General features: G+C 50.2%; 3 protein-coding genes and 1 long non-coding RNA gene across 7 annotated transcripts; 1 reads left to right on the forward strand and 3 right to left on the reverse strand.

Moving 5' to 3' along the window:
• Nucleotides 1-4,001: 4,001 nt before the first annotated feature.
• On the reverse strand, nt 4,002-6,534 carry LOC137661547 (uncharacterized). Its single transcript, XR_011047875.1, has 3 exons — nt 5,946-6,534; nt 4,743-4,862; nt 4,002-4,382 (listed from the first exon to the last, which is right to left on the reverse strand). It is a non-coding gene; the product is annotated as an uncharacterized lncRNA (long non-coding RNA).
• Nucleotides 6,535-13,683: 7,149 nt separating this feature from the next.
• Nucleotides 13,684-28,367, reverse strand: TOP1MT (DNA topoisomerase I mitochondrial). Of its 3 annotated transcripts, none has more exons than XM_068396062.1 (14): nt 28,154-28,367; nt 26,863-26,978; nt 24,631-24,752; nt 23,755-23,874; nt 23,169-23,356; nt 22,273-22,417; nt 21,158-21,301; nt 20,457-20,642; nt 19,761-19,829; nt 18,952-19,066; nt 18,576-18,703; nt 17,179-17,273; nt 16,069-16,218; nt 13,684-15,090 (listed from the first exon to the last, which is right to left on the reverse strand). In XM_068396062.1, the coding sequence occupies exons 1-14, from the start codon at nt 28,249-28,251 to the stop codon at nt 14,988-14,990; spliced, it is 1,779 nt and encodes a 592-aa protein (XP_068252163.1). In that variant the 5' UTR covers nt 28,252-28,367; the 3' UTR covers nt 13,684-14,987. The 3 variants fall into 3 exon arrangements, with proteins under 3 accessions (XP_068252163.1, XP_068252162.1, XP_068252164.1); XM_068396061.1 differs by having other exon boundaries at nt 23,755-23,877; XM_068396063.1 differs by lacking the exon at nt 28,154-28,367 and adding an exon at nt 27,615-27,670 and having other exon boundaries at nt 23,755-23,877.
• Nucleotides 28,368-29,387: 1,020 nt separating this feature from the next.
• Nucleotides 29,388-30,233, reverse strand: LOC137661618 (cylicin-2-like). Its single transcript, XM_068397224.1, has one exon. The coding sequence runs from the start codon at nt 30,231-30,233 to the stop codon at nt 29,388-29,390; it is 846 nt and encodes a 281-aa protein (XP_068253325.1).
• Nucleotides 30,234-41,075: 10,842 nt separating this feature from the next.
• Nucleotides 41,076-80,120, forward strand: RHPN1 (rhophilin Rho GTPase binding protein 1). Of its 2 annotated transcripts, none has more exons than XM_068396314.1 (15): nt 41,076-41,763; nt 54,309-54,427; nt 59,622-59,750; nt 63,956-64,031; nt 64,632-64,709; nt 66,298-66,422; nt 66,746-66,912; nt 67,455-67,642; nt 67,799-67,955; nt 70,455-70,574; nt 72,981-73,175; nt 73,472-73,548; nt 74,770-74,916; nt 76,798-76,956; nt 78,044-80,120. In XM_068396314.1, the coding sequence occupies exons 1-15, from the start codon at nt 41,662-41,664 to the stop codon at nt 78,236-78,238; spliced, it is 2,034 nt and encodes a 677-aa protein (XP_068252415.1). In that variant the 5' UTR covers nt 41,076-41,661; the 3' UTR covers nt 78,239-80,120. The 2 variants fall into 2 exon arrangements, with proteins under 2 accessions (XP_068252415.1, XP_068252416.1); XM_068396315.1 differs by having other exon boundaries at nt 54,312-54,427.
• The last annotated feature ends 61,355 nt before the right edge of the window (nt 80,121-141,475 follow it).

A 141,475-nucleotide genomic window follows, 5' to 3' on the forward strand; every position in this document is an offset into this window, starting at 1 on the left:
GAAAAGCCTGGACATGACACTTAGTGCCATGGTCTAGTTGCCATGGTGGTGTCAGGGCAATGGTTGGACTCGATGATCCCAGAGGGCTCTTCCAACCTGATTGATTCTGTGATTCTGTAACAAGGTGCATTCTTGATTTTATTTTTTTTTAAACAAAGAAATGTGTCTGGCTCAGTTTATTCCCTCAATCCCAAGGACTGACAACATGAATATATCCTCTCTGACACAGAAATGGAGTGGAATCACCTGGTCCAGGGATTAAAATCTGCTCCTCACTGACAGCAGGAAGATGATCTACAAGGCCATGGGAAGTGGTCCACCACTGGTCCGCTGGGCAGGAGCAGTTTGATGGACAGCTGTGATCATGGACAAGGGTGCACAATGGGCCACTTGGCATTTTGAAGGTTGCTGGTGGCCCATTGAGCCAGATAGTTGGGAAGTTACCATCCTGGCCTCAGGTATGTCTGATGCATACGTGTGAGGTGTGGGACTGTCGTGGCTGGCATTTCCTCAGAGACACATGGGAGACTGAAGCTGATGGTGTCACCCTGGGTGGCCAACACATGGAAGCAACATGACTGCAACATGGAAGGCAGTGCTTGGCTGGGTCAGGGTAGAGTGCTGCAAAAAAGGTGTCCCAGTATCCAACATCACAGAGTAGGAATGAGGCTACAGCTATAACAGTAAATGAAATGTTTCCAGGACCATCTCCAGCACACAGGCCAAGAGGTGGACATCAACAGGGCCTCTTGTGAATAGTCCTTCCCTTGTGCTCTCTCCTCTGTTTTTTTTCCAGACATTGCATGGGACTATGGTGGTTGGTCCATGTTAAAACGTTGCCAGGGAACGTGCTAGCAATTAAAATGATTATTTAAATGTCATGGATGATGGCATTACAGATCAGGGAATGTTCCCAGGAACTGTTTATTTCCCTTGCTTAAGTTTAGCCTTGGAGATCAGACCCTTACAGGCATGTGAATCACATCCTTCAGGAGGAGATCTTGGTCCCTGATTTTACTCTTGGCTGTGTCACACCACACTACACAATTGTGTTAGAGCTGACTAGTAAACACAGCTTTATTTGACTCCCTCTGCAATGTTCTGGCCACTGAGTCTTCCTGGATGGAGAACGGAGATCAGAAGTCAACGAACAGAAGTTAGCTAGGGATCTGCTCATCTTCGGGGACCCTCATACTGGGCTCTTCTTACAAAAGGCCTCAGGACAAATCGTCCACTTATGGAACCACAGCAACAAGGAGGGACAGAAACAACATGGCTTGGTCTCATGGGATCTCTTCCTTTTCTTTGCCCTGAAGATTTTAACTACTTAGCTTCCCTGTGGTCAGAGCATGTCATCTGCCTCATCACTTCTTAGGTGGCATCTCAGAAGGTTCCCAAATATTTCAATCTATCCCACCATCATCCCAATCTGTATGTATTGCCATTTCCCACACAGCTGCTAGTACACATGTGGCTGCCAGGGGTTGCAGGATGGAAGAGGTTCTCAGCACCAAGTATGATGTGGGTGTCAGAACAAGAAGAAACAGACTCAAGTTGCACCAGGGAAGGTTTAGATTGGATATCAGGAAAAATTTCTTCATGGAAAGGGTTGTCAAGCACTGGAACAGGCTGCCCAGGGAAGGGGTGGAGACACCAGCCCTGGAGGTATTTAAGAGAGTTGTAGATGTGGTGCTTAGGGACATGGTTTATTGGTGGACGTGGCAGTGCTGGGTTAATGGTTGGACTCAATGGTCTTAAAGGTCTTTTCCAACTTGAATGAGTCGATAATTGCACCACCAGGGATTTTCTAGCCCTAAATAAAACCCATTGAAGTAATTGCAGAATCTACCCCTGTCATGTTCCCCATCCTTCATTTTGGGCAGAGTTGTGGGAGAGGAAGAGGCCAGGACAACATGGTACCACTTGTTTTTGGCAGGGAAGACAGCAGTTTGAAGCATGCATTGCCCTAGGAGGAGAAAAGACAGCTGTGTCTGTTGAGCACCTGCTGGGTGAGGGCAAGGTCCAGCTCTTCCCCTCCTTGCATCCAATGACAGTGGCTGAATAGTGATTTTTCCTTCTGGCTCTTTCTCTCCCTCTTTCTCCTCCTCCTCAGGGATTTACTGGTGCTTGCTCCTGCAAGGCTCATTCTTTGCATCCTTCCTGGTTGTGGCCTCCTCAAAATCAGGACAGCAAGGTGGTTTGTCACCACTGTCACCCTGACACAGACCTGTCCCCACCTCAGACCTTCACAGATGTTTCAGTGCTTAACTCCCAGGGAAGCCAAGGGGAGCTTGGAGCTAATCTCAGTTTGTAATAAACCCAGGGCTAACATGGGCTTAAACCCTTTCCATGCCAAATGGCTGAAGGACTCAGACCCTGTGGCTCCTCCTACCCCACTTCCCATGCACTCCCCATTCCTGGGTGCTGTGAAGGTGGCCAAGTACTCCCCATGGGAGTCCCAGAGTGGGGCAGAGGTACTTGGGTTCAAGAACACAGTGTGGGCAGCCTGGGGCCAGGTTACACCAAGGTGTTGAAATCCTTCTGAGAACCTGCCCTTTGGCTTCCTCCCTTTCAAATAGGACAGGGAAATGGTGCCCTAGGGGCATACCACACGTCTGTTTACCAGTAGTACCCAATTCCATAGTGTCTCTGAGACTCCTGTATTGCCTAAATCCCAGCTGGGTCTGGATTAAGTTACATACAGGACCATACCTGTACTTTGGGGCATTAATAGGCATATCCAGCAGTGATGTCACAGAATCACAGAATCAACCAGGTTGGAAGAGACCTCTGGGATCAGAGTCCAACTGTTGCCCTGACACCACCATGTCAAGTAGACCATGGGACTAAGTGCCATGTCCAGGCTTTTCTTAAACACCTCCAGAGATGGTGACTCCACCACCTCCCTGGGCAGCCCCTTCCAATGTCTAATAACACTTTCTGAAAAGAAATGCTTCCTAATGTCCAACCTGAACCTCCCCTGGCCAAGCTTGAGGCTGTGTCCTCTTGTCCTATCTCTAGTTGCCCGGGAGAAGAGGCCGACTCCCACTTCACTACAACCTCCCTTCAGGTAGTTGTAGACTGCAATAAGGTCACATCTGAGCCTCTTCTCCAGGCTAAACACCCCCAGCTCCCTCAGCCGTTCCTCATAGGTCAGACCCTCCAGACCCTTCACCAGCTTGGTCGCCCTCCTCTGGACTCACTCCAACACCTCAACGTCTTTCTTGAAGTGCGGGGCCCAGAACTGGACACAGGATTCAAGGTGCGGCCTCACCAGTGCCAAGTGTCCAGGTGTCACAAGCTCCAGAGGAGGTCACCACCCTTCCAGCTGCCCTAGGGCTGGAACCACCCTGCAGAAAAGCTGTCATGGAGGCAGCTATGTCTATACCAATAATACATGGAGAGCCTATACACAGTTTCAAGGGCTGTCCCACAGTTGTCCACATTGTTTAATTGTTAGCATGCTCCTCAGCACAGTTTTGGCCTGACCACCTAGGACCATCCCTGACCATTCCAGATCTACTTCCCAACTGGTATTTTAGCTTCAGCCACATTATTTTGGAGGAAGAGAGCTCGGCTATAGAGATGGGCACCAGCTAACCCCAGTACCAGGAACTAACACAGGGTGTTTCATTTGCTAACATGCCTTCCCCATGCTGTCCCCCATGTTGTCGGGACCAGAGCGTTGACAGCATACTGGAACAATACCATTGGAGATGCAAATTCATTATTTTCCAGATCTTTTTCTATCAGCCTTCAGAAATTTCTGCCTGGCTGAAACAATAAGATACACACTCAGATCCAGGGCTGTGCTGATAGGGTTTGTATCCTCCTCCTACTCACCTCCATTTGTTTAGCACTCTGTGTAATTGCATGAACAACCTGACCATGCTGCTTGCAAAACATGAGTCAGCACTCAACAAAAAAGGAGAATAAATAATAAAAATCTTAGAAATGTCTTTTTTTTTTTTTTTTTTTTTAATGGTGGCTGCAGAGTCCTGTTGCATGAGAACCTATAAGAACAACTGGAGGATCTCTTCTCCATTAAGCTCAAGCAAGATTCAGACTGGCCTTTCCATGCTTGAACTTCAGATGTTCAGAAGACATTCTGGGGACAGATGGGCAAAATGATTGCAGGTGCTGGGGGACCAGGATGGTTAAGAAGCTTGCACGGGTTATTCAGAGACCTCATCACAGTCCAGTCCAGAGAAGGGGCCAGGTAACGCTGACCAGAGGTGCAGTTCCCAGCACCACTATGGGAGGTCTCATCCCAGATGCCTCGTTGCGATTGCAGTTGTCCTGACTGCAGCATTCGTAAGGCATTCGAAACACACTGCAATTTGAAACGCAGCTTTTGCTGATCAGCGTCTGTTGTTGAGTGCCTGGATTAAAAAAAAAAAATAATCAAATAAAACCAACCCATAAATCTTTCTGCCAACAGCAAATCCTGGCTTTACTAAGCAGTGTGTGAGATCACCCAAGGCGATATGGGTTATGGTGTTCATTTAACTACCCTCTGCCTCTCTATTCAAGCAAAGAAATAATTGGACTTGACCTGCAACCAGGTCCTATCCAAATTCTCCCAAAGCCCCATGGAAGGAGAAAGTTTTAGACCCAAATGCACTGGAGCAGAAAGGGGGAAAGGACACAGACCCACTGAGAGCAGGGCTGGGACACACAGGAGTGTTGGACAGCAGGGTTGGAAGGTCCCAACCCAGGTAGATCATGGCAGTAGGACTCACCGGTACCTATCTTCTCAACTATAGTCACGCAGGCTGTCGCGTTTTTGGTACACGGTGTAGTCATCAGGCACTGATCATTGCTGGTCTGGTTGGTGCAGGTGTAGCATGTCAGCGAGTTGGCTACAGGAGAGGAACATAAATGATTTGCATGAGGTCAAAGCAAGAAACCCGTTCCCAGCTGGACCTGTTCCCATCTTCATGCCGGCCACAGGCCACAGAATAAGGCATAGAGGATTTGGCTGAGCCAGTTCTACCCCTTCTGCTATCCCACAACCAAAATTGTTAAACACACACCTCCCTGTAGAAAAACCCTCCTTCCAGCTGGGTGGACAGAGGCTTTCTGTGGATGTTGATATTCAACTACCCCATCACAGCATTTAAATCATAGAATGGTTTGGGGTGGAAGGGACCTTAAAGATCATCTAGTTCCAACCCCCCTGCCATGGGCAGGGACACCTTCCACTAGACCAGGTTGCTCAAAGCCTCATCCAATCTGGCCTTGAACACTGCCAGGGAGGGGGCAGCCACAGCTTCTCTGGGCAACCTGGGCCAATGTCTCACCACCCTCACAGCAAAGAATTGCTTCCTAATATCTCATCTCAATCTCCCCTCTTTCAGTTTAAAACCATTACTCCTCATCCCATCACTCCACACCCTTGTAAAAAGCCCCTCTCCAGCTTTCCTGTAGGCCCCCTTCAGTTACTGGAAGGTGCTAGAAGGTCTCCCCAGAGTCTTCTCTTCTCCAGGCTGAAGAACTCCAACTCTCTCAGCCTGTATTTAGCAAATGGTCACTGGGCCAGAAGAACAGTGAAGGTTGCACTCAATTTTTAGCTCAAAGCTTAATTGCACCCCCATCCAAGAAGCATAGCTTTAGCTGCAGATCTCGAGATACGATTGGGTTTGCTGAGAAAACCCAAAGGGGTTTTCTTTCCAGTGGTGCATCGTGAGAATAGGGGAAGGTGACAGATTTTTGTCTTGCTCTGTGGGCAGCCCAAGGCTGCAGGGTGCCTGTAGCACAAGTCCTTTGGCAGCTGGGATAGCACGAAGGAGAGGCAAAGCTGGCCGTGCAGACCAGCTCTTTATCACTATCTACTGACTTCTTAAAGACCACTGGACTTAGAAGTTATGGATGTGGCTTCTCCCCAGAAAACACCAGCTCTCTCTATCCCAGCCCAAGCCTTGCAGTAATCCTGAACCACTCACCAACATCCACGCAGAGGACAGCAGCCAGACACGTCCTCAGGAGAGCCCTCATCTCTGTTTGCTCTTCTCTGCCTGTACGGTCTTCAGGGGAAGCAGCTCCCAACCCTCTGTGGAATCCCAGCTGGGAGCGTGGCCAATGTAAAGGCTGACACAGGTCAACCCACGTGTTGCAGACCGTGCACAGCCCAGACCTGGGGGCTGACACGTACTTGTGGAGTCTTGCAGCAGCCCAGTGCTCACATCTGCTGTCCAAGTTTTGTGCGCTGCCGTTGTCTGAGCATGTGTTACTTAATATCTCAAAATAAACCAGAAGGAAAGCAGTTGATACTGATAGGAGTTGTTCCTCTTTGAAAGGAGGCAGGAGATAAAAGGTAGGTAGGAAGTGGTGACCAGCTTAGGAGGAAGCAAGGCCACCATAAGGGGGATGGGGACTCTTGGACTTGCATGCTATGCATTGGTCCTTGAGAAAAGGGGACATGCATGCTGGGTCCTGCAAGAAGGAAACACTCTTTGAGGACCAGGACAGCCATCTTTGGTTGCCCAGTTGGGGTCAAGCCTGGAGCCTTGGCTTAGCACTGGGAAGGCTTGTTCCCCCTGCAGCTATGAGGATTTCCCTGACATGACTTGACCCAAGAGCTGCTCTACCAGCTCTGTTACCACAACTCTGAGCTTGGCATGGTACCAGCAAGCTCAGGGGAGCCCAAGAAAATCAGAGAAAGACTGGGAGAAAGTTGCCATGCTACTGCTACAACTTCAAAAATCTCATCTTATGGGCAAAGAGTAAGCACGCCACGTATATGTGCATATATATTATTAGTATAATTGAAATCTTAACGTTTCTCTACACTATGGCCTTGGGTCAGAGTCATAAGTACCTCATTGTACACAGAATAATGGCTTCTTCCTGCTATCTGTATAAACCTACAGCTGCATTATATAAAGATACACACCATGCAAAACAAATTAGCCACAGCCACTTGGTCAATTAGAAAAATTGCTCTTACCACTCAGCTAAGCTCAAAAAAAAAGAGCCTCAGGCAGGTCAAGACAAGCTCAGTCAGAGCAAACCTAACAAGCCTCAATCCTGAGGTCTTACAAACTCAGTACAAAGCTTATGGCCCGTTACTAGAAAGGGCAATACCAAATTAAAGTTCCAAGGGATAACAAACCATCTTGTCTTAGACTCTCAAAGGGGAAAAACTGGACTGAGCTATTCTGGTTTATTTATGGAATTTTATCTCCTGGTTTTGGGTTTTTTTGTGGGTTTTCTTCTTCCAGTACACAGGAAGGCACTATGAGGACAACCCAGCACAGCCCCTTGTAGAAGCTCTTTCAAAGGTGACAATATATAGAGAAAAAAAAAATAAAAGGAAGAACTTACTTGCACAGCAAGGGAGCCAGGGGTTGTACAGCCTCAGTTCAGGCACATTGCTTGCTTAAGGGACCACACTGCAAAGCCTGTCCAGCTGGCTGTAGGGAAGGTGGAACTAAATCAAACCTAACTGATAATAAAGGAGGACATCATGGAAGGAGCCCTGACTGAATGAGAGCCTGTTACAGCACAGCCCACGTGCCAAATTGAGAAGATCACAGAATCAACCAGGTTGGAAGAGCCCTCTGGGATCATAGAGTCCAACCGTTGCCCTGACACCACCATGGCAACTAGACCATGCCAAGACCCCATTGTGTGCTCACATGGCAGGCACACATCACTACATCAGGACAAAGCTGGGGTTGGTGACCCCCCATGAAAGGCATGGGGATGAAGCAGAAAGCTGGATGAGACAGGAGGCTGTAGCCATCCAATACAGGGTCGCAAAGGAGAAGGAAGAGAAGCCCAATACCAAACAAAAAAGATGTGACTGTGCCAAGTTCCTGGGCTAGGAAGAGAGGCCAGACCTGCTGGGTTCAGTTCTTCATCTTCCCTCACCACCTTCAAATCTCGCCCCCAGAAAGGCAGCATCAGAGTTTGCTTTTGCAGGCACTTGAGTTCATCCCATGCCTATTTTTGTTGGGAATCATTCTGAATAAAAAAAAAATGGAGACAGGGCTGGGTTCAGGGATGAATGGGGATGGGGGGGAAAGGTTTAACCCCTCCAGGTCTTCTCTCCAACAGAAGTGGTGTTTGCAGCACCAGGAATGAACTATGGGAAGTCAGGATCTATTTCTGCCTGGGGGACTACCAAGAATGAAACACGAGCCCTAATTAAAACAGGTTGTGATAATTGCCACCCCATTCTCTTCCACTTTGACAAACAGCCTTCAGGAGTTGAAGAGTCCAGCTATAGCTTGAGAAATAAATGGAAGAGATTACATAAAACAGCTTTTAAAAAAAAGCCACACCACCAAAACACAAAACCAAAGAGCTCATTCAAGTATAGATGACCTCTGGGAAGGGATTAGAGACTTCCTTGTCTGGTTCACCTTGGGAGATAAATAACCTGCCCTGTTTACAAGGGAAGGGGCAGTCTGTATGCAACCCACACAGCTAGAAACACAGCATTTTTTTTTTGAAGGGCATCAGCTATCTGCCTCATCATCCCTCCTGCAATACATGGCAACCCCAGGGAACCACTGGAAACTACCTCTGTTGGCATAGACCTCATGTCATGCTCTTCTCAGGCTCATGGCAGCAGAAGGACTTAAGAGCCCTCCTGCAGCTGTGAAAGCAGTTATTCAAAGGGTTATTTCTGAGTCAATCCAATCACTCATAATTGCAGCTTAAGCCACACTTGAATTAAGAATATTGAATGATTTATGGGGATTCCTCATGCCCCAGCTTGCAGTGGCTCAGGATCAAGGTCTAGAGAAGTCATTCTCATCGCCTGGGACAAGCTCATCTGAGCTGAGCTCTTTCAGATTCTTTATTTTCTTTTGGATAGTACATGTGCTCAGCTGGCCAGATATATCATTACTATGGCTAAAAAGAAGGTGTAGGAAGAACCAGCCTGTGTGTTATCTACTCATTCCCTGTGGGACTCCCACAATGGGCAGCCATCCCCTTTCCACAGCTGCACAGAGCAAGTGCCAGCTCTCCTTTGCAGGGCACACACCTGATATCCTGGAGTTTTGTCCTTGCCTTGGAAGCCCTTCCTCTGCCCCTCATTAGACTGTCCTTCATTTTATCACAGGGATCCAATTTCTTGCAGGTCAATTGTTTGCTTTCATATGCAGCCACTCTCCTTGGCATGAGCACTGCCGCATCCACAAACACGTGGCAAAGGCTAATGTCTGTCCAATTTGAGCTTATTTTACAGCAGCCCTAGCTTGGCTGACTGCTGATGGACACAGTACAACTGTGTAAACCCAGGGAGCTGCTTCAGCACTTGTTTTATTTATGCCAAACCACAGACATGATCTTCTCTCCTCCTAAGTCGTGTTGGAAAAGGAAATGCCTCCATTTGTTGCGTTCAGAGACAGAGGGTCTGAAGCACAGCAGTGATAGTCTCAAATGTTCTACCTCTTTCCTCTCATACCAACAAAAGCATTCCCCTTAAAAGTTTCTGATCTATTTTTCCCATTTTTTTTTTTTTCATTTGTGCAACATCAGACCTCAAGGGAAGAAGGGAGGGGAGGAAAAACCCTCTGGAAACCCTTCACATTTCTCTTCCTCACGTCCCCACAGGGGTTTGCCACCTCTCACGTCTGCCAGACCACAGCTGGTTTGTTTTCCTCTCTTAGTCTGATCACTCACCAAGGAGCGGATGCAGAGCATAAGCAGCAGTTCAACAGCAAATACTCCTCGCTGAGGAGTTTTCATCACACTCACTTCCCTCTCTGCGCCAATTAAGATGAATCAGCCAAAAGCCCAACTCTGAACCACCTAGAGGTGAGCAAAGGCCCTGTCATTAAGCAGATGAAAGAGTAAGCAGCTTTGATGACTGCCCTTCCTCAGAGCAGTTGCCAGGACCCCTTTCTTCACCCCACACAGCCCTGATGGGCAGGCGAGCAGTGCTGCCAACCCCACTGCCAGCCCTAACCACTACAGAAAGCAGTTCTGGGAAACAGGAGGCTGATGCACTTTCTTCATCAACAAGGATCAATAATCTGTTGGCTGTGCATCAAGAGCTTGACTCATTCCCAGGAGAAAGCATGACGCAGGAAGGTTTCTGATGAACGTGGCTCAGTCCAAGAGCTTTAGTGTCTGCAAAGGTGCCAATGTTCAGACTTTATGTTCCCATCCCTCCAGGATGCTGATGCAGAAGCAACAGGCAGGGACAGAGCCCCATATGTGTGGAGAGGCATTGCTTTTTCACACCCTCAAGCTATAGATTGAGATGGTCCTACCTCCTTCAGCCACAAGCTCCTACCACATCCCTCCGAGGCTCTTCAGTGGAAGGTGAAGTTCAGAGAAGCTCATGAAGTTCAGTGAAGTCCTGGATGTGGGGCTGAATGACCCCATGCAACAGAGCAGGCTGGAAGGGGGCAGGCTAAGGGGGATCGAGTTGCTGTCTTCAGCTATTTAATGGGGGGTGGCTATAGAGAGGCCAGATCCAGACTCTCCTTGGAGGTGCACAGAGAAAGGACAAGCAGCCAGTTACAAGATGCAACAAGGGAAATTCCAACCAGATATAAGGAGAAAAAAAAAATTGCCAGAATGATGATTAATTACTAAAACAGGGACCCTGAGATATGGTAGAGGAATCTCCCTCCCTGCAGATATTGAAGTTTGGCTGGAGAATGCCCTGAGCAACCCAAAGTTGGCCCTCCTTTGAGCAGGAGGTTGGACTTGAGCTCTCCAGAGACCCTCCCCAACCTCAGCATTTCTGAGGAAGAGGCTGGGCATGGGCAGCAGCTGCCAAAGCAAGACAAGAGGAACTTCTCACTACCTCCTACCACCCCGAGGTTTTATCTTATCAAACAGCCACAGTATCAAAATCGGCCTTGTGCCATCACACAGTGCAGGACATCCTCAGCCCACAGGCAGGGAAACAAACTCTCCAGCCCCTAGAAGATTTTTTTTAAGCTTCATTATGTAATTAGAGCAGCCCAGAGCCCACCCCAGTATCAGTGTGAGCAGTCAACTTTGTTGCTGGTGAATTTGCCTTGAGGTCTTCTCCCAACCAATATGAACAACAGGCTTTCATGAAAAGCACATTAGTAACTCAAGAAGTTACAGGGGAAGGTACCACTTCTGGTTTTGCCCGAAACCAGATCTTCCCTTTTCATATTTTTTTTTTTGCTTTAAAATAAAAAAAAAAAAGGAAGTGATTGCAAAGGAGAAAACACTAAACTTTTGACATTGCATTTCATGAGTCAAATACTGGCAAAAATGCTCGTATCTTGACTTTGGGCTACCAAGTGTCTTAGGTATCAAAGCACAGGCTTTTATGTGCCTACAGAAAAGGCACTTCATTGGAGAAGCTAAGTTGAAAACATCCCTGGAAGGGCCAAGGCAGGTAGGATGCACCTGAGCGTGCCAGTATTGCTTGGAGTCACCAAATAACCCCAAACCGTCGGGCTGGATGAGGGATCCTACTCTCACAGGTATCTGTAATCGGACGTGCTCCTGCTCCACAACGTCCTGGAGCAGTGGAAGACCCCTGTCAGATTGGGCATTAGGCCAGACTGCTGCTTCGTGCCACTGGGATGTCAACTGGGAGTAGCTCAACTTCTCCAACCTGTATCTCACTTGCTTATGGCTAAGGGCCAGGAGGACACTCCCCAGACTTATCAGCCTCTCTTGAAAGCTTAACTCTTTGAAAAACATTCTATTACTCACCCCAGTATGGGTTATTTGATACCTGGCAAAACACATGAACTCTCCACCTTGCTTTTGCTTCATACCTCCCATGCACTTGGATTTCCAGTCTTGGTTTCACTAAGCTTTTTGACAGAAATGGCCAAGTCCCATAGAACTGGTTTACAGGACAACACACCCTTTGGGGAAAGGATGCTTCGTTTAAGCTCCTACAGAATAGCCAATAATAACTATTTAGCTGACACTGGCAGGTCTTTGCAGCCCTGACATCCAGAGCATCTGAGCATGGCCAACAAGTCCTTCAGTATTGCCCAGACCCCATCTGCCAGCCCAGCCCTCCTCATCTGCTGCAGCACAAGAGGCAAACACAAAGCCTCCAGCTTCATTAGCTGAGCTCTCACTGGAGTTGAACCACCTCAATTTTCCCCCAAGCATGGCCTTTTGGGGAGAAGCAGGGTGCTTTGATAGAGACAGGGGAGCTGTTGAGGAAAACACAGCCCTGTTAACATGAAATATTGCCAGCACCCACTTTGTGGATCCACCACCCCAGCAAAAAAAAGGGTGAGGATGGACATGGGCACGTGGGACAGCAATTACCCAGCCTTTCCACTCCATTAATCCAGCAGAGGATCACAGCACTGATGGGAACCTGCTGGAGAAGAGGCCAAGGACCAGTTCACTCATTTCCCCCCCAAAGCTGCAGTAGGATTTGCTTTCTGGGGTGGTTTTCCACTGCTCCCCCAGCAGCTGTTCACAGAATCACAGAATCAACCAGGTTGGAAGAGACCTCAGGGATCGTAGAGTCCAACCATTCAAACTGCTGCAGCTGCTCTTATTAATGCAGCTCCTTTCTCTCACATGGTGCTTGAGAGACTTTTTCCTCTAGGAAATACTTAAAAAAAATTCTATTGGTTCAATGGAAACACCCATAGTGCTCATCCAGTTGCATCTTGCTCCTTTTTTCTGCTACTGGAAAACTGGAGCACTGTTTCACTAGGGGCTTGGCTACAATTACTCCTTTATTTGGGACAGAACAAACTTTCCACCACAGTTAGTGGCAAATATTCAACTTTAACCTCTTTTGAAAGCCAGAAAGCATTTAGCAGGGTGGGCAGAAAAACATCTCCATCCATAAGGACCAAACTGATTACTCCTGTTTCCCAGGTACAATCCAACACTGGGGTCAAGGCAGCTCCTGTCTGTTGCTTGTGCAGGTGATAACTGGTCTACCTGTGCCAGAAAAATAAATCTTGCTACCATTCAGGCTGATTTAGATCCCTGTTTTAGGAGTCAGTTGCCTCATTAAACAAGAGCTATTGAGGCTTGCAGAAACACTCCAGTGAAGAGTTTTACGAGCTGCCACATCTCAGCCAAGTGGTGGAGCACACCCCAGTGCAGATGTGAGATAAAACACCATTGGCTTCACCCAAGCATTTTCCCCTTATCATTTGTCACGACTCTGCTATCATGCAGCAGTTCAGTTTTGGTGGCTCAGTTTTGCATGCGGGCCCTTAGGGACCAAGCACAAATGGTTTTTGAGATCTGCAGGCAAGGTCTTTGCTTGAAGGCAGAGGATTTCTTGGCCTCTTCTCCCATGCAACTAACAATAGGACAAGAGGACACAGCCTCAAGCTTGGCCAGGGGAGGTTCAGGTTGGACATTAGGAAGCAATTCTTCTCAGAAAGGGTCATTAGACATTGGAATGGGCTGCCCAGGGAGGTGGTGGAGTCACCATCTCTGGATGTGTTTAAGAAAAGCCTGGACATGGCACTTAGTGCCATGGTCTAGTTGACATGGTGGTGTCAGGGCAATGGTTGGACTCGATGATCCCAGAGGGCTCTTCCAACCTGATTGATTCTGTTATTTCCTATCAAGCCTAATGCCCTGCAGACAACTGAGGACACACAGACCCCACTAGGGAGACTGAGCCCTGGCTCAGACCTTGGCACATCAGCTTGCAGCAGAACTGCATCCTGGACGAGTTGCAAAAATCCTCCAGTCACCGATACTCAAAAAAAAAAATCACTTCCAGTTTTAATGAAATGCACTTCAAGCACCTTACTTCCAACCAAAACACCAACAGTTTAAACACAAGAACAAGTGGCTGTAAATGACCACACGGGAAGCACCGAGAGCTTTGGACTGTAGTGACCTGAACATCAGCCCTGAGATGCCAGAAGGCTTTGCTGCCAATGCAACAGCCTGCTTACACCTGAGATCCGCTGGTATATAGGCTGTTGCCAGGTACATGCTGATATCACTTTTTTTTTCTGCCCCTCTAGAAAAACAGCCAATTAGGCAGCAAGAACCAGCAGTTTATGCTCTCAGTCGCTGCCTGCTCCATGCCCAGCAGGAGCAGACTGGAGAGGATGCAGCCTGATGATGAAGCTGTCACCCCATGCAGGCACAGCTCCAGCCATACTGGTATCACTCCCCACCACACTCACATCCCACCCTAGCCTGGTCCAGCCCCACAGCCAGTATCATCCTTTCCCAGTGCTAAACCTGGGGCTGGACAGTTTCTGCTATGGATACGGCGAGCTGAGCCAGAGACACTGAAGCAAGTAGGGGAAGAAAACATGGCCCCCAATGAGGTGTCCTCTCCCAGACCAAGGTTTAACCACACAGCAGTGATTAAAATTCACTGTGCTCACACCAAGGTGAATTTTATCTCTCCAATTAACCCAGCATCTTCCCCTCCCTCCTTCTCCTGCCACAACATTCGCTCCCTCCCACAAATGTTTTTCCATTTTGATTATGTTTTTGTAATTGCACAATTTTCTCCTCTCCTGGAGGTGAAAGGGCACAAAATACCGTGAGACACGTAAAACCCTGAGATTTTTTCCCCTTCCTCCCAGTGCACCCCTGACCCAAGCCCAGCCCTTATACTGCAGCTGCCTGTTTTGGTGCTGCCATTGCCTTGTGTTTCCCCATCAAGCCAATTCAGGGAGTCTGAAAAGGGCAGCGTAGCTCCCATTTCATCAAGAAAACAAGATTAGGTCTAATCCTGCCTATCAGCACAATTAAGGCTCTCATTTAATCATCTTCTCAAACTCTGGAGGAGGAAACAAAAGATCCAAAGCACTTGGCAACTTTAAAGAGGAATTAAAAGTTCACATCAAAGTCACTGCAGTCAATGAGTGTCACAAGTCACCAATACCTGTTTCAACTAGAAAGCGGGTGTTTCCCTTCGTATACAAAAAAAGGGCACGAAATGCCCGTATCAAACTGTTCCATTAGACAATCCCCAGCCCCACCCCTGCAACAACCACAGCAGCATGTAAAAAAAAAAGCTTTCCAACAGCACCAAACGAGCATGAGGTAACGTGAAAGGCGCTTTCTCAGAACTCAAAGTCCTCGTCGGCCATGTCGATTGCCCAGGCAAACTTCTCCCTCTGCGTCTTGTTGTAGATCTTCTCGATGGGCACGCCAAACTTCTTGCACCTGTACAGACCACAAGACAGCAGTGGGGATGTGCTACCCATCCCACTCTGCTCCCACCATAAAGGTCCTCTCTGCTCGGGGTGCAGCATCTTTTACCCATGCAAGCTCCCTAGCCTCAAGCTCCTTAAGAAATTACCTTTGCTCATGTTTATCAGTAGTGGCACAAAATCATAGAATCACAGAACATTAGGGGTTGGAAGGGACCTCTGGAGATCGAGTCCAACCCCCCTGCCAGAGCAGGACCAATCTAGGGCAGGTCACACAGGAACGCATCCAGACGGGTCTTGAAAGTTTCCAGAGAAGGAGACTCCACAACCTCTCTGGGGAGCCTGTTCCAGTGCTCTGTAACCCTCACAGTGAAGAAGTTCTTCCTCATGTGGAGGTTGAACTTCCTGTGCTCCAGCTTGCATCCATTGCCCCTTGTCCTATCGCAGGGCACAAGTGACAAGAGGTTGCCCCTTTCCTCTTGACACCCAGCCCTCATCTATTTATACACATTAATCAAATCCCCTCTCAGTCTTCTCTTCTCCAGACTAAAAAGCCCTCAACCTTTCCTCATAAGTCAGGTGCTCCAGTCCCTTCATCATCCTCGTAGCCCTCCACTGGACTCTCTCCAGTAGATCTCTGTCGCTCTTGAACTGGGGAGCCCAGAACTGAACGCAATACTCCCCGTGAGGTCTCACCAGGGTAGAGGAGAGGGGGAGGAGGACCCCCCTCGATCTGCTGGACACACTCTTCTTGCCCTAAACTCAGAAGGGACATTCTGCAAGCAGTTATTTGCAGAAAGGGAAACATTAGCTTTGGACTTTGCTCACCTCCCCCAACACCTCCAGGGCTTAGGCAGGTTTCTCTGGCCAGAGAAATTTTATTCCTTTCCCCCAAAGCTTCAGGCATGTGTTTATCCCCCTCCCCAGGCAATGCTAGGAGATCTGCACCTCTCTAAAGGAACGTTTGCCCCATAGTATGTCCAAGACTTACCAAGCTATGCTAATCCTGGGGTCCAGGTAATTCAGCTTGGAGGTGCCCAGAGCTATCTGCTTGTTCTCCTCCTTATCTGTGGCCTGGACGTTCAACTTGGCCAGCTGCTCTTCCAGCCGCTTCAACAGCTTCTTTTTCTTCTCCACATTGCTGAGGGCAGAAGAAGAGCAACACAGACAACATGTTAAAGGGGAAAAGAAGGAGCAGAGGTGAAATACAGAGCAGTTCTCCTGGTCTGCTACTGCCTTGGAGCACAGCAGGAAGCCAACAAGCTTCAGCTCAGAGCAGACCCTACAGTCACATTAAGTCCTATAAGGCTTGAGCCTAGAAATGATCTGGAATAGCAAAGTGGAATACACCATTCAGCACTAACACATTTCCCAAGTACACTGACCTTATAAGACACTTAAAACCAGAATTATTACTACCAAAGTGGGGCAAAAGTACAAACGCCAGCACTCAGCAAAGACCACCTCCTCAAATCCAGGCTCCACAAACAGCCACCATCTCTGACAACCTGCCCTACATCTCAGCAACACAAGGCATGAGTAGAAAAACAAGAACCCCCAGAGTAAAACAAAATACAAGCCTCATTTCTCTCCTCCAGCCTTCTCCTGTCTCTGTGCAGGAAGTCCCATCGGGGTTCTGGGAAGGGGCACAAATTTGGACAGACCTCATGCCATGACTACTGCAGAGATCAGAGAGGCCACAATCCACCATTCAAGCATCCCACGAGAAAACCATGTATCAGGGCTAGTCTATGCACCCCCAGCTTCAACACCAAGCCAAGCATCCTTTCCACCATGGCATTTGTAGGATAACTCCAAACCAGCATCTTGGGTTGAAGTCTGAGTATTCGGAGAGACGTGCCCTATCACAAAGAAATACCCCTGAAGGAGCTCTTTGCAGTCCTACTGTGGCAAGAAACCTTTCACAAGGCCTCCACCCATCTGCCAGGCTGCCATGGGACAGGAGGCACCTGGTAGCCAACATGGGCATGTCAGTTCTGATGAGTTGCGTGCAGGGTGTTGGGACTGCACCATGCCCATCCACAAGCCCCCTGCACAGAGATTCCTCTGCAAAAGATGATTGTAAGGAAGAATCACTCACGCTTCTGCTTTGGCATCCTTTGTGTCTTCAAACTCATCTTCAGCTTTTTTCAGTTCTTGCTGGGCTTCCTCCACCTGTTTCTTTTTGGCATCAATCTGTAAAGGTAAATACAAAGTCAGCCCATACTCCTGTCCTCCCTGGAGGTTTCATCTACCTCCCTCTTTCCCTTTCCTTTGCTACATTATTCCTCAATTTCTCACCAGCCCTACTCCAGCACCAACAGCTTGCCCCTGCAGAACCTGCTGGAGCTCAAGCATTTTTCAGCATCTTGCAAAAGCTCCTCACAATACTGACACCAGAAATATTTGCAGCTCTTATCTGTTCATCTTGTGCAACTGCCCAAGACTTACTGGCTCATGACAGTGCTGGAGCCCACTGCAAAGTCTCAAACTCACCAGTAGAATCATAGAATTGTTTTGGTTGGAAAGGACCTTCAAGATCATCGAGTCCAACCGTTACCCCAGCACTGCCAAGCCCACCACTAACCCATGTCCCTCAGCACCACATCTACACAGCTTTTAAATCCCTCCAGGGATGGGGACTCCACCACTGCCCTGGGCAGCCTGTTCCAGCGCTTGACAACCCTTTCCATGAAGACATTGTCCCTCATCTCCAGTCTAAACTTCCCTTGGCCCAACTTGAGGCCGTTTCCTCTCATCCTGTCACTTGTTACCTGGGAGAGAGACTAACACCCTCCTCACTACACCCTCCTCTCAGGCAGTTGTAGAGAGCGAGAAGGTCTCCCCTCAGCCTCCTTTTCTCCAGACTAAACACCCCCAAGTCCCTCAGCTGCTCCTCATCACACTTGTTCTTCAGACCCTTCACCAGCTTCGTTGCCCTTCTTTAGACTCGCTCCAGCACCTGAATGTCTTTCTTGTAACGAGGGGCCCAAAACTGAACACAGTATTTGTGGTGCGGCCACACCAGTGCCAAAAAGTGTGTGAACAAAAGCTGAGGACAATTAAAAGTGGTTGGTTGAGGTATTTTCATAGCAGACGCATGAAATTTCAGCTGGTCCTCCTGCGAGCAGCCAGACTGGAAAACCCATTTTCCTGGTCCTGAGCCAACTGTGTCAAAGCTGTTCCATCACAAAAGGCACCTAGCTTGGTTTGAAGACACTGAGCAATGAAAAACAAACTCTGTGCCAAGTGTGCTTCACCCAGCATTTGAGCTTACCCCATCCCTCTCACTGCTGGGTTGGTGATGTCTATACTGATTAAAAAAAAGCCACGACTCCTGGTTTATTCCCCACCATGCTTGATCAATCCAATCTCTTTAGGCATCAGGTTATTCACCCTTCCTCTCCCCATCCACCCCCTGCCCCCAAACAAAAAAAAACAAAAAAAAAGAGATCAGAGGTGAGATTGGGTCTGGGGGCTCTGTTTGGTCTGTCTCACCTTGGTCTGGAGAATTTGCATAGACTTCTCATGAGTTTTCGGTGTAGACCTCTGATGGTTGCACAGGATGGCCACAGCTCGGTTAGCTCGGTTGTAGGAGAGGAGCTTTGCCGCAACATTGTCTTCAGCTGGAAATAAATGGAAGCATCGCTATGTCTCCTTTCTTGGAGTTGGGGAAGGCATGGAACAGACCAGAACAACAGCAAATAGTTTGCCTTTCCCATACTTTAAGTTACATACCACCCTACTGCACGGTCCATGACCTACCAAGTAGGGCCAAGCAGTTCTAGGGACCCCAAGGCAATGGATGGACATCTCTGAGCCCACTCTCCCCACCGTGCAGCCGGTGATACCATGAACACTGTTAGTAACTCACAGTTCGTGAGCGCCTTGAGCTGCTCTTGCAGGGTGACGGAGGCATTGTAGGTCCTGAACACTTTGGCAGTCAAACCATCCATCAGACTCTGGAGGTGTCTGTTCAAGATGCCTGTCTGGAGGAAGGAAGATAGGACAAAAAGGGGGGAAGGAAGGAAGAGAAGAAGAAGAAGCCAGGACAATAAAGCACCTGCTTTTCAGACAATCATCTTCTGCCTAAGCAATGAAATTGGGCATTAAGTCTCCTGTAGCTTGCAGATCTACTTGTTGGGTCAGGCTCTCACCTACCAAAACCTGGCACAAATTCCACCACAAACCACAAAGAATTTCTCTGGAAGTCAACAATTTCTGCCCATCGATGTCCAAGAGGACACATCTCACATCCAATATCACATCTGATAACTCTGTTCTACCAGAGCACATGGGGCTGCAGAGTTGGACTGGAAACAGAAGATGCTAAGAAGAGTCATGGGGGTGTGGAGTTAGAGAAGGAGCAGAAAGCCACCTCCTTAGCAGGGACATGGGTTAGTTGTGGGTGCAGGCAGGCAGTCAAGCCTGCATCCAGAGAAGCAGAGATGCTACCAGTGCAGAAAGAGGATAAAAAAAAATATATCACAGCATCCCAACAGGGTGTTCAAACAGTTACTGTGGTGTCTCTGGAGGGGAGACAGTTAAAACCAGGCTAAGGGATGACACTGATGCAGCACCACAGCCTGGGAGCCTGCAGGCTAGACAGGGGTGTCACAGGTTAGCTTCTACTCCCTCTGGGCCATCAGTGCTGTTTCAAAAAGCTTAAAAGTGACAACTCACATTGAGCCTGTCAAAGAGGTCATCCGCTGGGTCCTTGTTCTTCATGAAGAGCTGCAGGTTCTTGAACACCTAAAGAGGAGGAAAGGATGGCCCTGACCAGGGACAAAGAGCAAATTGCTCCCAGACATCTCCCTCATTTCCATCTGCCTCCTCATCCAGACAGACTCCGATTCATCCTACCACATCACCAACCTTCTCAACTTCAAGGGCTGCCACTGGGACCTCAAAGCCACTGGTACCACAGGCTGTCCCCCCCCGCCCATCTCTTCTATCCATATCCCTGACACTCCAGTTTCCCTAAAAACACTGTTAAAATAATCTATCCCATAGACAAAAGAAAAAAAAAATATCAGTGAGGACAGTTCAAGCCCTAATGCCCATCAGTCAACTGAGGATGCTCCAGCAGGAGACAGGACTTCTTTCTCATGGTTCATGGGCTACAACAACCTTGTAAGCCCTATCCCAAAGTTCCTCCCCCTTCTCCAGGCCAGGGTCAGCATGTGCATGTCCTCGCCACCCAGCACAGTTTAATCTCATGCACATGCTTCCAATGTGGTGTTGAAGCACAGGAGGCATCTTTGCAATGGATTTCAGATGCAGGTTTGGGATTGATGACCACTGAGTGAACGGAGCCACCCAGCTAACCCTGCACCAAATTGCCATGCTGGCCGCTGCCTCCATTTCTGCCCCACTCACCGGCTTCTCCACCGACACTTTGTTGTAGTAACGGATCGAGTCTTTCCCAAGGAAGTCAAACTCCACCACGTGCTCCTGCCCATCCAGCTTGGGGTGCAGTTTGATGTGCTCCACACGCAGGGAGCAGCAGCCAACCGTGTCTGCAGTCTCCCCTTCCTCCTTCTCATTGCCGGCTCGCAGGGCCAGCTGGAAGGAGACAGCAAGTCATCCACTCCAGCCCACATCAAGTCCCCTTTCCAAGGTTATTAAAGGGCACGTGGACACTGGGAGTGGGGGTGGAAAAAAAGAAAGAGCTTTCTTAGGACAGTGCCTCACTGAATGGCTGCTGGGACCCTGGTGGAAACCAAGCAGTGATTGCCTCTAGCAGGAGATTATTCTGGGGAGATATTTTAGGGTTTCTCAGAGCAGTGAAGTAAAGTTATCCAGCTCTCCAGTGGGGCCTTTGCCATCACACAGAGACACACATGAGTGTAAAGTCCAGGAAGGACAGTACAGTTCCTGCACTGCATCTTCACACAAGCATCAGCAGATCATAGGAGTCACCATCCTCCATGATCATTGCCAGATGCCTCATGAGGAGCAAACCTGGCTAGTACAACCAGCAGACACCAAAAAACGACAGGGTGGGGTGGATCAGGTAAGCTAAATCCCAGCCTCCACAGGGATGGTGGACCTGGGGGCCAGGATGAGGCTGCAGATACCTTATCAATGAAGTAGAGGGCCACTGCTCTTTGTCGCTTCATCATCTCCTTGGACTTCCAGTCGGCTCGGTACTGAGCCCGGATTTTGTGGACAACATCCTTTAAGCGCCGGGCTACCTCATACTTCTGCCAGTCCTTCTCCCCCTGGAAAGAGAGGCCAAGACATTTTCACCCAGTACCCCAACTTCCTTCCACCCCTACCAGTCAAACCCTGTTCTGGGAATACCTCCACAGCAGCTAAATACTGCTCAAACGCCATTGTTTTCTGAAGAGAAATCCATAAAGTGGAAAAATCAGGGCAGAAACAGCTCATCTAAGTTTTCCATGCCCTCTGCTGGCTGTGCTGGACCTGGGATCCTGGCCAAGTGAACTGCTCATAGTCTGGAGAAATCCTTAACCAGCTAGCAGCCAGCACACAGCAAGTGAGGAGCACGGCCATGGCCAGAGCTGCTTAGACACCACCAACATGGGCTGACAATGCACTTGCTCCGTTGTGCCCAACTTGTACATGTTTTCCTTATTTGCTTTGAGGACTAGAAACAGCTTTAAATCACCTTTCCCTCCCCACAGTGTTCACTCCCTCCCTCCCATGGTGATCCCACCTCACTCTACCCTCTGTTTACCGGCATAAATGAATTCAAATCCATAGACTGTGGACCCTCTGAGCCCCTGCCTGGCTTTCAACAGCCTTCCCTGGACACACATGAGCAGCATGGCCCAGTAGCAATCCATTCCATTGGAATGGGCTGCCCAGGGAGGTGGTGGACTCACCATCTCTGGAGGTGTTTAAGAAAAGACTGGACATGGCACTTAGTGCCATGGTCTAGTTGACAGGGTGGTGTCAGGGCAACGGCTGGACTCGATGATCCCAGAGGGCTCTTCCAACCTGGTTGATTCTGTGATAGGCTCAAAGCTTAACAATCATCTCTGTCCTTTTCTCCTCACCACCCAATGGCATAGCAATTAATTTAGTTTACCCTCTTTTTTTTGGGGGGAGGGGGGAGTACATTTTTGTTGACATGCCACATCTCTGCCTTCCCCTGACCTTTCCACTTGGCAAAAAGCCAGCTGCCCAAAACACAACAGCTCTGCCTGAACAGCAGCATCACTCCAACCTTCAGCTTGGAGCTGGGGTTCAGCATGATGTACTTCAACGTGTTCTGGACGTTTTCCGTCCATGAGGCCAGCCAGGTAACCGTGTTGTCGAAGCGCACCTCCTTCCACTTGTGCCCTTCTGGTGGCTCGGGGATCTTGGAGTCCCTGCGGGCAGAGCAGGGTTACAGCCCTCAGACCATGAAGGAGAAGAAACAGGTCGTCAGCTCAACTGGTTCTTCTCAGTGAGCCAAGGATGGTCGACACATTGCAGCATTACTTACAGAAAACATACAGCCCGCCCAAAACTGCTCCACAACATGATCAGGTCTTTATCCTTTGGATGCTGGGGATAACAGCAGAAATTGCTGGACTGATGAGGAGTGTTTTGAATCAAGGCCACAAGGTCTTCTTATGGGTGGTTTAAGACCAATCTAACTCACATAACTTAGAGGGCAAACACTCTTAACCCAGTCATTGCTTTTCCTCCCTCCAGTGAGGACCCTGATGCTTCCAGCCAGCACAAGGGACCCATAAAATGAGGAGAAATGGCTTGTTTGGAAGAGGAGCACAGGAGAAGTGAAGAGTTGTCCCTTCTCCAAAGAGGCCACAGGATCACTGCAGTGTTTGCAGTTGATGTTAGGAGAATGGTGTGGGCACCAGTAAGAGATAGGAGCTGCTGACCAGCTTCCTGGCCATTGTACATCCACAGAGAAACTAAAAGTCAGACCTAACTGCAAGGTCTAGAGGTGACCAGGAGGTGATAGAAGGGCTCCAGTGAGTTCAGGTCTCAGGGTGTGCAAAGCAGGGGTTGTAGGAGATAGCAAAATCCCATGGCAGCTCCAGGCAGAGGAGATGTGCTGTTTACCCCCATCCCAAAAGCAACCCCACAAGCTCAGCTCTTCCCGTGGCAACTCACTTGCTGCAGTTGATGACAACATCTTCTGGCATGATCCTCTTCTTCAACATGCCCATTTTGGGGTGGTCACCACGGCCACGGAAAAGCCCCGGCGGCTCAGTTTTGAAGTTGCCTATCTTCTCCCGGTGTCCATCAAGGATGCAGTACCCATACTCCTCCTGGATCTTATCTGCCTCCTCCTTCAGTTTCTGAAACAATCACCATCCCACCACCATCCCACAGGATGGAGCTGGAACCCCAGGACTCATGCCTGTCCATCACTACCCTCCTTTCCATGGAGAATGCAAGACAGGAAAGGCCTCAAAGGATTGGAGGAAGAGGTGAGCATGGGTCTAAGTCTGTTCCCACCCCAAACCATGGTCTGAGGATCACTGGTACCCTGCAGAGCCATGAAACATGCAGCATCTTCAGGTAAACTTAATGAAGAGGAGTGTGCTGGTCATGGAGAGATGGAGCTGGTCCAAAGGCCAAAGAGGTTCCAGGTTAGGGCATAACACCAGGAAAGGAGACAAGCAGGAGCTGAAATACCTCAAGCTGGTCACAAAACATATAGCTAGTCCTAGGTGTCACAGGAAATAGTCCTCACCTGCTTCTCCTCTTTGGAGAGTGCTTTCCGTGCCTCGCTTTTGTCCACAAAGTACTTGTGGATCTCCCTGAAGTCGCACTTGTCCAGGTCCTTGATTATCTTCTGCTCCTCCAAGGTCATCTCCTGAGCAAGAGAGGAGAGGGGCTGGGTAAAGCCAGGAGGCAAATCCAACTCCACACAGAGCTGCCACCTATGCCTCTCCTTCACAGAAAAGGAAATAGAGACCCACATCCCAGTTCTTCAGAAAAATCAGAAGGAAGCAGCCACATCAGCTGTCCCAGCCACATCTACCCAAGGGCACACAAAGCTGCCATGGCAAGAGGCCAGGCTCCCTCTGGACACCTGAGATGTCACCCAAAGCAAAGCTAAACACAGCCATCTCTGGGGTGGACCAACCTCCAACCTCTGCTGTGGAAACAAGCAGTCCACAAGCATGGCTGTAAGCAACTTGCAGAGACTGAGGAAATTACACCAAAGGCATCTGGGGCATGGAAACTTGACATAGTAGGGGTCCTGCTTTCACTTGTGGACTAAGCCATGGTACTGCAGGACCACAAGGTTAATCCTTCAGAGGGACACACACCCCAACCAGCTAGCAAAGCTGTTTGCAAGACCCAGCACTTGCTTTCTGAGGTAGCATCACTAAAACTCACAGGGACCAATGAGAAGCACTCAAGGATGCTGCAGACAGCAAGCCCCAGCCCAAACACACAAGAAGCAAGGAAATAAATAATATAATTTAAAATCTCATAATTATATGATTATAAATAAAGAACTAAGCCTTAAAAAACCCTCATCCCCTCCATCCCACACTGCAGGTTTAATGCTGAGTGTTTAATGGGGAGGATGGGCAGGAAGCCCCTGCAGAGAAAGTACCTTCCTCCAGTCATTGAAGAAGTTGTTCTGGAAGATCTCCTTAGCTGTGTATTCATGATCAAGCATTTTGGCATAGAAGGTGGCAATCTCCTCCGTGGCCAGGCTCAGCTTCAGGGGTTTGCCTAGGGAGAAAGAGGACCTTTAGCATTGGTTATGGGGACAGCCCAACCCCATAGACCCAGGCAATTGTTTGGCAAGTCCCCATGCTCAATGCAGTGCTGAAACAGGGACAAGGGGTGAGAACCTTGATGCCTGATGATCCCATACTAATGGCTCCACAGGCCAACACAGAAAGGTTTGTTTTCTGACCACGATCACTTCCAGGACAATGCTCAATAGCCAGGATCCCACTTGGAGAGGTTTCATCTCAAATACTTTCCCACAGGGATGGAGCAATCATGGGAAGCTCAAAGCTGAGATTGTACAACAGATACAGCTGCAAGAGCCTCTCAAAGTTGTCTAGTGGATCTCAGATCATTTCTTGGAGGTGTCAAAGCCACTGTCCTCTCCTGAGCTCTTTGGCTAGAGCAATGAAGCCTAGTGAATCCAAGGAACAACTTGGCTCTTCCTAGGAAAGCAACACATTGAAATAGCTTTTCTAGGCAAGCTGCAGGAAAAGCACCCTGCAGAGCTCCAGGGGATGGTTCAATCCTACCTGCACCAGATGCTCTGGTTTTTGGGGTTCCTGACCTTCGCCTGATCTACAGGGCATGGTGGGTCACAGCCTTATAGCAGCCCCATGACAACCTACATACACCAGCTCAACCATGGTCCCTTCCTACTTGGGGTTGTTGCCTGTCCACAAACACTTTTTCATCCAGGAATGGTGATACCTTTTAGCAAACAAGCCAATGTCACCCAGGGTCCCAGGCCAAAGCCACCAGCCTAGATGCACACAACACACGGACAGGTCTCCAACAGCTCAGAGATCACAGAGAAGGTCCGAACCCTATGCAGGACTACATACAGCTGCCAGGGCTCCTCCTCATAGAGTCAAAAAAAACCCCAAACCTTCAACAGCCCCATCAGTGCCCCAGCATTGCCCTCTGGTGACAGCATTGCCAGATACCTCATTTCCCCAAATTGACTTTCTTTATTTTTTCTTCTACTGAAAAAAACCCCACAAGGTATAGGAAGCCCCAGTGAGGGGGCTGAGGAGGACCAAGACCCCATGGCACTGCAGTCCCCTCCTATCTCCAGCATCGCTTGGTCAAGCCCCAAGGTCCTTGTTGCCTCCTTCCCTTGATCTGTCAGAAAAGAGTTTAGGGATGAAGCTGAGAACAGGGAGGAGAAGACAGCCCAGCAGGCATGGTAGGAAACCAAGGAGGACAGCAGAGACCTGGATCTGTCCTATCAATCTTAGCCTCTCACTGATGCACTGAGTTGCTGTAAGGTGATGCATGGTGGCCCTGCAGACAACATCAAGAGCCACGACCCAGAGCTTAGAGCAGCCCAGCCAAACCTTGCAACATCTTGGAGGGCAAGTGATGCGTCAGTTGCTGAGGCCATGGCACAGGCAAACTGCAGCTCTCAAAAACAAAATCACATTTTCTCAGCTTGCAGGGGAACCATGCATAAGCTGGCTTACAGCTCAAACCCAAGAGGCATCTTAATGAGATAAGATCACAGAATCAACCAGGTTGGAAGAGCCCTCTGGGATCATCGAGTCCAACCATTGCCCTGGCACCAGCATGGCAACTAGACCATGCCACTAAGTGCCATGTCCAGTCTTTTCTTAAACACATCCAGAGATGGTGACTCCAGTCCACCTTCACAAGAGGTACACAAGGACTTCAGGCAACAGCATCAAGATGCATTGCTGCCCCTTGAGAAACTTAGGGTCCAGCCCCACCACTGCTTATCCTGCAGCCAGGAGAGGCTGTGAGCAGAGGTGCAAGTCCCAGATCCACACATGGGTGCATTACAGCACCCTAAAACCAGCTGCAGGAGCCCTCACTCTGCTCAGGGTGCTCTGCATGGGAGAGGATGCACGAAGCACCCTGCAACTGTCAGGGGCTCAATTAACTCCCCAATGACCCCATAACTCCTACCACATGCAAAACCCTCCAGCTTTAAGCCAGGGTTTGGGCTTTATCTGATGGGATATTTAGGCCCTTTAATAATTTATGGTCTGCAATGCCTCCCCCCCCTATACAAGAGATGATACCAGCTCCTTCAGCCAGGCAGAGGACAGCCCCACATGCCCCAGGTCCCATCGCAAGGTGGACGTACTATCATAATAAAACTGCACATCATCAGGCAGCGGCTCATAGAGAGGGGCGAAGTAGGGTCCTCGGTGCTCCAGCTGGGTCCACTTTACTCCATCTTCTTTCTTCTCCTCTTCCCACCTGCAAGAGATGCACAGGGACCCATGAGAGCATCCCAGCCCTGGGGTCTGGGACCTTCTCCCAAGGTCACCCTGGGAAGATGCTCTGTGAACAGTGACGGTTGCCAAAAAACCCAGGTGAAATCCTGTCGTCTCTGCTACTGCCTCAGTTTCCCCATTCTTTCAAACAAGGAAGACTGCAACGCAACCGAGGGAAAGGTCTCTTGAGGCAGGGAACATGCTCGGTGTGGTGGCACTGAGGGACATGGGGTGAGAGCGAAGGGATGGATCAGTCAACCAAACTCATGGGAACAGGCAGAGAAACGCCACTGCTGAGCCACAAAGGCTACTCAGTTTGCCCAGAAGGGGCTGCAAGCACTAAAATGTACTTTCCCTTCACTCCCCAGCCCTCACTGCCTTTTTTTTCTTTTAAAGAGCACCCAAAAAAAAATATATTCAGAGGTTTGGGTTCATGTGTCAGAGAATAAAAACACACAACGTCGTGACGACTTATACCTGTGATCTTAATGCAAACAAGATATCAATGCACCCCCACCCCCTCCTGGATTTTAAAGTCACTGCAAGCCTTAACTGTGAAATGAAAATTTAAAAAAAAAATAAAATAAAAAAGTAAAAATAAAATAGTCAAAACACCCACCCTGCAGAACAGAACAGCATTGAAAGAGATAACCCAAGAAGTCCGCTGGAAGAGCGTTGCTGACAGCAGTGCATAGGACGGACAAGGGATCTGCACCCTGCAGAAGATACTGGCCCCTTAACTCCAGTGTCTCCAGAGAAAAAAAGAAACAAGGATTGCTGGGAAAACACAGCAAGATTTCACCCTGGGGAAGGAAAACCCCAGTGTTTCACGCTCAGCAGTGCCCCGGAAGCATTTCTGACCTTTCTCCTCCCCACAGGAAGCAGGGTGGAATAAATCAATTGCATCAAAAAGCGTATTGTGCCAGGAAAATATAGAAAAAAATAATATATTAAAGAAAAAAAAAAAAATCAACAAGCTACAGACAACTTGGCAGAAAGCATCTCAGAGGCAGGCAGCCGCAAGGGTGGTTTGTGGGGTGCTGCAAGGCCGATTTGTGGGGTGCTGCAAGGGCGATTTGTGGGGTGCTGCAAGGGCTCTGGCTCTCCTCCCAAACCCACGCGACTCCCCACCTCAGCAGAGCATCGCCTCGCACTCACCTGCTGCAGCCCCCCGAACCTGGCCGGGGGCAAATGGGGGTGAGCCAGGGGTGACGGACCCTGTGGCCAAGCAGCGAGGAGGTGAGACGCCGGTACATGCCACCGACCACCCCCAGAGAGGCTGGTGGATGCCCAGGTCACCCCAAGCCATCCTGCTACCCACCAGGGCATGGTGGTCGTGGTACCCGAGGCATCGCCACGACAAGCCACCACTGTGTCCAAGCAGTCCAGGTCGTGGCACTCCCCACGTGCCCCAGCAGTGCAGCCTTATGGGAAATGTAGTCCTGCACGTGTTTTTGGGGCAAAACTGCTGCAAATTGAGCAGATGCTACGTGCTGGCCTCTCGTCTCCATGCCAGGCTCCAGCCCCTCCAAACAAGGCATTACTTAACAGAAAACCTGCATAGTCCCAATTTTCATGCCACCCTGTGCCCCACAAGAGCTGCCTCAAAGGTCACAGAATCACAGAATCAACCAGGTTGGAAGAGCCCTCTGGGATCATCGAGTCCAACCGTTGCCCTGACACCACCCTGTCAACTAGACCCAGGCACCCATGGGCATCTCTGTCTGGGATAACCCCCCAGCAGCTCCCCACAGCTCAGGTTTGCAACAGGCTCCAAAGCATCCAGCCCCCTAAATGCTCCTTCTCTGCCCCAGATATTGGGGTGCTCTGGGAGAGAGTGACACCAAGTGGCTAAAGCCACTGCTCCCAGCCACCTCAAAAAAATACAGCATCCATCAGCCTCGCTCATACACCCTTTCCCAATGCTCTTCTACCAAAAATCTTGCCTGGATCATCCAAAAACTGCTGCAAAGAGGGGAGGAAAAAATATTGCAGCCCCTTTATATCCCCTACAACTCCCTGATATGGCTCTCACTGTGTGGAAAGCTGTTTTATTACAGGGGGTTGTGGAGATCATCTCCTTCCACCAGCCATGAGCATCTCCCTTCCCTGGCTGTGCAACAGCAAAGCCATTTCAGGAGGAATATGTATTGTATATACTGCTATGAGAATAAAAAAATATTATACAAATACTATTCTGCATTCAGGACCTCCTGTTACGTCTCGCCCTCTTCCTCCTGCCAAGAGTGCCGAGTTCAAGGCTTAAGATACAGCAGAGCAGTTAAAAGTAGTAATAAAAAAGAATTTTCACAGTTTTACTGTAAGAAATAAAACTAAACCCCCACTTGCATCAATGTTAGACCTGCCCCCAGGCCAAAAGCACACAGGACATTTACCATTTCCACTTGTTTTCTGCCTCTTTCTTTTCTTCCTCTTTCTCCTCCTTTTTAACCTTTTTGTTCTTTTCTTCTCCTCCTTCCTTAGATTTCCTTTTCCGGGTTTTCCCCAGCGTTTCCTCTTCTTCACTTTTCTCTTTGCTCTTCTTCCCCTTCTCTTTTGTTTCCTCCTTTGGCTTTTTCTCCTTGATTTTCCGCTTTTTCCCTTTCCCTGGCACATCTCCCTTCCCTGCCTCATCCTCCTCTATCTCCTGCCCAATCTCTGTACTCTGGGTCTCTCCCAGTCCTTCATCCCCTTTCTCCTCTACCTCTTCTTCCTCCTCCTTTACTCCTTTTCCATCTTTGCTTCCCTTTCCCACTCCATCTCTCTTATCCACTTCATCTCCCGCTCCTTTCTCTCCTTCCTCATCTGTCTTCTCCAGCTCTTGTTCCTCTTCCAATATTTTCTCCTTCTTTATTTTCTTCTTCCCCACCTTCTCCTCCCCCTCTGTTTTCACTTTCTTGCGCTTCCCTGCTTTCCCCTTCTGTTTTTCCCTCCCATCACCCTGTCCCTGGGTGCTCCCTCGCTTGGCTCTGCCTCGTCTCGCTGCCTGATTCTTGCCCCCATCACCACCCTCCTCCTCCTCCTCCTCAATGCCATCTATTGCATCCCAAGAGTTTTCCTCAAATTCATCCTTCTTGCTCCCTCCTTTTCTCAGCAATCCCTTTTGCTGCTGCTTCCTTTGCTCTTGCTTCTTCTCTCTTTTCCTTTTTGGATCTTGGGCATCCCCTTGTTGCTGTGGGACAGGGGAGTCCAGCTCTTTTTTCTCATCCTTCCTCACAGTGGTGACCACCACATCCATCTCCAAAGCTCCAGGCTCTCCAGAAGGAGATGCAGCCCCACCATCAACACCATCGCTTGGCTTTGGGACCTGGGGGAAGAAGCCAGAATGGAAGAAAGGTTGAAGCTGAGAAAGTAGGATTATCCCAAAGTCCAGGTGCATGAAAGAGGTGCCATGGGACATGTCCCACACAGGATTGGGTCTGGGGGGTGAGAGTCTCCTCTGTGTTTCCTACCCCAACTCCAGCCTTGGTCACCGAGAGTCGCCGACCCGCTGCAGGTCCCGCTCTCCGAGATTTGCACCGTGACCTACAACAAAAGCATGGCCACTTCTCACCCCATTGGTGAGCAGCACCCTCCACTCCTTACATACAAAATTAGGGGGTTGCTCCCAAACAAGTCCTGCTTTCCCTCCAAGCATGGCAGGGCCATGGGTGCTCCAGCAGATGGAGATATCCCAAAGCAGCAGTGACTGGGCCCTGTAGGAACTGACCCCAGGTTGCAGTTTATGGGATGAGTAAGCTGAAATGAGAAGGACCACAAGGTCTCTCAACCAAATGGGGGAGGCCCCAAGGAGTCTCATGAGAGCAGAGCAGAGGGGCAGAATCACCTCCCTTGACCAGGGGAATCTGCCCCTCTACTCTGCTCTCACGAGACCCCCCCTGCAGTGCTGCATCCAGCTCTGGGGCCCCAACACAAGAAGGACACGGAGCTGTTGGAGCGAGTCCAGAGGAGGCCACAGAGATGCTCAGAGGGCTGGAGCCCCTCTGCTATGAAGACAGGCTGAGAGAGCTGGGGCTGTTCAGTCTGGAGAAGAGAAGGCTCTGGGGAGACCTTCTAGCACCTTCCAGTGCCTGAAGGGGTTACAGGAAAGCGGGAGAGGGGCTTTTGACAAGGGCCTGGAGTGACAGGACAAGGGGTAACGGTTTTAAACTGAAAGAGGGGAGACTGAGATGAGATATGAGGAAGAAATTCTTTACTGTGAGGGTGGAGAGACCCTGGCCCAGGTTGCCCAGAGAAGCTGTGGCTGCCCCCTCCCTGGCAGTGTTCAAGGCCAGGCTGGATGGGGCTTGGAGCAACGTGGTCTAGTGGAAGGTGTCCCTGCCCATGGCAGGGGGGTTGAAACTAGATGATCTTTAAGGTCCCTTCCAACCCAAACCATTCTATGATTCTAAATGTTCCCATGGACATCTCTGCCCAGAGAAGCGGACACATTTGCAAGGTTTGGCAGCACCAACAGAAAGTAGGACAGAAATGGCATCAGCCTGAGCATCGTGGACACGCTGGAAGGGGAGACCTTGTGATGGGACACGTCTCCTGGGACTGTGGGGACAGGCTCCCCCATTACCCTCCCAAGAAGGCAACCTGAGCATTGGTACCATGGGGAAGGACACAGTCTCATCATTGCAACAAGCTACAGGACCAGGAGCATCCAGATCAGTGATCTCTACCAGCAAAATATGGGTGGGGGACACAGGAGTATTTCCCTGGTCAGCAGAGTGGTCAGGTGAATATTGGGGAGCTCTGTGGAACATGCAAACTTCATAAAGCACCAACCTGCCCCTATAAAGTACTTGCTCCCAAGGCTTCTCCAAGCCAGGCAGGGAGTTGGGAACCTCATCTTTGAGTTGCTTATGTTCCAGAAAAGCAAAGCGAGATATGAACGAGGGAGTAGCATACACAGCCTAAACCAAGCCTACATCTTTCAGGTTGAGCCTACATCTCCACAGGGTTGAAGTGATGGTGTCCCCTTGCCCACAGGGAAACTTGGGGCTGTCCCTGCTGGGTCACTGCCACCTCCCAACCGAGTGAGATGCCCACCAGGCTGCAGAACATCATATCCCCAGCTTGTGATCAGCACCACCACAAAAAAAAACAACTTATCCAGGCCAGCAGGTGAAAATCAACCAGAGCCACATTCCTCCAGCCCATGAGCCCTTGGAGCTGAGCCCTTGCACCAGCCTATGGGTCAGACCCATTGCCTGCCTTTCCCCACCTCCTGGCACCTCTCAGCAGGGCTAGTTTGGAAGTACAGCCAGCTGCCCCAATGCCACTCAGGAAGCAGCTGGGAAGCCAGGTTTCTCCACCCAAGGAGGGTGGTGGTGGCTCTCCTGCATACCCAGGTGAGCACAAAGAGAGCAGAGCCACAATTTCTGCTTTTAGCCAAAACATCCTGGTTTCTGCAAGGGAAAGGTAGATTTTTGGCCCATTTTTAAAAGTTCATTTAGGCTGATCCTATATTACCAGGCTGTGGGACATCAGAGCTACACAGGGCTCAGGAGAGCCTTTAAGTCTGTTTGGGATGGAGACAGCAAGTTCCCAAAAAAACAGGGGCTGGCTGCTTCTTCCAGGTGATTGCACAACCTCCACTAAAGTCACCAGGGCAAACAGCCCGGCAAAACACGCTCAGCCCCTCCAGTCTCATTAGCAGCCAAGCACCAGCAGATTCATGACTCAGAAGGCAAAGCCCTGCCACCTTTTGGGATCGGCTCCTTCCCCAGAAGGTGTTATTAGAGGCCTCTCACTGGACATGAAAGCCCCTGCCTCTAAGACACAGAGAGGATTAGCCTGCTAAGGGACAGCTTTATGAATTCAGCTTCCTATCTCTGCCCAGATCTAGGATGGGGGCGAGGGAAAGCCTTTTCCCAGGCTTTGTGAGGCTGGTTGTCCCCACCAGCATTTCCCCACCGCCTACCTCTGTATTTATGTAGGTATGTACATCTGAGTGATCGCGCCCTGCTGACTCGAGCATCCTTGAGGAGGTTGGATGGGACCAGGAGCCTCCCTTCTCCACCCTCAAATCCCAGGATAGGGCCTCACATTCCACTTGAGATATTTTTTGCAAGCTTCAAGGTCACTGAAGGCACCAGGACATGGCCAAGGTGGCCCATGAAGGCATCAGCAACAGGGTGGTCTCAGTGATACAGGAGGGAAAACCAGGGCTGTGCAACCCCATGGCAAGAAGAGAAAGGAAAAGTCACCAGTTCTCTGGGCAAAAAAGCATTGAGAAAAATGGCTTGATGTACCTTGAGGAGCCTTCCAGCTCCACTGATGGCCCTTGGTGGAGGGTTGATTCAGTCTCCTCCTGAAAGAGATTCACAGTGTTGATCTGGGAGGGGTTAGAAAGGCAGAGCTGGCATGGGTACCCCAACAGCAGCATCACCCCCAAGCAATCATCAGCCTCTGTGATAGCAGCCAGGCCACATTACTCATGTCCCATTGACATCGCCTTCCTCTTCCTCAGCCACCTTGGCTAGAAACCAGGAGCCTAAACCAGCAGGCTTTTCCAAGCATGAGGAGAGCTTTGAGGTTTTATGGGGTTAGGAAACCCCGTCTTACTTCCAACAACACCAAAAAGGTATTTTATAGATAGAGAAAATACATGAAAACTGTTACACCTCCTCAACCACCTCCTCATTAGATGCGTTGCTGTTATCAGGGACACTGGTCCACAACAGCAGAAGGGTTGGGAGGGCTCCAAAACAAAGATGCATCAAATGACAGTTTGTGTATCCAGACCAGCTTGGTCCTCAGAAGATTAAATGACCCTTGTAGCAGATGGCAAGAGGGAAAGAGAGGTGGGGGGCAAAGCCACAGGGTGGGAAAAACAACGAGGGTAAACAGAGGGCAAGGAGAAAGAAAAGGCAAAGCATAAGGAAAAATGGGGACAGGACCTAGAAGAAAATGAGCTTGGAAGGGACTCAAAACAGAGCCCTAAGAGCTGACCCACGGTGGCCACCAGAAATATTATCACACTGTTGGCACACTTGTTTTCAAAGCTGAAGCCAGGCTCTTCTGCTCTGGGCCGTGCAATGCTACGTCTAACCACGCAGCACCCCGAAACCCATCCCAGCTTCACCTGATGCTTGCCAAGCATCGAGGCTCTCGTTATAAATTCCGGCTTCCCCAAGTTTCTCTTTCAAAGGCTTTCAAGGAAGGCCAAAACCACACAGGGATTTTTCTTGAAAGCTGCTGCTGAAAAGCTGCTAGGTTAACTCATTAAGGGGGGAAAAAACACGAGTTAATTATAGGTTGGTTATGACAATATGCACTTTCGCTCCCTGGGAATACGCCTGCTCTCAAATTCACAATCCTTCAGCTGCTGTCAGAAATCAGGTTGGTAAATTCAGGAGCAGACAGCCATGATCATCCAAAAAATCCTGCGTGCCAATGCCTGGCACTTGCACCAGGAACATCAGCAATACCAGGACACCGACCACAGGCACTCTTGGGGGGGGTTTCAAGGCTGCAGCTCCAATCGCGTCCATCCAGGAGAGCTTGCTGACATTTCAGAGCGATGGAGACTCACCATGGGGAAGGGAAAAAGCATCTCTGCTGGTTTTACACACCAAGAGGACGAGTGCAACATGTTACCATGGGCAAAGCAAAATATATAGGGAATCAGCCAGGATCTGTGCTCACCAGCATCATACATCACTTAGTGCCATGGTCTAGTTGACATGGTGGTGTCAGGGCAATGGTTGGACTCAATCCCAGAGGGCTCTTCCAACCTCATTGATTGATTCTGTGATCCCAAGAACAGAGGTGAAGCTCAAACACCTCAGAAAGGGACACTGTCAGGATGAAACCAATGCCTGGGAAGCGACAGAGTCACCTGTGTCCTGATGCTCCCCGTTAGTGCCAGCTTGAGCTCTTGGTCCAACACCAAAATGTGACTGATTCAGCCCCAATGCCACATGCATCTGCTCGTGGGGCACATGAGCTCCAGGCAATTTACTCTTAAATTTAATTCTGGATGCCCAAAGGATCCCTTTTAGGGTCTTGCAGACAGCCACAAGCGCTAGGACAGCATCCTCACACCTCCCTTGCGAGCAAACCACATGAGTGTTCCTTGATCCTTCGGTGCAGAGACCACCACGTACCGACCCGTGTGCGGCTCCCTCCTCCGCTTGGATCCCATCCCTCAGGCTCAAGCCGAGACCTTTCCCTTCTGCAGCCTCTTGCTTTAGAGAGCTTCTTGGCCAAAAAGAAGACACAGAAGGAACACAAGTTTTTCACAATTAAAAAAAGCCTTTTTGATAAATCAAAGCAGCATGGTGGTGACAAAGCCCCTCTGATGCCATCTTCTCCCTTCCTGCTACCATCAGCCCCCATCCAGCCAAGGAGTTACCTGCTGATGATGTTTTCCTGCAGTGGCTTCTCCTTGATCTCTGGTAATTTCTTCTTCTTCCCTTTTACTGCAGGGGGCTGCACATCAGGACAGAGCGGTGTAAGAGAGAAGGAAGCTCATGGAGTGGGTTCGATGCCCACAAAACATCAGGGACAGTCACAAGGGTCACCCCAATGCTCAGGCATGGAGGGGGCTAGCTGGTACCTGCACTGTGCATGGTGTTTCCACTGGCTCCTTCTTCACAGCCTTTCTCCTGGGTGCCTTCGGCACCTCCTGCCCCTTCCCCGACTCACTCTTTCGCTTCCTGGGGACAAGCAAATTGATCCCATTGAGGCCAAGCCTGCAGCAAACCCCTTGGTGGTGGAAATAAGCCATGGCGTGATGCCACACTGCCTAACCCATATGTCCAGCACCAACAAAGAAGGGCAACGAAGCTGGTGAAGGGTCTGGAGCACAAAATGATGAGGAGCAGCTGAGGGACCTGGGGGTGTTTAGCTTGGAGAAAAGGAGGCTGACGGGAGACCTTCTCTCTCTCTACAACTGCCTGAGAGGAGGGTGTAGCGAGGTGGGGGTCGGTCTCTCCTCCCAGGTAACAAGAGGTAGGACGAGAGGAAACGGCCTCAGGTTGTGCCAGGGGAGGTTGAGATTGGAGATCAGGGACAATTTCTTCACGGAAAGGGTTGTCAAGCACTGGCACAGGCTGCCCAGGGCAGTGGTGAAGTCCCCATCCCTGGGGGGATTTAAAAGCCGTGTAGATGTGGTGCTGAGGGACATGGGTTAGTGGTGGGCTTGGCAGTGCTGGGTTAACAGTTGGACTTGATGATCTTAAAGGTCCTTTCCAACCCAAACGACTCTGTGATTCTATGAACAAAAAAGTGCTCCCAGAAGGAAATTTGGAGGGATTTCCCTGCTGACCGTTTTAGGGCTGAGTTGCCTGACAGAGCCAGCTGCAGCAAGCGTGATAACATAAGGCTGGAGGCCCCCCAAAATCCCCTGCCATGCTCCAACCCACCTGCTGCTGCTGTTCTTCACCCCACTGGCCCTTGCAACTCCCATGGCACCGTCACCCACCAGCTCTTCGAGACGTGACACAGGGTTAAGGGAGCATCCCCAAGGGTGGCCACTGCAATGAGACGGAGATGGTATATGGCCAGTAGCACACTGGTGTTGCTCTCAGAGGAAGCCCCAACAGGTGCTTGCTCCATAGTTCGACCCTGAAGTTTGCAGCTACCCACCAGGTTAAGCTCAGCTTTAGCAAGGACCCAAGTAGAGCATCAAATGGCCTTAAGCTTAGTCCCTGAGCAGCTGTTGGAGGTGGTAAAAATAAAATTGCTGCTAAAATAGAATATTTATTCTATCCCCCCGCCCCCAATAGTATAGGAATTCACAGGTCCATGTAGGTAGATGGTTGTTGTGTGCTGGGGTGGGTTTGCACCCTCAGAGCAACCCAGGTTATGTAGCACGCATTATCCAGGCCCAAATTACACTCAGAAAGCCACCACAGTGGAAAATAATAAAACACAGCAAAGAGACAAGAGCAAAATTGAGATATTGACTCCCCCCACCAAAGGAGGCAGCTGGGCCACCATCACCCATCTATCACCTCACCCCTCCTTCTCATAGCTGGAGAAGCCAGACCTCCCCCCCACCCACATTACTACTACACCTGGAAACTCAAGGCCTCATAGGGTACCAGAAATAAACATCACATTCAAACAATGCCAAGATGGTCACTACCCATGAAGGACCTTCACCATTGAGGAAAAGGGGGACTTGTCAAGGACAAGGTACAGAGCACTGTGAGACATCCTGCTAACTTTTCAAGGAGGAGAAAACACAGTGAAAACCTCCATATCTTACCAGTCTTTGCCAAGCTGCGAGCACTTGCAGCTGCTGGTGGGGCCACGCTCACTCAGTGCAGGGTGACATGCTCCCTCAAAGCCACCCAGGCTGGAGAGGACCTCACCTCTTACCCAGCTGCCTCCCTAAGGGCAATGCCCCCCTGCAGGGAGTTTATTTAAAGATTCCCTCAGCCCTGATTGGAGGCTTCCAGCCCAAGGTGCACCCTGGGAAATGAAGTTTTAGCCCAAAAGCTGAATTTGAGGAGAACCCCTAGTCAGCATCTCCTTAGCAAGGAGACCTGCTAGGTGGAAAATGCTTTGCACCACTCAGGTGGAGGATTGGGCCAAACACATTAAAAACAGTTTAGGGAAAACTCCCTTGCAGGAGATATCACCTCTGCAATTATGAGATTAAATTAGCCCCCAAATCCCACCTTTCTCAGCTGTCTCTTACCCATCAGAGCCCCACAGTTAGATTTGGAGAGGCCTTTGAGCCCAGGCACTGGGTGAAGAGACCAGATCCTGCAAGGTACTGCACGCTGTGACCCACAACCCTCATCCTGAAGCACTCACCCACCCCCCTCCTCTCCAGCCCTATTCATGCAGGTGAGTCTATTGCTTTCACCTGCCCACGTTGCCATCAAGAACCTCAACACAGCTGAGCCTCAAAACGATCTCAACCATCCCCAACTTAGTGCAAGCAGCGCTGCTCAGAAGGGGCTGGTGCAAAGGGGCCACAGGGGCATTGCATAGCATGAAGAAACATCAGCTTTCCTCAAAAATGCTGGGTTTGGGGGCAAAAAATGCATTGCTCTATGCTGGGATCCTTGGCCATGGTGAGTAACGGGACCACACGTTCCCCTGGGAAGGTGCCGCCCGGTTCACGGCCGGGAGCGGAAACCCTCAGAGGCAGGGCTGGCTCTGGGAAAACCTCTTTGATCCCCGTTGCACCACCCGAGGAAAAAGCATCCAAGCCACCTTTCTTGCTGGATGAGTAAAAGTTGTCAAGGGATGGGAGCTGGCCGCGGGGCAGGGAGCAGGAAAGGAAGACTTCATGCCGGGGCTTGTTTACTCTCGGCCGCCTTCTGCCAAGCCAGGGACCGGACTAGATAACTCCAGAGGTCCCTTCCAACCTTAACCACTCTGTGATTCTGTATATTTGGTGTTCTTCCATTTTCACCCTGGGTCCCGTATATATTTATACATCAGGCTGACCCTGATGCTTGGTGGAGGCTTCTCCCAAGCTCTCCACACCTCTTGGGACGTCCATGATGGGAAATGATGGGGTTTGCAAGTTGGGTGAGCTGGGAGAAACCTATCCCAACCTAAACCAGCTCCACTTTGCCTCTAGATCCTGCCCAAGCCCAACCTGGGTTAAACCTCTTAATAATTAAGATGAGTTTTATATATTCTTATATATTTTCACTTTGCAGATACTCTTTGCAATGGAGGAGATGGGAGCAGGATGGCTCCATCCATGGCTCTGCAGTGGGGAAACATGGACCACAAACCATAGAATCATAGAATGGTTTGGGTTGGAAGGGACCTTAAAGATCACCTAGTTCCAACCCCCTGCCACAGACAGGGACACCTTCCACCAGACCAGGTTGCTCACAGCCCCATCCAACCTGGCCTTGAACACTGCCAGGGAGGGGGCAGCCACAGCTTCTCTGGGCAACCTGGGCCAGGCTCTCACCACCCTCACACCAAAGAATTGCTTCCTAATATCTCATCGCAATCTCCCCTCTTGCAGTTTAAAACTGTTACCCCTTGTCCTGTCACTACTTGCCCTTGTAAAAAGCCCCTCTCCCGCTTTCCTGTAGCCCCTTCAGGCACTGGAAGGTGCTAGAAGGTCTCCCCGCAGCCTTCTCCTCTCCAGGCTGAAGAGCCCCAGCTCTCTCAGCCTGTCTCCAGAGCAGAGGGGCTCCAGCCCTCTGAGCATCTCCGTGGCCTCCTCTGGACTCGCTCCAACAGCTCCGTGTCCTTCTTCTGTTGGGCCCCAGAGCTGGACGCAGCACTGCAGGGGGGCTCTCATGAGAGCGGAGCAGAGGGGCAGAATCCCCTCCCTCGCCCTGCTGGCCACGCTGCTGGGGATGCAGCCCAGGACACGGGTGGCTTTCTGGGCTGCCAGCGCACATTGCCGGCTCATGGTGAGCTTCTCGTCACCCATCACCCCCAAGTCCTTCTCCTCAGGGCTGCTCTCAATCCCTTCTCCGCCCAGCCTGTGTTTGTGCTTGGGATTGCCCCGACCCACGTGCAGGACCTTGCCCTTGGCCTTGCTGAATTTCATGCGGGGGAATTTCAAAGGGGGTTTGGCTTTTTTCTTTCCAAACCGCTGCGATATTCACCCAGGAAAGCATCGCTGCTGTTCCAGATTGAACAGTAATTCTGCCTTTCTAGGCCAGCAGTTCCCTTCGGATTAAGAAATCCAGGAGGGAGAGAAAAGTCTTTCCTAACACGCTGCCTCGCCACGGATCACGTGCAATCCTCAAAGCCCCAACAAGAAAAAATGGGCTGAGAAAGGTGGAAATGGTTTAATATATTCAGGCAGTTGTAAAAAATTCATGGAATATAAAAGGTTTAATGTATTTCAGGTTAATTTTTTTTCCCCCTAATTAAATATGCTGGTGACAACCCAGCTCAGCATCCCCATGTCGGGCACTGCACCCCCTCATCACAGCAGCCCAGATGTTGCGGTGGGGGGGGGAGCATGGGGGATGCATGGGAAGGGGGTGCAGGGATTGTAGGGGCTGAAGGGGGGGGGGGGCGCCCAGATGTGGCTGGGGTGGTCATGGGGGGCAGCTGGTTTGAGGGGAGGTGGTCCAAGTGTGTCTGGGGTGGTGGTGGGTGACACCTGGTTGGAGGGGAGGTGGTCCAGATGTGGCTGGGGTGGTGGTGGGGGGGTCTGGTTGGAAGGGAGGTGGCCCAGATGTGGCTGGGCTGGTCATAGGGGGCACCTGGATGGAGGGGAGGTCATCCAGATGTGGCTGGGGGTGGTCACGGGGGGCATCTGGTTGGAGGGGAGGTGGTCCAGATGTGGATGGGGTGGTGGTGGGGACGCCTTGTTGGAGGGGAGGTGGTCCAGATGTGGCTGGGGTGGTGGTAGGGGGAACCTCGTTCAAGGGGAGGTGGTCCAGATGTGTCAGGGGGGGCAGCTGGTTGGAGATGAGGTGGTCCAGATGTGGATGGAGGTGGTGGTGGGGGACACCTGGTTGGAGGTGAGGTGGTCCAGATGTGTCTGGGGTGGTGGTGGGGACGCCTGGTTGGAGATTAGGTGGTCCAGATGTGGCTGGGGGTGGTCACGGGGGGCAGTTAGTTGGAGGTGAGGTGGTCCAGATTGGGGGGGCGCACCCAGATGTGACGCGCACCCAGATGTGGTGCGGGGAGGGGCGCCCAGCTGTGCCCGTGGGAGGGGCGTGGCTCCCAGCGAGGCCCCGCCCCTCTCGTGACGTCATCAGCGTGCTAATTCCCACCGTTGCCACGGGCGACAGGCCCCGCCCCCCGCCCCTCCACGAGCCGCTCCGCTCCTCCTCCCTCCCGCCTCTTCCTGCCCCTCTCTCCCATTGGTCAACACCGCCGCCCATCCACGCCGTTCCCCTCTCCCATTGGACGCAGCCGCGCTCCGCCCGCCCCCCCCGACCCTGCTTATGCCCCGGCGTCGCGGCGGGGCCGGCGCCGCGTTCGCTCCGGGCTGGCAGCGCCCGGGGGGCACCGGGGGGGTGAGCGGGGGCACCGCCGCCTCCTGGGGGGGCACCGCCGCCTCCTGGGGGGGCACCGGGGGGGCGAGGGGGGGCACCGCCGCCTCCTGGGGGGGCACCGGGGGGGCGAGGGGGGGCACCGCCGCCTCCTGGGGGGGCACCGGGGGGGCGAGGGGGGGCACCGCCGCCTCCTGAGGGGACACCGGGGCTCGGTTCGCCCGGGGGTGTTGGGGTTTGCCCTGGCACAGGGTGGGTTTGCAGGGCTGGGGGGTTTGCCCCCAGTTGGGGTATCTTTATAAGGGAGTTTGGGGGGTTACCCCCCCTTCTGGGGTAGCTCTTACAAGGGGGTTTTGGGGGGGTTTGCCCCCTCATTTGGGGTAGTTCTTGCAAAGGGGGTCTGTGGGGGTTTGCCCCCCCACCCACCCCAGCTGGGGTAGATCTGCAAGGGGGGGGGTCTGTAGGGTTCCCCCCCATTTGGGGTAGCTCTGCAAAGGGGGTTTGGGGCTTTGCCCCCTCACCCACCCCAGCTGGGGGAGCTCTAGCCAGAGGTTCGGTGCATGAGGGTTTGCAGCATCAGAGGGCAGGGGCTAGTGGGGGTTTAAGCCCCCATCCAGGACAGAGCTGGGCTCTGAGCCCCCTGAAGGCTAGCACAGTGTGGGGCTAGGCCAGGAGAAGCAGAGCAGTCCAAGGAGGGGACACCGAGCCCCAGAGCCACCCCCTGGGGTCAGGCGGGAGCCCCCAGCCCCCCCACCCCAGCCCGTGGATGCTGTGCCTGGGGAGATGATGCCCCCCGAGGAGGAGAGCCTGGCTGGCAGCGGAGAGGGGGACGAGGACAGTGGCCTCGTCCTCTTGCAAGCCCTGAAGAGCGGCAGCACCCGGAAGGTGAGACACGGCGGTGGGGTGCCATGGGTGGGAGAAGGACACCAAAGCACCCAAGTGATGCTCCGTGGGGCTGGGTATCCATGGATGGTCCATGGCGATGGTGGTCCCAATGAGTGCTGCAGGCCACGGGTGGGGGTGCAGGTCCATCCTGGCCGTCCAGCTGTCCTGGGGGTGTTGGAGCATGGCAGGAGGCTGGGTGGGCAAGGGCTTGGGTGTGTGATGTGGGGTAGAAATGGGTCCAGTAGCATCCGTAGGCAACCCTACTCAACTCTCTCATAGTTTATCTCTTAAACTCTGCTCCTCTATCACATCTTTCTCTGCTGCCTCCATCTGCAAGCTTCCCAGTGACTCCTTTTAACCCAATTCTCCTCTATTTTCGCTTTTTTTCTCCTTCCTGCCCATAGGAAGATGGTCCAGCCAAGTGCTGCTTGCCCCCCACTCACCATCAGGGGTACTGGGCAGAGTATTTCTCGCTGGCACGCTTCACCCCGGGAGCTGCCCGTGAGGAAAGTCGTGGCCGTGCGTGCGAGATGGGGCCGATAGCTCCGCTGGCGTCACTCGATTAATTAGTAACAGCGGGGTGAAACCAACGGGGATTGTCCTCGGGCTGCCACCGATCCCGCTGCTCGACTTGCCCCGCCGTCCTTTGAGTGTCAACACACTCCTGGGGTCGAGGAGGCTTTAAAGAGCACTGCTTTTTGCAAGAAAAATGGGTAAATGTTCATTTTTGGGGCTGTTTAAGTGCGTCTCCCGTTAGGTCGGTTCCCTGGGAGCCAGCTTTATAAACCTGCAGCGAGTTCACCCGGTAATCTGAGCTCTTCTTGCAAGTATATAATTTTCAAAACTCGTTTTTCAGCCCTTCGGCAAAAAAAAAAACAACAAAACCGCCCGCGAAACACCCCAACAACCAAAAAAAAAAGCAAAACTCAGCCAGGGTCTAGAGGTGTTTTTTTTTTTCCTGAGATCTCAGCCTTGGCTGAACAAGGATCAATCTGATCTTGAGTCACTCGAGCCGGGCCTCCCTGAGTGCAGCTGAAGAGGTTGCAACCTTAAACCAGGTTGGAGTTTACCCAGGGTTTTGTCTAAATAGCAGGTGCCGCTCGTAAGGGAAGATTAGCAGGAGGTTTTTTATTTTTTTAAAAATTTTTTTCCAATTTATTCTGCATGCAGAAGCACCATTTCCCTTGTCTGAGCAATCAGTTCACCCTGTTTGGATCTGTCGGTAGCACGGAGGAGAATAACATAGGAAAATGTTGCAAAGCTTCAGGAGGGGGGGAAAAAACTGGCAGCATCTGTCATAACATGATTACTTTTTTTTTTAATTAAAAAAACAAACCACCTGATTAGATTTCCTATTAATGATATCAGTTTTTTATTTAAAAGAAACTATGAATATTGTTGTTTTTTCACCCCAACAGCATCTGGGGCTGTGGATGGGGCCACTGCATGTTTGCTCCCTTGCAGGGGATCCTGAACGCTGCTGCGATGGTGATTATTTTCTTTTTTTGCCCAGGGTTCACGTACTGAGACTGAAGATTTAATACATCTGTTTCCTGCTGGCGCCCTGCCCCAGCTCCCCTGATGCCCTGTGCCTCCCCCAGCTCCCCAAAGCAGTTTCACACTCCTAAAATTCAACCTCTGCATGCAGGTTTTGCTGTTTAAAAACCCCAATCCCCTGTATTTTAATTTTTTTTTCCCTCTTGATTTTATTTTTCCTTTCTCTCGCTGAGTGCATTTGCCAACAGCGAGGGCACTTTGCTAGGAAATTTAAAACCTTAATCCTCCACTCATTTGTTAAAAGGCTGTGTGATGTAACCATATTCTCAATAAAGGATTTTAGCTAGTAATGTCTACCACAGAAAACCAGCTTTCAGCCAGAGTGCTTCATGAGATTAGTTTTGTGAGAGACTTTTTGCTCCTCAAACATCTATTTTTTTTATATAAAACATTTGTTGTGACCTATTGGGTGTCTTGTGCTAACAGCCCATATTACTTTCTGAAATGCTCTTGGCTGGGAGGAGAAGGAAATGATTGATAATATTTTATTTTTTTTAAAAAAAGAGAATTTTAAAGCCTGCTTTTGTGTGGTTCTCTGGCTTTTGTTTTGCTCTCTATCCCACTGGCTAACACGACTAAACCAGGGTCACTTGGCCACTTGTCCTGTGCTGGCCTGACTCAAAAACTTGTGAGTTGCAAAGAGGAATAATAATCCCAGTTGACAGCTCTGATGCTATCAAAATAGCTTTTAGACCAGCGTGGTTCTGGAAATAAAACAGGTGCTGAGAGCTTGGTGCTCCAGTTTACCCTATTTCTACAGCAAGTTTTCCAGCTGCTGGATCATCTGTGCACTTGGAAACATCCTTTTTTTGGGGACAAAACTCTGTGTTAGGAAATATTATTCCTTTTTACAAGGGCATGGAGTGATAGGACGAGGGGGAACAGTTTTAAATTGAAAGAGGGGAGATTTGGATTAGATATTAGGAAGAAATTCTTTGCTGTGAGGGTGGTGAGACCCTGGCCCAGGTTGCCCAGAGAAGCTGTGGCTGCTCCCTCCCTGGCAGTGTTCAAGGCCAGGTTGGATGGGGCTTGGAGCAACCTGGTCTGGTGGAAGGTGTCCCTGCCCATGGCAGGGGGGTTGGAACTAGATGGGCTTTAAGGTCCCTTCCAACCCAAACCATTCTATGATTCTTCTTGCTCACCTTCTTGGAAGGACTTTGCAAGCACTGTGCAAACCAGAAATAGGGGTTTCTAGGGGTTCCTTGTCTCTGTGCAGGTATTTTGCTCTTGCTTTTACTACACAGCAAATGTTGATGTTCTGGAGTGCGCCTTGATGCAAGCTGGATGAATTAGTGGTGAGCAAATGCAGCTTGAACTTGACCAACTCTCATGGAGTTGCCTACCTCTGCCTGAATTACACTTGGTGGCTGGTGGTTGACCCTCCCAAGCACTGATCTTTGGCTCTTCATTCAACATCCCAGCTGGAGTTGAAGGCTCCCTAGGCACAAGCCATCCCGTTTCCTTGTGCTTCATGTGCAGTTTTCTTTAATTGCATCATGAGCGCAGACTGGTAGTGCTGGAAAGGTTGGTTGGTCACTCAGTGGTGGTAAATGCTGTAGGATCTCGGCAGCTGGGACTCACTAAGCAGACAGCTCTGAAGACTGGGGTCCTTTAGGGTTAGCAACAAACCCAGTCCACCACTGGAGCAGCTTTGACACTGCCCATGAATCCTGGTCCTACCTAAAGGAATTCCCCATCTGGATGAGAGGATAGTTTTCAGATGGGATGACTGATGATGTCCAAAGGTTGCTGTGACTCTGTCTGGAGCATGGTCCTCAGGTGTCAAACCAAGATATCTCAGGCATGTTTTGTAGCCTTGCTTGGCTTTACCTTTGGCTCCAAAGGGGTTTCTATTATTTATTTCATTCTGACTGCCAGTTCTCTCTCTCTGTGTAGAAGTAGCACCTGGGGTGGCTTTTGTGGGAACTGCCAGGGTAGGAGGAGATGAGGTGGAGGTCAGTCATGGGGAGCCAGGCTCCAGCAGAGCTTCTGCCATTTTGTCTGAGGGGTGTATTTATGCCCTGAGCAATCAACCTCAGCAACTGGTTGGTGTGAGGAGTGAACAAGGCAGCACTGGAGAGGTCAAATGGGCAAAATCCCAATGGGTTCTCCAACAGAAGAGTTGAACCATGTCCTCTTCCTTCTCTGGGGAAGGGTTGAATAGTTACAGTCTTGATGCCTCTTGACTCACTTCCTTAAAAAAAAGCAATAAGTTGTCTGTTCCCTGGGAGGGATGAGTTATAAAATTAAAACAAAATAATCCTTAAGGCTTTAGGAAACATCTGCAGCAGTCTGAGATCATGGAAATACCGAAGGCAGTTGAGGCTTCAGGGGATGTAGCAGGTGAGCATCACTGGTCCCTTTGCTAAATGCAGCTGGGCTATACTGGACGTATTCATGGTATCCACCATCTTCCAAGTGATCTGAGCTCTGGATGTGTTTAAGAAAAGACTGGACATGGCACTTAGTGCCATGGTCTAGTGGACAGGGTGGTGTCAGGGCAACGGTTGGACTCAATGATCCCTGAGGTCTCTTCCAACCTGGTTGATTCTGTGATTCTGTGAGCAGTGGAAGGTAAGATGGACTTAATCCTGCTATTAGTCCTCAGCCTGAGCTCTGGTCATCCGATATCAAGCGTGTTGCTCTCTGTTGAGACCAGCTCCGAGGCTGTGTTGTCTGACATGGGGTACCAGCACTGCAGTGCAGATCTGCTGCTGCCCATGTGCAGTGCATGACCTTAACAACAAATTTTAGGGCAGATAATTTGATTTCCATCAAACCAGGTGATTCCTTCCTTGAAAAAGGAGAGAGAATTGTGGGGAAAAATGTTGAGGTGTTGGAGCGAGTCCAGAGGAGGGTGACCAAGCTGGTGAAGGGTCTGGAGGGTCTGACCTACGAGGAACGGCTGAGGGAGCTGGGGGTGTTTAGTCTGGAGAAGAGGAGGCTCAGAGGTGACCTTAGTGCAGTCTACAACTACCTGAAGGGAGGTTGTAGCAGAGTGGGAGTCGGCCTCTTCTCCCAGACAACTAGCGCTAGGACAAGAGGACACAGCCTCAAGCTTCACCAGGGGAGGTTCAGGTTGGACGTTAGGAAGCATTTCTTCTCAGCAAAGGTCATTAGCCATTGGAAGGGGCTGCCCAGGGAGGTGGTGGAGTCACCATCTCTGGAGGTGTTTAAGAAAAGCCTGGACATGGCACTTAGTGCCCTGGTCTAGTTGCCATGGTGGTGTCAGGGCAATGGTTGGACTCGATGATCCCAGAAGGCTCTTCCAACCTGATTGATTGATTGAAAAATGCCTGACTTCCCTGAAGCAGCAGCTCATCCTACCTGACACCAAGGATCTCTCTATGTTTGTATACCCACATGGCAGTGATACAGGGCTGGCTGGTGCCCTGCTCCCCTTGCAGCTTCCTCCTTGAACTTCGCTGTCCTTAGGCATGTGAAGGTTGTCTGCTGGGTGGTGGGGCTGGCTGTAGAGCCTAGGTCAGCACCAGATGATGACTCATCTCACCACTGCTGTATTATGGATGTCTGCTCTATGTGCAAATTAAGCTGCTGTAGTTTCTTCTGCTCTTCTGTGGGCACTCTCCAGTTGCTCTAATTGGCAATAATCCTGGTGATGGCTGTTTTGTGGCTAAAGCCAGTCTTGGAGATGGCATGGCTTGGTCCATACTTCAGCAGCTGGGCTGTGGAGAACCTCCCATGATCCAGCCAAGCTCTGCAGGTAGCTAGGACCTCCTACTGCAATACCCATTGGGGCTATAACTGAACTCACAGCTACACAGTCATCCTTTGGTCACTTTATATGCTTAAATTTTTCTTCTGCTCAGTTGCTTCCAGCGACCAAGCTTCTGTTCTTCTAGCAGAAACAAAAGAGCAGAAATTAGTCTCTTCATGTGTGGCTTTGCCCTTTGGACTTGCTGGCATCCAGCTTCTCCTACAGGTGACTAGGTTTGTCTGTCATTAGTGCTAGGAAAGCTGGGAGGTGGTGGCCTTGTTTTGGCACTGGGGTCACAGATAACGCTCTAGGTGTGCCTCATCACGCAAGACATATCCAGGCTTCATCTCCTTGTGTTTACTGGAGATGTGAAGTGCAAAGTACACTTGGTGATGATCTCTAAACAAACATTCCTTAAGACTTGCTTATAGAAGGAAACCTAAGCACGTAATTGCCCTATTGAACACCCCAGATGGGTGCTCTTGAACTGGAAGAGGTGTTGGCGAGTTACCAACACCATTACATCATTGTATATGTTCCCTGCAAAGAGAGGGTTTGAGTTGGCAGAAACCTTGACTTCCCTCACAGGCGATGTGTTTGTCTTGGCCTCCTCTGGAAGGGGTCTTCTGGCCTCTTCCCTTTTCTCCCTTACGTGGAAGCGTTGGCTGAGTGCTTTCTCTAACGCTGTCATCTTTCCACACAGAGGGTTGAAAGTGGTGTTATGTCTTCTGAGCATAAAATTGAGCCTTCCTACAATAATACTGGCTCTAATCCCGCTTTGTCGGAGGCAATAAACTTCAGAGCTGGACACAACTTGTGTAAGTTAATGACCCACACCTCATTCATTTCCATGGCTTTCTTAACATACGCTGTACTCTGTGTACGTACAAGCTGTGCCGTTCCCTGGCTGCTACACGATTTATGGCCTCTTACTGGAAAAGTTACTTGCTCACTTCTTTGTAAAAGCTTTAAACTAGAAACGCTAAAATATCTCGCATTCAACCTGGCCACTTCTTGTGCACTAAAATTTACTCTTCTGTTGATGTCCCAAGGTGCACTCCAAAGCCCAAGAGGCTGGTTGAAATAACACATCTTTCTTCTGACCTTAAAGGAGGGTTGACCTCAAGACCTTGTAGAAAGAGGAATTAAGCAAGGAAAATCCCTTTTATAACCTAACAGTGGGTTTTGGTGTTTCTTTCCCTATGCCTTCCTTAGGTAAGTCATGCTTAAATCCATCACCACCTTAGAAGCTCTGTGCTGCAGTTTTTAGCTTTTGGTTGCAACTTGAAGAGTGCATGCACAGGTGAAGCGTTGGTTTCCTTTGAATACAAGCTGTTGGAGGATGGGCATGCTCTCTCCTTGACTCTCTATCTCCCCTATCTACCTTTTGATTTAAATATGGCCTTTCTTGCTTGTGGTGGTGTTTCGTTTCATATGTAAGTTGACCTGGACTAAGCATCTTATTCTGGAGCTGAATTTCCTTCTTGCTGTTGGAGCGAGTCCAGAGGAGGGCGACCAAGCTGGTGAAGGGTCTGGAGGGTCTGACCTCCGAGGAACAGCTGAGGGAGTTGGGGTTGTTTAGCCTGGAGAAGAGGAGGCTCAGAGGTGACCTTAGTGCAGTCTACAACTACCTGAAGGGAGGTTGTAGTGAGGTGGGAGTTGGCCTCTTCTCCCAGGCAACTAGTGCTAGGACAAGAGGACACAGCCTCAAGCTTGGCCAGGGGAGGTTCAGGTTGGACATTAGGAAGCATTTCTTCTCAGCAAGGGTCATTAGGCATTGGAAGGGGCTGCCCAGGGAGGTGGTGGAGTCACCATCTCTGGAGGGGTTTAAAAAAAGACTGGCCATGGCACTTAGTGCCATGATCTAGTTGCCATGGTGGCGTCAGGGCAATGGTTGGACTCGATGATCCCAGAGGTCTCTTCCAACCTGGTTGATTCTGTGATTCTGTAATATTTGTGAAATAATGTCATTTCTGCAATGCTCCAGGAGCAGCTGCAGACTAGACTTGGTATTTCCCCACGGTGGACTTGGCATAATGCTTATATTGGTTCATGCCAGCCAGGTATGATGCTTTGGGACCAACAGCAGATCCTCTCAAGGCGAGATGTGCTGCAATCCCATGGGTTACTGCTGTTACCTAACTTCATAAAGGGCGAGGAGGAAAGCAAGGCGCGGGGAGATCACACGAAGTCCTTAAGGGCAGCAAGTCTCAAGATCCTGACTCAACATCCTCACAAGGCTTTGGTATTACATCAGGTGCTCCAATACCTGACTTTCCGGTACCTTTTTGCTGTTGGTTTGGGAGCCTGGATGGGAATTGATAACAATCTCGTTAATTCAGATTGAAAAGACACCCAGTGTTCAGGTGGGGTGGAAAAAAAAACCTTGCAGCTCTGCAAATGGCTTAGTGTCTCTCGGAGGGAAAGTAGAATAGCATAGACTATTCCAGTTGGAGGGGACCTACAATGATCTTCTAGTCCAACTTCTGGACCAATTCAGGGCTGATCAAAATTTAAAGCATGTTGTTAAGGGCATTGTCCAAATGCCTATTAAACAATGACAGGCTTAGGGCATGGACCACCTCTCTAAGAAGCCCATTCCAGTGTTTGACCACCCTTTCAGTAAAGAAATGCTTCCTAATGTCCAGCCTAAACCTCCCTGACGTAGCTTTGAACCATTCCCACGAGTCCTATCACTGGATAGTAGGGAGAAGAGCTCAGCACCTCCCTCTCCAAGTCTAAGCAAGTACAAATGCCGTGATGTCCTGGATGTTGTTGAGCCGTGTTTGGTTCCCCAGCTGCATCAGGGCTTTGAAGCATTCCTGGAGGGCAGCTCCTTTGTGCCCTTGTGGAAAGCCAAGGTGATTAATGATTATCAGTGCTGCTCTGTTTGCATGCGTGAGAGGGGTCTCAGTCATCAGGTTTGACACTGTAGCCACTCTAATTTTGCCCCTTGGTGTTGTCTCAAGCTGGACAAGGGAGAAGTGGGGAGCTACCAAGTCAATTAGCTAAACCCCTTAATTGCTTTTTCAGCGAAGAGATTTTTTAATGCTGTTTTTGAGTATCTTTTAGAGCCATCCTAGTGTCTTCTCATGCCACTCTGCATCTCGCTTCTTTTCTTACTTAGTTTCTTCTTGCCTTGCCTCCAGACAAGGAGGTGTTCATGGACCTTCTCCTTGGCAGGAGTGTTGATCTGCTGGAGGGTAGGAAGGCTCTGCAGAGGGATCTGGACAGGCTGGATCGATGGGCCGAGGCCGCTGTATGAGGTTTAACAAGGCCAAGTGTCGGGTCCCTCACTTGGGTCACAACAACCCCATGCAACGCTACAGGCTGGGGGAAGAGTGGCTGGAAAATGCCTGGTGGAAAAGGACCTGGGGGTGTTCATCGATGGCAGCTGAATATGAGCCAGCAGTGTGCCCATGTGGCCAAGAAGGCCACCAGCATCCTGGCTTGTATCAGCACTAGCGTGGCCAGCAGGACTAGGGCAGGGATCGTCCCCCTGTATCGGCACTGGTGAGGCCGCACCTCAAATCCTGGGTGCAGTTTTGGGCCCCTCACTACAAGAAAGACCTTGAGGTGCTGGAGCGAGTCCAGAGAAGGGCAACGGGGCTGGTGAAGGGTCTGGAGCACCAGTGTGATGAAGAGCGGCTGAGGGACCTGGAGGTGTTTAGCCTGGAGAAAAGGAGGCTGAGGGGAGACCTTCTCACTCTCTACAACTGCCTGAAAGGAGGGTGTAGCGAGGTGGGTGTTGGTCTCCTCTCAGGTAATAAGCGATAGGACAAGAGGAAATGGGCTCAAGTTGCACCAGGGGAGGTTTAGATTGGAGATCAGGAACAATTTCTTCATGGAAAGGGTTGTCAAGCAGTAGAACAGGCTGCCCAGGGCAGTGGTGGAGTCCCCATCCCTGGGGGGGTTGAAAAGCCGTGTAGATGTGGTGCTGAGGGACATGGGTTAGTGGTGGGCTTGGCAGTGCTGGGGTAACGGTTGGACTCAATGATCTTAAAGGTCTTCCAACCAAAACGAGTCTATGATTCTATGATTCTTTGTGGTTTTGGGTAGTCCTTCCACTTGTGCCTCTTCCATCATCTCTCACCTGCAGTTCCTCTGGCCTCCTGCCCATGTATTCAGGTAACTTTTGCTCTTCTTTCCCCTGAAAAAAACTTAAAACCCTCTGACCACTTTCAAGCAAACCTTTGCGAGAAGTGGAGAGGTCTCAAAGGTGATGAAAGCTCCTGTAGGAAGAGCTGGAGGCAGAGAAGAGGTGCTTTCCACCTCCAACAGTTGCTACTAGGGCCATTGAGTTTTGGATGGATTTTTATGGCTCTGCAGGCAGAGAGAGGAGGCCTGGATCCTGCTCACTTGCATGTATTTGGGTATATTTGCATACAGATATGGGTTGCGTGTCTCTAGAGCTGACAAGCACACACAGCTTTCATCCATAAACCTGAGGGGCTGTTTAAATTTTAATAAGCACCACCTTCCCTTTGTGGCTCCTTTTTCCTGCCTTAAGCTTTAACTTCCATATATAGGTTTATGTCTTGCAGTGTATGAAGAAACATCACTGAAGGCACAATGGTTGTAATCAGCCTTTAATTAAGAAAAGAAATACTTGTGCAATATCTTGGACTACATCTGCATGAGCAGCTACTTTGTAGACAGGAGTTTGGTGCTGCTGCCTTTGCTTTGAGAGCCTCTGGGTGCTCAGATTTGAGTAGTGCCTTCATGGTTGGGTTGGTTTTTTTTCCAAGGGCCATGTTCACAGAATACCAGAATCAATCAGGTTGGAAGAGCCCTCTGGGCTCATCGAGTCCAACCGTTGCCCTGACACCACCCTGGCAACTAGACCAGGGCACTAAGTGCCATGTCCAGGCTTTTCTTAAACACCTCCAGAGATGGTGACTCCACCACCTCCCTGGGCAGCCCCTTCCAATGGCTAATGACCCTTGCTGAGAAGAAATGCTTCCTAATGTCTAACCTGAACCTCCCCTGGCGAAGCTTGAGGCTATGTGATAGCTTGAGGCTATGTGAGGTCAGTGATGGCCCAGCTCCTTCTTGCTGGAGAAAACCTGGCATGGTCCCTTCTTGGGCTTCATGGTGTGGGATTACTCATCCTTTTCCTCTTTCTTCCAATTTCTGGATTTTTCCCTAGAGAGCCAACAATATCTGCAGGATGGTTGGGTTCCCACAGGGCTAACCCAGAAGTGACAGTTCTGGATCAGCCTCCTGAGTGTCTCAGACCCAAGATTTGTGCAGATGTTGGGGTGTTTTCCTTAACGTCCCACTTAATTGCTTTTCCAGAACAATCAGTGTCTCATGCTTCCAGCTTGTTCCTTCAGTAATTTCAACAAATTCATGGATTACTGTAAAGCAATAAGCCTGCAGATTTATGGACCAGATGGAGTGACTCTGATTCCTCAGTCTCCAATGGACCAATTAGGAGCTCAGATCTTGCACTTAAATGAAAATGACGATGTTAATCCCGGACCCTTTTCAAAGGGGGCACCACTTAGTGGCCTTCAAATACAATAAATTAATTTTCAGAAAGCTGAAGTCCATGAAAATGCAAACTTTTCCGTTCCCTACTTACTAATCAAAGCTAATCTTGTACATTTTTGAGCAAGTGTTTCCTTTTTTCCTTTCCTACTTACGCAGAAAAATCAAATGATTAAGTTTTCCCAGAGTAACACTGGGACCTGCAGTGTTTTCTGGAGACGTAACCAGGCGTTGCCCTGGCTTGTTGGATTTGAGACCGTTGTGACCCATCCTGGAGGATAAGGTGAGACCTGGTGAAGCCCACTGAGATCTCTACATGGAAGAAAGTAGCTGAGAGGGTGTTTTGGAGAGGACAGGAGTGGGCACTGTTGGAGCACTATAGAGTGTCTTGGGTGGCAAAACCCCTTCTTGATATGGAGGCAATGGGTCCACCAGCAGTGGTGGAAGGAAAGCAGTGAGGAGCAGGGTAAGACTGATGTGCAGAGCAAACGGAGGTTTTCTAAGGGAAGCAAGAGGGTGAAATAGCAGCTTTGAGGAATTTCTTCTGGTGTTACAGTGGATCTTAATATGTTCTTGGAGGGATCTTCCTGGGCTTTGCGCTGGTGTATGAAAAGCAGGCTTGGAGGTCTCCATCCAACTGCCCAGCTTGTGCCCTCACAAACAGGTTTGATTTTTTTTATCCAGGGGTCTTTTAGAGGCTCATTTCATCCATCTGAACCTCTCCTCACACAATGGAAATAATCTCTGCTTGAGCAGAGCTTTTGTGGCCCTGGATTTGGAGACTCTCCTCGTAGCAGCCTCTCTGCCTGGGCCATCCCATAATAACCTCTTGCCCCCACGAGACGGAGGGATATTGCCGTCTGTTATTTCCTGAAGTCGGAGATTAAAGGTGTTTCCCTGTCTGCAGAAAGTCCGAGCTTGAAGCCGAGGAAGGAGGCAGGGATGGAATTAATTTACTGCTTTGTGCAACTCATTTCTCCGCCCCCGTGAACTCTTGACTTGCTGCCTGCACTTGATCCCCTACAGCCGGCAGGAGATGGGAGCATTTATAGACACAGGGTCACATCTGTTTCCGAGCTCGAGGGTTATACTGAGCTCATCTGCAGCCTCCCTGGGTCTTGTCTTGTGTCTGGATGGTGAGACCCTGGCAAGGAGATGCTTAGTTCCTCTTCTCCCAGGTAACAAGCGACAGGACAAGGGGAAACAGCCTCAAGTTGCGCCAGGGGAGGTTTAGATTGGAGATCAGGGACAATTTCTTCATGGAAAGGGTTGTCAAGCGCTGGCACAGGCTGCCCAGGGCAGTGGTGGAGTCCCCATCCCTGGAGGGATTTAAAAGCCATGTAGATGTGGTGCTGAGGGACATGGGTTAGTGGTGGCCTTGGCAGTGCTGATGTAATCTCTGGATGCGTTTAAGAAAAGACTGGACATGGCACTTAGTGCCATGGTCTAGTTGACAGGGTGGTGTCAGGGCAACGGTTGGACTCGATGATCCCAGAGGGCTCTTCCAACCTGGTTGATTCTGTGATTCTGTAATGGTTGGACTTGATGATCTTAAAGGTCCTTCCAACCAAAACAATTCTATGATTCTATGATTCTTCATGGTTGCTTTTGAGGAACCTTTTCTGAATAGCTTAGAAAATTAAATTGCTGTAAGCAACATGTGGTATTAGATAACAAAACTTTTATTTCAAGTGCAATGCCGGGCCCTGAAGAAGTGTCCTCTCTAATCCCAGAATAGTGGTTCTTTTTTTGGTGAGACCCTGCTCCTCTCTCTCAGCAGGGCTCAGACCCCTTCGCCCAGACCCAGCGCAGCAAACTGCAGCATCGCCGGGCGCGGATTAACCAGCAGATCAACAAGGAGATGAGGATGCGAGCGGGGGCAGAAAACCTCTTCAGGTGAGTCCTGGTTCCCTGGAGCATCCCTCTGGTCCAGGGATTTGGCTGGAGGTGGAAATATGGTCGTGATGTCTAGGAGGCAGCTGATGCTGGCACGCCCACGGCTGTGGTGGGTGTTTGCTCGGTCTCCATTCGGTGCAACCCTGATGCTGTGCATTCTGTGTGCTTATACGTGCGCTGGCAGCCCAGAAAGCCAACCGTGTCCTGGGCTGCATCCCCAGCAGCGTGGCCAGCAGGGCGAGGGAGGGGATTCTGCCCCTCTGCTCCGCTCTCGTGAGACCCCCCCTGCAGTGCTGCGTCCAGCTCTGGGGCCCCCAACACAAGAAGGACACGGAGCTGTTGGAGCGAGTCCAGAGGAGGCCACGGAGATGCTCAGAGGGCTGGAGCCCCTCTGCTCTGGAGACAGGCTGAGAGAGCTGGGGCTGTTCAGCCTGAAGAAGAGAAGGCTCCGGGGAGACCTTCTAGCACCTTCCAGTGCCTGAAGGGGCTACAGGAAAGCTGGAGAGGGACTTTTTACAAGGGCATGGAGTGACAGGACGAGGGGGAACGGTTTTAAACTGCAAGAGGGGAGATTGAGACGAGATGTGAGGAAGCAATTCTTTGCTGTGAGGGTGGTGAGAGCCTGGCCCAGGTTGCCCAGAGAAGCTGTGGCTGCCCCCTCCGTGGCAGTGTTTAAGGCCAGGTTGGATGGGGCTTGGAGCAACCTGGTCTAGTGGAAGGTGTCCCTGCCTGTGGCAGGGGGGTTGGAACTAGATGATCTTTAAGGTCCCTTCCAACCCAAACCGTTCTATGATTTTAATGAAAAATTGTCATTTTAATGTCCTGGAAGCCTGGTACAGAGCTGGGTGTGAACAGATGGAATAATGGGAATAAATGTTTAACTGGGATTGAGCTTGGGCTGCAGAGCTCCTGCCTTATAACCGCAGCAAGTGGGTCAAATCCAGGTTTAGTTCCAAAAATCCCCATCCCAGTGCTTTTGCCAAAGCAGAATCTGAAAATTCAGGTATGTCTTTGCAGGTGGGCACAGTCCGGTGGCTCTTCACCCTGTTGGAAGATGTATTTATGGGATGGTGCAAAAGTTGGCACCTTTGCATGGCTTTCAGATTGCAGGTGGTCCAGCACAAGTAGAGCCAGCGCGTTACTGCCTTCCTTGGTGGAGTGTTCATGATTAGGACAAGAGGACATAGCCTCAAGCTTCACCGGGGGAGGTTCAGGTTGGACATTGGGAAGCATTTCTTCTCAGAAAGGGTTATTAGACATTGGAATGGGCTGCCCAGGGACGTGGTGGAGTCACCATCTCTGGAGGTGTTTAAGAAAAGCCTGGACATGGCACTTAGTGCCCTGGTCTAGTTGCCATGGTGGTGTCAGGCCAATGGTTGGACTCGATGATCCCAGAGGGCTCTTCGAACCTAACTGATTCTGTGATTCTGTGAAGAGCACAGTACCTCTCAGAGGGTTCATTTAGGGGAGCACTCCATCGTTTCTGTGAGCAAACCTGCACTGAGGCACTTCGTGCTCCCCGTCCGGGACAAGCACCGATCTCCATGTGAGCACGCAGAGCCTACGTGTCTCCATCAGCCTCCTCGTTGAAGTTATCAGCTGTTTGCTTAGCTAACACCAAACAAAGATTCCTGATTTTTTTTTCTTATTTCTTTTTAAGAAACTGGTTTATTGGTGACACCTTTATCTCCCCGATTGCTTCGCTCAGCCCCAGTATTTGAACAAGAAAGGAAAAGGTTTCCGCTGCCTCTGCCCATTTATTTACCCAGCAAACAAACCCTCTTAACACTGCTGAGCAAACACCACGTGCGTTTTTTCCAACACACCATTCATGGCAACCTCTCCGGGAAAGGAGACCCATATGATGAACAGAACAGTTCAGGAGATTATTTTTTTAAAAGCATGGAGGTTTTTTGGTTGTTTTTTTATGCAGAGAGGCAAAGAAACCAGCCAGTTCAGCTGCAAACTCTGCTCCAGGCTGGGCAACCCACAGCTTTTCCTATTTGCATTTAGCACCAGCCTAGAGAGATGCAAAGGCAGTTTCTCCACGCAACTCAAGTCTATAATTTTTGAGCAATAACCTTTAGGCTTACAACATAATCCCCCCCCGCCTCAGACTGCGTCTTCAAAGCCTGTTGGAGAGCAGCGTAGGGGAAAGGGACCTGGGGGTCCTAGTGGACAGCAGGATGACCATGAGCCAGCAGTGTGCCCTTGTGGCCAAGAAGGCCAATGGCATCCTGGGCTGTATTAGAAGGGGTGTGGTTAGCAGGTCAAGAGAGGTTCTCCTCCCCCTCTACTCTGCCCTAGTGAGGCTGCATCTGGAATATTGTGTCCCATTCTGGGCCCCTCAGTTCAAGAAGGACAGGGAACTGCTAGAGAGAGTCCAGCGCAGAGCCACAAAGATGATTAAGGAGGTGGAACATCTCCCTTATGAGGAGAGGCTGAGGGAGCTGGGTCTCTTTAGCTTGGAGAAGAGGAGACTGAGGGGTGACCTCATTAATGTTTATAAATATGTAAAGGGCAAGTGTCAAGAGGATGGAGCCAGGCTCTTCTCAGTGACATCCCTTGACAGGACAAGGGGCAATGGGTGCAAGCCGGAACACAGGAGGTTCCACATAAATATGAGGAAAAACTTCTTTACGGTGAGGGTGACCGAACACTGGAACAGGCTGCCCAGAGAAGTTGTGGAGTCTCCTTCTCTGGAGACATTCAAAACCCGCCTGGACGCGTTCCTGTGTGATATGGTCTAGGCAATCCTGCTCCGGCAGGGGGATTGGACTAGATGATCTTTCGAGGTCCCTTCCAATCCCTAACATTCTGTGATTCAAGCACAAACTTGATTTTTTTTTTTTTTATTTCCCCCCCAGATTTCCCATGTTTCACAAGCTCAGAGCACCGTAGCGCCCAGAAACCCACCTGCAAAGCGGACTTGGTGGGGGGAAGAAAAGTGGCTGCTACCAAAAGGCATTCAAACTGCTGATCCAGCACAAAAAAGGGCCCCATCGGTGCATTTCCCTGGCCAAGTAATTAAGATGTGTTTTGCATCACATTTTTTACTCACTCCCCTGCACGTGGGCTCCCATTCCTGCTGTTTGCACCAAAACCGCAGCCAGGCACGTTTCTGCTGAGCCAGCGCATTTCCCTTTTGTTTTTTTATAATAAAGGGGAGTCGCATGGAGCAGCGTATATTGGGATTTCATGGCCTTGTTTTTTTTAATTAGACGAGGCATGGCAGCCTGGTTGGAGCAGCAGCTTATGGGGGCTGTAACCTCACCTCCTCCAGGCAGCCCTACTGGTAAAATACCACTTCTTCCTATAGTTTGGTGGAGCAACTACTACTCCCTTCTTTCAGGTGCAACAAGCACACACCACTGATGTTAAATCATTCAGGTTCAGAAGTGAAAAGTCAATTGTATTTTACTGGGGAAAAAAATAATCAACAAACTGGAAAAAAATGCAAAAAAAAAAGCTATTTTTGGGCAGCATTATGATATTTTCTTACACTAACAGACCTGCCCACCCTGCACATGTGCTCCAATATCCTACAGGAATATGAGATACACACAAGAGCTACAAAAAAAAGGTAATCCTTGAGTTAAAAAAAGATAAATAGCTGCAAAAATCACGCAATTGCATCACACACACACACAGAATCACACAGAATCAATCAGGTTGGAAGAGCCCTCTGGGATCATCCAGTCCAACCATTGCCCTGACACCACCATGGCAACTAGACCATGGCACTAAGTGCCATGTCCAGGCTTTTCTTAAACACCTCCAGAGATGGTGACTCCACCACCTCCCTGGGCAGCCCCTTCCAATGTCTAATGACCCTTGCTGAGAAGAAATTCTTCCTAATGTCCAACCTGAACCTCCCCTGGTGAAGCTTGAGGCTGTGTCCTCTTGTCCTATCGCTAGTTGCCTGGGAGAAGAGGCCGACTCCCACTGTGCTACAACCTCCCTTCAGGTAGTTGTAGACTGCACTAAGGTCACCTCTGAGCCTCCTCTTCTCCAGGCTAAACACCCCCAGCTCCCTCAGCCGTTCCTCGTAGGTCAGACCCTCCAGACCCTTCACCAGCTTGGTCGCCCTCCAATTATTCATATTGGAAGAAAATTATAATGACAGCAGTGACGCATCTGTGTCCTAAAGGTGTTGTGATGTGTGGAGGACTAAAATAGTGACTAAATACTGTTTTATAGGGAAAAGAGGTGGTTATGGGGCTGATAGCATATGGAGAATAGCAGAAATGCCAAAGGATGTTTAAATGGAAGCGGCCGCAGAGATCTTTGGACCTGCTCTGGTTTTGCTTTGTTTAAAATTAAAAAAAAAATGCATCAGTCCTAGGAAATCCTAGCAAAGGAGTCACTAAAGGACCAGGATCTTAAAAGAAAACCAGCATAGCTCCTTCTACTGCCCTGAGCCTTCTACAACCCTGAAGGATGCTACCCACAGAAAACACAACCCGAAGGCACCGTGCTCTGCAAAAGCTGGGGGAAAGCGTTGCCCTGGCCGAGCAGAGCTTGTCCACGCGTTGTTTTTCCTAGAACCTGGCATGATTTAGCGTGAGCAGCCAGACCCCCTCTCAGCCAACACTGTCAGCTCTGGCTTATCTCTCCCTGCTTTCCTTCGGAGCAGATAAGAGGCGTATAATCAGCCTGGGAGCTTGTCTTGCTGGGAGCAGGCAGCTGAAATCAATCCTTGGTGTTTACATCTCCTGACGTGCACGAGCGGGGAAGGGAGGGCAGGGTCAGGCTCTATTAATGGGTGAGCACAGCGAGCCTCTTGCAGAAGAGTTATTTGCACCTAAAAAGAAGTTTTTCTTCCTCAAACCCAACTATAAAGCACTTTTATTTAGTGTGGGTGATCACCTGGAGTGAATGTGAGACCTCACTGGAGGTGGGAGCGTGGATGGGCAATGGGAAGGTTGCTCTGGGGGAGAAATAGCAGGTTCATCTGAGCAGGGTGTAACAGTGTAATGAGTTGTGCCTGGCCTCAACCTCCACAGCACAGCGGGCTGGATGCTCTGGCTTTCCCTGTCACGTGCAGAGCAAGAGGCATGGCTTTGCGGGGAGGTTTGGATGGCTGCCTGTGGTATCACACCGCTGGATAACTTAATCTCTATCCGTCGAGTGTTGGTAAATAAAGGCATTGATGAAATGGAGGAGGTTTGATCCACATAGTGTTTTCTTGCAGGGCCACCAGTAACCACAAGGTCAAAGAGACGGTCGCCCTGGAGCTGAGCTACGTGAACTCCAACCTGCAGTTGCTAAAGGAGGAGCTGGAGGAGCTGAACAGCAGCGTGGATGTCTACCAGAACGACAGGTACAGCGGGCAGGCAGCTGCCTGCAGTGTGGGAAGAGCAGCTTGCTCAGTTGGGATTTTATTTTTATCATTATTATTTAATTTTTGCTTTTTCTGGGAGCAAGGCAGCCTCTCACCTTGTACCCGTTGCTCTACCTCCCTCTGGCAGGGACCACAGGGTGGTGGCTGCAGAATAGGGGCGTCCTTGGGCAGGGGCCAGATTTGCTAGAAACAGTTTTTCATCCTCTATGGGAACATTCATGTTTCATCCATAGAGCTTCAAGCAGAGCAAACTCAACAGCTTTTCATAGCAGATACTTAGGAGGCATTTGGGGGTGGATGGTGCGTTCTCTGGACACCGATGTCCCAAAGCAGGAGGAATAAGTCAGAAACAACCATCTCCACTTGCATCATCCCCCTTTCCTGAGCATCTCGCTAGGGCAGAGTTTTCTCCAGCAGGTGAAATAGGTTATTTAGCAGAAGAAATTAAAAGTGTGGCTGCTCAGGTGCCTGACCTCCTGTTTTGGCTGTTCCCAGAGCAGATTACTCACTGATCAGAGGGCTGGAGCCCCTCTGCTCTGGAGACAGGCTGAGAGAGTTGGGCTTGTTCAGCCTGGAGAAGAGAAGGCTCTGGGGAGACCTTCTAGCACCTTCCAGTGCCTGAAGGGCTACAGGAAAGCTGGAGAGGAACTTTATACAAGGGCAAGGAGTGACAGGACGAGGGGGAACGGTTTTAAACTGCAAGAGGGGAGATTGAGATGAGATATGAGGAAGCAATTCTTTGCTGTGAGGGTGGTGAGACACTGGCCCAGGTTGCCCAGAGAAGCTGTGGCTGCCCCCTCCCTGGCAGTGTTCAAGGCCAGGTTGGATGGGGCTTGGAGCAACCTGGTCTGGTGGAAGGTGTCCCTGCCCATGGCAGGGGGGTTGGAACTAGATGATCTTTAAGGTCCCTTCCAACCCAAACCATTCTATGATTCTATGATTTCTTTTCTTATCGAGGGTATTAGGTTATTTTTCTCTCTTTTCTGAGGTTAGACCTCAGAAAAGTTTTGCTAATTGAAACTCTTCATCGCTTTGAAGCGCTTACGCAGCCACCTTGGGCTTGACTCATTGGAGCAGTAATCCTAGCACGCTCACAGGCAGCAAGCCAACATGCCGGGGCATCTTGGCAGCACCATTCTCTGGGTGAGAAAAGCAGAAATTCCCGAGGCAGAACAGACATGAGGTTCAACAAGGCCAAGTGCAAAGTCCTGCACCTGGGTTGGGTCAGCCTCTGGTATCAATACAGGTTGGGGAATGAGTGGATTGAGAGCAGCCATGAGGAGAAGGATTTGGGGGTACTGGTGGATGAAAAGCTGGACATAAGCTGGCAGTGTGCTCTTGCAGCCCAGAAAGCCAACCGTGTCCTGGGCTGCATCCCCAGCAGCGTGGCCAGCAGGTTGAGAGAGGGGATTCTCCCCCTTTACTCCGCTCTCGTGAGACCCCCCTGGAGCACTGCATCCAGCTCTGGTATCCCAAGCACAAGACAGACACGAACCTGTTGGAGCAGGTCCAGAGGAGGCCACGGAAATGGTCAGAGGGCTGGAACAGCTCTGCTGTGGAGAAAGGCTGAGAGAGGTGGGGGTGTTCAGCCTGGAGAAGAGAAGGCTCCAGGGAGACCTTATTGCAGCCTTCCAGTACTTAAAGGGGGCCTACAGGAAAGATGGGGACAGACTTTTTAGTAGGGCATGTAGCAATAGGACCAGGGGTGATGGTTTTGAACTGAAAGAGGGGAGATTCAGACTAGATTTTTTTTACAATGAGGGTGGTGAAACACTGGCGCAGGTTTCCCAGAGAGGTGGTAGATGCCCCGTTCCTGGAAACATTCAAGGCCAGGTTGGACGGGGCTCTGAGCAACCTGATCTAGTTGAAGATGTCCCTGCTTATTGCAGGGAGGTTGGAACTAGATGGCCTTCAAAGGTCTTTTCCAACCGAAACCATTCCGTGATTCTACAATTCTATGTCCTTTCACATGCTTTTCCGGACACATGGTCCTCCTTGGGGGAGGATTGCTGTGCTGCTGGGGACAGAGAGAGGTGCAAAGACTGGAAGAGCATCAGTGACCCCATCCTGCAGGCTGCTGTGATGATATTAAATGTAGGACCAGGATGATCTGGGTGTAGGATTGTGTTAGGGTCACGGGGTCTCCTATGGGGAAGAGCCAAGGGAGCCCATATCTCTACCACCCTTGGGTGTTTGCTGCACTTAGAGGGTCTGTTGCAGTCTCTGAATGTGATCCTGCATGTTGGTCCTTCTTCTTCCATGCTAGAAGAAGGGATGCGTGCAACATCTCCCGTGTTGGATGTCTCCTTCCCAAGTTCTTCCCTATCAGCTCATCTTTTCCAACCTACCCTGGTTTATAAAGAAAACAGGAGCAACAACAACCCCAAACCCCTGCCCAGGCCAAACAAAAGCCCCTTTGTTCGCTCTAGGCATTGGATTCAAGCGGAAATCTTGTTAGGGAACGAGCGATAATGGCTTTTCTGCACTAATTATGGCTCTTGAAGCTGTTTATTGAACAGATGAAAATGTACGTGCAACCTTCCTGCCCCGCTCCCCGGGTTTTTGCAACTTTCTTTGCCTCTTTTCATCCCTGGACTAATGAGTGATGTGCTAACAAGTTATCAGCATTTCTGGAGGTAACGAGAGGGGGCTGTTGTGCAAACCAGGATTGGCGAGGGCTTGACCCCTGCCTGACCCACCTCCCATCTCGCTCTCTGCCAAACTTTCTTGTCTCTTTAAACCATTCCCCTGGGAAGCCAAGTGTCCGAGGATACGGTAACGTGGCTTGGTGCCAGGGTTGGGGACGTCTCTGAGGGATAGATGGGTATTAGGGAAAGCATTTGCAGAGCTGATGGGAGCTGTAGGTACCACGGCAGGTTCCCGTTTCCCATCTCTGTGTAGAGGAGTTGGATGATGTGTCCAGCTTTGGGGCTCTTTGCGGGGCTGTAGTTTTCATAGAATCACAGAATGGTTTGGGTTGGAAGGGACCTTAAAGATCATCTAGTTCCAACCCCCCTGCCACGGGCAAGGACATCTTCTACTAGACCAGGTTGCTCCAAGCCCCATCCAACCTGGCCTTGAACACTGCCAGGGAGGGGGCAGCCACAGCTTCTCTGGGCAACCTGGGCCAGGGTCTCACCACCCTCACAGCAAAGAATTGCTTCCTCAGATCTCATCTCAGTCTCCCATCTTTAAGTTTAAAACCATTCCCCCTCATCCTATCACTCCATGCCCTTGTAAAAAATCCCTCTGACGCTTTCCTGTAGCCCCTTCAGGCACTGGAAGGTGCTAGAAGGTCTCCCCGGCGCCTTCTCTTCTCCAGGCTGAACAGCCCCAACTCTCTCAGCCTCTCTCCATAGCAGAGGTTCTTCAGCCCTCTGATCATCTTCGTCGCCTCCTCTCGACTCACTCCAACAACTCCGTGTCCTTCTTACGTTGGTGTCCCCAGAGCTGGACAGAGCATTTTCTTCATGCTCCAGGCCCTGCTGCTTATATAGACCATTTCTTCTTGGCAGCAGAAAATCAAAAGAGCTGCTAAATCCCCCAAAAGATGGTCCTTCCCGGCTCTCATCCTGCAGCGCTTCTTCCTCGGTGCTGCACAACTACCCTGTTTTAATGCTGAAACACAAACTGGGTGTTCCCAGAGTCATCGTCATCTTCAGCAATCGTCATCTTTTATGATATCGAACGGGCTCTGCGATAAGAGCTATTATTAGACAACTGCTTTTAATAGAGGTAGAAAATCTCAATATCAGGCACAGCTCTGCAACCCGAGCAACTCCTTATCAGCACCGAAGCCCGGATTAGCACATAGGAGTGGGTGAATCTGTGACCTGTGCTCGCATCACGCCCAGTTCCCACGGGTGGTAATTAAAGCAGCTTCGTTACTGGAGCCTGTTTTGTTGCTGTTGTACTTGTTATGGAGAGAAAAGCAGCAGCTGGAGGGATAAGGGTGGTGGTTTCAGGTTATTTTCTGTGCACCTCTCCTCTCACGCTGCCGTTGCCGACATCACATTGGGAAGAGCATCCTTGTGCTGTGCAGAGTCAGGTCGTCTTCTAGTTCCACCCTTTAATAGGAGCAGCAGAAGCCCAGAGCAAAGAGCTGCTTCATTTTAGTCCTCAACACACAGGGTCTCAACAAGGCTTTTGAACCAACCACCAAATAGGTTTCTGTCTTCTTCCAGTGAATCCATCAACGTGCCCATGATCCCTTTGGGCCTGAAGGAGACGAAGGAGCTGGATTTGCTGGTACCACTGAAGGTGAGCATCAGGGTTTTGCACACTTGATATGATGCAAGATGATGCTTAGGAAGCATTTCTTCTCAGCAAGGGTCATTAGACATTGGAAGGGGCTGCCCAGGGAGGTGGTGGATTCACCATCTCTGGATGTGTTTAAGAAAAGACTGGACATGGCACTTAGTGCCCTGGTCTAGTTGCCATGGTGGTGTCAGGGCAATGGTTGGACTGGATGATCCCAGAGGTCTTTTCCAACCTGATTGATTCTGTGATGGAGGGGAGTGACTGCACACTTTGGGGGTTGTTTCAGCACATGGGTACGGTTGGGTGCTGTAGAGGGGATGCTGCAGCAGCTGCAAAATATTTTCTATTTTGGAACAGCTGCAAAAAAAAAATCTGGGGAGGAGCTGGACTTAAAGCATGGGGAAGTGGGAGATGAGGGTCTGGAGATGCTGGAGAGCAAGAGCCGGGCAGGGGAGGAGATGGTTTTCCCTGGTGCAGGTTTCCTTGCAGGGAGAACTGGCAAGTTGCTTATACAGAATAGCCCAAAGTCACACTTTAAATCATGAAAATCTGTTTTGAAGGGTGACTCGGGGTTTTCTTTTCTCTTGTTTCCCCATCCAGGATCTCATCAGTGAACACTATGGAGAGGAGGGTGTCTTGTTTGAAAAAGAAATCAAAGAGTTCATGGAGCTGCGGCAGGTTGGTGTCCCTTGAGTTGCAACGTCTTGCTTTGGCTGATCCAGAAACGCTCGTTGGAGGTGCCACGTTTTGCTCTGGGGTTCCCCTCATCCTCCCAGCAAACTGCACCCTTATCCTTGTGTCTCAGGGTGTGGGATTCCTGTTTTAGAGGACCTCGGCTTCAGTTCATAGGTTATAAAATATTACAGACCATTCAGTAAATGTTTCCTTTCCCTGTCTTTTAACCCCCTGCTAACCTAGAACTGAACAGCAATAAAAGTTATAATGCAATTCATAACTGGTTTATGAATATTAGTTCACCCCCAGCAAGGATAAACGACTGCTCTCTCCCCAGCTAGCACTTGGAGAAGAGTGCTAGTCCCTCTGTACTTGGCACTGGTGAGGCCACACCTTGAATCCTGTGTCCAGTTCTGGGCCCTGCACTTCAAGAAAGATGTTGAGGTGTTGGAGCGAGTCCAGAGGAGGGCGACCAAGCTGGGGAAGGGTCTGGAGGGTGTGACCTATGAGGAACGGCTGAGGGAGCTGGGGGTGTTTAGCCTGGAGAAGAAGAGGCTCAGAGGTGACCTTAGTGCAGTCTACAACTACCTGAAGGGAGGTTGTAGCAGAGTGGGAGTCGGCCTCTTCTCCCAGGCAACTAGCGATAGGACGAGAGGACACAGCCTCAAGCTTCACCAGGGGAGGTTCAGGTTGGACATTAGGAAGCATTTCTTCTCAGCAAGGGTCATTAGCCATTGGAAGGGGCTGCCCAAGGAGGTGGTGGAGTCACCATCTCTGGAGGTGTTTAAGAAAAGCCTGGACGTGGCACTTAGTGCCATGGTCTAGTTGACATGGTGGTGTCAGGGCAACGGTTGGACTCGATGATCCCAGAGGTCTCTTCCAACCTCATTGATTCTGTGATTCTGTGAAGAGGAAATATAAAGCAATCAAGTAAAGGTGAATGTTCTTCTCTCCTACGAAAGTTCTCATAAGTGACTTCAAGTTTTGCCTTGTTGCGAAGCTTTGATCTGGGAGAGTGGAAAGAAAGAGGCTTGCTCAAGCCCTTGGGAAGGGCCTGATCCTGCTCTTCGGGCTGTGGGAGAGGAGCCCTGCAAAGCCAGAAGCTGGGAAAAGGCTCGTGGTTAAAATTAGGCCTTAGGAGAGCTCTGATCCTCCTCCCTGGGCCATGTCAAAAGCTCAAGGGCTTTTTTATTAAGAGCAAAGAATCCTATTTCTTCCCTAGCATTTATTTCATCAGATTTTGCATGAGTTTCTCTTAAAAAAAAAGTAATAATCCCAGCTTGGTTTAGATGAGCATTGCCTCCAGCATGGCTCCCAGGCTGCTGGCTCCAGATTTGGGTGCCTCAGCACCGAACTGGTGCCTCCTCAACCTTTCCCATGGCTGAACCTGTGCCAGGGGGCTGCCTCTCGCGGCTCATCCACTATTGATCTAATCCTATTGATCATATTGATCTGATCCTATTGATCTAATAACTCAGAGGGAGTTTCTCCCCCCTGGGCTGGCCAACGTGTGCAGCTCCATAAATCCATCATTTCCCCTCCTGTTTTCCCCCTCTCTTCCCACCATGTATCTCCTCTCCTGTCTCCACAGGCGATGCGCACCCCAAGCCGCAACGAAGCCGGGCTCGAGCTCTTGATGGAGTATTACAACCAGCTCTACTTCCTCGACAGCCGCTTCTTCCCTCCCACCAAAAGCTTGGGTGTCTTCTTCCACTGGTTCGTGCAGCTTTCCCCATCCCACCTTGGGCATCATGAGTGGGGAGGGAGTCAGGACCAAGCCTCCACAATGGGATTGCTGCCTTGGCTGCAAGCCAGGGCTGGTAGATGCAGGGAGCTCGGTTTTCCCTTTGCTCTGGGCTTGCTGTTGCCCTGGGTGGATTCATCAGGGGAGGCAGGGGAAGTGTGTGCCCCATGGGGATGAGCCATGATGGGAATGGTGGCTTCGAGCCCACGCAGAGCGCTGAAAACCCTCCAGGCTCCTCCTGCATCCGTGGGCGAGGAGCTGGGGATGGGCAGCCATTGACTCTTCCCTTCCCCAGGTACGACTCCCTGACGGGGGTCCCATCCCACCAGCGAGCGCTGGCCTTCGAGAAGGGCAGTGTGCTCTTCAACATCGGAGCCCTGCACACCCAGATCGGAGCGCGGCAGGACCGTGCGTCCCTGCCAGGGCTCAACCAGGCCATCGATGCCTTTCAGAAGGCAGCTGGTACGTGGGTTCCCCTCCTTCCCCAGCTCCCCAGGCAGCATTTCCACAGGGTGGGAATAATCCTCATGAGGGCAAGAAGGGGAGGGAGCAGTCGTGCAAAGAGGGATGGGGACGGGGCATCTCCAAGGGACCACAAACCAAGTGCAAGTTGGCACCACGCTGCTTCTGTGGGTTATGAAGAGGAGCTGGGATGACCCAACAGCCACCCAAAGGGCCCTTCCTTGTCACACAGCAGTAGGGGATGTCCCAGCTTGGGAGAGGAGAGATGCTGATCCATCTGCAAGCAGCTGGGGGATAAAGGGACCCTGGGACTGCGATCACCCAGGGCTTTGGAGAAGAAACCTGTGGGCACTAGGATGCAAGGGAGAGACTCCTGGACCGTTTTCCTTGGGTTATCATTGCTGGTTATGGCAAGGTGTTTGAGGTGTGAGCTGGGTTGGAGGCTCTTCTCCTGCTCCGCTGGTGGGGAAACCTTCGTGTTCCGAAAGCCTGACCCTCCTGCTTGAAAGCCTGACTCTACCAGGAGCTTCTTCCTCGTGTAGGTGCCTTTAACTACTTGAAGGAAAACTTCTCCAATGCTCCCAGCCTGGATATGAGCACTGCCTCCTTGAACATGCTGGTGCGGCTGATGATTGCCCAGGTCCAGGAGTGCGTCTTCGAGAAGATGAGCTTCCTGTGTGCCCAGCACGACTTCCTCGCCCAGCTGCAGCTCGCCCAGGAGGCAGCAAGGGTGAGTGCCTTGGGGAGGAGAGGACTTGGTGGGGCTGTCACCACTGGAGAGGCTCCTTCTGTGGTCAGCAGAACCCCTCAGGAGAGGACAGCTTGCTGTCACTGTCTCCTGCGTCTCAACCCATGGCTTAGCAGCTTGTCTCTTGACGCTCCACAGGTGGAAGACGTCTACTCGCTGGTGCACCAGACGATGACCCAGGCCCACGTGAAGGATTACGTTCCCTTCTCTTGGACCACCATGGTCCACGTCAAGTCGGAGCATTTCAAAGCCCTCTCCCACTACTTCGCTGCCATTGCTCTCTGCGACTGCCCTGGTGAGTGTTACAGCTCGGAGGCAGCTGCCTGCTCAGCCAAGCGCTGGCTCCACGTGGTAGCCTGGTGTTTGGGAGGGATTGCAAAAAAAAAGAGGTGAAGGGAGGTATGCACAGGGTAGATGGATACGAAAACTAACATTTTGGGGATGCTCTGAGCTGCTGATCTCGCTTATTGACTCAACAATTCATGCACAGGGCAGATTTCCCCCCTATATCTGGTTTACATGGTGCTTGCAAAGTCCTTCCAAGAAGGTGAGCAAAAAGAATCATAGAATGGTTTGGATTGGAAGGGACCTTAAAGCCCATCCAGTTCCAACCCCCTGCCACAGGCAGGGACACCTTCCACCAGACCAGGTTGCTCCAAGCCCCATCCAACCTGGCCTTGAACACTGCCAGGGAGGGAGCATCCACAGCTTCTCTGGGCAACCTGTTCCAGTGTCTCACCACCCTCACAGGAAAGAATTTCTTCCTAATATCTAATCCACATCTCCCCTCTTTCAGTTTAAAACCGTTCCCCCTTGTCCTATCACTCCATACCCCCTTAAAAAGGTGCTGTAGGGATGTCGCCTGTTCTCCCCTTTGGGGCTGGGTGGGTAAATAGCAGGTCAGCTGCCTGCTGACCACACGTGTGCTGGTGTCTTCGGCTGGGCATCCTCCAGAGGTACCCAGTCCATGTGGTGGGCCAGCTGGGTGCTTCAAAAAATAAAAATAAGACAAAAGAACCCAGGATATCCCTTGGCAAACCAGTCTGGGCTGCTCAAATTTAATTGCTAGCCTTGTGGCCAACTTCCCCGGGCATCCCAGGGTGGTGGGTTGCTGGCAGAGGAGTACACGTGGCTGTGCTGGAGCTGAGCTGACGTGGCTCCATGGAGCCAGCTGGAGCGTGGACGTGGGATGTGACCCATGATCTCCATCGGCACCATCACCAACACCCGTGCAAGCAATTTCGGGTCAGGCAGAGGATCTGGGGGTGGGCAGCCAACGCATGCTGTGACCTGTGGTGCTTGATCTGTCACTTGGTGGGGTGGCTGAGGACAGGCTTGGGGGACTTCTTGGGGGATGGCTGCAGAAAGCAGTGCTGTGCTGGCAATGGTGATGGCTGCCAGACTGTCCCAGCATCCTCCCCCACTCCAGAGCCTGCCTGAAATCTTGCTGCCGGGCTTGTGCTGTGTGGGCGTTGCAGAAGCAGGATTGAGCAAGGAGAGTGGCTGGGGCAGAGACAGGAGAGAGTTGGGGTGCCGTGGTGCTGGAGGGGCTTAAAGACAGAAATGGCACAGGATGGTCATGGGGCTGGGTTTGCACGGGGTTGCAAGGGACAGGGCAAACCTCTCCCCTAAAATTTTCAATCAATCAATCAGGTTGGAAGAGCCCTCTGGGATCATCGAGTCCAACCATTGCCCTGACACCACCATGGCAACTAGACCACGGCACTAAGTGCCATGTCCAGTCTTTTCTTAAACCCCTCCAGAGATGGTGACTCCACCACCTCCCTGGGCAGCCCCTTCCAATGGCTAATGACCCTTGCTGAGAAGAAATGCTTCCTAATGTCTAACCTGAACCTCCCCTGGTGAAGCTTGAGGCTGTGTCCTCTTGTCCTATCGCTAGTTGCCTGGGAGAAGAGGCCAACTCCCACTCCACTACAACCTCCCTTCAGGTAGCTGTAGACAGTAGTGAGGCTGTTTGCCTGTCCTAGTAACCTTAGGTCCTGGAGGAAACACAAATCTGCAGGAGATCCCTAATTTGGGGCTTTGGGGTTTTTTTTTTTGCTCCATCTAGAGCATGCTGTTGAGGTCGCACGTGCCCTCTCGCTGCCTCTCCAAGAGTACCCTGACCCCCTTGTTCAGAATAGCAAATCTTTTGCTTCTATAACCAGCCAGCAATAAACTTACGCTGCAGTTTAATCCCCCGGGGATGCTGGCATGGAGAGAGTTGGCACAGGGGGAGCCAGCCCTGGAGCTGCCAGTTCCCAGCCCGCTGGGTGCCTATGCTGGGGGTGCTCACCAGGCTTTGGGATCTCCTTCCATTTGGACCAGCAAGTCTACAAGGCTCCCTGGAGCCCTCTGGGTTGCTTCCTATTGCACCCTGTGCCCATGAGAGGAGGCTGCCATGCAACCCTGAGCTCCCTGTGAGCCGAGGGGGATTAGGATCAACTTTGGTTAGAAATAGGGGTATAAAAATCACATGTACAGAGACCAGCACAGTGCTTGGAGCGTCTGTGCAAGCTGTATCCATCTCAGCTTCTCCATTGAAGGACAAATCCTACACTTGGCTTCAAAGCCTGGTGCAGCCTTGGATGTGATAACTCATCCCTCTCCATCAGTGATATCTTGGTGATCGTTGCAGGCTGTGGTTGGGTGAGAGGAAGCTGAAGTTATCAGGGCCACATGAGCATGGATGTGGCTTCCTGGTCACCTTGTTCCCACTGCCATGGGAGTCCGGGTGGCCGAGCAGTGCCCTGACTTCTCTTTAAGCCCATCCCCACCCGTTTGTTTTACACAGTGGCATCAGATGCTGAACTGCCAGAGCAGGAGAAGGCTTTTATCCAGTTCCACGTCACGATGCCAGAGGGACCGTCACTCCGTGTCCTGCTGCAGGATCCCGAGGAGAGGAGGAAGCTGGGTAAGCGCATCGGTGGGGACAAAGCCCCCAGTTCTTGCAGTGAAACCTCAATACATGGGCAACGAGCCCCGTTGTAACCCTGCCCACTCTGGAGGGGTTTAAGAAAAGCCTGGCCATGGCACTTAGTGCCCTGGTGTAGTTGCCATGGTGGTGTCAGGGCAGTGGTTGGACTCGATGATCCCAGAGGTCTCTTCCAACCTGATTGATTCTGTGATTCTGTGATCTAAAGGCTTGGGAGATGAGAGCTTCCTCCCATGCAGATTTTCAGCTTCAGGGGAAAAACAGAGCGTTGCTTATTCAGCTGAAGTCATGTTTTGGCAGCTCTTCCCCAACGAGGCTGTAACGAGAGCAAGCTCAGCGCCTGGATTTTGAGGTGTCATCTCCTGTCTGCCTCCCCCACGAGCTGCCTCTTGGTGCTCTTTCCCCTCATTGCACACATGTGAAAGGAGACAGGTCCCACCAGGAATGACTTTGTCAACATCGCCAGCCCCAGCAAAGCCCTCCTGGCTGCTTGGCCAGATTTCACCACTGGGGATGAGAAGTGGAGGACGTGCATGGGGAGACTCCTTAAACGAACCCCAAAACCAGAGCGTTATGGTAACACCATCCCAACATCCTCAGCTGCTGTCATCTGGTTTCCCAATTTGCATCTGCCTGGCTTCCAGCTCTGCCTGCTCTTCTTGGGGGGCATTGGGCTCTCTTCAACATTTGCTGGTGAAAAATGAATGTGCAGATGCCAGCCTCAGCTCTGGGTTTGGTTTACAGGAAGGGAAGAAACCTGCAGCATTAAAAGCATCCCCTTGAAAAGATATTTTTTTCCCATTCCCTTGTCTCCTTGTCTTGTTCAGCCTGGAGAAGAGAAGGCTTCGGGGAGACCTCATAGCAGCCTTCCAGTACCTGAAGGGGCTACAGGAAAGAGGGAGAAGGACTTTTTACAAGGGCATGGAGTGACAGGATGAGGGGGAACAGTTTTAAACTGAGAGAGGGTAGATTTAGATTAGATATTAGGAAGAAATTCTTTGCTGTGAGGGTGGTGAGACCCTGGCCCAGGTTGCCCAGAGAAGCTGTGGCTGCCCCCTCCCTGGCAGTGTTCAAGGCCAGGTTGGATGGGGCTTGGAGCAACCTGGTCTAGTGGAAGGTGTCCCTGCCTGTGGTAGGGGGGTTGGAACGAGATGATCTTCAAGGTCCCTTCCAACCCAAACCAGCTGGGGTTAGTTATGGGGTCATAGTTATGATTCTATAACATATGTTTTATCAGACATGATATGTTCTACCATCTTCAACAGAGCGGAGCCAAAAGCTTGCACAACTTCCATGCCCAACCTCTATTCCCTGTAATCTCTTAGAAATAGCAGGAGTCGTTGATAGTCATTAAAACGTAGTTGCTTTCTTGCCGACAGTGAGTGCTTTGATAAAAAATGATCGATTGCATTTGATACAATTATTTTGAAGAGTCACTTCCTCTTCGTTTTCCATCCAGCCTCAAAATATTTCCTTCTCAAGGGGCAAAGTGGAGGTCTTCAGGCCACTGGCTGGGGTCCGCTTAAGTCTGGAGCAAACCCCCATCATCTCCCTGGGTTATGTTGCCACCGTGTGTCCTAAAACTGGAAATGCTACAGGCACACGTGTTTCTATGATACGTGTACATATATATAGAGAGAGGGAGCGCTTTTTTTGGTAGTTTAGCGTTGGATACGGGTATCTTGGTTGCAGTCTCTTGCAAAAAAAAGGATGTTTGCATCGATATCCATGGGTCATCGTGATTTCGTCTCTTCTGGATATTTTTCGGCCGCTCCGTTTTCACGAGGGTGGAAACACGTTGAAGGCAAGTTGAGAGGAGCAAAGGTGCTGAAGAGGGTGGAAGGCAGGACCTGCAGGGCAAGGAGAAGGCTTTGCTTAGCCTAGAAAAGAGGGAGACGCACTGCATCTTCCCAAACCTAGGAGGCTGTCACCAGGAGGATGGGGTTTGATTGTCCTCTGTGTCCCCCCTCGGGGGACGCAGGGCGATGGAGAGAAGTTAATTTGTGGAGGAGATTGAGGTTAAGCGTTAGGAGGGACTTTGGGGGCGGCGCAACGTGGTGGCAGCTCCTTCACCGGCGGTTTTCGGGAACATCTGCCAGCTCCGCTGCCGGCGCCGGGGGAGTGAAGTAGGTCACCCTTCAAGGTCCCTTCCCAGCTCTCCATCGGGGGCTCGAGCTGACGGCTGGGACCTACTCCATTTAGCGCACGCTGAATGCCTTGGCAGGCAGCGAATGTGACTGGGCTGTCCCTGAGTCACGTTGGGGTGACACAGCCGTGGAGGCTGCTGTTATCCGTGGGCAGCCGAGCGAGCAGAGAGGGAACGGCGGCGGTGGCAGTGGAGCTGCTCCTCTCCTCTCCGGCTGCGATCTCTCTGCTCCCTTGCAGGCAAAGCTCATCTGAAGAAAGCCATCATGAAGCACGAGGAAGCCATGAGGATCCATGGCTTGTGCAAGATCCTGCGGAAGATGGACATCCTCCAGGAGGTCCTCTCCTTCGCCCACAAACGCTCGCTGAGCAAATACTCGGAAATCGACCACGAGGAGGACTTCTTTGAAACGGGAGATGCCCCGGACATTCACCGTAAGTGGGGTTTTTTTGGGGGGCGTGCAGCTGGGAAGGGGGTTTGTGGCAGGTTGCATGGGATGGGGAAGCTCCACGGTGAGTTTGTGGCGTGTTGCTGTGGACCAGAGCTCCCGGCACGGTGGCGGAGCATCTCGGGTGGGAGTGGGGGCTCTGGGCTGCGTGTCTGGCAGGTGCGTGAGCAGGTCCCAGCACTTATGGGTCACACCATCCCTCCTTGGGGAGCATGATGCAAAGGCAGCAGGTGCCACAACCACCTAACCCCGGCGTATGTGCTTTTTCCTTCCTACCACTAGCCAAAACACACCAGAAACCGGAGATAAAATCCCCCAACTTCTCCCAGGTGAAGGTGACCGACCTTTTCCACAGACTGGTACGTACAGCTAAGGGATGGAGGTTGCCCCGAGGGAGCAGACCTCTCCTCTCCCTCCCCTGCATGCTCTGTGTGCCTGGTTTCCTTCTTCCCCGCAGCCTCTTCTCCCTCTCCCGGTGCAGCTGCTGTGCTCCCAGGCGGCTTTCCAAGGAGGACAAGCTGCCTCCTCGCAGGCAGGGACCCATGCAGAAGGGGTGGGAGGGCACAGATCTGTCTCTGCAAGACCTAAATGGGTCATGAAGCTCCTCCGGTGTACAGGGGAGCGGGCAGAGGCATTTTGGGTGGGCTTTACCTGAGAAGGACCAAAGGGACCTTTTAGAGGAAGCTTTTTGAAGGAGCAGAGCAGGATGGTGCCAGCTTGGAGGCACTAGGAAAATCCCACCGGACCTTTCTCCCTACCTTCTTTAGGCTTACAGGGTCCTGGGGAGCAGGGCTGAGCTTTGGGGCTGCTGTGAGACCTGGCTGTGCTGTCCCCATCCCCCAGGCACCCCAAGGGCTGCATAGCACCCTAGGGAGAGGTTGGGCATCTCTGCTTTAGAACAGCCCCAGGGCGGGCAGGTATATCCTGCTCCTGTGGGAACAGGAAAGTAGGAAGAAGACAGGAAAACAGGAAAGATCTGGGGGGGATCTGACCTTGAAGAGGTGACCCATCCCACCGCCTCACACCCTGCTGCTGGACCACCCCAACCAGGCTGCATCCCCCAGAGCCAGGCTGTGATGAAAAACCTCCATCATCCCTACTTGGGTCATGGGTTTTATTTCCTGAAGGGGGGAATTAAGGAGCCAGCTCTGTCCACCGGAGCTTTCCATTTCATTTGCTCCAGGGTTGTAGTGTCTAAACTGATGCCAGCTTGAGACCTCCTCCTCCTGCCTTGCAGGAGCGGGGTGGTGCTGGGAGGATGACCTAAGCTCTGGGCAGAGGATCGGACCAGAGTCCTCCTGAGATCCTTCCCAACCTGCATGAGACTGTGCTACTGTTCACAAACCCAACGTCTGATATGGGGTTTAAGCACCTCTAGCTCTATAGCACATAAATCTGCATTTTAGGGCGTTCAGGCAGGGTAAAACACTGGGCAGGCTCAAAATCACATCCTTAAAGAGATGTAAAGTCTTTTTTGCTCTGCCTCCTCCCCATCAGTGGGTGTTTTGCAAGGTTGCACATCCCCCCCCAGAGCTGTTCTTGCACCAAAAGCTGCTTTCCGTGTTCCTACCTTACCCCAGGGGCCCCTCTCGGTTTTCTCGGCCAAAAACAAGTGGTACCCGGCGCGGAGAGTCCACCTGATGAGAGGAGAGAACGGTTTTGGGTTCACGCTGCGAGGAGACTCACCCGTCCTCATCGCCGGTGTCATCCCAGGGGGCTGCGCTGCCGTGAGTACCCCAGGCCCTCGCTGGCCCCGTGAGGATGCTGGAAGTGGGATGTCAGGGGTTGCATCGAGGGGTGCTGGGTGGTTTTGGGTCTTAACGCTCAGTTGTATCACTTGGGAACTGCATTGGTGTGCTCAGGTGGAAGCTCATCCCTGCCGGATCTCAGCCCTGGGGTTTGCAGATTGGTGCCGTGAAAGGATTGATCCTGTGATCCTGTAATTAGGATTTTTTTTTTTTTAGGAGACAGTTAAAGGAAAATATGGAGGTTAGCTCAATTTTTAACTGCTGGCAGCCTCTCTTTGGCAAGCGCCCAGCTTCCTTCTCCCCCATTTTGGGATGTGACAGTGGATGGAACAAGATGGCAAGTCTGAAACGTGACTTATCGCAGTGAAAACTCACTGTATGGGCTTTTTGATGTATCAGGAGCAGCTTTGTTTTCCAGCAGAAGCTTGCTGGAGTATCCTGGTGGGATGCCCAAAAAGTCTTCCCCCATTCCTCAGCACTGCTCAGCATCAACCCTGCCATCCAGAGCCCAGCATCTCTGTAACAACACGCTCCTTAGCAGCAGGATCACATCCCATTTGGGGAGACTAAAATCTTCTTAAAGACTCCATATGGCCCATATCTGGACCACAGTCACAGAATCACAGAATCAATCAGGTTGGAAGAGACCTCTGGGATCATCGAGTCCAACCATTGCCCTGACACCACCATGGCAACTACACCATGGCACTAAGTGCCATGTCCAGTCTTTTCTTAAACACATCCAGAGACGGTGACTCCACCACCTCCCTGGGCAGCCCCTTCCAATGGCTAATGACCCTTGCTGAGAAAAAATGCTTCCTAATGTCCAACCTGAACCTCCCCTGGTGAAGCCTGAGGCTGTGTCCTCTTGTCCCATCGCTAGTTGCCTGGGAGAAGAGGCTGACTCCCACTTCACTACAACCTCCCTTCAGGTACTTGTAGACTGCACTAAGGTCACCTCTGAGCCTCCTCTTCTCCAGGCTAAACACCCCCAGCTCCCTCAGCTGTTCCTCGGAGGTCAGACCCTCCAGACCCTTCACCAGCTTGGTCGCCCTCCTCTGGACTCGCTCCAACACCTCAACATCTTTCTTGAAGTGCGGGGCCCAGAACTGGACAATGTCGTGTCCCCTGGGCTACTAACATTCGTTGCACTCAGCTGGGGTGGGATTGGACTGCAGATAGACACCGAAATGTGGGTGTCCCTGGGTGGGCAAGTTTCTAAACCTCCAATCTGGCGTGTCCTGGCTGGGTTGCTCCTAGCTCTGACGCTGTCCCCACGGCCCCGAGCTGGCACGTGCTTTCCTTTAAGCATGACAAGAGCCTTGTTGCTGCCTCGATGAATGAAGGGTGTGCACAGAACCTTGCTGAAGCTGCTCCATTTTCTCAAGGATCGAGGCTTTTCAGTGAAGTGGGAGTCAGCCTCTTCTCCCGGGCAACTAGCGATAGGACAAGAGGACACAGCCTCAAGCTTCGCCAGGGGAGGTTCAGGTTGGACATTAGGAAGAATTTCTTTTCAGAAAGGGTTATTAGACATTGGAAGGGGCTGCCCAGGGAGGTGGTGGAGTCACCATCTCTGGAGGTGGTTAAGAAAAGCCTGGCCATGGCACTTAGTGCCATGATCTAGTTGACGTGGTGGTGTCAGGGCAACGGTTGGACTCGATCCCAGAGGTCTCTTCCAACCTCATTGATTCTGTGATTCTGTGATCTGTCTTGTGCTGTAGGAGGAGGGTGGACCCCAGCCCTCCCTGTGGACAGTATCTCTGCAGGATTGGGACCTACAGGGTGGGACAGACACTGAGCAGACCTCGTGCAGCAGCATCCATGAGCTCAAACATGTGCGTCTTCTCTCTTCCCCCGCAGGAAGCCGGGTTGAAGGAGGGAGACTACATCATCTCGGTGAACGGCAAGGACTGCAAGTGGTCCAAGCACGCTGAGGTGGTGCAACTGCTGAAGAGCACCGGGGAGGAGGGAGTGGAGATCGGCGTGATAACCCTGCAGGGCTCAGAGGGACCAAAAGCTGTAAGTCACATCCCAAACCTTAGGTGGGAAACTGCAGAAGAGGTTCACCTGTGTCTTGCACCCAGGCAGGAGGTGCAGGGCTGAATCATAGAATCATAGAATGGTTTGGGTTGGAAGGGACCTTGAAGATCATCTAGTTCCAACCCCCTGCCATGGGCAGGGACACCTTCCACCAGACCAGGTTGCTCAAAGCCACATCCAACTTGGCCTTGAACACTGCCAGGGAGGGGGCATCCACAGCTTCTCTGGGCAACCTGGGCCAGGGTCTCACCACCCTCACAGCAAAGAATTGCTTCCTCACATCTCATCTAAATCTCCCCTCTTTCAGTTTAAAACCATCCCCCCTTGTCCTGTCACTCCAGGCCCTTGTAAAAATCCCCTCTCCAGCTTTCCTGTAGGCCCCCTTCAGGTACTGGAAGGTGCTAGAAGGTCTCCCTGGAGCCTTCTCTTCTCCAGGCTGAAGAGCCCCAACTCTCTCAGCCTGTCTGCATAGCAGAGGGGCTCCAGCCCTCTGAGCATCTTTGTGGCCTCCTCTGGACTCGCTCCAACAGCATCACAGCCAGGCATCACAGAGTGGTTGGGGTAGGAAGGGACCTCTGGAGATCATCCAGTCCAACCCCCTGCCAAAGCAGGGTCACCCAGAGCACGTTGCACAGGGTCACGTCCAGGTGGGTTTGAATATCTCCAGAGAAGGAGACTCCCCACCCTCCCTGGGCAGCCAATTCCTGTGCTCTGGCACCCTCACAGCAAAGAAGTTTTTCCTCATATTCAGATGGAACTTCCCATGTTTCAGTTTGTGCCTGTTGTCTCTTGTCCTGTCACTGGGCACCACTGAGAAGAGTCTGGCCCCATCCCCTTGACACCCACCCCTGAGGTATCTGTAAGCATTGATAAGATCCCCCCTCAGTCTGCTCTTCTCCAGACTAAACAGCCCCAGCTCCCTCAGCCTCTCCTCGTACAGGAGATGGTCCAGTCCTCTGACCATCTCTGTAGTCCTCCGCTGGACTCTCTCCAGTAGTTCCTTAAACGCCTGCAGCCCAAGTGCTGCCCTGGCTTCATGCCCTTCTCCTCTCCCCTTCCCAAACAGGCAGACAAGAAGTCAGTGGCGACGTCCTCAGGCAGCGGCCTGCTGAAAAGCAACAAGGAGAACAGCCGAAAGAGCCTGATGAACAGCAAGAGCGCCAGCACGCTGCTGGTCTGGAGCAAGAAGAGCAAGAGGAGCAAGAAGAGCACCTACGGCGTCCCCTTCACCGCGGTGGGAGACAACGAGGCCATGTACTGAAGAGGCCACCGGGCTAGGTCACGTCCCGTGAGCTCTGGGGCTGGCTGCCCGTGAACCCTCGCAAGCACCGGTGGCCTGTCCGGGCTGTGCTGGTGTCGGTGCTGCAAGGACCCCCCCCTGCCCTGGGGACACGCTGCTGGTCGGATCCTCTCCCAAGAGGCGAGCGGTGCCCAGTACCGGGCTCCTCCATCTCCCAGCTCCTGTGTTAAATGATCCTCAGCTAAACAATAGGGGGAAACACTGATTTATTCTTAATTTTTAAATTTTTTTTTTGCTCATAAGGGGTCGGGGGGAGCTGTGCTTCGGTATAAAGCAGGGACTGGTTTGTGTCTTCTGCTCAGCGTGAGGAGCAGCCAACCAAGCCCCAGCCATTAAAGCAAAAGCTGTAACCTTCTTTAGCGTCTCCTAGGCTTTCTCTGCAACGTAGAAGACACTGCTGCCACCGCTCGCCGAGAGCTGCTGGCAGAGCCGAATCGTTCAGCAGCTCTAGCTGGAGGTCACCTTCAACTCCACTTTTTCAGGACAGGGGACAGCATGGGCATCGATGACTCGTGGTGACTCCATTGTGGGGTCCAGCGCAGACCTGCCCGGGCTGTTCATCTCTGTGCCGTGGTACCAGTTAGGGATGTCCTAGTGAAATGGGTTGAAGTTAGGACAGGTTTGACTATATTTTAGTGCTTTTTTTGGTTTTTTTTTTGATGGACGCCCAGGTTGGCTCAGCAAATACAGTTCAGCTGCACAGCCTGCTTCTTTGGAAGAAAAGGGAAAGACTTAACGTGCATTTGTTGTCTCGCTTTTTTTAATCAGTAGAGGTGGATTGCCCTAAATATGTGAGTAGATTAATAGCTAAGAGCCTTGTGTTTTTTTTTTTTCTTGGTATGAGATTAAAATTCCAGGAAGATAGCTCCTCCAGATTATTAAACTACTAAATTTGTGCTCGTATTGGATCTTGCACACGTTGCTAATACCCTAACACTGTGCTGTCAGCATTCGTACCCGAGCTGGGCTGATGGATACATACATCTTGGTAATTGTACTGGAGATGCTGGGAGACTCCGAATACACGCTTAGATATATTGGCAAAATTTTCTCAATCTCATTTCTGCCTTGTGCATTATTTTTCCTGAAGGCTAAAGAGCTGTCTGGTCTTCAGTGCTTGGATGATCTTGGTAGGTATAAAATACCCTTCAGAGATGCAATTGTATTTTTGTACTTTTTAAGTCGTGACGAATTTGTAGCAGCAGTTTAATGAAGTGAACGCGTGCTGGCAGCAGGATATCTACCGTGACTTCTTCGAGGTGGCTCAGCGCCCACGTGCCAAGCTTTCAGCCCCTGGTTTTTATTGAAGGAGAACTAATGGAGGGCTTCTAACTCTGCGTTGTTGACCAAGAGGCCTCTCCGTAGACCGAGACATCATCAGACCGGATTACAGGTCCGGCTGCCACCACGAGGCCATCTGGTGCAGTCAGCTTTTCTACATAATCTTGCCAGCTGCTTGGCGCGGGAAGGGGGTAGGTTCACAGAAAAGGCCACCTTGCCGTTAAAGGATCCCAGCAACATCTTCCCCCGATCCTAAATGTCTTGCCAACATGGATGTCTCCAAGCTGGAGATGTATTTATTTAGAAGACGTGTGCCCAAGCGGCGAGCGCTGCCACCCCCATCACCCAGCTCCTCCGTTGGAAAGCCTGGATGTGGCACTTAGTGCCATGGTCTAGTTGCCATGGTGGTGTCAGGGCAATGGTTGGACTCGAGGAGCCCAGAGGTCTCTTCCAACCTGATTGATTCTGTGATTCTGTTGGCGCTGGCGGAGGGGTTGCGTTTTGTGCGAGTTGGATGATTTCCCTAACACCGGTGTTTTTGTTTTGTTTTTTTTTAATTTGTACGTGGACTCTCACCTTTTATGGATTAAAAAGCACTGATTCGAAAACACTTTGTAGCACGCATCTCTGTTGCGAGTTCAGCCATTCAGAGAGACCTGGACAGGCTTGAGAGTTGGGCGGGGAGAAATTTAATGAAATATAACAAGGGCAAGTGTAGAGTCTTGCATCTGGGCAAGAACAACCCCATGTACCAGTACAAGTTGGGGACAGAGCTGTTGGAGACCAGCGTAGGGGAAAGGGACCTGGGGGTCCTAGTGGACAACAGGATGACCATGAGCCAGCAGTGTGCCCTTGTGGCCAAGAAGGCCAATGGCATCCTGGGGTGTATTAGAAGGGGTGTGGTCAGCAGGTCGAGAGAGGTTCTCCTCCCCCTCTACTCTGCCCTGGTGAGGCCGCATCTGGAGTATTGTGTCCAGTTCTGGGCCCCTCAGTTCAAGAAGGACAGGGAACTGCTAGAGAGAGTCCAGCGCAGAGCCACGAAGATGATTAAGGGAGTGGAATATCTCCCTTATGAGGAGAGGCTGAGGGAGCTGGGTCTCTTTAGCTTAGAGAAGAGGAGACTGAGGGGTGACCTCATTAATGTTTATAAATATGTAACGGGCAAGTGTCAAGAGGATGGAGCCAGGCTCTTCTCAGTGACATCCCTTGACAGGACAAGGGGCAATGGGTGCAAGCTGGAGCACAGGAGGTTCCACTTCAATTTGAGGAAAAACTTCTTTACTGTAAGGGTGACTGAACACTGGAACAGGCTGCCCAGAGAGGTTGTGGAGTCTCCTTCTCTGGAGACATTCAAAACCCGCCTGGACGCGTTCCTGTGTGATATGGTCTAGGCAATCCTGCCCCGGCAGGGGGATTGGACTAGATGATCTTTCGAGGTCCCTTCCAATCCCTAACATTCTGTGATTCTGTGATTCTGTGAGTTACAGGTGGGACTGGGTGCACCAGCCACGAAGGGGAACAAGCCCTGGTTGGGCTTCTGAATGGGTCAGTTTGGGGTCATTTTTGCATAATACATTTTACATAATACATTGTTACATCAGAGGTGACCTTAGTGCAGTCTACAGCTACCTGAAGGGAGGTTGTAGTGAAGTGGGAGTCGGCCTCTTCTCCCAGGCAACTGGTGATAGGACAAGAAGACACAGCCTCAGGCTTTGCCAGGGGAGGTTCAGGTTGGACATTAGGAAGCATTTCTTCTCAGCAAGGGTCATTAGCCATTGGAAGGGGCTGCCCAGGGAGGTGGTGGAGTCACCATCTCTGGAGGTGTTTAAGAAAAGAGTGGACATGGCACTTAGTGCCCTGGTCTAGTTGGCAGGGTGGTGTCAGGGCAATGGTTGGACTCGATGATCCCAGAAGTCTCTTCCAACCTGATTGATTCTGTGATAAATCTGGAGCTGTTGAGGTTGGGAGAGATCATTTGGCTCTAGTACAACCTGATCGAAGGCAAATCAAACTCCTAGGCGTCCAGATTGGTCCAACAGCCCTTGGTGAGCCATCGTCTCCATCTCCAGCATGGTGTAATGGGAGCTGGTGGCTTTGTCACCGGGGTTATTTCATGGCAGTAATGCAGGAGGTGGGGACTGGAGCTCAGGCTGGATCCCTTGGGGGCTTTTCTCCTGAAAAAAAAAAAAAGGAAACCATTCAAGAAAGTCGTCTTTGCTTCATACTACGTGTTTTGATCTGCTGGTTTTGGGTTTTCAAGGGGGTTTCCAACAAGGGTTTCCAAAGCCCTTGTTTTTTAAAGAGCACATCAATGGAAACGAAGGTATCACTTGTGCTGGAGGAGCTCTTTGGTAGCTGGTGAGCAGCAAAGCCTTGACATAGGGGACTCTCCCACCCCATCTCTGTTTTCCCTCAAGGGTCTGTGTTTCACTGGACCCTGCCTCCCCACCATCTTGGGAGGGTGACCAAGCCCATGGCTGTGGGGCTGGACCATGGGTCCTGTCAGCCAGACAAGTCCCTCCTCAGGGAGTGTGCACCCCACAGGAGGTTAAAGGACAGACTGTCTCCTCTTCAGAGACACAGAGGTGGGTTTAAAGCCCCTTAGATGGGAATGAACCAGGGTCGGTGCTCTCAACATTGGGTTAATAATTAAAAAGGTGGAGGCCAGCCTCTTTTTCTCCTGTCTACCAAGCCACAGTTAAAATGGCATCTGGCTTTTCGTGACATATTTTTGTAAGTTAAGGTCTTTCCCTTTTCCTCAGACCTCCTCTACCCAACACCAGCCTCAAAGCCCTACCAAGTTTTTCAAGCCACCCACAGTAAGTTCTGCTGCTGCAGCAGCTCCTTTTCCCACCTACGTTCAGTGGATGTGGGAGACTCGTGACTTCTTAGCCAGGATCGCCTCCCCCTCTGATGACATGTTTTCAGATGAGATGTGTGCTCCATCAGCAAGAACCTGGTGCTCCCTGCCTCCTTGCTGGGTCTCTCCATGCTTATCTTCTCCATCTGGACCAGGAGGTAAAGAGCTCCTGTAGGATCCTGGTAGGGGGGGACAACATGGGTAGAAAGCACAAGAACCGTTGCAAAAATAACTCTACAGTAACTAAGAACTTGAGTCTCTCCAACCTCTGTCCCTGTGGAGCAGAGCTCCAGGTGGGCTCAGGAGCTGAGGCCATGTGCAACGCTCCTCGGTCTGGGCATCCTCGGCTGGAACCAGTTAGTGCAGCCCTTAGGGGTATCTTATGACAAGAGAGGAGTGCAAAGAGGCTTTATTTTTATCTCTAGGGCCCTTGAGACAGAAAACAGTGGTGCCCACCATCCTGGAAAGATCCATCAGGGAGAGCCCAGCAAACCCACGGGGCTTCAGCCCAGTTTCCTGCCTTTGAGGTTGAATTTTCCTCCTCTCAGAGCTTCACGCTCGATAACAAAAGCCACCCAGCCCATATATCAGCCCTTAGAGCGTGGGGGGAAGGTGTTTTGATTTTCCCCTCCATTAAGTACACAAGAGTTCTCTTTAGAAGAGGAGAAGTTACCTGCGGTGTCGGAGCCGTGGCCATGTACCTGCCTCCTCGCTTCACGGCTCGTTGGCACCGTAACCCATAATGGCTCCTCTGGAGCTCTGGCTGGCTACAAATTAATGCTCCTGCCTGTCCTTGGGGACAACAGAGGGAAAGCAGCTACTGGGCTGACGGCCCCCAGCCCTAAAGTGGTTTGGGGCTAGAACACTGCGGGATTAGGACCTTCAGCAGCACCTGGTGCTGCTTTTAACCAGTCCAGGGCCACGAGCAGATCAGTGGGGTCATCCCAGGAGAAGGAGGGGTCAGAGCAGGTTTTTTCCCCAGCTCCCAGGAAGGGGAGCGATGCTGTGCCCACTTGGTCCCTTGTCCAGAGCTCACGCCATCCCATGGAAGGTGTCATCCTCAGCCCCATGTCCCACCTTGCCCCATCCGAACACCCGTGTGCTCGGTGAGGAGCGGGGTGCCCACAGCCACCCTCCTTTCCAGCCTGAGCCCACTGGAGGGCAGCAGCACCCTGTCTGATGCACCCGCTCCTCGCAGCCCCGGCACCCCACATCTGCCCAGTGAGCCTGGCACCCCTCGACTCGCCCTGCCCACCCAAGGGTTAGTAGAGGTGTCCCTGGGGTGCTTTGGAGACCAGTGCAATGCAAAGCATGGCATAAAAAAGGTGTTTTAAACCATAGAATCATAGAATCACAGACTGGTTTGGGTTGGAGGGACCTTGAAGCCCACCTAGTTCCAACCCCCCTGCCATGGGCAGGGACACCTTCCACCAGACCAGGTTGCTCCAAGCCCCATCCAACCTGGCCTTGAACACTGCCAGGGAGGGGGCAGCCACAGCTTCTCTGGGCAACCTGGGCCAGTGTCTCACCACCCTCACAGGAAAGGATTTCTTCCTAATATCTCATCTCAATCTCCCCTCTTTCAGTTTAAAAACCTCCCCCCTCGTCCTGTCACTCCATGCCCTTGTACAAAGCCCCTCTCCAGCTTTCCTGTAGCCCCTTCAGGTACTGGATATACATCCTGCGAGGTCCTTACAGGGGAAGTGTGTAAGAAATAAAGCCAAGCATTGCAGTGCAACCTGCTCTGGGGTAGAGCACCCTGAGCTCGTAGCAAGCTCCATCCACCCCGTAAATGAAGGGGTGACATTTTGCTGGGAGCACTGGGAGCACCCATCCTGCTGTTGTGTTAGGGAGTGTTTTGACTGTCTAGCGCTTGAGGATGGTGACGGTAGGGTTGAGTGTTTATGGGTAAGGATCAAGGGGAAGGCCATCAAGCCAGATATGGTGGGAGTCTGCTATAGACCACCCAACCAGGATGAAGAGGTAGATGAACTATTCTATGAGCAGCCAGGAGAAGTCTCGCAATCAGTAACCCTTGTTCTTCTGGGGGACTTTAACTTGCCACATATCTGCTGGAAATACAATACAGCGGAGAGGAAACAGTCTAGGAGGTTTCTGGAGTGTGTGTGATATGGTTTAGTGGTGGGCTTGGTAGTGGTGGGTTAAAGGTTGGACTCGATGATCTTAAAGCTCCTTTCCAACCAAAATTATTCTGATTCTATGCTCCTGCAAACTGACCCTCAGGCCCCGCTGGGGCTGCAGTAGGGGGCTTGCTCCCTTGGGATGATCCCGAGAGCTTTGCCAAGGTGTTCACTGAGATTCACAAGGTCCCCTCTAGGCCTTGGCTCCCCAGCAGCTTGGAGGTGCTAAAGCCTTGCATGGCAGCAAACAGCCCTGGGATGCTCATCAGACATGAGGCCACAAGAGAGGGGCTGTGCTGGAGGAGTGTGAAGCCACCAGGGCAGCAGAGTTGGGTGGGTCAAGGCTGGGCTTCAGGTCAAGGTGGTGGGGACTGCAGGGAAGAGACCAGAGGGTTCAGGAGCTGGTGGACATGTAAACTGGCAGCATTGCACTAGAGGGCAGAGTTGGTACACGTTGAATCCCACTCCCCACAGCCCAGCCAGCCCTTCATCACCCCAAGCCACTCTAGCACGGGTTGGGATGGTGTTCGAGTCACAAATTGTCACATACCCCCATGCATGTGGCTCCATGCATGTGACTCCGTGCAAACCAATCTACATGCTCCCACCCAAGTCTGCTCTTACTCTAGCAATTGCCTCGATGCTGCCCAACAGCAAGTCTTCTTGCATCTGCCCAGTGGGCAAAGTGCTCCTGAGAGAGGAGGGAAGGCGAGCTGCCACGAGCAGGGACCTGCCAGGCACCTGCCTGTCCCCAGGGCCCGTCATCCTCAGCTGCTTCCTACCAGGGACAAAAGTGGCAGCTGGGGATCCCCCCTCCCCATCCCTGTGTGGTGTCTAGGGAGTGCTCAGCCACCTTCCCATGCATGGGAGCAAGTGTCTCCCATGTAGGGGTGGGTTAGACCTGGCCCAGGGTGGACCTGGTTTGGCAATGGAGAAGAGATGGAAAGGAGACCTCCTTCGATCCCTTGTGCCCTGTTTTCTGTGGGGCATGAGTGTTTCTGAAGGGTCTGTGCTCTGTAGTCCAAAGGAGGATGGGGGAGGATGCTGGTCCTCTACTGGATTAATCTGCAGAACTTGTCCTGAGGCGTTATAAGTCACCTTTTCTAAGCTAGTACCTTTCACACAGCCCCCACCCCACCCCTTCCTTATTTTAATCTGCAAAATTTTTACCCTAAACAGAACACAAAGCTGCCCCACTTCAGGATTTGCATCCCCATATGAGGAGCTGCCTCTGACTGTCTCTTTGCAACAGCAGCAGCAAGAGATGGGCAAGTTGCCACCATGGCACAAACTTCACTGGCGTAGGAGACGAAGGCCAGAGCAGGGATGTAGGACTTCTGCAGGCTACAGGACGCACTGGGAGGCCAGACTGGGTTTACACCAAGCAATGAGGTCAAGACTGCCGTGTTATGGGGCATGGAGATCATGCTGTGATGAGAGAAGGTCGTGTTATGGGGCAAGGTGGATATGCTACGAGGTAAGGAGATCATGCTGTGATGAAAGAAGGTCATGTTGTGGGGCAAGGTGGACATGCTACAGGTCAAGGAGATCATGCTGTGATGAAGGAGGGTCATGCTGTGGAGTAAGAGGATCATGCTAGGAGGCAAGTGTGTCATGCTATGGAGCAAGGAGGCCATGCTATGGGGCAAGGATATGCTATAGCACAAGAGGGTCGTGATATTGAACAAGAGGGTCATGCTATGGGTCAAGGGTGTTGCGCAGTGGAGCAAGAGAGTCATACTATGGAGCAAGGTAGACATGATACAGGGCAATAGGATCATGCTATGGAGCAACGGGGTCATGCTGTGGGGAAAGGGGGCTTTCAGTGTCCTGTTACTCAGTGGGAATGCCTCATGGGTCAGAGCAAGCCCAGCTGATGTGACCTTGATCTGCATGGCTTGATGCCAGGCAGGGATATGCCCTTGCATTGAGCCAAGCCAGCAGCCTTCATGACCCTCCAGGATCTGTGGGTCCTGCTCAGCTCCTGGAGACCAGGGGCAAATAAAATCTGCAGCATATGGAGGGGCCCTTCTCTGCAGCACCCAGGATAATAAATGCAAAGCAGTGCTGTGGGGTGCATCTCCCTGCTCTGCCTCTTCCCTCTTTCTCTCCTGCCACGGAGTGACTCCTGCCATGCCCCTAGACTCTCCCAACAAGCTCATCCTGCTTTTTTTCCCATCTCAGGAGCAGTCCCCCTTCTTTTTCCCTACACTCAGAAGGGCCTCCTTCACCAGGGCCGGGTCTTTAATGGGAAGGACAGAGCTGAGCCGTTCGGAAATGGCTCCTGAATCTTTAATAAAGCAAACATTGCCTGGGCCATAAACATGTGATGACAGCAACAGAGACTCTCAAGCTTATTGCCTGGCTGCTAGTTCTTTACTTAACTCTGCCATAATGGCTTTAATAGCCCGGGAGGGAGCTGAGGTGAAAGTCCTATTAAAAAATGTATTTCCGAATTTAATTGAGGCTCCATCTGTGGGGAAAGACAGAGGGGAGGTTGCTCCACAAGAGAGCTATGAAAAAAAAAAAAAAAAGAGCTCTCTCTACCTTCCCCCGCTCCTGCCCTGCCTGGTTAGTGCCCAGCAGCGTATCCCATCCCAGCCAGTGGACCTGAGGACATGGGACCAGTGTCCCTTCCCTCGGGGAGACCACCAGAACCCTGAGACTGTTTGTTGCAGAGGGAGGAGGCACCCCCGTTTGTGATGCATCCCCTCTGGCTTTGCAAGGGTGTCCCCCTTACAATTGGCCAGGACAAGCAGCTATGGTCCACAAAGCCCATCAGCACGTGCAGGCAGCACCACCATCCACACTGGGCAGCAACGGCTGCCCGTGCTCCATGGTGGCCTCACCAGAGGTATGACCTGGGTGATGGATTTGACTGTCTCCCCACCCATCTGTCCTGAACGTGGCCCTCCAGTCACGCATTAGTCTGTCCAGCTGTCCCCACAGGTTCCTTGACACCCAGTCCCATACACATACACACATACACACACACATTGGCATCATCAATCTTTTCACCCCAGCCCCATCGATGACCATTCATCCATCCATCCATCTATTCATTCACATCTATCTATCCATGTATCTATTTATCTATCTATGCATCCATCCATCTACCTATCCATCCATCTATCTGTCCATCCATCTATCCATTCATCTATCTACCAGGCCATCTATCCACCTATCTACCCATCCATCTATCCATTCATCTATCTACCAGGCCATCTATCCACCTATCTACCCATCCATCTGTCTACCTATCAGTCTATCTACATATCTCTCCACCTCTCTATCCTTCCATTGATCCATCTGTCCATCCATCTATCCTGTCATCCAGCACTGAGCTTTTCTCCATCCAGGGAAGCTTTATACACTGAGACCTTTGCAGCCCTTTAAAGAAGTCACTGGGGATGAGCCCAACACTCCAAGCTGGGAGACATTCCCATGTCCTGGATCACCACTGTTTGGGTGATCTCAATAGGGTTGTTTCTCCCCAGAGAAGTGTCTATTGGAAGATGGATGAACACGGGGACAAACAGACAAGAAGGCAGATGGACAGCAGAGAGAGAAAGGAGGAATGAAAGAGGAAACACTTGGGATCAGCCTGGGAGACGTCCCTGTCTGCTCGAACCATGCCAGCGTGTGGGCTCGCAAACAGCCACTCTAATTAGCGATGAAGAAGAGGGGTTGGGAGAGGAGGAACTCACTCCTTCCTCCACCTCCTTCCCACGTCCCCTCCTGGCAAGCATCACCCTGAGTCAGCAGATCTGCCGAGGTCGCGCCATCCGCTCTATTAATTGGATTAATAAAGATGTACGTCATTGAGGTAATTACCCGCTAATTGGGGATGACAAGGTTGTCAGGGTTTGTCCCTCGAAGGGACAATTTCCCATCCCCGTCCCTCCCCTTTCCCAACACGCACCGAGTCAATCGCATTAATTAAAAATCAGAGAGTCCATAACCTTGCGCTGCCAAGCCCCGAGGTAACTGCTGCCTCCAGAGCCGCGTGGCAGGGCAGGGTGGTGGCATCTGCCAGTGGTGGCATCTGGCCACCAGCTCAGCTGGGGAGCATGGTCAGGCTACAGGCATCCAGGCAGCAAGTTGGTGGGGTCTCAAAGGTCCCTTCTGCCTCCCCTGCATCCCTGCCTGAACTCCTTCATGATGCTGCAAGGTGCCAAGGGGAGACACATGGATGCTGCAACCAGGGTAAATGAATACATTGACGTGCAGCACCTTGCACACCATAATATCATAGAATCATAGAAAGATTTGGGTTGGAAGGGACCTTAAAGATCATCTAGTTCCAACCCCCCTGACACAGGCAGGGACACCTTCCACTAGACCAGGCTGATCAAAGCCTCATCCAACCTGGCCTTGAACACTGCCAGGGAGGGGGCAGCCACAGCTTCTCTGGGCAACCTGGGCCAGGGTCTCACCACCCTCACAGCAAAGAATTTCTTCCTAATATCTCATCTCAATCTCCCCTCTTGCAGTTTAAAACTGTTCCCCTCATCCTGTCACTCCATGCCCTTGTAAAAAGTCCCTCTCCTGCTTTCCTGTAGCCCCTTCAGGTACTGGAAGGTGCTAGAAGGTCTCCCCGAAGCCTTCTCTTCTCCAGGCTGAACAACCCCAACTCTCTCAGCCTGTCTCCAGATCAGAGGGGCTCCAGCCCTCTGAGCATCTTCGTGGCCTCCTCTGGACTCGTTCCAACAGCTCCATGTCCCTCATGTTGGGTGTCCTTCTTATGTTGGGACTATCCAACATATCCAGGACCATAAAGTCCTCAACTTTTTGAAAGAAAACTAAATAGCACCATCACCCCCCATAACATGCAGGTGAACTCTTTCAGACAAGGAAACGCTCATTGGAAATGTGTTGTTAAAAAAAATTTCCCTGAGGAAAGATCTCAGCCTGATGGTATCTCGGTGATGAAACATTTCCATTCAGCCAAAACTTTCCCTGCCCTTTCCCCGCAGCGAATCCCTGCTGTCAGCCACCAGCTGTGAATTCTCTCTGCCTCTCCCTGGACCCCTGCCTTGGTGGGGATGTCCACTGGACATCTGCACGTGGTCAGGAGGCCCCAGGGCAGCCTGGTGCTGAGCCCTGCACAGCTGGGTGCTGAATCCTGCAAGCTGCATGCTGTACCCTGATGCTCTGCACATCTGGATGCTGAGTTGTGCTAGGCTGCTGTCCTACACCGGGATGAGGAGCCTTGCACAGCTGGATATGACTGGACGATAAGCTCTACACATCTGGATGCTGCTCAGCCTGGTGCTGAGCTCTGCATGGGCTGGTGCAGAGTATCACACAGGCATGAGGAGGCTGACACAGCTGGATCCGGCACAGCTGGATGCTAAGCTCTGTGTGAGGATCTGGAGCCTGGCACAGCTGGATACCAAATCCAGCACAGCTGAACGCTGAGCCCTGCACATCTGGATGCTGCACAGCCTGGGAGGAAATCAGGTGCAACGAGTTTGTGCGGCCCCAACACCGCCGCAGCCTCGAAGCACAGCAATAAAAAAGGCTCGAGGGGCTTCACGGGGAGTCAGTCCTGCCAAAAAGAACATGATAATGCCACAGTTTTGTTTTTTACTGTTAACAAGGCAACAAAATTAGCAGCAGAGGGAAAGCGACGGCTGCACCAAGGCTACGGTGGGCTGTGAGCAAAACCCAGTGAGTCACTGCCTGGCAAAGCTCAAAAATGAATAGCAGGTGGTGGGACTGGGAGGGTTGGGGGGGTGCAGTGCCTGTTCCCACAGTGGGAACAGCCGGTCGAGCTGGGAGGGTGCTTCTGAGCTCTGTGAAAAACAACGAGGAGGGCTCCGTGGCTTGCAAGGACCCAGGGCTAGCGGGGCTTTGCTTGGACTCAGTTCAGCACTGCATGGAAATTTGGCTTTTCTCATGTCTAATTGGCTTGGCCCTGCAGATGAGGCCCCCAAATCTCTCGTGCTGTTGCTTCCTTGGAGCAGTCTGGTTAACGGAGAGGGGAAACTGAGGCACGTGGTGTCAGCTGGCTGGGCTGGGTCTGCTGCTGCCCCTTATCTTCTCTAATCGCCCGGTCGAGGGATGGGAGGTGGCGTTTCCTCAGCTGCTTATGCGATATAACCAAATCATTTAATCCTTGCTGAGCCGAAACCAGCCTCCCCGCCCAGGCCCCGTGTTGTGGAGAGCACAGATATATTAAAGTGCATATTAAATTGCTTGAACAGCCATTAAAAATTGCCATACGTGTGTAATGCTGCTAAGCTAATGTTTCTACAGAGACTTGAACTTCTTAATTTGGGGCATGTTTACTTTCTCCTGACTTGTTTTTTTTGTCTTTTATTTAAATCAGACTGAGGCCAACGTGGTTATTTCTGCGATATAAGAGAAAACTGTAGCTGGAGGTGGCACCTTCACCGTGGCCTCTTCCCTTCCATATTCACAGCGAGAGGCTGCAGGTGTTGTGCCATGCTGATGTTATCTATCATCCCCACCAAAACTCAACGGAAAGGGATGGGAAAGGAGTCTGGGAAAGTCAACAAGCTGAATTTCTATCCTGGTATCAGGAAAGGTGATGAATCAGAAGATTTGAAAGAAGGTTTTTGATACCCTCACTGAAGATCTGGCTGGTCAAAGGGAACTGGGCTCTCCTTGCCGTGTTTCCTTCCACAGAAAGAAAGGCAAACGATGAAAACATGATTAGAGCAAAGAGATTAGCACAGGCTCAGGAAGCCTTCGAGCAAAGGCTCATCCCCCAAGGAGGCACCAGCGTGCCCTGGTGAAAAGGTAAATAGTAAAGAACCAGCAGCATTGTTTTCCCCAAATCCCTCTGGAGACACCTGCAGAGGATGAGGGGGCCAGAGGGATGTCACAGGGCCCGTAGTGGTCCGGGTCTCTGCTTTTTAACCCAAGAGCTGCTTTTTGAGAGCTCTCGTGTAAGTAGGGCAGGAGACGCCGAGCCGAGGCCAGCGAGTGCGAAAGGAGAGCGATTACCCGAGCGATAAATCAGCAGCGCAGGGCTGATGATATAATAATGGCGATATGATGTCATCTCAATCCTGCCCATTGATTTTTTTCTTTATTTCTTTTTTTTTTTCTCTCAGTGAACTGGCTTTTCCCATCCATTACCCTGCCCAAGCCCACGCCCGTGCTGCTGCCGCGGCTCTTTATATCCAGAGCTATTGATTGAGCCCCAACACCGTGCTACGGTGGCAAAGAGGGATGCTTGCATGGGTGCAGCACCCTGGGGGTCCCCTCACCAGGGACACCCTCACTGAGGCACCAGGATGCTCCTCACGAGCTGTCAGAGCAGCCCAGCTGGTCTCTTATACCTCACTCATAGGGAACAGGAGAGCCCTTGCTCATGGCTGTGCTGGGACTTTGTGCAATCCTTGGTCCATAAGTTGTAACCTTCCTCTTCCTCCCTCTCTGCTGCTGCAAGTGAGAAAGAAACAGCTCCCAGCCATCTCAAGCAGCTTCTTAATGCATGTCTAGGGTGAGAGGAGAAGCGAAAAGGTTTCAGCTCAGTTGAAACTGATGGAAGTGAATCAGCACAACCCTTTGATGGAGGCATTTATAATATCCTCAAGCCCTGGCTGGGGGCTTGGGCATCCAAGATTTAGCAGGACCTGACTTACTTCATGTTTCTCCTGGCTATGGCTGCAGGTTTCCACCCTGCTGTCAGCCCTTTCCATCCCTTCGAATGAACATCCCCATCCAAATCCATGTCAACGTCCACTCTGCACTGATATCCATAGCTGCTGCCCCATGCCATGAGGACAACCCAAGATCAGGCTTGGCTGGAGCCCCACCACCTTGCAGCATCCTTCCAGGGAGGATTTTCCCTGTCCCAGCATCCAGGCTTCAGCAGGAAAAGTACCAGGCAAGCCGGCTCCTCTGGAGCAGACGGGTTTCCATCGGAAATGCAAAGACAAGCATTAATCCTCGGGCTCCGCGGAGTCCGGCTCTGCCAAGCATGACCTCAAGGCAGGGAGCAGCTCTCCAGCATGATCCCTGACCCACCACCTCCCCCCAGCCTCACTGTCCCTCTCCACCACCCCCCAGTCTGTCTCCTCAGCTCTTTGCCAGACTCAGGGATGGAGGGCAGAGCTGACCCCCATGGACTGGGCTCCCCAAGGGGATGAGGGACAAGACCTAACTGGGATAGTACCCAGTAGAGTTTAAAATTAAAAATCTGGAATTAAATATATAGATGTGAAGATGTTTCTGACTTGTTTAAAAGCACTGAAACCACATGCCAGTCCCTGGGGAGCCCATGGGGTGAACCCCACCAGAACATCCCTGCTCTCCTGGACTCCAGCTCCTCCTGTCCCTGTCCCCATCCCCCGGTTTTCTGAGCCTCGGGGAAGGGCTGTGGATACTAAGCTCACCTGGGGAACTGAAAAGTGGTGAGCAAGGAGCAGCTGATGGATCGGCCGAGCTGCTGCCAGCAATTTCATGCAGGGTAAATCCATTTATCACCCCGGCACAAGGAGGGGAGCCACCGGCAGCACGAGCCGCCAGCAGATGAGCACATCTGTCACCAGCGGGCAGGGGGTACTCCAGGGCCTCCCCTGTACCAGAAAACCCTGGGCAATATCCTGGTTCCTAGGGAGAGGCATCTGTTTGGGGGATGGAGCTGCAGCGAAGGACCACAGCTTGTGATGCCCATGAGCCTCCATCCTCCTCCCTATCTTGGGGTACGACCAAGGCTGACAATGGGGATGGAGATGGGATTTCACATGAGCCCGTGTCACAGTGGATGCAGTCAAGAGCGGTGCAAATCAGTGGGCTGGGGAGGGACAGGGGTGTCACACCGCAGATGGGATCCTGGGTTGCCCATGGGCTTTGGGTCTGGGGTACCCAAGGGAGCACCCAGGGCTGAGCAAGGTCTTTTGAGACTTGTCTCTCCCTCATGGGTCACAAGCACATTGCTGGTGGCAAGGTGCTGCAGAGGACTCTCCACCCTGTAGCATCTTCTCGCCCTGGCAGTGTTTTCTCAGCCCCTTTTCTCCCTGAAGCTCACCCAGACCCCACTGAAGAAAAATAATAACAACACAACGCTCTGGGACGCATCTGCTTGCCCCGTCATATGTTGTCCTCTTCTGTTCCCTTTCACTCTGTTGCCGCAGTGGGCTCCTATTTCCATACCTCCCTGGATAGCCTCCAAGGGACAGGTTCCAAGCCAGATGGGCACAGGACAAGCACCCTGGAGCCCCCAGCAGCATCTGAACAAATTCCAGGCAGCATCTGAGCAAATTCCCCTCCAGCTCTGTGCGTGTGTGTGTGCACAGTGCACGCTTGCAACATGCCATGAACAGAGCTTTGCTGCAGGCGTGCACGTGGGGCTGCCATCCATCCCCGAGCGTGCAAATGCACTTCATTTGTGTGAGCGTGGGAAGATGCTGTGTGTGCAAAACCATATGCAGATGCTCTTGTGCAGCCTGTGGACCCTTTGTGGGGCTTTTTTTGGGGTGCACGGGTGCCCCACGTGCCGGTGGGATGCAGGGTGTTACGGCATGTGCTCCTTTAAGAGGAAGCCGTGTTTCGCGGAGTTAGCACTTTGTAGCGTGTAATGTTAAGGCTGCAGTGGGAATTGCTCTCTGATATTGAACAGGTAAATAAAGCATAGCTTGGAAAAAGCCTCTAGAAATGGGCTGCGTGCGAGGCAGCCTTCCCTGGGGTGTCCTTAACCCACAAGCCCTCCTCTCTACCCTGAGACCGTGGCGAGGGGCTGCCAGCGCCACAGCAGGGAGGCCCGAGCAGCCTTCAGTCCTTGTAACCCTTTCCTCATCCCTCTGCATCCTGAGAGCATGAAGTGCCCATGCAAGACTCAGACCAGAGAGCACAAGGCCAGAGAGGTCCAGCTCAAGAGGGTGGTGATGACCAGGAATGGTCCTAGAGACTTGCACACCCTTGGACCTCCCCATGTGCCCCTCATGGGGATGCCTTGCGTTGGGAGCAGCTTCAGAGGGGGCAAATTCAGGATTTCAGAGACCAGAAGTGTCTGCAGAGCACGTCCAACACAGCTGCGTGTCCTGCGGCACCACCACCAAGGGCCAGCGGTGTGAACCGCTTTCTGCAACCAAGGCACAGGGCAGGGATGAACCACATTTCCCAGAGCACCCAGTAGCAGAAGGAGGTCTTTTTTGGGGGGAACCCTGCTGGAAAATAAACCTCAGAATCCTATCCTCTCACCATGAGCAAACCCACTCGTATCATCTTCCATGTGAGCCCTCCCCACGGGGTCTTTACCTTGTGCCCATCCCTGCTTAACGCAGGGCTCGCTAGCAAAAACCAGGAAGGATTTTTGTGGCATGACCAAATTTGCATGGATTTAAGCCAGAAGAGACTGGACAGTGTCCCCCCAGTGCCACCTATGCATAAGTCCTGCATAGGTCCAGTTCTAGGCCCCGCACTTCAAGAAAGATGTTGAGGTGTTGGAGTGAGTCCAGAGGAGGGCGACCAAGCTGGTGAAGGCTCTGGAGGGTCTGACCTCCGAGGAATGGCTGAGGGAGCTGGGGGTGTTTAGCCTGGAGAAGAGGAGGCTCAGAGGTGACCTTAGTGCAGTCTACAACTACCTGAAGGGAGGTTGTAGTGAAGTGGGAGTCGGCCTCTTCTCCCAGGCAACCAGCGATAGGACAAGAGGACACAGCCTCAAGCTTGGCCAGGGGAGGTTCAGGTTGGACATTAGGAAGCATTTCTTCTCAGCAAGGGTCATTAGCCATTGGAATGGGCTGCCCAGGGAGGTGGTGGAGTCACCATCTCTGGCGGGGTTTAAGAAAAGGCTGGACATGGCACTTAGTGCCATGGTCTAGTTGCCATGGTGGTGTCAGGGCAATGGTTGGACTCGATGATCCCAAAGGTCTCTTCCAACCTCATTGATTCTGTGATTCTGTGATTCTGTGACGAATGAGAGAAAACACCACTTGCATTAAAACCGTAGATTTTCATGCCCTTATTACCAAGTTTACAAACTACTTCACTAGTGCAAAGAGGGTGCAAAAAGTGGATGATCTCATCCACTCTGGGTTTTTTTGGGGCTGAAATCAGAGGGTTTCCCCTGTTTATGATTGCACTGTGACTTTGCACAGAGGATGGGAAACACACTGGACATGGACATGAATGTGCATATTCACTCCTGCAGAGCTGAGGGTTTACACAGGTCAGTACAGAAGCAACGGCTGCCTTGGGGCAGGGGAGTTTTGTGAATTCACTCTGGGTTTTTCCATCCTAAACCCAAGGGAAATGATGTACCCATATGTCCAGAGGAGAGCAAGCACCTTCTGCTCACGTGAGCTTGCTGCTCTCCCTGCCAACACGCAGCTGCAAGTGCAACCAGCTTGCAGCAACTGGCACAAATCCCACAGGGCTGCAGGTGGTGGGTAGGAGGTGGAGGCACATGGGGGTGTGATGCCTCCACTTGCCCCAAAAGCATGGGAGCCCTCAAAAGAGCTGTCACACACACATCTTCATGCATGGGATCCCCGTGTGCGTTTGCAGATACCACGTGTGCACGGGCAGCCCTCAGGAAGGCTGGTGTTTCCTGAGTCCTTGGGACCAGAGCAATAGGCATCTTCTCCTCAGATGCAAAGCCCAGCAAAGCTGGAGCATCACTGCTATGAGAAGAGGCTGAGAGAGCTGGGTCTGTTCAGCTTGGAGAAGAGCAGACTGAGGGGGGATGTTATCTTACAAATACCTTAGGGGTGGGTGTCAAGGGGATGGGGCCAGACTCTTCTCAGTGGTGCCCAGTGACAGGACAAGGGGCAACGGGCACAAGCTGAAACATGGGAAGTTCCATCTGAATATGAGGAAGAACTTCTTTACTGTGAGGGTGCCAGAGCCCTGGCACAGGCTGCCCAGGGAGGGTGGGGAGTCTCCTCTGGAGATATTCAAAACCCACCTGGACGTGACCCTGTGCAACATACTCTGGGTGACCCTGCTTTGGCAGAGGGTTGGACTAGATGATCTCCAGAGGTCCCTTCCAACCCTTAACCATTCTGTGATTCTGTGTCCAGTGGTCCCAGCTTCTCCGCTTGGCACTCCATGCTGTTTACCATCCATTCTCCATCACCCCAGCTCCTCACCTGGTTCCAGACCCTCCTGTCCCAAAGAGCTGCAGGTTCAATCCATCTGGGCCCCAAGGGAGCCAAGATGATGATGGAAGAAAAACAATGCCACATCCTAAAACAGCCCTTTTTGAGAGCAAAAAGACATTAGCTGACCCTAAGGTGATGCACATCAAGGTGGAGTTACCGTAAGGGGCTGGAACCATGGGGAGAGTTTGCTCTGGGCTTAGTGGAGTTGGATGAGGACTTCACGAGCGCTGTGGCTGGTCAATACGCCTCACTGCGATCAATGGGCAAGCGGCAGTAATTACATTTCCAAGATCAAATGGACATATAAATGTTTCATCTGGGTAAATGTCATGTTGTTGGGTGTGTTGGTTTGTTGTGTTATTTTTTTCTTTTGTTTCTTTTTTTTTTTTTGCACATGCTGCAGGCAACTGAGTGGATCCCATCGACTCGTCTACAACTACCTGAAGGGAGGTTGTAGTGAAGTGGGAGTTGGCCTCTTCTCCTGGGCAACTAGCGATAGGACAAGAGGGCACAGCCTCCAGCTTCGCCAGGGGAGGTTCAGGTTGGACATCAGGAAGAATTTCTTCTCAGAAAGGGTTATTAGACATTGGAAGGGGCTGCCCAGGGAGGTGGTGGCGTCACCATCTCTGGAGGTGTTTAAGAAAAGAATGGACCTGGCACTTAGTGCCATGGTCTAGTTGCCATGGTGGTGTAGGGGCAACGGTTGGACTCGATGATCCATGAGGTCTCTTCCAACCTGGTTGATTCCGTGATTCTGTGTGACTCAAACTAAGCCACTATGCTAAGGAACGGGAGAGCCTTGCCTTGACACTTAGGGACCTCCACCCCAAAAATCCCACTGCTCTTCACGTGCTGTGGGGGCAATCACCCAGCCTCCCTGCAGCCCTGGCTGCAATGCACAGCAGAGACGTGGGCAAACGGGCAGGTGAAGGGCAGGATTGCAGCATCACTCTGGCATGCCTGGGCTGGCTCTAACCTTGCATGACCAACTGCCTTCCTACCACCTCCCAGCCTCTCTGAAGGTTCTGGCAATGGGGTTGTGTCTATTTTGCACCAGTCCAGGGTAGCCGGACACTGCTTACACTGACACTTGGCTGTGATGTGGACACATCCCAAAGGACCTGATGCACCTTAGTCATTGACTGGGACACCCATTCCTCCAGCTCCACCATGCCCCACAGGAGGCTCTTGGCCTCCATCCTGCCCTGTGGACGCCCTTGCTGGCTGCTGGATCCCCTAATTTGTGGGCCAACAGTACACAGGCATTTGCATCCCCATATTGCTTAGCAGCTGGACATGTCACCCAGCAGCTCTGCTGGGAAGCATCCTCCCCTGCTACCACTTCTCCCTTCCCCTGCCATCTAACGCCAGGCTGTTTTGCACAGCAAAGCAGAAGAAACCTGAGCAGCCTCTGAGGACACAACATAACCACCTGGATCTGTTTCACCCTGCAGATAAGCCCCCAAAGCATTTCTTTTCTGGATGCTCCAACCCTTTTCTGACACCACTGACCTCCAGGCTGTGAAGGGCCAACAGTAAAGAACCATAGGAGAAGAAGCTGGTTTCTTCCAGCACCAAGCAAGGACCTTTACACAGCTCAGGGAATAGCTGACCCCATCCCTGCTGCTCCCCATATCTTCCTTTTTCTTATCCCTGCCTTCCTGTACTTGCTCGTGGGCAGCTGCAAGATGGAGGCAGCTGGGACGTGATTCAGGTGGAGTGCGAGGAGCAAAGCCCCTCAAGACCACATGAGACCTCTTTAGAGGAAGAAGAATAGAGAAGCTGTGAATATCACTTCTGGTGTCCAAAGAGACCAGGAAATGTTTTTCCATGATTTTTCAGTGGGGAAAAAAAAAAAGTCCTGTTTTAGCTGCATTTGAGTCCAGAAAGGAGGCTGGAATTTGGGCTGTTTTCGACATTTGGAAAGTCCAGTTTCATTCTCCTGTTGGACTGTCTTTCTCTTTGACAACATCGCAGCACCAGAGCTTTAGTACTCAGCAAAAGAAGGGCAAATCTTCCTGTCGAGGGTAGTAGCACTGCCTGGGAGCAACCCGGTGTCTTTTTCTTCCCCATCTGCTCATGCACTAGGCTGGGACTCTGGTGATCCATGTGTGATGCTCACTGGTGCCTCAGAATCCCTAATCCCTGCATGGTGGGTTGGTCACTTCTGTCTCCCTCCTGAAGGTCACATCTCTCTTCACCTTTGCAAGAGCACTGGGAGTCCCTGGAGCAGGGGCTGTCCTCACGCAGGGCTGGCCCCAGAAGTCACAGAATCACAGAATTATTTTGGTTGGAAGGGACCTTTAAGATCATCAAGTCCAACCGTTAACCCAGCACTGCCAAGTCCTGCTGCAGGGGCATGGTAAGGGGTGTCCTGAACCTCTCACTCCCCAACCAAGGTAGTCCTTGGCGGGAAGACAAATGATCTGATGGACAGATGGCCCCGAGACACTTGCAGAGGAGACACTTGCCTGGTAGCCACCTATCCCAGATTTGCTCAGGGACCATATTGAGGGACAAGTCCACCCCAAACTCCTTTCACTTCTTGCTTGCCCCCTTCCTTCCACTCCACCCTTGCCACACACCATGCTGTGCGTGACATCCCAGCATCCCAACCCCATGTGGCCTCTGCAGGGGCATCGTCTTTGAGACGTCCCCCAGAACCTGCTGAGGAGCCAGTTCCTAAGCTGCTGACTTGGTGCGTTGGCTGCACTCATGCACGGAGGCATTTTGGGGCCAGCTTCCCCACCTGGGCCCTGGAGCTGAAATCCAACACCAGGTTGACCCTTGGAAGGAGGCTGACCGTCCTGTTCCTGCCAGGGAGGAGTTTCACTGTGGAGATGTGGAATGCTGCTCCCAGAGCTCCTGTCTGTGGTGTGATCAGGCCAGGCTTTCAAGCTTTCCCACCCATTTTTCAGACCCACTTGTACCAAGGAAGAGCAGAACGACCCTCATGCTGCACAAAACCCCTTGGGCCTTGATGGGATTTAACTAACGCTGCCCTCAGTGGATCTGCCAAGATCATGACCCTCTCCTTGTCCAAACAGTGGAACGAGAAGAAAGACTCACAGGGCCAGCAGAGATGGACACATTGTCCTCTGTTCTTTGGCCAAGGTGAGTCAACCGTTTCATAAGCAAGGCTGAGAATGGTCCTCTCATTGCATATAACAGGGTCCAGCACGTCCTGTCTGCATGCTCAGGAGCAGACTGCGGACTCCTTATAGGGCTGCTGTCCATGGTGGGAAGAGGCCCTGACATGGCAAGTGGTATGTTTTACCCAGTGCAGAAGTATCACACACAGAATCATTCAGGTTGGAAGAGCCCTCTGGGATCATCGAGTCCAACCATTGCCCTGACACCACCCTGGCAACTAGACCATGGCACTAAGTGCCATGTCCAGTCTTTTCTTAAACACATCCAGAGATGGTGACTCCCACGTGCTCCTCCCTGGGACATGTTACTGCAGCATCTCTAGGCTCATGAGTGGGAGGAGGAAGAGAGAGGGAGGATCCAGCACCCACTTTGCTACACCTGACCCCACAAGAGATGGAGAATTCATGGAAGGACACTTGTAGGGCAGATGCAGTCGTGCTGACAGAGCAAGCCAGAAGAAGCTGAGCGGAGTGACCTGAGCAGCCCTATCCATCCCTCCACCCCTTTCCAACTTTCCAGGATACAAAACTGCCTGGAGCCTCAACCCCAAGGTGGAGATGAATGGATCAGAGTCACCCCTTGATTTTCCTCCTTCCTCCTGCTCCCTGCACCCACCTGCGTGTGCCTGCCCTTAGCAGACAACACACACCCGAGGACTGTGAAGGAGTTGTTGGACAGTGCTGTAGGGACACCCTCCATTTCAGGTGCCCCAGTACACCAGGACAAGGGCCTTGCAGGGCTTCCTCCAACTTGTGTACCACCAACAGCCTTGCCCCATCAACAAAGCCATCCCCTTCAGGCTGGTAGCAGTGTTAGGTCATCAGAAACACCCTGACCAACATAACTACTCCACTGCAGCTCCCCTTCTAATGCTCAGTTCTTCTCTCTGTCCTGTGAATTTTCTTAAACACCATGAACCTGCTATTTGCCTAATTCAGCCATAACTTAATGAACAGGGCTACTAATTATATTTCCTTCTTCATGCAGGCATTGGCTGCCTCTGCCAGTGAATTCTCCTCTATGTGGAGGACTGAAAGTGGAGACTGACCAGCTCTCATCCCCACCGTCCTGCTACGTGACAGTGTGAAGATTTCTTCTTTTACAGAAAACTTTAAATGTCTTTGTCACAAAGACACACGGACTTCTGGTTTCCTCTTGCAGGAAGCATTTCCACTGCTGGTTCTTTCTAACCACCTGAAAAACTTCATCAAAAGCAGGCACTTGCCAAGGTAGCTTCCTTTTTGTCAGCAAGAGGATTTGAATGGCAGTTTCTATAACCCATGCACCTAACAACCCCATGCACCAGTACAGGTTGGGGGCTGATCTACTGGAGAGCAGCTCATCAGAGAAGGACCTGGGTGTTCTGGTGGACAACAAGTTCACCATGAGCCAACAATGTGCCCTTGGGGCTAGGAAGGCCAATGGTATCCTGGGGTGCATGAGGAAGAGTGTGGCCAACATGTCAAGGGAGGTTCTCCTGCCCCTCTACATGGCCCTGCTGAGGCCACATCTGGAGTAACTGTGTGCAGTTCTGGGCCCCCCAGTTCAAGAAAGATAAGGAATTACTGGAGAGAGTCCAACAAAGGGCTACAAAGATGATCAGAGCACTGGAGCATCTCTCTTATGAGGAGAGGCTGAGGGAGCTGGGGCTGTTCAGATTGGAGAAGAGAAGACTAAGAGGGGATCTTATCAACACTTACAAATACCTTAGGGGTGGGTGTCAAGAGGAGGGGACCAGACTCTTCTCAGTGGTGCCCAGTGACAGGACAAGGGGTAATGGGCACAAGCTGAAACATGGGAAGTTCCATCTGAATATGAGGAGGAACTTCTTTCCTTTGAGGGTGGCAGAGCACTGGCACAGGCTGCCCAGGGAGGTTGTGGAGTCTCCTTCTCTGGAGGTATTCAAAACTCACCTGGACATGATCATGTGCAACATGCTCTGGGTGACCCTGCTTTGACAGGGGGTTGGACTAGATGATCTCCAGAGGTCCCTTCCAACCCTTAACCATTCTGTGTGATTCTGTGATTCTGAGCATCTCTGCTTGATGGAATCTTTGCAGCAGCACTTATTTCTCTCTTTTCCGTGTCAAGAAGCCCCTAGTGAAGAGGGGTTCTAAGGCAGGAGGCAGTAAGAGACAAGCTCCACTGAGCCAACAAACCCACCAGCACTGGGATTGCAGATGGTGCCAGGTCTTGGCAGCAAGGTCTCCCAGGTAGCTCTGAGACTGGCACACAGCAGATCCCCAGCTCCCAGGCTGATGACCTAATTGCACGGGCCCTCTTTGCTAACGAGAGGTGGAGAGCGGTGAAGAGAGGCAGGCTCTTTCCCAAGGCACCACAGTCAGCATCATTATAATTCAGAGCATCATGACTGGCTCCTCTGCTCAAAACCCAGTTGTCGTCACCCCATATCCATCAAAGGGGGTGAATTTGAAGGACTTACCAAAACCAGGATCATCACAACATCTCAGAGCCACAGGACAGGACGCTGCTGCTCCGATCTGTCTAAAACAGAAGAAATAAATGGCCTCAACCCACAGCTGAATTGGGGCAGGCAGGGAGCAACCAAGAAAGAATGAAACCCCAGCACCTGGCTTGATAACTTCACCCCTTAAGCAGGCAGTAAAAAGGGCCCCCACCCTCCAGGCTCATTCCCCATGTTCCTGCATTGAAATAATTAATTCTCCTTTCTAAATTAATTTTTTTTGCAGAGCCCAGAAGGTCAAAGTTTAGTACCTCCAAAAAATAAAAAATAAAAATAATACTAGTAAAAAAAAAAAAATCCTCTCTCTGCTTTGCTGGCAGAAAACAGCAGGGGGTGAGGGGTAAGGGAAAAAAATCAATTTGAGCTTGGGTCAGCGGTGTGTGCGAGAGAGACCTTTGGAGCAATGGAGATTAATTTAGTAGGAGAGAGAAGGCAGAGTGGAAAAGCGAGGAGGGGGGAGAGGAGAGAGCCCAGCCCCGCTCTAGAGGAGCCGGGGACAGGTTGGGGATGTGCTTGCTTTCTCTTTAATAAGATCCCAGCGTGGCCTGGTGAAATTAATCACTGCTTCGTTAGTACACAGATGCAAAAGTGCCAAGTCAGTTGCTGCACTAGAGGAAAAATCTGAGAAGCTGCTGGCCTGCTGCTGTGTCCCAAAGCCACCGTCCCCAGGGATGGGAGGTAAGGGTGCCTAGATATGGTCCCTCCTGTTTGTCTCTGCTGGAAACCCTCCAGTCCCACTGGAAACCCTTTCACAAATCTGATGGGGAGTGAAAGGGGCTTATTATCTCCAGCTGAAGGCTAGGGAGATGGTCTGGCAGCAGCAAGGGTGCAGACCTTTGAGAACCTCACCAGAAGCAAGCTAAACCCGGGGCAAAGTTGGGGTAGCGTCTCCGATGGATGATGGGGAGGTTGGCTGGCTACAGAGCTGCTGGAAGCTCCTTAGTGGCAGGAGGGATGGGTCTACTCGCTCATCTCTGCCTGTCAAAAGCATCATCCCTGGATTATGCATTGCTATAACTGGGGGAGGATAATAAGCACCTAATCCAATGTCTGCCCAAGCCTTGGAGTATCTCGGTAGAAGATGAGCTCCTCTGAAAATCTGTCCTGCTCACCTCCGCTATCACAGAGATGGCTTCTGTGACGTGGGCATGTCCAGAGCTGCTTAAGAGCTTATGGAGCCCAGCTGGCTCCTTAGAGGCACCTTCCAAGGATTGGGATGGGAAATATGAATGTTTGAAGGGGTGGGGGAGGGTAGAGGGGTAACGAGGTGGGGCAAGAAAAAGGAAAAATTAATTTATCCCAAAATTTCACACCACAGTGGGATGCAGAAGGCCCAACCCATGCTTGCTGGTAATGAGTCATTCATGGATTGATTGATTTTATGTGTAATAACCACCGTAAAATATTCTGGGGTGAATTCTGACCATATTGACCCTGGCGAACCCAGCCATCAAAGACACTATTGACATTGAGGAGTAGTGCTATGGACAGCATCCTGGACTGACTGGGATGATGGCAGTGGTGGAGGGGAAAGAGCAAGCTTTACTTTTCCTAAAGATACTCCAAAACTGCCAGAAGTGCAAGAAACAAGCCCGAGTGGGAAATATGATGTCGTGGAGAGGAAGCGAAGGTGAGCTCAGGGCATCCTTCCACCACTTGGCTGGTGCTCAGAGGCAGACCGATCCCAGGAGGGGGACAGAGGAGCAACCTCACTCACCAGGGCAGATCGGCAGGGATCTGGGGAGACTTTGCCTTCCTCTCCAGCTCAGGAGATGGTTGGCCAGCCAAGAACCTCTTGACCACTGCGAGGACCTCAGCAGCACAAGCCATTGCACAGCATGTCCTGCCTTCTGCCTGTGATAGACAGCCACTGAGAGCTGAAGCACTTCAGTTTTTGGTTTCCATTAAGCCAGGGGGTTCAACACAGAATCAAATACAGGTGATGCTGCAGAAGAAATGTCCCCTATGGGTTTGACAGTCTGGAAGGAAAACTGAAACAGTCACTTGAAAGACCCAAATTCATGGGGCCAGCTAAACCAGCGACTGGAATAGCCTTCCCCATCTTCAGGACTCTTCAAAACACCTCTCCTCTGTCATCAATCAACAGCCAAGGCTTGCCCAGATCTTTGTGTTTTACCAAACAGAGAGGGCAACAGTGCTTGAAGAGAGAAGAAAATGCCCAGCAAGGAGAAACTGCTGTCACAACACCCTTGTGTCTTAGCTCCGTGTTGCTTCTGACAGGGAGAGATAAAGATGTGCCCGTCTTGGTGTTGTGCTGATGACCTTAATGCTTGCTGCCCTAGCTTGAGACCAAAGGTGGGTCTGACTCCACCAGGCTCTCGGTGATAGTCTGATATCACCCAGATGGAGAAGAAAATACTGCTAACAAAGCTTATGTCCAGCAGAATTAATGGCTCATTGAATGACCCCAGGCTTTCAGCATCCTTGCTCCGCCAATCACACTAGCAGAAATGAATAAAGACTTTCTTATTGGTATTTAAAAGGCTTTTAGGAAAAAACAACCCAAAACCCAGCAACTCCCTCAAACCTTTTAATTGAGTCTGCAAAGTATTTAAATGCTTGACTGGTCAGCAATTGCTTACAAATTACTTCAGGAGCCACAGGGACTTCCCCGTGTGGGGCCAGGGTCATGGAGTGGTTCTGCCTCGTGACGCTCCCCGGGTGTCCAGGCATGTACCTTGTCATTGGAGGATGGTTGTCCTGTCGAGAGTGCTTTGAGACCAGGATCCAGCCCAGAAGGCAGAGACAAGGTGCAAGGTCATGAGCTGAGCAAGCAGGATCCCTCATAGCGTGGGTACAGAATCACAGAATCAATGAGGTTGGAAGAGCCCTCTGGGATCATCGAGTCCAACCATTGCCCTGACACCACCATGGCAACTAGACCATGGCACTAAGTGCCATGTCCAGGCTTTTCTTAAACACCTCCAGAGATGGTGACTCCACCACCTCCCTGGGCAGCCCCTTCCAATGGCTAATGACCCTTGCTGAGAAGAAATGCTTCCTAATGTCCAACCTGAACCTCCCCTGGTGAAGCTTGAGGCTATGTCCTCTTGTTCTATCGCTAGTTGCCTGGGAGAAGAGGCCGACTCCCACTTCACTACAACCTCCCTTCAGGTAGTTGTAGACTGCACTAAGGTCACTCTGAGCCTCCTCTTCTCCAGGCTAAACACCCCCAGCTCCCTCAGCCGTTCCTCGTAGGTCAGACCCTCCAGACCCTTCACCAGCTTGGTCGCCCTCCTCTGGACTCGCTCCAACACCTCAACATCTTTCTTGAAGTGCGGGGCCAAACAGTCGGTGTGCCTCAGTTTCCCCATCACTCAAGTGGATAAAATGAAGAATGAGGTGGATGGTAGAGATGGGTCAGCTTAAGTATTAATATTTCAAAAAAAGAAAAGCACTCTCTTAAGTATCTCTTGCTCACACACATGCACATATATATGTATTTCCATCTCATATTTCCTTCTCATATTTGAGCACAGCATGAAAGCAGCCAAGGAGGAGCTCACTTTGCACCGAAGGACTTTGTTCATGGCTTCACTTAGTGAGAACACCAAGATGTATTAAAATCTAAAGGGGAGAATCATCTTAAAGGGGAAAAAAAAAAAAAAAAGAGGAAAGAAAGAAAAAGACCCAACTCGATTTGACTTTCATGAGACACCAGTTAAATTTTTTTTTTAAGCTTCCACACAAAATGGCAAATCGTCTAAAATTAGATGTAGGGAATTATTGTATCAGCATGGGGAAAAAAGCTGTTTGATATCACAACTGTGTAATAGGGGACTTCTTGGCTTCCCAAACACGTTAGGAAGATGCTTTTGATTTTTTTCCCTTTTCTCCTCCTCTTGTCTTGGCAAGCGCTCAACTTGTTATTTAAAGAAAAATTAAGAGGTGCTCTCAGGTCTGGCTAAGCCCAACATATAGATTTTGTTTTAAAATAAAAGGTTGGACTGGGGTTTTTTTGTTATGTGCTTTAACACAGCAGAAGAGCACTATAAAAGCAATCCCATCACCGATGCTGCTCCCAGTGCTGATGCTCCCTGTCCACCTCGCCGGGCAGCATTTCTACCCCACTCAGTGCAGCCAAAGGCAAGATGCCAGGCTCCTTGGGTTCACAAAGACCAGGACAGAGAAGGAAAAAGACCATAAACTGAAGAGGATCCTACATCTGTTTGAGCTGCAAAGTCCTAGGGAAGGAGGAGGGAGAGATCTGCCCTGCAGATGTTGAAGCCTGTGATGTTTCTACCCATGTGAGCAGTGGGGTTGTGTGGCATGTCTAGGTTTGGGCTGCAGACCTCTTCAGGGTCTCCCCAGGCTTTGGGAAGTGCCAAAGCAGGGTGGTTGGGATGGTGGGAATGTGTCTGCACCCATCGGTCACATCACAGTGGGGAAACTTGTTGTCAGGCTCCCGTTTGGGCTTTTCATCATTGTGCAAGTCCCTGAGAGCATCTTACGTACACGTGGGGTTTCAAAGGGAGAAAGAGGCCACCACACGGGGCTGCAAACGTGGGACAACCCCGGTCAGCTGGGGGACAAAGCATCACCACGGATCTGCCACAGGTAGCTCCACGTCACCGCAGATCCACTGCACGTAGCTCTGCAGGAGACAAATCCCCTGCCAGCCCCCTCAGGTCTCCATGACCGCACACAGGACAGCTTGTGAGGCTGGGACCTGGGTTTTGCACAATGTCAGGCACAGCTGGGGTCTGATTTTAGCAGGGGACCTGCACGAGGCAAAAAATAGTGCTGACAAGGTAATAGATTTTGAGGCCAGAAGGATGCATTGAAGTCTCAGCTGACCTTCTGCACAGCACCAGCTGGGCAAGGATGGCACACAGTGATCAGAAATACCCATCTACTCAGCTCCCTCACGCTTCCAGAGGGCTTCTTACACAAATAAAGATGGAGAAGGCAACGGGGTGAAAAACGGCATTCCTTTCATCTTGTGTGACTGACACTGGGTGGACCAATAGCATACTTTGGGGAATCTGCTTTTTAAAGACAGTTTTTAACCCAATCTTTTAAATACAGCTTTGAGAGTAGGAGACTCAGGGAAGAACGTGAACATTTCTTTGTTGTTTTTTTTTATTTTTCAATCGAAACTGCCATGGGAATTAGGATCCACAAGATACACCTGATGCTGGTTCTAAGCTCCTTACCTGTCAGCATTTCTAAATTAAAACCTGATCCACATCCGCCTGTAGTCTGTGGAATTGCCCTGCAAGTGGCCACGGTTGTGTTACACGTGACAGGTCCAAGTGTGAGGACCTGGCAAAGTCCCAGCAGGGCGGGAGGAGAAAGCATCGCACCCCTGCCCGGAATGAAGGTCAGATGTTCAGGTTGCAGCTTGCATCATCATCACCTCCTGGAAAAGTCTACCTCTGTGGTCACCTTGTCAGACTCCACCACTATCACCCTGTAACACCAGCAAGAACAAACTGGTTTTACTACTGGCCCATCTCTATGGAGCTTATTCTTGCTCACTGGCAAGGACACACAGGGAATAGATAGAAACACCTTGTGCAAGTCCCAGGTGCGGTGTCCCCACCTCAAACACTGCTTTGCAACCTTCGGCTGGGCTTAGGGGTTGAGATCAGGCTGGGCAGGGGTCTGTATCACCAGTTCAGCATTTCGGTGGGCAACTAAGGCTGTATTACTGGGCTGGTGTTGCTGACCAGTGTCCTGGGAATGGTGTGCTTAGCTCAGGAATTACCACCAGCAATGCAGTGCCCATAGACCAAAAGCATGCAGGTGATGTGGCTTTTTTCAGTGCCTTGGCAGGACATCTGGAGTCTGAACTTGAAACAAAAGCTGTTCTATTTGATCTCCACCTTCCTGAACTAAGATTAAGATTCAGATCTGGTGGATGGACAAGCCACACACAGCATCTGAGTAGATGGTTTTTTCTCTTGAGGAAGTTGGAGAGTGCCTTTCCTTTGGCTGCAGTGGCCATGAAATGGTGAAGTTCATGATCTTGAAGGAAGAGAACACGACAAAAAGCAGGATCACAGCCCTGGACTTCTGGAGAGAAGACCTAGGAGTGTTTGGAAGAATCCCATGGGGTACAGCTTTGGAAAGAAGAGGGGTCCAGAAGAGCTAGTTTCTTTACAAGGATCATCTCCTCCAAGCTCAAGAGCAGTCCATCCCAAGGTGCGGGTAGTCAAACAAAAGTCAAGCTGGAAGTGTGGCACAGAATCATAAAATCATGGAATCATAGAATGATGATTTTGCATTGCACAGGCAGTGCAAAAATAACATAGCAAATCTGGAGTCAACCTGCTTACTCAAAACCATCTCCAGCAAAATCCATTCCCAACCGACGTCCCAGGGGTGGAAAACTCTGCTCTGAAAGTGCTCCCTCCATATCTTCTTGTTCTCCACTCCTTGTCCTGCCCTCGCGCTCTGAGCCCCGTCCTAGAAGTCAACACAACACAAACTCAACACAGACATTGGACAGCAGACATCTGTCACCAAAATCCCCTAGAAAAATTCCCTTGTGCAGGATGAGGGGCTGGAATTGGGAAATTGTACATGGCAGCAAAGATGACCAGCTAATAGAGACGCTGTCCTGGAGACCTCTGTTAGATATCAGTGAAGCCATCTACCAACCAAGCCAAGGACTTGTGCTCTGCAGCCTGTCGTGTCATATTAATGGGCAGGACCATTTAAGCTTGGATAAAACCCACAACTTAATATTTTTTTTTTTCTTTTTGGTGGTGGTGCTTGTCGCAGCTGCCTGTTCCAGATGATGAATGGTTCTGTTTCAGGCCGATCCGCTTGTTTGAGCACTGTGGTGGTTTCAAGACTTCATGCAAAAGAGGAGCCCTGGCCATTTTTCACTCGGAGAGATGAGCGACACAGGAATAAATTTTCCTGCTTAAAATTTGCTGGGCCCAGGGTTTCTTGGTGAGGCAGCTTTGACAGCCTGTCACTTTGCTAGATGTTTGGTGCTTCGAGTATTCTGGGTCCTTTTATTGCTTTTTAAAAGATTTAAAGGAAACAAAACCCTAGTGCATTATGACATTTAACAGGGTCGATATGTGTATCTGACTCTATACAGGCATCACACCGGAACATGCTGGGTCCTGATCCCACCCTCGCTCAGCCCAGCATAAATCAGGAGTGGATCAGTGGCAGGTAGAGGCATCTCAGGGCTGTAAAGCAAAGGGAGGAGAGATCAGAGTAGCACCAAATGCACAACTCACCTCTGGCTCACAAGTCAAGACTCAACATTCTGCACTTCTATGACAGTGGGAGGAAAAGATTTTTCCAGGCCTATAAAGAACAGCAACGCACATGCAATACACACCCAATGCACAGAGCTGTGCTCTGATATGTCAGAGCACAACTGGAGCTGGAAGCATTCGATCCAGTGACCTCTGAGGATCCTCATGACATGAGCAAAAGGCCAAGATACAACTGAGACCCCCTCCTCAAGGGAAACGTCTTCAATTTGAAGATTCAGAGTCCTTTTTGTCTGACTTCACTTTGCCTAGCTCTTACATCCTTAGCCACACTGTAGTTCAGCTTCATGGGAAAAGCAGAATTCCCACCCCATTCCAGCCTCTGGTCAGGGCATGCTGGGCAGTGGGAGAGGTTCATCCAACCTCCCTCAGGCTGACCGATGACTGTCTTAGACAAGTTGGCTACTAGGGGGATTAGGCACTCTGCAGAAGGAAAACACCTTATTTTCCATCTCTAAGACTGTTCAATATCCTGAAGCTACCATGGCACACCACAGTGCCACGCATTTTCCATGACCTGACCCTCTGCAATGCCCTCTGCAGCATGTAGAAGATTGGACCACTCCATGGAGATCCAATAATGGAGGAGGAATGGTATGAACCATTCTTTTAAGGTATGTACCACTCTCTGTTAAGGTCTTTTGGACAGCTTCACCACTGCAGAGGGAGCTCATGTTAGAGAGGTTGTAATGTCCTCCAGCCATCTGCAATTCCTGGTTTGATTGTGACCCTGACTTGCTGTGGTTTACCTCTGCAAAATTTTCTACCAGGCAGGCTCAGCGACAGCTGTGGACAGCAGCTGGACAGATGTGGAGAGGGTGGTTGTCATCAGAAGCCACCTGAGATCCACCTGCTGGTGTGGTCTGGGCTGCCAACTCAGGGAGTGTTGGGCATCCAGATCCACCAGCCCCATGGAGGCTGGAACAACTGGGCTAGACAGAGGTCTGAAGTATGGGGCAGAGCAGGCAAAGACCACACAACAGCCCCCTCATGTAGAACTAAGAGGAGAAGGGGCAGAGGATGCTCTCCAAGAGATGAGGTGGCCAACGTTGACCCTTCAAACCAGATGTCAGGTTGCTCATCTGGCTGAGAGCTGAGAGGCTGAAAGCACATATCTCAGTGAGCTGAGAAATGGGGGAGTGCCAGCAACAGTTCACAGGCAGGAGATAACTGCATCTCCCCAGAGCCATCACCGCTCTCCATAACTGGATGACGCTGGGCTGGGATCAGGGCCAGTCCCCAGGATGAGCAGTATTGCTACTGCCTTCAGGGCTTGGGGGGCAGAGATTAAGTCAAGCACTAAGCTAAGACCTGGAAAGTGGAGAGGAGACACACTCAGCTGCAGGTCGGACCTCAAGAGAGCTGTTTAGGGTGAAAGCCAGTGCCTAGGGAAGGGTGGAAACCATCAGCCCTAGGAACAGAGTCAGCCCAGCACTGCCTCAGCAGGGATTGTCCCGAGGAGGGGGAGAAAAGGGAATGGAGGATCAATTCCTTCAGCGCGGAGGCCAGGCTTACCCCGCAGATGGGCACTGGGGGAACGTGGCTTATAAATGCTGCATGGAGTCCTGCAGGGACAGAGATTGGTGTCACTTTAAAAAGTAAACATAGGCAGCCTAATGAATGAGTTATATCCCAGACGCTCCATTCCAGGAGAGGTATTTAACAGGCACTATTGGATTCTGCGGTATCTCTCTATCTGTAACCAGTGCATTATGACCATTAATGGATTTTTGAGGCTGGATTGATTTTTCATTAATTTGGTAAAAATCTTTTCCCTCTCCCATATAATTCTGTCTTAAAACGCTCCTCCTGACAGACCGATAAGTCACTCACCTCATAATGCAAGTCTGGCTCATAAATCTCAGCGATCTGGTGAGGTGGGGTGTGGGGGAGCAGAGTGGGCTGGGGGAAGGAGGAGGGAAAGGGGGAACCACCATGGGTCTGGACAGAGCTGCCAGACAGCTTTCATCACATGTGGAATCAGAAAGGTCCATCAGTAACGAAGTGAGGATAGAGGATGGGGATACGTGGACGTGCAATTTTGTGGGGGCTGATGGTCATCCAAGCATGGGCTCCAGAGCTCACCTTGTCTCCCCAAGCCTTGATCTTGTATGTCCATATGTAGGACAGTGCTGTGATGTGCTGGGACATACTCAGGGACCCCTTGTGCCTAGCTCAGCTGATGAGTGTGATCCACGTTGTCCCAAAACTTTGCATCCTATGGAAGGATCTGTACAGAAGTGAAAGTTCATGGTACTACATTTTGTTTAGCCCAGGGCATCCTGGTTAAAGGCTCTGGATGGCTGGTGATCAAGGATTCATGACTTCCCAGTATGGTCTCAAATGCTTTGCAGAGGGGCAGCCCTCATCCAAGGTTCATTCCTTCCAAAAGTTTTGTCCTACCCCTGCGGAAGTTGGCCAAGCAGAGAAGAAGCAGCAGACCAGGACCTGTTTCCAGGAGGGTGTCTGGGACGCACTCAGACTCTGGGACAACCTGGATCCAGCCTGTGACAGATTCCAGGGTGCCCCAAACTGAAGGCAGGGTGGACTTGTCTCTGCCCTGGTACATCCAGGAAGAGGCTGTCTCTAGAGAATGAATCACATCATCCCTTTAGTGACCCACAGAACACTTGGCTGTTGGGTTAGAGAAGCAAAGCCATGAAGAGCAAGCACACCTGAGGGATCTTCACCAGCCAAGCAAAGATCTCCTCTCTGCACCATCAGGAAATGAGATGGGGCAGCGATTAGCCTGCTTGTGAACATTAACTGGTGATCAAGGTGTCTTTGCTTGCATGGAAACAGCCATGATGAGAAGAAGTAAGGAGCAAGTAAGGATTGAGTTAGTAATCTCTGCTGTGCAAAAAGTGAGGGAATTTTTGCAGCTAGTTTGGGGATGGAAGTCCTAGCCCTGCCTCTGCTTAGGAACATCACCTGCATCAACGTGACATGGACTCACATGTGGACTCTTCTCCCCCAAATGCATGTGCACAGCAGCATCATGCTCTGGGCAAGGAGGGAGCTGGCACGGAAGGCTCATGCATGGCCACAACGGGAAGCCAGGACATCTTAGAAAGAGGCGAAGCAGCTGCTGTGTTCTTCTGAATCTGCTGCCCCTTGCACGATCCCCCACAAATTACTGTGACTGCAGGAAGGTGTGAGAGGCCCACTTTAACTCATGCTATTGGATTTCACTGCAGCTCTTGCTCCTGCTACGTAACCAGTGCATTATCACCATTAATGGATTTTTGAGGCTGGATTGATTTCTCATTAATTTGGCCCAAAAAAAAAGGGAAATCTTTCTTTCTACCCAACCCCTTCATAATTCTGTCTTTAAATGCACCCCTGGACAGCAAGGCAAGTCATAGAATCATAGAATCATAGAATGGTTTGGGTTGGAAGGGACCTTAAAGATAATCTAGTTCAAATCCCCCTGCCACAGGCAGGGACACCTTCCACCAGACCAGGTTGCTCCAAGCCCCATCCAACCTGGCCTTGAACACTGCCAGGGAGGGGGCATCCACAACTTCTCTGGGCTTCCCAATGCTGTTGGGAACGAAGAGATGGAAAACTCACATTCAGAAATCCCCCCTTGCCTCTTCCAGGTAGGAAACCCTGCACCGCCCCTGCTCAGCAATGTTCGGATGAGAGTCCACAGCTCCACTTGCAGCAGAGTATTGTGTCTTTTCCCTGCCTCACTCATGATGTGGGTGCACAGGCAGATGCCCAGACACTTCTACACATGCCCACGTGCACCTTACCAGCCCTCATCCATGTGCACACACTCGTTTCCAGTCCCACCACCTGTTTTGCACAACCCATGCATCTCCAAAAGGCTTGTGCCCAGATCCTGCACCCCTCATGCTTTCACAAGCTATGTGCATCCCAAATGCAAATTCTCTCCCAGTGAGGTGGGGACACAGTAAAGCAGAAACAAGCCCAGATCATAAAAAAGTCACAGAATCACAGAATCAACCAGGTTGGAAGAGACCTCTGGGATCATTGAGTCCAACCATTGCCCTGACACCACCATGGCAACTAGACCATGGCACTAAGTGCCATGTCCAGGCTTTTCTTAAACCCCTCCAGAGATGGTGACTCCACCACCTCCCTGGGCAGCCCCTTCCAATGCCTAATGACCCTTGCTGAGAAGAAATGCTTCCTAATGTCCAACCTGAACCTCCCCTGGCGAAGCTTGAGGCTGTGTCCTCTTGTCCTATCGCTAGTTGCCTGGGAGAAGAGGCCAACTCCCACTCCACTACAATCTCCCTTCAGGTAGTTGTAGACTGCACTAAGGTCACCTCTGAGCCTCCTCTTCTCCAGGCTAAACAACCCCATCTCCCTCAGCCGTTCCTCGGAGGTCAGACCCTCCAGACCCTTCACCAGCTTGGTCGCCCTCCTCTGGACTCGTTCCAACACCTCAACATCTTTCTTGAAGTGCGGGGCCCAGAACTGGACACAGGATTCAAGGTGCGGCCTCACCAGTGCCAAGTACAGAGGGACGGTCACTTCCCTAGACCAGCTGGGAAATCAAATCCAAGATTCAGTTTTTCTCCTTTGAAGAGCTGCAAATGAACATGGTTGTTTGTTCAGATGGCCCATCTGAAGTAGGTGTGCAATTTTTCCTAGGGAAAGCTTCTTGCTTCTTGATTATCTTCCAATTGTTTATTAAAAACCATACTTAATGAAGACTAACAAGCAAATAATCAATACCCACGCAGGTCACCTAGGAATAGATAAGCCTCAATAAGCCCTTGGGGATCAGTGTATTTACTAAGCAATTACAAGGGTAATGACTATCCGTGCAATTTAAAATTAATAAGATGTGATTGCATCCTGAGGAAATACAAACTGATTAGCAGAATCACACGTTGAAGTGGGCAGGCGTTTGGGAAATGTGTTTTAACCTAGGGTAGGCAGGACACCCATGAAGGCCCAGTACTCAAGATTTTTTGTTAATCTGGCAATTAAAAGCCAACATTGAATTTTCAGGCTTTTTTTTTGAAATCATAGAATCCAAAAACAGTGGAGGCTGGAAGGGACTTCTGGCAACATCCTGTCCAAACCCTTTCTTAAACTATATCAACATTGAAGGTAGATTCAATTTAAAAGTTAGAGTAGGATGCGTGGGGCCTTCTGCAGCTGAGGTCTGGATACCTCTAAGGATGGAGATCCCACACCTTCTCTGTGTCCCTAGTCTAACATCTGATCACCCTCACAAGCAAATTTTTGTCCTAGTATCAAGTTAAAATTTTGTCTAACGTAACATCTAGCTGGTGAAGGGTCTGGAGGGTCTGACCTATGAGGAACGGCTGAGGAAGCTGGGGTTGTTTAGCCTGGAGAAGAGGAGGCTCAGAGGTGACCTTAGTGCAGTCTACAACTACCTGAAGGGAGGTTGTAGCGCAGTGGGAGTCGGCCTCTTCTCCCGGGCAACCAGCACTAGGACAAGAGGACACAGCCTCAAGCTTGGCCAGGGGAGGTTCAGGTTGGACATTAGGAAGAATTTCTTCTCAGCAAGGGTCATTAGCCATTGGAAGGGGCTGCCCAGGGAGGTGGTGGAGTCACCATCTTTGGAGGGGTTTAAGAAAAGCCTGGCCATGGCACTTAGTGCCATGGTCTAGTTGCCATGGTGGTGTCAGGGCAATGATTGGACTCGATGATCCCAGAGGTCTCTTCCAACCTGATTGATTCTGTGATTCTGTGATCCATCTGTTGCCTCTCCTCCTGTCGCTGTGCATCTCCAAGAAGAATCTGAATCCAACTTCTCTGTAACCTCTCTGGACTGTTTATATTCATTTATGTCACTTACAGTGTTCAGTCCAAACCATTGTTTTCCCTTCCCCATGTTTGTCCCCAGCACATTTCTAGAAATCAGCCATAACTTCTCTCAGATCAGCCTTTGCTGACTAACCAAGCCAAAATCTTCTTGGTTACTCCTTAAAGCTGTGTTGTTCATTCCCCTAGTCCTACCTCGTCCTACCGTCCCAGTTCAAGAGCAGCTCTGCCATAGTGACCTCAAGCAAAAGCATTCTTTCTTGACCAATTCTAAGAAAAATCCCTGCCATGGTGTATCTTACAGTCATATTCACCTTTTTTTCGTGGTCGCATGTTGACATCTCATAGCAATAAGTCGGTGACTAACTTCAGCTTTCCCTTTTTCTTTTTTTTTTTCCAGGTTGTAACAGAGAATCTTGTTGTAAGTCCATATATGCGTCACCTTGTGCTTTGCATAACTACATTTCATCCCATTTCTCCTTTTCCAATCTCCCAAGGTCATCCAGCACTTTCCTGGACATGGGTTTTGCCTCCTAAACTCATATCATCAGCAGATTTCATTGGCAGACTCCTCCTCTTCGAAATGAAGTCACGCATGAAATTATGAAATAAAAGTGGTTCCAAAGAAATCTTTAAGGAGCTCCACTAGCTCACTTCCCTTCAGCCTGGTATTTCCCCTCCCAGCCACTGTTCTCTCACTGTCTGCAAGTCCTTTACCCATCACACGGTTCTCATACAGAACCTGTCTTCTCCAGCTTCATCTCTAATTATCCATGAGGTGCCACATCACATGCTTTGCTAAATCCAGATAGATGAGACCTACTGCATTCTGCTTTTCCTGGAAAATCTGTTATCCAAGAAAGATCTCAAGAGAGAAGGACACTACCTATCTTTAATAAATGTATTTCCTTTCATTTATCATTTGCTCCAAGTCTTCAATAAGTGGTTCCTTGCATGCCCCTGAGACCAGGCTAACAGCCCTGTAATTGCCCAGTTTAGCGTATTCTTAAGCCAGCAACTACATCTACCAGTCTCCAATCAAATGGTTCCACTCAGGCTCACAATCCTGCTACTCAGCATGTGCTATTTCCTATTTTCAGCTCTTCCAGGATTCTGGCTGGAGCGTAGTCAATCCCAATATGCTTTAGGTGTATAGGTGGATTTCATGTGGTATACCCTGGGCGGGTTTCTGGGAATGGTGTCTCTCCTGGACTTAAGGGAAGACATGACCTCAACTCCCAAATGTATCTCTGTCCTTCCTTAGGCTGCCTGGAACAGGGACTCTGGGTCCTGAGCTGGAAATTACTGAAAATATTGATGGATCTGTGTATGTAGAGAGAAATATGACATCTGCATGGATTGCTGCCACATCACAGAAGAGATCTAGACATGTTGTGGAGGAGACAGTCTTGGGACCTGCGGGGTGCCCCATCTGGAGAAGACCATTGTAAACAGAGAAGCTCCTTTTCGGTGTCTGCTATAATTGGCTGTGATGGTTGATGTCACCATCTTTGAGCACTTCTGCCTGCTCTGCCAGCCCTGCTATTGCTATTCATCTTCAGTGCCACCTGCCTACACTGAATGGAAGTGGATGGGTTGCAGACAAGACCTTCTTGTGTGGGCTTCCTGCTGCATTTATCCTTGCTTCTTTGCTGCTGCAGCTTTGCACGATTTCTGTTTCCGTAGGGTGATACCTAGTTGGAAGACTGATAATGATGAGGGGCAGAAAATACAAGCCCCAAACAAGCTGAGCTTCCCTGCAGCACATCCCCCAAGTAAGAGGCCATCAAAGGAGGCATCAGTGACATGTTTGTGTCACCTCAATATGGCAGAGCACCTTCATGTCTCCCTTTACTCCTCACAGACAGCTCATTAAAGCTGAAAGCATTGAAGAGTGATCAGCCATGGAGTCAGTAAGCTCTCAGTCAGTCCTCTGAATCTGGCTTTGATCAGTAGAAACCAAAGGTCTAACTGTGTGAAGGCTGTTTTCTAGTGGAGGTTCTGGTTACCTGGAAACATAGCCTGTAATCCCTGGAAAACAGAGCTGGGATGGGCACTGTAGGGTCATGTAGTCATTCCTTCTCCTCACAGTAGGAGCAGCAAGACCCATGTTGCTCTTCAGAGGTGTTTCACCTGACCTGGTATTGAACTCTTCCAGTCTTCGAGATCCCCCTCCTCTCCAGACATTGCTTCACTCTTTCCAGTTAGGGAGTTTTGCTTAACGTCTAGCTTGAATCTTTCTTGCTGCGTCTTCTAAACCTCCCCACCAGGGACAGAGGGCAAACTATTCCCTCCCTCTTGCTGCTCTGTTTATTTGATTTAAAGGCAGTCTTTCTCCTCTTAGTGAGAAACAGCCTTAACTCTTGCAGCCGTTCACTGTAGTTTCTGCCCTGTAGCTCCCTGATCATCCTGGCTGCTTGCCTCTGAACTCATCTCCTTGGCCCCAAACTGGACACTCCACCAGTATCCTCAGCAGTCAGGCATTTCCTACAGGGTCAGAAAGATGTCAGTTGATGCTGGAGATAGATGGGAAGTTAGTACTGGTGTGAAGGAGGTAAACTCTTAAGTGGAAATGTTCATCTAAAGCAGAAACACTTCTGCTCTCTGTGTTTTTCTTACCCCAGGCATAAATGTGCAGTTTCAACCTCCATTCAGCAAATTTCATCTAACCAACAGCATATTTGTGGCTTTCTTTGGCACATTGACAAGGATATGTTGGGTCTTAGACTCCTGCTACAAGAGTGGGGTTTGATAGTTCATTTCCTTCTACCTTGCATCTGCTGTCCACAGGTGATAGATTCAAAACCAAATGTATGAAAAACAGGGAAAACAAAACCCTGCTTGGAAGAGAAGGGAGGAGGTGTCTGCATCACTTGCAGTCTTCCTCACAGGCAAGTGGTCTGACAGCCAGGAAACCCACCCCATTGCTAGGAGGTGAAGTCACTGGAATACAAGCATGGAAGAGAAGGCCAAGAGCTAGTAATTTGGAAACTGCACATTTCTTGAACAAAAAAAACAGCCCATATTTGGGAAACCAGCTGTGACCTGAGTCATCTCCTTATTCCATTTGTGGAGTATCACTAAGTGAAGCAAATGTTAGTTCATAACAAATGGAAATCAATAAATATGTCAGGTCTTATCTAGCAAAGGGACGAGAGAAATGCCTTCCCAAAACACCCTGTGTCCTTCTTTACACCTGCTCACTTCAGCTAGATTCTTGAATAAGCAGTATTAGCATTGTGAATGATGAGAACTCTGCTGGATGCAAAGTCAGGAGTCATCTTGACTCCAAAGCCAAATCTTTGGAGATCTACCAGATTCGGTCCCTAAGCCACACTGCGTTGGATTTATTGTAATATGAGGACAAGGACTATGTTCAGACCACCCTTCTAGCTGCCTTAACTTGACATTGGTTGGAGAGCGTACAAAGAGTTGCTAACTCTCAACAATTAACTCTCAGACGTAGTAATTCTAATTTTCTCTCCCTGCTGTTCTTAAACTCTTAGTTCTTTAGCCCCAGGAGGCAGTGGAATACAGCCCTGATAGTCTGACCAGCATTGCCGTGACTTTCCAAGTCCTCTTTTCCAACTGTTTGGAGTAAAATCCCAATAGTCAGATGGGAAATAAATATGAAGACTATCTTCATGCCAGGCTGATATCAGCAAAACAGTTCTTATGCCTCATTCCATCATTAATAGTCAATTGCGGACTCTGGGGCAGAAAAATATAATCATAAAACTAAACTGCTATCCAGTGAATATGCATTTCCTCTCTTCAGAAACGTCTGGAAGCTCTGCCTCTTTGTATCCAATTGTGGGATTATAACTCACGGCTCTCCTGGCAGCTGGTGCTGTAGCTCACCATTCATTTTATGGCTGCAAGTGTTAACATTTTTGCAGAACATCATGGTAATTTTCTGAAAAGAATGATCATTTTTTTAGTGACTCCCAACAATTAATTATCTGCCTCTTAACAATTTGCTGGGATGAATGATCACCAGGGAGAGGCCATTGGGCTCTTAGGGAAGCTGATAGTGTAATGGCTGAAATGGCAAGAAGTGAATGAAATATATTCTGCAGTTTTGGTGAGGAGCTTTCTTGCATGACACTGCTCTGGTAGCGACTGATTCAGGTCATTATATGCTTTGAAAACCACCCATACCACATGCAGGTAGATGAATGGTTGGGAAATATGTATGTAGGTGTCAGCCAGGACCTAGTGAGATCCAAGCCCATGCTGCCCACTGGTGGGAGGTCAGCTCCACATGATGACTTACAAAGTCAATGGTTTTATTTTTAATCGGTGCCAGGCATCTGGGAGGAGACCTGGACGAATGGAGACTTTTCAATGCACATTAGCTCCTGTTTTGAACACAAGTCAATGGTGTCCTGCACCCTGTCTGGCTGGGAAGTGGCCACTTAGCATAAGAGTGCTGAAGAGGAGATTTGCATACATCTTACATGTGGTTGCATTGCCAGGAGTCATGGTATAAGACCTAGTAAAAGTAAGAGTGGCCTCCTTTCAGATGAACTCAAATTAAATCACAGAATCACAGAAACACAGAATCAATCAGGTTGGAAGAGGTATCTGGGATCATCGAGTCCAACCGTTGCCCCTACACCACCATGGCAACTAGACCATGGCACTAAGTGCCATGTCCAGTCTTTTCTTAAACACCTCCAGAGATGGTGACTCCACCACCTCCCTGGGCAACCCCTTCCAATGTCTAATGACCCTTTCTGAGAAGAAATGCTTCCTAATGTCCAACCTGAACCTCCCCTGACGAAGCGTGAGGCTGTGTCCTCTTGTCCTATCGCTAGTTGCCCGGGAGAAGAGGCCAACTCCCACTTCACTACAACCTCCCTTCAGGTAGTTGTAGACTGCACTAAGGTCACTTCTGAGCCTCCTCTTCTCCAGGCTAAACACCCCCAGCTCCCTCAGCCATTCCTCGTAGGTCAGAAATACCTCAGTTGTCTCATGGTATTCAGGTTATCTCATAAGAAAGGCCATACCAGCTCAGACTAAGGGCCCATCTCCCAGCAGGACCTCACAGAGAGTGTAGGCACAAGCTGGTCCTAGTGAAAACTCCCCAGAATACCATCCTAGCTTTTAAAAACATACAGCTTGCAACTCCTGAGCCAGAGGCAGTCTCGTATTTCACAGCCCTTCACAGATTTTTTTTCCCAGCTTAATCTATCCAGTTTTTCTTTTTTTTTTATTTTTTTAACCCTTGTGAAGGTGTAGCACCCACAACATCCCATGACAATTACTTCCATAGCTTAACTGTGTGCTGTCTGAAGTACCGCCACTGCTTTTCCATTTTGTTTCAACCCTGCCATCTCCTGATTTCATGCAATGTCCCACAGTCCCTCCACTGAAAGAAGCCATGGACAGCTGTAGCCCTGGGGAAAGGTGTCAGGGTGGTTAATCTTGGGCCTGCAAGACTCAGAACATCACTGTGAGCTTGCCTTTGCCACCTTGTCTTTCTACTAGCTCAGAAAAAAATGTCTGCATTCTGTCCATGCCACGGACAAGGTACATTTGCCAGCTTGGTACATCACCATGGTTTCACCCACCAGCGAGCTACCAGAAGACAATATCAAGAGTCCTCTCCTGCTGAGCACTGCAGAAACACACCCTGACAGGGTCATCTCTGCTCTGAAAAGCTCTCAGTTCAAACTGCGTGTGGGATTCATCTCCCCTAAGTGCCTACAAAAGGGGTATGTCCATCCATGCCAGTTAGTTATCTTTGAACCCATTATGGTTGATGGCGATCACGTCAATGGGGCTCAGGTCATCATTCATCTGAGCAGTGCAGACGTCGTGCTTCAGGATGACATGATCTCCACTGAGTCACTGCCCTTTGACTACAGAGTGGTCCCAGAGTGAGGTCAGATATCCGTACCTCCACTGTAGACAGCTAGAAGATGTGCATTAGCTCCATCCTCTACCCTCCGGGTGCGAATAAGTGCTTGCACCCCACATGGGCTCTTCCTGCAAGGCTCAGCAGCACTGGCAGAAGTGGCCTCGCATGATTGCAAGCACCCAGAAGGAGAGACCAGCAACCTGCCTCCCTGCTGCCCGAGACGGCTGGGGGGAGCTCAGTGTGGCAGCCAGAAGCCCAGCCCTGCTTACAGACTCAATCTGCTGAAGCCAGCACGTTTCTGCAGACTAAGCAAGTTTACCAATAAAACCCTCTCATAATCTACAACTGTTCAGGGAAGAGAGAGAGAGAGAGAGAGCAACTGGGCCACAGCGTCTGTGTGTAATAAGCACTGGAGATTTAAGTGGGAGAGAATTACCTTAAACATGTATCTATATAGGGAGAAAATATATAGGTATACTTAAAAAAAAAAAAAAAAAGCACTGCTGAAGAGGAGTAGAACCAATTTCCCAATTTCAATCTCCGGCATGCTGGGACTCAGCTTCTCAGATGTTGCCTGCTTTGCTAAACTGGCTGGGCTGAGGGCTGCTCTGTTGCTTATTTCAGCTCATTGTGGTGCATTTATGAAGGGCTGTCACACCGGTCTGACAGGGTGATGAATTGACTGGGCTCACCAGAGCTGGAGGAAGGTGGGGAGGTAGGAGGTGGGAGGGGGATTTGACAAGGGTTGGAAGAGGTGATGGGAGCTAGAAGAGAGGGCATGAGATGGGGGCAGAGGGAAGGGGGAGGAAACCATCCCGAAGGGTTTCGGCTCTGTAATCGATTCCGCTGGAAATAAGCAGTCCAGCCCAGGGGGAGGCTCACATATATGGGGGCTGGGAGAAATCAGGGGGAGAGGATGGAGTGAAAACAGTAAGTTAAGCAATATTTTGCACAATTCCCAGGGGGTTATCACTTGGACTTTACAGTAACAGCAAGACCTGGTGTTTCCAGGGACAAGATTCCTAGATAAAATACTGGTGCGTAGATGGATCCCATCTTCTCAAACTCGCTGTCCCAGGATCTGGGCAGTGGGACTTAGTGGGTGTCAACACCAGGTTGGCAGCAAAGAGTGATGGGGAGCAGGGCAAGCAGGAGAGAGGGTAAATGAATAGCTTAGGGCTTCTGTAGCATCTGTCTCTTGGGCATCTGATGCTCTCCTTTTCCTTTACATGGGTGTGGATGCAGGTAAAATGTTTCTTTTGGCCTGCAAAACAAAAGATAAAATAAGTCAGGTAGCCATTGATAGCAAACCGATGGGTGTAAAGGAGCTATAGATATATTGATCTTTATCTGAGACAGATAATATTCATCTAAATCTATCTCCCAAGCATATTTATCTATTCTCAGATCTCCCTCCAGTCATTTGCCCATCTCCACTATAGATGTCTATCAATTTCTCTATCAAATTTTATGTCTGTCAGTCTCCCTTCTACATGTCCCCAAGGCACATAACACCAAGCAGACATACAATGATAAGGAACAGTCCAATGTATTAACAAATATCATGTGATAACACCAATAAATCCTCTTTTCTGTCCTGCATGGTCTGGCACATGCATTTTGAACAGCCCCAGGTGGACCCCAAAGCACAAGGCAGCAGGGCCAAGCCTGCACCGAGCAGTTGTATTGCCAACAACTAGGTGCAAAAGGGGAGGAAGGAGGAGCAGAAACATCCCCCAAAGGAGCTGTCATTTTTCAGACCACCATGAAAGGCAGCATGCTGGCAAATATGTCCTACCTGGGTCAGCCTGGCCCATCCACGTTGTAAGCAAGTTCAAGGTCTGTTCACATGTACTTGAAAGGTTACAATGGGGAGGGTGCAGGATGCCTCCAGCCACTGTAGACATGAGTCATTTTTCATGACCAAGATCAGAAGAGAGGTTGGAGAAAGCTGGACCCTACACCTTTCTAGATAACATCTTCTGGGCTCAGCCCCAAGCCCTGTCTCCAGCAGGAGAAACCTTTTGGTGTAAATTTACAGACAGAGAGGGAGTTTCCTTATGTTCCCAGATTTGACTGCAATACACAGAATCACAGAATCAACCAGGTTGGAAGAGCCCTCTGGGATCATCGAGTCCAACCGTTGCCCTGACACCACCATGTCAACTAGACCATGGCACTAAGTGCCATGTCCAGGCTTTTCTTAAACACATCCAGAGACGGTGACTCCACCACCTCCCTGGGCAGCCCATTCCAATGTCTAATGACCCTTTCTGAAAAGAAATTCTTCCTAATGTCCAACCTGAACCTCCCCTGGACTACTCCCTAAAGGACAGGAACGACATACATAAAAGTGTCTTTCTAAAATGTAATCTTAAATTGAGGCAATATTAATATTGACTATCTATAGCTATAATACAGGAAATATATAGATAATATAGTCCCTTCTCCACAACATATATTCCAATAAATAATCATATAATCTAATAAATCTTCACTGTGCACTAATAAGCATATTTTTCCTACAGAAAAGCCAGTGCTTTCAAAGTGGCTTCATCAAATTCCCCACCTATCCCAGCAGATATATCCCTTTTTATAATTACACTTTTTGTCGATTTCAAATACAGTTAAAAATGTGCAAACTGAGTCAATTTTTACACCGTAAGTTTGCGTGATATAGGGCCCTTGTGTCTCAGATGGTCAGACCCCCCCCTTCCTCGGTGCTCCTCTCCTCCCTGATCCTGACATTAAACTACTCCACTTAGACTGGGTACCTGGTGCCAGGCAGGCTGACCTCATTAAAATAGATTACTGCAGAAGTAAAATCTAAAAGGTAATAAAAATCGCCAATATTTTTTACTGGGACACACATGTATTTTCTTTTTTTTTTGGCCTCTGTATCTCAGTGGAAAAAGCTCCTCTTTAGATATCAAAATATCCTGCCTTCTGCTGAAAATCCACATTTTCAGTATTACCCTCTAGGCAAGATGTTAGTAGTGACCTGGACAAGTGAGAATGCATTTCCTTTTACTTCTTTTGCAGTTCTAGCAATTTATACAGGCCACGTAGTGATGTGACTGCAGCTGAGATGAGCTAAAGCTTATAAGCAAGACTGGGTTTCTAGGGAGAGACTTTACGAACCTGAAAATGTTCCTGTTTTTTCTAATCTTATCAAGTAGCCCTAGGAAAGCTGTTACCTCTGCAAATACTCACCTTGATGAAAGAGATGCAAGAATTTTTAGTTTTCCTCACTGTTTTTTTTCTTCTTTCTGTGAAAAACGTGTCACAGAATCACAGAATCAATCAGGTTGGAAGAGCCCTCTGGGATCATCGAGTCCAACCATTGCCCTGACACCACCACGGCAACTAGACCATGGCACTAAGTGCCATGTCCAGTCTTTTCTTAAACCCCTCCAGAGATGGTGACTCCACCACCTCCCTGGGCAGCCCCTTCCAATGTCTAATGACCCTTGCTGAGGAGAAATGCTTCCTAATGTCCAACCTGAACCTCCCCTGAAGAAGCTTGAGGCTGTGTCCTCTTGTCTTATTGCTAGTTGCCTGGGAGAAGACGCCGACTCCCACTCCACTACAACCTCCCTTCAGGTAGCTGTAGACTGCACTAAGGTCACCTCTGAACCTCCTCTTCTCCAGGCTAAACAACCCCAGCTGCCTCAGCTGTTCCTCATAGGTCATACCCTCCAGACCCAAATCCACAGTGTCCTGTGGGGTTACCTCCAGGACATGCAAGGAGCATTGCTTGTGGCTCATAACCACAGGTGCTTGACCAGAAAAGTGCCAAGCAGCACAAACGTGGTGACTTGAGTTGGCACATGGTCTCCTGCCAGCCTGAAAGGGCTGCCTGTGTGCACAGCCATCATATCCAGAGACACTTTAGCCAGCAACAGCCTGAAAACACCAACAGACAGGGAATCCACTACCTGGTCAATGCCACCACAAGCCCAGGGAAGAGGATGGACAAGCTCTCCCTCAACCACAGCAAGATAACACAGTTGGAGACATTTTATTTAGCCCACCAAACTTTGTCTAGCAGGACCAGGCACTTCCAGGTCTGAGCTCCTAGACAACACTCCCTCAAGAGGGGAGGTGGCTCAGGTGGTAATGCACCTGCGGTATGGCTCCACCATGTCTTTTCCACCCCAGAGGCCCCATGCTGGGGCAGGTGGCCTGCAGGTGGCCTGTAGATCAATGGAGTGGAAGAGTGCCCCACTTTAAAGCCGAGCCCAGAGTGGGAGGTGGAAGTCAGTTGTGCCCAGGGTCTTCTGGATGGACTCCGGGAGGCTCTCCTGGACAGGAGCATTATTATCTGCCCTTTCTGAGAAAGACATAGGGATTGCCAGGGTGACTCAAACCAGATATGCAGGCAGTGGTCCTGTCCCTGAGAATGGCTAAAGTGTCCTGTGCCTGGTGGAACGAAGGCCGGGATGAGATGGCATGGTCCCCAGGGCAGGCTCCTTGAGGAAGGAGTATTTACATCCCAGTTGGAGTTCAAATTTGTGTATTATCGTGCAGATGTGGGGCGGGGGGCAAACTTGAAATTGCAGTCAAAACAAAAATGAGTGCAGCTAATTAAGTGTGAGCAAGAGGTACTTCCCAGCCAGAGGCCAAGGAGGGAGCTCTTGATCCTCGTTCACCAACCTTCCCCAACCAGGGTCATAAAGGGAGAGACAGGCTTTTGAAGCCCCCGTAGAAGGAAGGTCTGACGGGTTGTGGGTGACCTGGCCACCAAGCCCCTGCACCCCCAGGCTCTCCCCATTTACAGCTCCTTTGAAAAGGAATTAGAAATAACAACCTCCCTCGCCCCCGCCGCTCTGGGAAGCACTGGGGAGTGATTTACTCTGCGCAGGGGAAAGGAGATTTATCAGTTCTTGGAACCAGTGTTTATGAATATTCCTAAAGAGGAAAATCAATCAGTTCTATCATAACATTGCCATTTTTCTAAATGATAGAACAAGCATTTTTATACACCTCGCACTGGCTGGTTGAGAATCGATAGGAATTATGAGCTTCCTTCGGAATTTACTAATGCTCTGGCATCATCCCCTCCCCATCCCTGAAGCTAAGACGGGGAGGATGCTCAGAGCCCTGGGGCTGAGGAGGCTCTGCCTTGCCTCTTTTACCCCTTGTTTTTTGCGTCACTACCCTCTTTCTTCCCTCTTTATACCTCTTCTACTTCCTCCACTTCCAAGTCACCCAACAAGCCCAGCCTGCCTGTGCTGGGCTGGACCAGATCGAAGTGAGGAGAAAAGACCCTGTGAAGCATCGTGAGGTTAAAACCAAGGGCTGAATTCACCTCTCATCTGTGTCAGCTTGGGTGAGATGCCTGGAGGCAGGGCTCACCTGGGAAAAAGATGCCTGAGAGTTTTCCATATCATTTCTCTTTCCACTGAGTCCAATGCAAAATGAAATCCAGGGACCCCTGGAACCAACCTGGTCCTTTAAAATTTGCATGTATAGGTCATATTTTTGGTAAACTTTCCATATTTCATAAAATAAGTCCCTGGGGAGAGACATTGTCCATACTTCTCTGATCACTAAACAGAACACTTCAGGGGGAAAAGCCATAATAGTATTTCCAACAAGACTCTCCCTCCCCAGAGATGTGAAATCTCAAACCTTTTGCAATATTTAGCTGGAAAGAGACCTCAGAAGATGTTCTTCATGCTCACTTGGTTGCCTTGGTGTTAGGTGGCCACAATTCCCTTTCTTCCAGCCTATCTCTGGACATGCCACTGGAAGTACAGCCCACATATATGTGAAATAAGAGCCAAAGCCTAAAGAAATGTACCCCCACATAGGGTACAAGGCATGATCAGCTCTTCAGCTGCAGCCCAAAATCCACCCAGGGCTGTTCCCTGTGCTGCTGAAGTCCATCCTTGGGGTGATTGTTCCCCTCTCCTGTATGTCTCTGTGTTTGGAAAGTTTTCTACTACATGCACCTACACGTAGACATGGCACCCAGTGCCATGAAGCCCCTTCTTGCTGCTATGACCCTTCCTATGCTGGTTAACTGGTTGTTTTTCTTCCCCATGGATTTATCGTGTTGTGTTGTGCACCCTTGACAAATTTCACATCAGGAGATGTTCGATATGAAAGAAATTATCTGGTGCAAGCAGGGATTAATTCAGGAAACTCATTAGGTTGCAAGAAATGCTCCTAATCGTCCCACCTTAATGTTCAGTAGTTATGTCCCCATCTCTCTATTTTGATTTCCTTTGCAACATCTTTTGTCCCATTCCTGAGTGTTACTGGTCACCAGCTCTGGACCCGAGAGCCTAGCTGAAGGATGTGCCACGACTCCATTAGGAGGTCTGTGCTGGATCAGTCCCCACAAAGCCAGATCTACTGCCTCCACTTCTAGCCCTTGCAAGCCCACACATCCCCCTTGCATGCACCCAATAACATCTCCGTGGGGAGAAGAGGACAAGCCAGTGCCTCCAGCCTTGAGTTTAGCCACTCGATCGTTTTTTCTTCTTGGGAGACATGAATCTTTGCAATAAGGGGCAGGAAGGCTAGCGATAAATCCCACTAAAGGTAAAAGTGATTGATTTTAGAAGACACTGTTTAAGAATTTGTTTTTCTAATGGATCCTAAAGTCCTGTCATCAATTTTGCCAAGCTCAGCGGTGCCAGGAGGCTGCTGTATCCTGTCCAGAGAGGAGGAGGGAGATGCGGAGAAGAAGGAGAGATGGGGTGGGTGAGGCGGGCATGGAGGAGCCGAGGGCTGGTAAAAAGGAGTTCATCATATGTCCTTTCCAGATGCAGTATCCTAAAACGTGGATTATGCTCGACCATAAATACTAATCCATTAGTTGCTCTTTCACACGCTGCTGGCTGGAATGCTACCTCCATTTGCCTGCATGATAATCTATTTGAATATCAATGTGGCTTCATGTTAAACTGCTTCCCTTGGAGTTTCAGATGAAGGGCAGGCGTGCAGGGCCTGCGCTTTGGGGATAGGGTACCGTATCGGGGGCAGAATCGGAAGGTAATTATTGAAATCCCTCTTCGCTCCGAAAGCTTCCTCTCAGCCAACCAAGAAGCAAAAAAAAAAATTAGAAAAAAAGAAAAAAAAGGAGTAAGCCAGGCAGTGTTGCCTTGGTCTTTAACGGGACATTAAAAGAAAGTTCTCCTTTATTTTTAGTTCCGCCAAAGGACTGCATTGATTTGGTTGGTTCCCAAGGATGGGGAAAGGCGAACACAGCCAAGTGATGCATAGCAGGGGTCTGCGTGGGGCAAGTGCTATGGGGGAAGGGAATTTCTCTGAATAAATAAAAGTCCCCCACAGCTGTGGAGGAGTCTGGAAGCTTGACAATAAGACTGCTACAACCCCCACCCCATCCCTTCCCCTCGTCCCTTGCAGGGTTTAGGTTTGTTTTGTGGGATTCTGATAATAGAAACAGCCAAAAGTGACAAAATCCCAGAAACTGAGCCAAAATTGTCATTGTTTATAAGGTCACGGAGACCTTGCTTGCCCAAGCCAATGCAGGGCAATCTGTGAGCCCCTTGGAAATTATTGTAAGGCTGCGATCTGTGGCCACAGTTGTGGCTTGTTACCTCTGTGTTTAGGGGAGGTAAATACAGCTTGGTCCACAGAGAGCAGAAAGAGACCCCACTTGGTGCTTATCAGCTCACTCTGTAGAAAGATACTCCGCTTGCTACACCCATTTTGCTTTCCTTTAATGCAGATAAGGAAGTAACCCTGGTTCTTTCAAAAGGGAGCAGTATCTTTGTAGTGGCTCACATTCCTGTTGCACGCAGCTGGATCTTCTTTAATTGCCTTTTTTCTTGCTTTGAGAAGCCTAGATGGGACTTATCCTGTCAGCAGAGGATGAAGCTACCGTACCTGACTTGCAAGGCGTTCTGGCAGGTGTTCCCCTCAAAGGAACTCTTCCAGCAGAGAACCCCAAGATCCAGAGCATAACAGCTCAAGGAAAAGAGCTTGGACATATTTATCCCAGGAAGGTTTGGGCAGATGATCATAGGCACAGAGAGATGAAACACAGCCTCTTCTTCACAGATATCCCAAGCATAGTTTGAGAGTCCTGAGCACAAGCTGCAACCAAGACAGGCAAGTTTTAAACATTTCATCCATGGGCATTGGAGCATGGCCAACAGAGCTACATTGACTTCTTGCTTTGTTTGACACAGCAATGAGAAGCCATTAAATGCCTCCTGCTCCGGATGTTCATCCTTGATGAGGGGCTACTGGAAGGTGGCCAGCTAAACCAGCCAGCACTCAAGCAATGAGGAGGAGGGTCAAAGAAGAAAATAAAAATGCCTGACAGAAGCAGCCAACAGTAACATTGACCAAGTAAGAGTTGTGCTCAAGTAACAGCCAGTCTTGTGGGTTTGTTATCTCAGCGTTAAGTCCACACTCAAAGCATCGGTAGGTGATAGGTGAAATCTCCATGATCTTTTGCAGACAGACCTATATGCATCCCAAACCTTTCTCCTGGGCCAAGCAGTTAAGTAGCCAGGATCCTTGCAGCTATAGCCACATGCCTTTTCCTCTCCCTCCTGCCTTCCTTCAGCCCCTGCTCCCATGTCTGCCTTTCTGTGTGAGTGCTCCTCGCTGGAGAACAGGTCCAGTTTTAAGCCCTTCACATGAGGCCAGTGCCCCATCCCTAGACTGAGTTTGTAGATTTTGGATCTCCGAGGTTTTTAGGTGAGCCAGGGCTCAAAGCAGCTCAGAAGCAAAGGAGTGTGTTGGGAAAACTGGGTATTTAAGTGTTTCTGGGGTCAAATGGCAGCTGAGCATCTGCTCTGGAAAAGCCTGAGAAGGAATATCCACAAAAGGCACAGGGGACTTAAGGACTTTTAGGGATCTGGGCTCTTGTGTATACAGCACCCAGAAGGTTGAATGCGGTACATTTTTTTCTTAGGAGCATCAGAAAAAATATATTAGAAAGAAAGGAATTTCAGTGGCTGAAGAGTTCTAGGGTCCAGCAAAGATGTAAGTAAAGCCCAGCTCTCTGGCAGTAGGGAGTGAGGATGCTGATCCTGGCTCTGAGGATGCTTTGATCTCAGACCTGTCTCTGCAAGATATCTCCAGAAATGACGACTACCTGGTATCTGGTCTTGGTTTTCTGCCTGCTGTACCAGCTGCTCCCTTCTCCGAGGAGGTGGTCAAGGCTGGGAAGGAGAATGGTGACCCAATGCCAAGCACAGTGCACTCCCCACTGCATCCCAGCACCCCTCCCCAGGCTGCCTCCTGCCTGCCTCTTCTCCAAGGCCTGGCAGAGGTTCCTTTCCTCTCCACGCCTCATCCATCAAGCCAGATGATGTTGTTTGCCCACCCCATCTTCCTCAGCCTGTCAGTGCCCAAAAAACCACAATGATAAATAAACTGTCACTGAAGAAACTGTCTCCTGCTGCTTGATTTATCTATTATTTGTGTTGTAATCCAAGCCCCTTCTTCTCTTCCCCTGCACCCCAATCATTAACTCTTCTTCCTCTGCCTCAGGTTGTTTTCCTACCTGTAGCCCTCAGAGCCAGCACGTAGATTTTTACAGAGTCTTTATCAGCCTTGGCTTTTGTCTAGGGCTGATTTAGGCTCCCAAGGTTGAAGCAAAGCAAGTGGTACCCATACATATATCAGCCCCAGTGCAAGGTTAGAGAGGTGAGATTGCAGGACCTGGGACCTGTTTTACATCCAGCCCTCAAGCCTGGCTCTGAAGTGCCTTTCCATGTACAGAGCAGTCTCCAAGAAAGTTTTTGGAGGAAGTTTGATACGAAAAGAGCAAAACTCCACGTACCACTACATAAATTGCACTGTGCCTGTCAGATTCCTGCCTACCTGCAAGCACAACCAGGAGAGGGCTTCCCCAATTCTTGCCTGAACTAATGACTTTTGTCACCTTAAAAGCACTCACCCTCGATGGTGTGAGAAGATGTGGTGGGCATTTTCTCTGCTACTTGTTTGTTCCCTGTTTATGTTATGTTTCTGTAAAAAGAGAGCTGAAGTGGGACCCTTTGAGGGAGCTGCTCTTGGGGAGCTGCTGAAAAGCAGAGAGGAAGAGTCAGAGCACACAGCTGGGAACGTGCAGCTCCTGCTAGAAGATGGAGAGACTGCAGGGAGCAGCAGGGAGCTGCCAGCCAGGCCATAAAGCACAGAAAAAGCTTCCTAGGGATCAGACGAGACTCTGCATGGTGTGGTGCTCAATGCAGAGGAGGACTAGGCCCACCACAAAGCACTTTCCATCACAGAGAGGAAGCACAAGCTGTATTACAACCTTATGGGCCTCTACTGAACTTTCAAGCAGTAACTTCTGCTTTCCCCTAGACCTTTCTTCTTTGTACATCTGCTGAAGCACAGCACCAGTGTGCCAGGATCCATGAATCACCCTCTGTACCTGAGCAGGCCAATTACAGGTTAAACTCCAGCTCTTCTCAGCCCTGTGCAAGCACAGTGGGATCCCCTGCCACCACCTGGGGACCAGAAAGCAGCCACCGAAATCATGCTGGCAACCCAGTCACCCACATGGCCTGCCCTAGGTCTGACTGTTGACAACAGCCCACATGTTTTCCAGAAGAAAAGCTATGGTGGGTGGCAGACAAGGGGTTTGGGTTGAAAGCCTGCTCAGGCTGGAATTACCTTGTCCTGTGCATGGAGTTTGGCAACACTGAAAAGTGGGAGTGAAAGTGAGAACCTTGAGGGCTTCCCTATTTCCATCGTCACCACCCTGAACAAGGCTGCTCCTTTCTCTCTCCAGCTGTGGTCACTGAGGACCTGTGGTTCAAGAGAGAGACAGAGGTGAGGGTCAAAGGCTGTTGGCCGAACAACACTTCTCAATGCCTTGTGCAGCTTGCTTTTAAAATATTAAAACTCATTTACATGAGCTAACAGTATATCCATGACCAATTACCAGGACTGATGTGCAGCAAGTTGTTTCATGTCAGAGCTCATGGTTGCAACCTGTCTCTCCCGTTTCTAGCACTATCCTTCAGCAAAGAACTCTGTAATGCCTGTTTTGTTGTTGTTTTTTTGTGGGACACGCATATAATCATGGAGAGGGATTTGCCTGTGGTCTGTTGAAGTCAATGGGAGATTCTTCACTGCTTGAAAGGTTTGAGTTAGACCCTGGGAGAAATTACATCTGTAGTCTCCAAAGCCCAGTCCTGCACCTGCTTGGCCTAGAAGAAACCTGTTTTCTGGAGACACCATGATTTCCAGTATTGATGTTCCAAGTAGTTCACATTATTCTTCTGGACAGGTCCAGGAGTCCTTCAGCCTTGATCAGCCTGCGCTGAAGAGGCCCAAGCACTTCTGTCATGTCTATCACCATTTAGTGTTGCTTCTTGAAGCAGGGCCACTTTACCTCCAATATTTAATACTCATTGAACAATATTCAGGAAACCTTGGTTAGGACACTCTGCAGAGCACCTAGCTGCCTAGCTCTGGGCTGGGGACACCACTGTTAGGATCCAGGCATTGAAATGTTACCTGTGGTGTGACACAGCATCACATCCTGCTGTAGGCTTCGTTTTTCCCAGCTTATCTAGGCTACAGAGGCAGAGTGATTTAAAATAATCCTCATAATCGCTCCTCTGACTGTCTTACCAGCCTTGCACCCTGCTCACAGAAGGGTGCATCTGGCTCTGTGAACACCTGCCTTGGCTGTTATGATGATGTTTCTTCCCACACGATAAGCCGATGAAGGCAGTTCCATAACACACAAAGCGATAAAAATATATTGAATGTTTAATCAAACATTCTTCTCCTTTATTTGCCTCTAGATTGCTAGTTATTACATCATCTAGATCCTTTCCTTTTTTTTTAGATGCCATAAAATTATCTCTGGCTCTTGCAGTCTGTGAGTTTATGATTAATCAATTACTTAGAGAAGTTATCTATTAAAAATCAAAACGTGATGCTCGGTGCGCTTCCAATAAAGCATCATACAGCAAGAGATTACTGGTCTAATCCTTTTCTTCATCAGTTGCTTATTACCAGTAATTGTGTTAAGGGGATCACAGGAGTCATTAAGTAAACAGGGTGCATTAAAAGTGTGTGCAGCATAACAGGGAAAATTACCTAATTAGTGATAGATGGTGCTGGAACAGATTAATTGAAGAGCTCTTTCCACCAACTTTACTCATCCTCATTCATGCCTTGCCTTGAGAATGTGGCCAGTGAAATCACCGTTTGGCTTGAGTAAGGTTGCTTTCATGTTACACCACCTCTGTCTAAACGATGCAGGGGTAACACAGCAGTTTGGAGTTGGACCGTCCTTCCACCAGCTCCCCAGGGGACCCAGGCACAGATCTTCAGTTCTGCAAAAGTGAGTTGGGCCATAAATAGCAGAGGACATGGGTCGAACAGGGCTCTGATAGCTGCCGCAGGCACCCAAGAGCTCAGATCCTCAGGACCAATTTTAGGAGAGGAGTGGTTGTTTGTGCTCACGCTCCTGGGGAACCTCTTCCTCTTCACCATAATCCCCTCCAGGAGGGGATTCAAACTGTTCCTATGGTGGCCCACCCTGCCTGCAAACACGAGCCCATGGAGTTGTCTCCTCCAGGGTGGCAGGGAGAGCTCAGTGACTGGAGTTTGTTGGGTATCACCACAACCCAACCCCTGGTGAACAAGCCTGTTGTCAACAGCACAGCAAGCAGCAGACAGGGGCTGGTGCCTTAATTAGTAAAGACAGGACCAAATAAACAAGGGGGCTGGGAATCCCCCCTGCCAGATGTTCCCCTGTTTCAGGAGCCTTGACAGCACAGCATGTGAGAAGGGATGGGGCTGCTCCCGGCCACCACGTACCCGCCCCACAGCTCATGCAGCGAGCTGCCTTCCTCAGAGTTGTCAGTTTGCAGAGCTCATTTAGAGACACCGAGCAATTAACTACCCCGTCGGCTCCCCCGTCTCCCTCTGAGCCTGACATCTCAGGAGAGACAGGGACCGCAATGCAGGTCTCTCCCCAGCAGTGTGAGTGGCTCGTCTCTGTCTTGGCCCATGCAGGCAGCGCTCAGTGGGTCTCATTTGTTTGCATTTGCCTGGTGCTTTGACATGATGAAGTAAAAAGTTTTAATATTCACCGACATGAATTTTTAATGCCTGGCTCCTGCTCCCATGTCATTATTTGCCTGCGCTTCAGCAGTTTTGGAGTGCGTTTGTTTAGATAATGTTCCGTTAAAGGAAAAAGGGGGTGGGAGGAAGCCTGTACCTTTCTTCCCATAGTGACCATTAAATTATATACCAGTGCTAGGCTGGTGTTCGACAGGTGCTGGCGATGCAACTTCCCCTCACACGAAGAGGGGCTGCAGCCACCCTGCTTGCAGCAAAATTAATGGGAGAAACCTGGTATTGAGGTCAGCTATGTGATTCCAAGGAGCTTTGGTGTGTAGAGAAATTGAGTGTTTCTGCCTTCTCCTGCTCTTCATCAGCATCTCTCACACTCCTCACCCTCAGCTGCCCTATGGACAACATGGGAAAGGGAGAGGATGAGGGTGAGAGAAGGAAGTCCAGAGGAGGGCGACCAAGCTGGGGAAGGGTCTGAAGGGTCTGACCTACGAGGAGCAGCTGAGGGAGCTGGGATTGTTTAGCCTGGAGAAGAGGAGGCTCAGAGGTGACCTTAGTGCACTCTACGACTACCTGAAGGGAGGTTGTAGTGAAGTGGGAGTCGGCCTCTTCTCCCGGGCAACTAGCAATAGGACAAGAGGACACAGCCTCAAGGTTTGCCAGGGGAGGTTCAGGTTGGACATTAGGAAGCATTTCTTCTCAGCAAGGGTCATTAGCCCAGGGAGGTGGTGGAGTCACCATCTCTGGATGTGTTTAAGAAAAGATTGGACATGGCACTTAGTGCCATGGTCTAGTTGCCATGGTGGTGTCAGGCCAATGGTTGGACTCGATGATCCCAGAGGTCTCTTCCAACCTGGTTGATTCTGTGATTCTGTGAAGAAAGAGAGGGAAAGGAGGATTTTGGTGGACTATAAGGCTGAGCTAAGATGAAGGGAAAATGGAGCAGCACTGGTAGAAGGCGGCACAGGCCTCAGCACGGCAGCAAGGTCTCTTTTTGCAGTCCCACTGACTGATGTTGAGGAGTGGGCAGAAATGGTTTAGAGTAAGACTGCTTAGGTGGAAATATGAATGGTTCTGTACTGCATCAGACAGGCAGGAATGTAGTGGGATGAGTCCAGGAAGAATCTGGCTTTTGTGTATGGTTTGTGTTATAGTAATAGACTCTACCGAGGCTGAGTTCAGGGCTGATATGCCCTAAAAACAGCTTCTGCAAAGACAAAACTTGTGTGTTAATAAGGAAAGGATAGAGAGAATGTTAGGTGGTCTACAGTGATGGATGGATGGATGGATGGATGGGGCCAGGGATAGGTAGAATCACAGTGAGGTTTAAGCATGAAGCCTCATCCTTTCTCTTAAACATATGAGCTGCTCTGAGCTGAATCACCCAAATCAGCACCCTACCCCCAGCCTTCCCTCTTGGTAGTCACACAGGCTTTCCACTTATTCCTTCAAAGTCTCAGAGGAAACTGTTGATGAGGAACAGAGGGTTATTGCCCACCCTGGCTATATTTCAGGGTTCAGATGCCATCACCCTTTGCAACACAGAAGAAGTTGGGGGTCTCTGCTGACACCCCCACCCACGGGCTTTTCTTTACCCCCCTGGGGCTGCTCCTGCCACTGTCCGTGGTGCTGAGCCCTGCCTGTAGGCTCCGCTCCCCAGCCCCCTTGGGTGGTCCCCACCCCTCTGAGCACCCATGTCCGGACCCTGGCTTCAGATGGATCAAAGCATCACATTGTGCACAGGTTCAGGAGAGGACATCTCAGCTCCTTAAGCTTCCAGAAGCCAGTCTCTAAGCCAAACGATGGTAAAAAAGAGGTCTGGTCAGTGCCAGAGATGGCAATGGTTTTTCAGGGAAAGGTAGCCCTCACTTCAGCTGCTCATGTTTAATTTAGCTGCCCAACACAAGTGGCTGAGAAAACAGACAAGAAGGTCGACTCTGAAGTGTCAGACTGCAAACAGACCACCAACTCCTCTATATGGATTTTCAGAACCTCTTGTTACATCTCTAGAGTCTGGAATCTCAGCGATTCATCATGGGAATGTAAACAGAAGTAATCTTGAAGTGTGCTTGGTAGCAGGGAACTGAGGAGCAGGGAACTCACCAAGTGAGCGCAGTTCACCTGCTTTTCAGTTACAGGCTTAGAGAAGGCCAAATTTCCTTTCCTAAGACTTGATTCAAAGCCCAGTTCAACTCTTTGGTTGCTTTTAGTGAGCTTGTGACCAGCTTTTTGGTCAATGAGCCTATAGGTTTTTTTGAAAGTAAGTCATGGTTGAACAATGAACTGATCTTCACAATTCCTGTGGGAATAGGTGTAATCCAGTGTTCACAGGATAATTCCCCACATCACCAAAAAACTGAGGTATAGGCAAGATATGTGGTATGCCTGAGGACACATAACAAGCATAACAGCAGAAAACTCAAGTCTCTGGACCCCCAGTCTTGTTTCAGGACATTAGTTCCCACTGTCTCAGAACTAAGTGAAGAGACTTTTGCTCCAAAGTGTTTTGACATACTGGAAGGTGGATAAGTCAAGTTATGCACCACTACTTTGCAGTGGAGAAAACTCTCTAGACTTTCTTACAAAGTAGATCAGAGTATATGAGATCCCAAGCCTGCAAGTTCTCTGAGTTTGCATGCAGCTGGCCCTGCAACAGCAATGGATTATCTCAGCAACAAGCTGGGTGTCCTCTAGGAGAGCTCACGGGTTGGAACATGGCTCAGGGCAGAAGTAACAGGAGCCTTCATCTCCCTGTGATACGAGCCTGAGGGAGCTGCTATCCATTCCCAGTCCTTTAAAAGCTGGAGACAGCTCCAAATCGGGATGTCCTTGGCTCTTGTGTCTGTCAGCAGTCTCCTTCTGGCCGCCCAGTTCCACGCAAGCACGAAGGGTCCGCCAGTGCTGGCGGCAAGCAGGGGGTTACATTTCACACACTCGCCTGCCCCTGTCGCGAGGAGATAAGGGCAGCACAGTCTCCATTAGGGAACATTCTTAAGTTACTTGTGTCTCGGCTCCGGCCGATATGTAATCCAGGAGAAAGCAGGTGCAAGAGAGGAGCACAGCCAGGTGGCTTCTCTTTAAAGCCTGGGGGCAAGCTAAGGATAGAGGAGGAAAAATAGAGAGATGAGCTTCACCTCCAGAGGGAATTAGCACCCTCTGCATGCTATTAAAGGATCCAGCACAATCCATGGGCATGTCAGATGGCACAACCCCAGCACCACCCCTTCTCACGGCGGCCAGCATTAGCTCCCATTGCTGTCCTTACCAATTCCTCATGCTGCAGGGGAAGACAGTGAGGATGCACTTAAAGAGAGGTTTGAATCATGGCTTTTGACAGCAAGAGCCATGTGATCCAGATAAAAGAGGGATTTATTTTGCTGGAGAAAATCTGTTCTCCTTGCATGTGGACCAGTTGGCAAGGGTGGAGTTAGCCTTTCCTGATTTTAAGAGATACAAGTGCTCACATGCAGGCTGGTTGTCTGAACTCCCAGGATAGTCAGTGAAATATGGTCAGGGCTCCTCTGACCCAAGTAGGCATCTGCTCTAGGACAAGACAACTCACACTCTGTTGTCCACTAAATACTCAAATCAAGGGCATGCTAATGGATTGATGAGCACCTAAAGTTAGGAAAGGCTAACTCCACCCTTGCAAATGCCCACCCTTCACCCCAGCTGGAAGGGAAAGCAGTCTCAGCTGAGACCTAGCAAGTTCCTACTGGTAAGTCCCTGCTTTATCATGGATTTGGAGTACAAATGCTAAAATTTAGTACAAATGCTTAATTAGAAGAATGAAGCACTCCACTGCAGGACGTACCACATACTAGACAGCTTGTCTTCAGTTCTCTGTTAACTAACCTGCTTGCAGGCATATGACTTCATTCCAGAGCACAGATCTGTGGAAAAAAAAAATGGTGCTGTGTTTCTTTCACCTGGGAGGGACACGGCTTTGATTCCTCTGCTCTTTACCTTTGCAATTTGCACTTTATTAAAGCCATTAGCCCTTCCATAAATACACTGATAATGATCAAGTGGCACTTTTTAACAGACAGTAAGTAGTCTGCTACATCTCAATGAAGTGGGCTGTTAAGCAGACACAAGCCATTTCCCACAAAGGCACTGCTTCTCGATGTTTACGCCCTTCAGATACTTAGGGAGATGTCACATCACGTCTTGATCACTGCTGTACTGATTCAGCTCTTTTCATCTTGCCCTTGTAAATCAATCCTTCCAGCCCTCAGTCATTTGTCGGTTGTTCTTATACAAACTCCCTGCCATTTGACAATATCTGTCTGGTAAGAAGCAGCCCAGAAATGAGCACAACTTTCCATATACATTAACGTTGAAGCTCCCCCATCCCTCCGGGATTTTTGATCTTTCTGCTGTTCGTCATTTCCAGAAGGCTGCGGAAGGCGGCTCTGCTCATGAAGTGGCTTCTTGCCTGGGAGCTGATATTTGCAAATAAAAACCCAAACAAACAGGGACTTTGCCCAGACTTTAAGACTACTCTTCTACATTAAATGTGCCTGGACCATCCTCTGCCCCTGAGGATAGCCAGCACTGAACAACTCACAGTCGTACTATTGAAATCCCTTACCCTTCAAACAAGATGTCTATAACCATGTGGTGATAATGGCTGGTGGCTGGTCATGATTCCTGATTCCTGGGAAGCATTTGAAAAAGGGCTAATTATCCTAGGTTATTATTATGTCCAGGACTGTTCTAGCAACTGACGAGTTTAACAGTTGGGTCCCAGAGCTGGAAACACTCTCAGGCACTCTTAAATTTGCTAGTACCAATGTGGTCACAGTGACCTTAGCTCTCCCACTTTCCATCCATGCAAAGAATGAGGAATATTCCCAACACACTATAATTCATTCATGGGAGAAAATGTCCAGCCCAGACTGTGAGACCCCAAAGAAGATGCTCAAGGCAATAAGCAATTGAACTGTAAGCTACAGGACCAGTTTTTGTATCTACAGACCCCACACAACTCCTTCTTCAGACTGTTTGCACTGACCCTTCTAGTATGTGACCAGTGTCTTTCACGCAGAAGGAACAGTCCATGAGGGCCAAGACAAGATCTGAGGGTGTGATGTTTTTGTGTGGATCTAAACTTTGTTTTACAATGACAGAGCAGAGCTCTTTGCCTGGTAGAACAGGCATTCCCTGCCAGAATGAAGACCTGGTTTATGAAGCAGAGTCTCTGTCACCAGAAGACAAGCCCTACCCAGGGTCAATCCTCATCATCACCGGGTTGAGTTAGAGAGTCCATGGCTGACGTGGACCCTGCTATGTTGCCTATGCATCCAGCAGAAGGGTGCTAATGACCCAAAAGGCTGAGAAGCAGAAAGCAACTTGTACCTCCGTTAGCAAAGCTGGTTTCACTGGGAGCCATATTCCTTTCTCCTCCTGGAGATGTGGTAAGAGACAATGAATTCATCAATCTGTCATTTAAGATTGTTCGCTTGACAGGTCCAAAATGCATCTTAAAAAAGTCCAAACATTAAGGGCTTTAATAATTTACCTTACTCTTAAATATGCCCTGCAATTCAAATCCTTGGAGTGGTTTAAACATTTGAAAGAAGTTCAATCTGGACAGTGATTTAAAGCCAAGATAGATGAGTTCAATTTGGCTGTGCACTGCAGACTGGCACAGGGTCTGGAAGGCCACGGACCTAACATCACTTTTCACTGAGAGTCTCCAGAGATGCCCATATGAAACAGTGATTAGGTGGATGGCCAAGTGTGGGGTGGAATGCAGAGACATTGCCAGGACAACTCCAGACTGGGTGAAGGAGAGACTAGAAGGTGCTAGGATTACTATAGTTTCAGTTGCTCTCTGATCTAAAATCTGTCCATGGAGAGACACCTCTGATGGCAGTGAGGGTGGATCCAGATGATCTCTAACTCTCAACTTTCGCACTGGTGAGGCCGCACCTTTAATACTGTGTTCAGTTTTGGGCCCCTCACTACAAGAGAGACATTGAGGTGCTGGAAAGAGTCCAAAGAATGGCAAAGAAGCTGGTGAAAGGTCTAGAGAACAAGTCTTATGAGGAGCGACTGAGGGAACTGGGGTTGTTTAGCCTGAGGAAAGGAGGCTGAGAGGAGACCTTATTGCTCTCTACAACTACCTGAAAGAAGGTTGTAGCGAGGTGGGTGTTAGTCTAGATAGATAGAACAAGAGGAAATGGCCACAGGTTGCACCAGGGGAGGTTTAGATTGGATATCAGGAACAATTTCTTCATGGAAAGGGTTGTCAAGCACTGGAACAGGCTGCCCAGGGAAGTGGTGGAGTCACCATCCCTGGAGGTATTTAAAAGACGAGTAGATGTAGTGCTTAGGGATACTGTTTAGGGATATTTTTTAGTGGTTGACTTGGTAGTATTAGGTTAAATGTTGGACTCGATGATCTTAAAGGTCCTTTCCAACCAAGACGATCCTGTGATTCTGTGATTCTGTCTCCTGTGAAAAAAGACCTTAAGGTTTTGTAAACCAGAATGGTTTTAGTGGTTCAGGAACCCACATCTTAGGTATGATTTATTTGATCATTCAAGTGGGACAAGCCACACCATCAAAGTGCTAGTTTTCTCTCCATTAACTATAAAGAGATGAGTCAAATTAGTTTTGATGGAAACATCTGAGTTATCTAAGCTGTAAGCATCTAGACTAGTCAGATGAAACTGATCCTCAGTACCAGAGCAGATCAGTATCATCATTGCTTTCTCTCCCACAAGTCCTAATCTCCATAGAAATTGCCCTAGACTCTGTTCTCTCTTGGTTTTTACACATTGCTGCTTATTCCTACTTGTCTTATTTTTGATCTGAGACCAACATAGCTCCACTACAATGAGATATCAAATCTGCTGGCTGTAGGCAGTACCAGGCTATAAATAATGGTAATGAGGTGGTCACCCTAAAAAAAGCCAAAGGAAGAAGATCACGAAAAACCTAATGTAGTCCCAATTCTCATGTCTTTTTCAAATGCTCTGAAAGTTGTTCTTTGTGACCAAATCTATCTATCAGCATTCAAGAACTCAAAAATGTGGTTGCACAGGTAATGAGTTTTCAAACTGAAATAGCATTGTATTCTTTATGACATGGGCTGAAGAACTGCCAGCCCTACAGACAGAGGTATGAGACTGTGTTATGGAGAAGTGGAAGATGAAGATGAAGAAATAAATTCTGTAGTTCTTCTGCTACAGATGCTTTTAAACACTTCCAAAATTTACAAGTCATTTGTGAACAGCAAAAAACACTTGC

Source organism: Nyctibius grandis, chromosome 3 (assembly GCF_013368605.1).
Source record: "Nyctibius grandis isolate bNycGra1 chromosome 3, bNycGra1.pri, whole genome shotgun sequence".
NCBI classification, from domain to species: Eukaryota; Metazoa; Chordata; class Aves; order Nyctibiiformes; family Nyctibiidae; genus Nyctibius; species Nyctibius grandis.

What these genes read in the sequence shown, in the direction of transcription:
- LOC137661618 (XM_068397224.1), bottom strand. Translation starts at nt 30,233, where the DNA reads ATGGATGTGGTGGTCACCACTGTGAGGAAGGATGAGAAAAAAGAGCTG.
- TOP1MT (XM_068396061.1), bottom strand. Translation starts at nt 28,251, where the DNA reads ATGTACCGGCGTCTCACCTCCTCGCTGCTTGGCCACAGGGTCCGTCAC. An exon ending in AAGTGTCGGTGGAGAAGCCG is followed by an intron (nt 19,830 to 20,456) that starts GTGAGTGGGGCA and finishes CCTCCTCTTTAG; the next exon opens with GTGTTCAAGAACCTGCAGCT. An exon ending in AAGGATGCCAAAGCAGAAGC is followed by an intron (nt 16,219 to 17,178) that starts GTGAGTGATTCT and finishes TTCTGCCCTCAG; the next exon opens with CAATGTGGAGAAGAAAAAGA.
- RHPN1 (XM_068396314.1), top strand. Translation starts at nt 41,662, where the DNA reads ATGATGCCCCCCGAGGAGGAGAGCCTGGCTGGCAGCGGAGAGGGGGAC. An exon ending in AGTTCATGGAGCTGCGGCAG is followed by an intron (nt 64,710 to 66,297) that starts GTTGGTGTCCCT and finishes CTGTCTCCACAG; the next exon opens with GCGATGCGCACCCCAAGCCG. An exon ending in AGATGCCCCGGACATTCACC is followed by an intron (nt 73,176 to 73,471) that starts GTAAGTGGGGTT and finishes TCCTACCACTAG; the next exon opens with CCAAAACACACCAGAAACCG.